Genomic DNA, 144,179 nt, shown 5'->3' with positions numbered 1-144,179 from the left:
TATTGATATTTCTCCCAGCAATCTTAATTCCAGCTTGTGCTTCATCTAGCCTGGCATTTTGCATCATGTACACTGCATAGAAATTAAATAAGCAGGGTGACAGTATACACCCTTGACATACTCCTTTCCCAATTTGGAACCAATCCATTGTTCCATGTCTGGTTCTAGCTGTTGCTTCTTGACTTGCATATAGGTTTCTCAGGAGGCAGGTAATGTGGTCTGGTATTCCCATCTCTTTTAGATTTTTCCTTGGTTTGTTGTGATCCACACAGTCAAATTTGTTTTACTTCTCTATTTAATAATTCCCTATCATATGTGACAAGTTTAATTTTACTTTCCATTTCCAATAGGATAAAATAAATAATTTCATGGCCACAAAATTAAAATGTCAGTTCTTCCACTCCAGGGGTTCTCTACATGTCTTTACAGGGATCAATGAGAGGAAAATGTAGTGTAGTTGTATGCATTATGAATACAGAATTCATAGGAAATCTTAGTTATGTTCTTTTTTTTTCTTTACTTTGTACTTTCATTTTTTTTTCTTTTCTTTTTTATTGAAGGATAATTACCTTACAGAATGTTGTTGTTTTCTGTCAAACCTCAATATGAATCAGCCGCAGGTATACATATATACCCTCACTTTTGATCTTCCTTCCATTTCCATCCCCATCCCATCCCTCTAGGTTGAAACAGAGCCCCTGTTTGAGTTTCCTGTGCCATACAGCAAATTTCTGTTCGCTATTTATTTTACATATGGTAATGTAAATTTCCATGTTACTCTTTCCAAACATCTCACCCTCTTCTCCCTTCTCCCCATGTCCACAAGTCCATTCTCTATGTCTCTTCTCCAATGTTGCCCTGTAAATAAATTCTTTAGTACCATTCTTCTAGATTCTGTATATATGTGTTTGAACACAATATTTATCTTTCTCTTTCTGACTCACTTCACTCTGTATAATAGGTTCTAGGTTCATCCACCTGATCAGAACGGACTCAAATGCATTTCTTTTTGTGGCTGAGTAATACTCCATTGGGTATATGTACCACAACACCTTTATCCATTCATCTGTAGATGAACATCTAGGTTGCTTCCATGTTCTAGCTATTGTAAATAGTGCTGCAAAGAACAATGGAATACATGTGTCTTTTTCAATTTTGCTTTCCTCAGGGTATATGCCTAGAAGTGGGATTGCTGGGTCATATAGTGGTTTTATTCCTAGTTTTTAAAGGAATCTCCATACCATTTTCCATAGTGGCTGTATCAATTTACATTCCCACAAACAGTGCAAGAGTGTTCTGTTTTCTCCACACCCTCTCTGGCATCTACTGTTTGTAGACTATTTGATGATGGCCATTCTGAATAGTGTGAGGTGATATCTCACTGTGGTTTGATTTGCATTTCTCTAACTTAGATAATATATTGAAAAGCAGAGATATTAGTTTGCCAACAAAGGTCCGTCTAGTCAAGGCTATGGTTTTTCCAGTGGTCATGTATGGATGTGAGAGTTGGACTGTGAAGAAAGCTGAGCGCTGAAGAATTAATGCTTTTGAACTGTGGTATTGGAGAAGACTCTTGAGAGTCCCTTGGACTGCAAGGAGATCCAACCAGTCCATCCTAAAGGAGATAAGTCCTGGGTGTTCATTGGAAGAACTGATGCTAAAGCTGAAACTCCAATACTTCGGCCACCTCATGCAAAGAGTTGACTGACTGGAAAAGACCCTGATGCTGGGAGAGATTGGGGGCAGGAGGAGAAGGGGATGACAGAGGATGAGATGGCTGGATGGCATCACCGACTTGATGGACGTGAGTTTGAGTGAACTCCCGGAGTTGCTGATGGACAAGGAGGCCTGGTGTGCTGCAGTTCATGGGGCCGCAAAGAGTTGGACACGACTGAGAGACTGAACTGAACTGAATAAAGAGTGATGTTAAGCATCTTTTCATGTGTTTCTTAGCCATTTGTATGTCTTCGGAGAAATGACTGTTTAGATCTTTTCCCCACTTTTTGATTGAGCTTTTTTCCCTTTTTTTTTTTTTGGTATTGTGTTGTATGGGTTGCTTGCACATTTTGGAAATTAATCCTTTGTCAGTTGTTTCATTTGCTATTATTTTCGCCTAGTCTGAGGGTTGTCTTTTCACCTTTCAGCTTCCTTTGCTGTGAAAATGCTTTTAAGTCTAATTCAGGTCCCACTTGTTTATTTTTTTTATTTCTGTTACTCTAGGAGGTGGGTCATAGAGGATCTTGTTTGATTTATGTCATAGAGTGTTCTGCCTATGTTTTCCTCTAAGACTTGATAGTTTCTGGTCTTACATTTAGGTGTTTAATTTATTTTGAGTTTATTTTTGTGTATGGTGTGAGGAAGTGTTCTAATTTCATTCTTTTACATGTAACTGTTGAATTTCCCCATCACCATTTATTGAAGAGGCTTTCTTTGCCCCATCATATATTCTTGCCTCCTTTGTTAAAAATAAGGTCCCCATAGGTGCATGGGTTTATTTCTTGGATTTCTATCTTGCTCCATTGGTCTATATTTATGCTTTTGCGCCAGTACCACATTGTCTTGATGACTGTAGCTTTGTAGTATAGTCTGAAGTCAGGAAGGTTGATTCTTCCAGCTCCATCCTTCTTTCTCAAGACTGCTTTGGCTATTCGGGGTCTTTTGTGTTTACATATGAATTGTGAAATTTTTTGTTCTAGTTCTGTGAAAAATGTCATGAGTAATTTGATAGAGATCATACTGAATCCATAGATTGCATTTGGTAGTATAGTCATTTTCACAATATTGATTCTTCCTATCCAGTAACATGGAATATCTCTCCACCTGTTTATATCATCTTTGATTTCTTTCATTAGTGTCTTATAATGTTCTTTGTACAGTTCTTTTTTCTCCTTACATGTTTATTCTTAGATATTTAATTCTTTTTGTTGCAATGTGAATGAGATTCATTCCTTAATTTCTCTTTTTGATTTTTCATTGTTAATATTTCATTGTTAGCAAGTGATTTCTGTGTATTGATTTTGTATCCTGCAACTTTGCTAAATTCACTGTTTAGCTCTAGCAATTTTCTAATACTATCTTTAAGGTTTTCTAGGTACAATATGATGTCATTTGCAAACAGTGAAAGCTTTACTTCTTCTTTTCTGATCTGGATTCCTTTTATTTCTTCTTCTTCTCTGATTTCTATAGCTAGGACTTCCAGAACTATGTTGAATAATAGTGGTGAAAGTGGACACCATTGTCTTGTTCTTGATCTTGGGGGAATGCTTTTTGTTTTTCACCATTGAGAATAATGTTTGCTATAGTCTTATTATATATGGACTTTATTATGTTGAGCTAGGTTCCTTCTATGCCCATTTTTTGAAGAGTTTTAACCATAAATGGGTGCTGAATTTTGTCAAAGGCTTTCTCTGTATTGAGATTATCATATGATTTTTATCTTTCAATTTGTTTATATGGTGTATCACATCGATTGATTTGTGTATATTGAAGAATCCTTGCATTCCTAGAATAAACCCAACTTGATCATGGTGTATGAGCTTTTTGATGTGTTGCTGAATTCTGTTTGCTAAAATCGTGTTGAGGATTTTTGCATCCATGTTCATCAGTGATACTGGCCTGTAGTTTTCTCTTTCTGTGTTGTCTTTTTCTGGTTTTGGTATCAGGGTGATGGTGGCCTCACAGAATGAGTTTGGAGGTGTTCCTTCCTTTGCAGTTTTTGGAAAGAGTTTTAGAAGGATAGCTCTTCTCTATTTAGAAGAGCTAATTCTAATTCTCTAATTTAGAAGGCGTTAGCTCTTCTCTAATATTTGATAGAATTCTCCTGTGAAGCCATCTGGCCCTGGGCTTTTGATTTTGGGAGATTTTTGATCACAGCTTCCATTTCAGTGCTTGTAACTGGGTTGTTCATAATTTCTATTTCTTCCTGGTTCAGTCTTGGAAGACTGAACTTTTCTAAGAATCTGTCCATTTCTTCCAGGTTATCCATTTTATTATCATACATTTGTTCATAATAGTCTATTATACTCTTTTTTATTACTGCATTGTCTGGTGTAAGCTCTCCTTTTTAATTTCTAATTTTATTGATTTGATTCTTCTTTTTTTCTCAAGTCTGGCTAAAGGCTTGACAATTTTGTTTATCTTCTCAAAGAACCAGCTTATAGTTTTATTTATCTTTACTGCTGTTTCCCCCCCACACACACACACTTTGTTTTCATTTATTTCTGTTCAGATCTTTATGATTTCTTTCCTTCTACCATTAAAAAAATTTTTGTTCTTCTTTTTCTAGTTGTTTTAGGTGTAAAGTTAGGTTGTCTATTCGATGTTTTTCTTGTTTATGGAGGTAGGAATGTATTGCTATAAACTTCCCTCTTAGAATTGCTTTTGCTGCATCTCATAGGTTTTGAGTTGTTGTGTTTTCATTGTCATTTGTTTCTGAAATTCTTTGATTTTTGTTTTGATTTCTTCAGTAATCTGTTGGTCATTTAGAAACATGTTGTTTAATCTCCATGTGTTTGTGTTCCTTACAGTTTTTTCTTTGTAATTCATATCTAGTCTCATAGTATTGTGAGATGATGCTTGATATGATTTCAGTTTTCTTAAATATACTGAGGTTTGATTTGTGACCCAAGATCTGGTCTATCCTGGAGAATGTTTCACGTGCACTTGACAAGAAGGTGTATTTTTCTGCATTTGGATGAAATGTCCCAAGGATATCAATGACATCTTTCTCATCTAATGTATCTTTTAAAACTTGTGTTTCCTTGTCAATTTTCTGTTTTGATGATCTGTCCATTGGTGTGAGTGGGGTATTAAAATCTCCTACTATTATTGTGTTACTTTCAATTTCTCCTTTTATGTCTGTTAGTGTTTGTCTTATGTATTAAGGTACTCCTATGTCAGGTGCCTAGATATTTACAATTGTTATGTCTTCCTCTTGGATTGATCCCTTGTACATTATGTGTTGCCCTTCCTTAGCTCTTGTAATATTCTTTATTTTAAGGTCGATTTTGCCTGATATGAGGGTTGCTACTCCAGATTTCTTTTGCTTCCCATTTGCAAGGAATATATTTTTCCATCCTCTCACTTTCAGTCTGTAACTGTCTTTAGGTCTGAATGGTTTTCTTGTAGACAGCATATATATGGGTCTTGTTTTTGTGTCCATTCAGCCAGTCTGTGTCTTTTGGTTGGAGCATTTAATCCATTTACATTTAAAGTAATTATTGTTATATATGTTCCTATTGTCATTTTCTTAATTGTTTGGGGTTTCTTTTGGAGATCTTTTTTCTTCTCTTATATTTCTTGACTATATAAGTCCATTTAACATTTGTTGTAAAGCTGGTTTGGTGGTACTGAATTCTCTTAACTTTTGCTTGTCTGAAAAGCTTTTTATTTCTCCATCAATTTTGAATGAGATCCTTGCAGGATTTTTTAGATATTTAGATTTTATACTTTTAGTACTTTAAATATATCTTGCCATTACCTTCTGACCTGCAAAGTTTCTGCTGAAAGATCAGCTGTTAGGCATATGGGGTTTCCCTTGTATGTTACTTCTTGCTTCTCCCTTGCTGCTTTTAATATTCTTTCTTTGTGTTTAGTCTTTGTTAGTTTGATTAGTCTGTGTGTTGGCATGTTTCTCCTTGGGTTTATCCAGTATGGGACTCTTTGTGCCTCTTGGACTTTACTGACTATTTCCTTTTCCATGTTGGGAAAATTTTCAACTAATCTTTTCAAAAATTTTCTCATACCCTTTCTTTTTCTCTTCTTCTTCTGGGACCCCTATAATTTGAATGTTGGTTCATTTGATATTGTTCCAGAGGTCTCTGTGACTACCATCAGTTCCTTTCATTCTTTTTACTTCATTCTGCTCTTCAGAATTTATTTCCACCATTTTATCTTCCAGCTCACTGATTTGTTCTTATGCTTTAGGTATTCTGATATTGATTCCTTCTAGAATATTTTTAATTTCGGTAATTGTGTTGTTTGTCTCTGTATGTTTATTCTTTAATTCTTCTAGGTCTTCGTTAAAATATTCTTTCATTTTCTTCATTTTGTTTTCAAGGTTTTGATCTTTTTTACTATTATTATTCTGAATTCTTTTTCAGGTGGTTTGCCTATTTCCTCTTTATGTATTTGGACTTTTGTGTTTCTAGTTTGTTCCCTTCATTTGCTTAGTATTTCTTTGCCTTTTCATTATTATTTTTTTGACTTATTGTGTTTGAGGTCTCCTTTCCCCAGGCTTCAAGGTTGAATTCTTTCTTCCTTTTGGCTTCTGCCCTCCTAGGATTGGTCCTGTGGTTTTTGTAATCTATATAGGGTAAAATTTATGCCAAGTTTTTATTTGTTTGTTTGTTTTTCCTCTGATGGGCAAGACTAAGTGAGGTAGTAATCTTATCTGCTGATGAATGGGTTTGTATTTTTGTTTTATTTGTTGTTTAGATGAGATATCCTGCACAGGGTGCTACTGGTTGTTGGGTGATGCTGGGTCTTGTAGTCAAGTGTATTCCTTTGTGTGAGTTCTCACTATTTGATTCTCTCTAGGGTTAGTTTGCTGGCAGTCTAGGGTCTTGGAGTCAGTGCTCCCACTCCAAAGGCTCAGGGCTTGATATCTGGTCAGGAACAAAAATTCCCCAAGTGGTTTTTTATGGCATGAAGTGAGATGAAAATAAATATCCAAGAATGAGAAACCAAAGATGAACTCCAGACAAAATGCAGTTGCAAAATCAGGCAAATAATAATTAAAATAACGGAATATACACATACACATATATACCCATGAGCAAAGTCAAAACAGTCCAACACAAATAAAGTACAGTAGATTGACCTGGCAAACAAAGGAAATAAAAATTTTTACTTACCAGTTAAGAACAAAACTAAAGCACAAACTTGAAAATAAAACTGAAACAAGGTGCCAAGTGGGGAATAAAGCAATGAAAACAAAACTAACAGATATGTTGAGAGGAAAGGAAAGAAAAAAAGAAAGAATAGATATGCAAAGTTAAATAGAGGTAGATGAGGAAGATTTATATTCATTAAAAATTTACTGTAAGGATAAAAGAACAGTAGGAAAGGCAAACAAAGGAATTAATGTAGAAAAGATATAATAGATTAAAAAAATTAAAATTATAAAACAGTGAAAACAAACAAACAAACTACAGAAGAAGAAAGAAAGAAGGAACAGAAATAGTGGAAACTCCACAGAACTCAATAAGCCCAATGTCAAGGCAGAGGTTTATAACACCAATACAACGTGTGACTGAATATACACATATACATATACACTCATAAGCAAAATCAAAGCAGTCCAACATAAATAAAGTACGATTGATTGACCCAGTGGCCAAAGGAAACCAAAAATTATATCTATCAGAACAAAACTAACTAAAGCACAAACAGGAAAACAAAAGTAAAGCAAAGTGCCAATTGGGGAATAAATCAATGAAAATAAAACTAGCAAATATGCTAAGAGGAAAGGAAAGAAAGAAAAGAAAGAATAGATATAAAAAGATAAATAGAGGTAGATGAAGAAGATTTATATACATTAAAGATTAACTGCAAGGGGAAAAGAACAGAAGGAAAAGCAAACAAAAAATAAATGTAGAAAAAATAATAATAGGTTAAAAATGGAAAATTAAAATTAAAAAAGGAAAGTAAAAAAGAAAACAAAGGAAAACTCCACGAAACTGCAAAAGCCTAATGTTTAGACAGAGGTTTATAACAACAATAAACAATGTTACTGAGAAAAAACAGGTCAAAAGCTTAATTAGATTTCATAGTGCCAGTAAAGTCAACAACTACAACAGAAGAGGGGAAAAAAAAAAAAAAAAAAGAAAAAAAGCCCCCAAAGAATTATAGAACAAGTCAAAACAAAAGAATAATAAATATTTTTCTTGAGTTACTGCTATCAGAGTCCTTTCCCTCGCGGGAAGTCACAGTCCACCTCACCTCCCCAGGATGCCCTCCAACACTGTGCTAATCTCTAGACCTGACCTGGGGGCAGCTCAGATTCTAATCTGGTCCTGCTCCTGTGTGTTTTTGCCTCCAATGTCTACAGCTACCAGAACTAGTGTGTTTGCTTTTGTGGGAGCTCTTGATGACCTTTTATATGTTCCATGGACATAGAGTCTGCCTAGTTGATCATGTGGATTTAATCTGCAGCTTGTACAGCTGGTGGGAAGGTTTTGGGTCTTGTTCCTTAACCACACTGCCCCTGTGTTTCAACTGTCATTTTATTTCTGCTTCTGCATGTCAGTCATACATTGGGGTTTGCTCCTTAGGTTGCCCTGGAGGACTTGTGTTTGCCTCTGTGAGGGCCAGGTGTGGAGGTGGTGCAGCTGCTTGGGTTGCAGGGGTTCTGACAGCACCAAGTAGCCAGGGGAGTTGGCAACTAGGGAAGCAGGAAATACAGTGCTCTAGAAGAGTATGACAACCAGTATTGGCCAATACACTCCAGTATTTTTGCCTGGAGAATCCCCCTCCCTGATAAAGAATCTGGCAGTCCACAATCTACAGGGTCATAAAGAGTCAGACACTATTGGAGTGACCCTGTGCACATAGACACAAGACTTTTTATGTCTGTGGCAGCTCTGTCACATCGATATTTGAGTGTGAATGTGGCTCAGCTGCTTGGCTTTCTGGTACCCTGCTAGCGCCAAGTGTGCAGAGATATGGACTGCCTCCACTGCAGAAGTTATGGCCCTATCAGAGTCTTTTTTCTAGCTTATTGTAGCTGGCGATCAGAAGGCCTCTTTGGCAAGCCTTTCCCATAGCTCCACCCATTCAGGCACTTAGAGGGCTCCCTTGCCTGGGGTTCTTCTCTGTTGTTTGGTGCATCAGGCACATAGAGCTCTCCGCCCCCCCCCCCCCACCCCCTCCAAACCCGGCTGGGGGCCTACTCTGTAGATCTGTGCGGTCAGGCACATGGGAGGGGCCTCCTTGGCTGGGGTCTACTCTGTAGTTCAGTGTCTCAGGTATTTGATGGCCCAGCCTCTCTATTGTTCAGCTGCCAATGCTGGCATGTGGGGAAAAAGAGGCTATAGTGATGGCTCCACCCACTATGCGTGACTCAGCAGTATCTCTTTGCCTCCGTGATTGCCTGGTTTTCCTCCACAGGCATTTCCCACTACAATCTCCTCCCTCACATCCCCTCGATCTGTCTCTCCGAGGTCAACAGCAGCTCCACAATCCTTAAACTCCAGCTCCCAGCCTCTGCACCTTCCAGGGGACCTGTGTCCTTGTCTGGGTTATGTATGGCTGCGCCAAGGACTGTCTGATTCTCATTCCATCCAGGCTGCCACTGATCAGCTGTTTCACTCTCAACTGTAAATATTTCTCCTGTGACTCAGACAATTGCCCCTACCAGCATTCCTGTTTTTCCCCCTAGTTCCTTCATCTTACCAAGTTTTGCATGTCTCTATATATTCTTTTCCACTGGTCAGATACTCCTGTCCACTCTCAGCTGGTGTTCTGCATGCACTTCTGTGTCTGAAGGTGTATTCCTGATATATCCATGGAGAGAGATGTTCTCCATGTCCACCTACTACTCCGCCATCTTGTTCTCTCTATATTCTTGGTTTTAACACTGATTCATTCAGTGACTTTGAATAAAGGATGAGTTGTATGTGATTAATTTTTTAAGTTATTAAGAAAATATTTCTGCTTCAAGGAGTAAATTTGAAAAATAGTAACATGTGGTGAATTTCCCTGAACTTATACTTTATAAAAACTTCATTTATTATTAATTATAGTAATAAATGGGAAGGAAAAAAATATTCCACTGGGGCTTCTAGAAATAAGAACTTTACCTGAAGTCATTCCCCACTATTCTTCAGATTATTTTAAAGGTAAAAGAACTTGCTTTTTTTATACTGGTTATTCACAAAACATTTGTTAGAAAAGAAATTATATGGGCAGCTGATAATCACTAATTATTATTTATTTTTATTCAAAAAGAATGATTTTCAAGTTTGAATACCAGATCAAATCAGATCAGTTGCTCAGTCGTGTCCAACTCTTTGCAACCCCATGAATCACAGCATGCCAGGCCTCCCTGTCCATCACCAACTCCTAGAGTTCACTCAGACTCACGTCCATCTAGTCAGTGATGCCATCCAGCCATCTCATCCTCTGTCGTCCCCTTCTCCTCTTGTCCACAATACCTCCCAGCATCAGAGTCTTTTCCAATGAGTCAACTCTTCGCATGAGGTGGCCAAAGTACTGGAGTTTCAGCTTTAGCATCATTCCTTCCAAAGAAATCCCAGGGCTGATCTCCTTCAGAATGGACTGGTTGGATCTCCTTGCAGTCCAAGGGATTCTCAAGAGTCTTCTCCAGCATTACACTTCAAAAGCATCAATTCTTCGGCACTCAGCCTTCTTCACAGGCCAACTCTCACATCCATACATGACCACAGGAAAAACCATAGCCTTGACTAGACGGACCTTTGTTGGCAAAGTAATGTCTCTGCTTTTGAATATGCTATCTAGGTTGGTCATAACTTTCCTTCCAAGGAGTAAGCATCTTTTAATTTCATGGCTGCAGTCACCATCTGTAGTGATTTTAGAGCCCAGAAAAATAAAGTCTGACACTGTTTCCACTGTTTCCCCATCTATTTCCCATGAAGTGGTGAGACCAGATGCCATGATCTTCGTTTTCTGAATGTTGAGCTTTAAGCCAACTTTTTTACTCTCCACTTTCACTTTCATTAAGAGGCTTTTTAGTTCCTCTTCACTTTCTGCCATAAGGGTGGTGTCATCTGCATATCTGAGGTTATTGATATTTCTCCCAGCAATCTTGATTCCAGTTTGTGTTTCTTCCAGTCCAGCGTTTCTCATGATGTACTCTGCATATAAGTTAAATAAGCAGGGTGACAATATACAGTCTTGACGAACTCCTTTTCCTATTTGGAACCAGTCTGTTGTTCCATGTCCAGTTCTAACTGTTGCTTCCTGACCTGCATACAAATTTCTCAAGAGGCAGATCAGGTGGTCTAGTATTCCCATATCTTTCAGAATTGCCACAGTTTATTGTGATCCACACAGTCAAAGGCTTTGGCATAGTCAATAAAGCAGAAATAGATGCTTTTCTGGAACTCTCTTGCTTTTTCCATGATCTAGTGGATGTTGGCAATTTGATCTCTGGTTCCTCTGCCTTTTCTAAAACCAGCTTGAGCATCTCGAAGTTCACGGTTCACATATTGCTGAAGCCTGGCTTGGAGAATTTTGAGCATTACTTTATGAGCGTGTGAGATGAGTGCAATTGTGCGGTAGTTTCAGCATTCTTTGGCATTGTCTTTCTTTGTGATTGGAGTGAAAACTGACCTTTTCCAGTCCTGTGGCCACTGCTGAGTTTTCCAAATTTGCTGGCATATTGAGTGCAGCACTTAGTTTGAATATAGACCCCTGTTTTCCTAATTCTTTTCTTTTTGTATTTTTTGCTGTGTGAAGACTTTCTCTATTTTCAGGCAGTGGGGGCTACTATTTTTTGCAGTGTGCAGACTTCTCATTTTAGAAGTTTCTGTTGTTGGGGAGCACAGCCTCTGGAGCATGCAAGCTCTGTAGCTGTTGCTTGCAGGTTTAGTTGCCGCACTGCATGTGGGATCTTCCAAGACCAGGGATTGAACCTATCTCCTTTGCACTGGCAAGTAAATTCTTAACCATTGGAACATTAGGAAAGTCCCTTGTTTCCCTAATTTTTATCCAAGGTGTGTGAGAATTCTACCTATGGTTAGGCTTCTATTATAATGAACTTAAAATAACTTTAAAGCCTTTAGCATTTGGGTCTTTGAACTTAATGGCAAAAAGATTGTGAAGGAGTATGTTTATATATATGTATTTGTGTGTGTGTGTGTGTGTGTATATACATATATATATATATATATATATATATATATACTTTACTTCTTGGACCTTATATACAAAGGCCTAAGATCTACAGAATTTTCATCTTAACATAATAGTATTATACTACCAATACTACAATAAAAATTAGATTGGTTCTTCTATTATCACATCCATTTTTTCATAGATTAATGACACTGGGATCAAAATACCCTTTGGCAAATTGATATGCATGTTAGGTCAGGTTAGAAGTTATAATCAAAAGTGGAATGACTTTATGAAATTATATATCTATAGAGAAAAATGCAAGCAAACATTTTTGTTTTTTTTTTAAGTAGGGTTCAATATCAACTCACTTACATATAGTTTAAAAAAAAAGTGGTTCCTTTTAGGTTTATTTTGAAAGAGTAGTCGTATGTACTATTTTTTTCAAAATTTGCTTAATACAAGCAAGACATAATTGCTATGGAAGCCATTAAGGTAAATTTAGACATTTTCTGGGAAATATGGCACCTCATAGAAGAATCCTCCCCTATGTGCACTTACATAGCCTTTGACCTAATATTTTTGTGCCAAAAATTATTGACTATCTGACATGCACAAGTCCCCACCAGTTTTTGTTGTAAATTAAATAGGTACAACATTAAAGCCTGTTATAAAATATATTTCTGGAATATTTTGCTTTCTTGCTCCATTTTTGCATCTCACACTAATGCTCCCCAAATGGCATTTAATGGTCCGTCTAGAATTACAACACAAACATCTGTGTATTTCAAATTAGGAATAATGATCAGTATTTACTCTAATTTGCTTATTTAATGTGGTTTCCTAATAATTCTTCCTGTTCCTGATTAATAGACATATTTATATTAAATATGTGAGCCTGTAAATTATGTCAATTATCCATTTAAAAAGTTAAAAAAATAATTTCAAAATGAAAGTTGTCCATATATCTGCCAATGTTCCATTGTGACAGTAGCTTCCCTCAGCAGTGTGGTTCTGCAGGCTGTTTCTAACAGCACACATTTAGCTTCTTTGTGGTGAACTTTTGGGCCTGGACCTGCCATTTTGAATTCCTTTTTAAAGTTTATCTAGCTCAATAATATGATTCCAGTAAGTCCCTCAGGGGGGATTTCCAATGATTTCAAACTACTTCTCTTTTTTCTCTCCCAGAAAAATATAAAACACTAGGACTCCCACTATGAGCCACCAGGGATTTGCCTCAATATCATATGGATGCAGCAGTTTCACTTGCTCTTTTCCTGAAATTTTCTTCTCAGCTGAACAGTTTAATAAGGATCTAAAAGAAATTCTATAATATCAAGGACTGCACAAATGTTTAAAAACATAACACTTTGTGTACATTGATTCACTCTTTGTGGTATTTGTTAAAGTATTTTATTTGCATTAACATAAAATTAAAAACATTAAAAATAAAATTTACAACAATTTAAACTATGCAAACATTTAAAAAAATTTAAGGCATATACAGAAATACATAATTGATAGATTGATTCATATATTTGGACTTAAGTTTAAGGATTTTAATACATCTCCTCAATGAATAGACTATGTAACGCATGTTATGAGACAAGTTGAAAATACATGTGCATGTTCACTATAATTTTAATGTGGCTACCTTTATTTATGGTCTATCAGTTCAGTTCAGTTCAGTCGCTCAGTCGTGTCTGACTCTTTGCGGCCCCATGAATCCCAGCACGCCAGGCCTCCCTGTCCATCACCAACTCCCGGAGTTCACTCAGACTCACGTCCATCGAGTCGGTGATGCCATCCAGCCTTCTCATCCTCTGTCGTCCCCTTCTCCTCCTGCCTCCAATCCCTCTCAGCACCAGAGTCTTTTCCAATGAGTTAGCTCTTTGCATGAGGTGGCCAAAGTACCGGAGTTTCAGCTTTAGCATCATTCCTTCCAAAGAAATCCCAGGGCTGATCTCCTTCAGAATGGACTGGTTGGAGCTCCTTGCAGTCCAAGGGACTCTCAAGAGTCCTCTACAACACCACACTTCAAAAGCATCAATTCTTCAGCACTCAGCCTTCTTCATAGTCCAACTCTCACATCCATACATGACCACAGGAAAAACCATAGCCTTGACTAGACGGACCTTAGCTGCAAAGTAATGTCTGCTTTTGAATATGCTATCTAGGTTGGTCATAACTTTCCTTCCAAAGAGTAAACGCCTTTTAATTTCATGGCTGCAGTCACCATCTGCAGTGATTTTGGAGCCCCCCAAAATAAAGTGTGACACTGTTTCCACTGTTTCCCCATCTATTTCCCATGAAGTGATGGGACCGGATGCCATGATCTTCGTTTTCTGAATGTTGAGCTTTAAGCCTTTTTCACTCTCTACTTTCACTTTCATCAAGAGGCTTTTTAGTTCCTCTTCACTTTCTGCCATAAGGGTGGTGTCATCTGCATATCTGAGGTTATTGATATTTCTCCCAGCAATCTTGATTCCAGCTTGTGTTTCTTCCAGTCTAGTGTTTCTCATGATGTACTCTGCATATAAGTTAAATAAACAGGGTGACAATATACAGCCTTGAAGTACTCCTTTTCCTATTTGGAACCAGTCTGTTGTTCCATGTCCAGTTCTAACTGTTGCTTCCTGACCTGCATACAGATTTCTCAAGAGGCAGGTCAGGTGGTCTGGTATTCCTATCTCTTTCGGAATTTTCCACAGTTTATATAAACTATATATTCTTTGAGAAACAAATATTTTCTAAATGCTTAATGAGATGGACTCACCCATTCTTAAAAATGGTTTTAGAAAATGAGGATTGTATACATTATTTACCTTAATACTTTCTACATCCGTGTGCTGTGTTCTTTTAGCAATGCTGCTTCCCTTCACCCTGCCTCATCACTGTGCTGTCAGGTCTTTAATACACAGACAGCTTCTAGACTGTTGAAAGTCCATTGAATAGAACAAGACACTTGTTTTGTTTCAAAGAGAATGGAAGGAAAGTCTCTTTAAAAAAAATGGAGTATAGTTTCTTTGCAATGTTGTGTTAGTTTTTGCTGTACAAAGTGAATCAGCCATATCGATACATATGTTCCCTCCTACTTAGACCTCCCTCCCACCCCATGCCAACCCCCTAGGTCATCACGGAGCACTGAGCTGAGCTCCTGTACTATTCTGGAAGAAATGGACTGATTCTTAGAAAGGTACAACCTTCCAAGACTGAACCAGGAATAAATACAGATCAATCACAAGTAGTGAAACTGAAACTGCAATAAAAAATCTTCTGACATAGAAAAATCCAGGAAAAACTCTTTAAAAATGAGTTTGTGGCCCCAAGATTTAAGCTGCTATGACAGTCAGAGGGATATACATTTACAGAATATGCTGATAAAACAGTTGTTATACAGGACCCATAAATACACCAATGAGACATGTAAAGATGATTTTGAGGCAGAAAAATATATTTCGGCATTGACTTTTCTCTATTTGGTAGCAATGTGCCATTAACCCAGTACACTGCAAGAACGTTGGCCTTCCAGTCACAAGAACACGCTGACTTTGTTCATGCCTTTGTGTCTTGCCCTTAACTCTTCCTCATGTGGCTTGTCTCTCTGGGTCTAAAAGTCAACTCCTCTGAAAGGACTACCCACCAGCCAACAGAAATAAACTTCTAACATACTTCTCTCCATTTAACCTATTCTTGTTTAATTTTCTTCATTGCTCATCACTGTCTGAAATTATATGGTAAATAATTTCTTAAAATCTATTGGTTCTGCTAAATGATTAGGCTCTGCAACAGTAGGTATCTTGTCTTTGTCCCCATGGTACCCAGTTGTTGATAAGAAAGCCTGAAGCAACTTAACAATCAATAGTGTCTTTTTAAATGAATGAATTTACTAAAGTCAAATTATGTGGAAAAACAAATAGATTACCCTAAGTATGTAATGAACAACCTGGATCACTTGGAATTTGCAGGATGCTGAATTTCAAATTCTAAGTGAATTTCCAAGTTGTTCTAAAGTGTAAGTATTCCTTTCCATTTTCCTCTGGAGCCTGAAGAGAAGGTAGAGAGAAGCATGCAGTGGGAAAACCAGCATGGTGGGAACAGAATTATGAAAACATCAGCCACCTTATTGTCTCTTCTTGGCCTCTCTAGATAGACTGTATTATCCAAGTTTTAATGAGCAATTATTTATAAGCCATATATGACTGCTGCGGGCTTCCCTGGTGAGTCAGATGGTAAAGAATCTGCCTGCAATGCGGGAGACCTGGGTTCAATCCCTAGGTTGGGAAGATCCCCTGGAGAAGGGAAAGGCTACCCACTCCAGTATTCTGGCCTGGAGAATTCCACAGACTTTATAGTCCATGAGGTCACAAAGAGTCGGACACGACTGAGCGACTTTCACTTCACTTCACTATGGCTGCAGTTCTATGTGTAGGATCTATGCAGTGATCCTCAAATTGGAAGAAGAATAGCTAATAAATCGTGGAGGTAGCATAGGAAGTTTCAGTGATACTTTTCCTTGGGGGCATGCAGACTGCACAGTATTATTCACACTTATATGGTCTTTTGCTATGTAGAACAATAGGTTTTTAAATCTTAATGAAGTGGTAGGGTCGGCGGCTGGGAGGAGCTACCCCACGCCCGATGTCAGGGGCAGCGGCGGAGAGGAGCAACCCCATGACCAAGGAGCGGTGGCTGTAAGGGTGCAGGAGGGCTGAGAGGAGCTACTTCACGTTCAAGGTCAGGAGGGGCAGCTGTGAGGAGATAACCCTCCTCCAAGGTAAGGAGCAGCGGCTGCACTTTGCTGGAGCAGCTCTGAAGGGATACCCCACGTCTAAGGTAAGAGAAACCCAAATAAGATGGTAGGTGTTGCAAGAAGCGTTAGAGGGCAGACACACAAACCATAATCACAGAAAACTAGTCAATCTAATCACATGGACAACAGCGTTGTGTAACTCAATGAAACTAAGCCATGCCATGTGGGGCCACCCAAGACGGGTGGATCATGGTGGAGAGGTCTGACAGAATGTGGTCACTGGAGAAGGGAATGGCAAACCACTTCAGTATTCTTGCCTTAAGAACCCCATCAGCAGTATGAAAAGGCAAAATGAGGGGATACTGAAAGAGGAACTCCCCAGGTCAGTAGGTGCCCATATGTTACTGGAGATCAGTGGAGAAATAACTCCAGAAAGAATGAAGGGATGGAGACATAGCAAAAACAATATCCAGTAGTGGATGTGACTGGTGGTAGAAGCAAGATCCGATGCTGTAAAGAGAAATATTGCATAGGAACCTGGAATGTTAGGTCCATGATTCAAGGCAAATTGGAAGTAGTCAAACAGAAGATTGCAAGAGTGGACATCGACATTCTAGGATTCAGCGAACTAAAATGGACTGGAATGGGTGAATTTAACTCAGATGATCATTATATCTACTACTGTGGGCAGTAGAAGAAATGGAGTAGCCATCATGGTCAACAAAAGAGTCCAAAATGCAGTACTTGGATGCAATCTCAAGACGACAAAATGATCTCTGTTCATTTCCAAGGCAAACCATTCAATATCACAGTAATCCAAGCCTATGCCCCAACCAGTAATGCTGAAGAAGCTGAAGTTGAACGGTTCTATGAAGACCTACAAGACATTTTAGAACTAACAACCAAAAAAGATGTCCTTTTCATTATAGGGGACTGGAATGCAAAAGTAGAAAGTCAAGAAACACCTGGGGTAACAGGCAAATTTGGCCTTGGAGTATGGAATAAAGCAGGGCAAAGGCTAATAGACTTTTGCTAAGAGAACACACTGGTCATAGCAAACACCCTCTTCCAACAACACAAGAGAAGACTCTATACAGGGACATCACCAGATGGTCAACACCGAAATCAGATTGATTCTATTCTTTGCAGCCAAAGATGGAGAAGCTCTATACAGTCAGCAAAAACAAGACTGGGAGCTGACTGTGGCTCAGATCATGAGCTCCTTATTGCCAAATTCAGACTTAAATTGAAGAAAGTAGGGAAAACCCCTAGACCATTCAGGGATGACCTAAATCAAATCCCTTATGATTATACAGTGGAAGTGAGAAATAGATTTAAGGGACTAGATCTGATAGATAGAGTGCCTGATGAACTATGGAATGAGGTTCGTGACATTGTACAGGAGACAGGGATCAAGACCATCCCCATGGAAAAGAAATACAAAAAAGCAAAATGGCTGTCTGAAGAGGCCTTACAAATTGCTCTGAAAAGAAGAGAAGTGAAAAGCAAAGGAGAAAAGGAAAGATATTAGCATCTGAATGCAGAGTTCCAAAGAATAGCAAAGAGAGATAAGAAAGCCTTCCTGAGCGATCAATGCAAAGAAATAGAGGAAAACAACAGAATGGGAAAGACTAGAGATCTCTTCAAGAAAACTAGAGACACCAAGGGAACATTTCATGCAAAGATGGGTTCGATAAAGGACAGAAATGGTATGGACCTAACAGAAGCAGAAGATATTAAGAAGAGGTGGCAAGAATACACAGAAGAACTGTACAAAAAAGAGCTTCAAGACCCAGATAATCACGATGGTGTGAATACTCACCTAGAGCCAGACATCCTGGAATGTGAAGTCAAGTGGGCCTTAGAAAGCATCACTATGAACAAAGCTAGTGGAGGTGATGGAATTCCAGTTGAACTATTTCAAATCCTGAAAGATGATGCTGTGAAAGTGCTGCACTCAATATGCCAGCAAATTTTGAAAACTCAGCATTGGCCACAAGACTGGAAAAGGTCAGCTTTCATTCCAATCTCAAAGAAAGGCAATGCCAAGGAATGCTCAAACTACTGCACAATTGCACTCATCTCACATGCTAATAAAGTAATGCTCAAAATTCTCCAAGCCAGGCTTCAGCAGTACGTGAACTGTGAACTTCCAATTGTTTAAGCTGGTTTTAGAAAAGGCAGAGGAACCAGAGATCAAATTGCCAACATCCTTTGGATCATGGAAAAAGCAAGAGAGTTCCAGAAAAACATTTATTTCTGCTTTATTGACTATGCCAAAGCCTTTAAATGTGTGGATCACAATAAACTCGAAAATTCTGAAAGAGATGGGAATACCGACCACCTGACCTGCGTCTTGAGAAACCTGTATGCAGATCAAGAAGCAACAGTTAGAACTGGACATAGAACAACAGACTGGTTCCAAATAGGAAAAGGAGTACTTCAAGGCTGTATATTGTCACCCTGCTTATTTAAGTTCTATGCAGAGTACATCATGAGAAACGCTGTACTGGAAGAAACACAGGCTGGAATCAAGATTGCTGGGAAAAATACCAATATCCTCAGATATGCAGATGACACCACCCTTATGGCAGAAAGTGAAGAGGAACTAAAAAGCCTCTTGATGAAAGTGAAAGTGGAGAGTGAAAAAGTTAGCTAAAAGCTCAAGATTCAGAAAACGAAGATCATGGCATCTGGTCCATCACTTCATGGAAATAGATGGGGAACAGTGGAAATAGTGTCAGACTTAATTTTTTTGGTTTCCAATATCACTGCAGATGGTGACTGCAGTCATGAAATTAAAAGACACTTACTCCTTGGAAGGAAAGTTATGACCAACCTAGATAGCATATTCAAAAGCAGAGACATTACTTTGCCAACAAAGGTCTGTCTAGTCAAGGCTATGGTTCTTCCTGTGGTCATGTATGGATGTGAGAGTTGGACTGTGAAGAAGGCTGAGTGCCGAAGAATTGATGCTTTTGAAGTGTGGTGCTGGAGAAGACTCTTGAGAGTCCCTTGGACTGCAAGGAGATCCAACCGGTCCATTCTGAAGGAGATCAGCCCTGGGATTTCTTTGGAAGGAATGATGCTAAAGCTGAAACTCCAGTACTTGGGCCACCTCATGCGAACAGTTGACTCATTTGAAAAGACTCTGATGCTGAGAGATATTGGGGGCAGGAGAAGGGTACAACAGAGGATGAGATGGCTGGATGGCATCACTGACTTGTTGGACGTGCGTCTGAGTGAACTCCGGGAATTGGTGATGGACAGGGAGGCCTGGCGTGCTGCAATTCATGGTGTCACAAAAAGTTGGATGCAACTGAGCGACTGAACTGAACTGAGCTACTCCTTGGAAGAAAATTTATGATCAACCTAGATAGCATATTCAAAAGCAGAGACATTACTTTGCCAACCAATGTCCGTCTTGTCAAGGCTATGATTTTTCCAGTGGTCATTTATGGATGTTAAAGTTGGACCGTGAAGAAAGCTGAGCGCCGAAGTTTTGATGATTTTCAACTATGGTGTTGGAGAAGACACTTGAGAGTATCTTGGACTGCAAGGAGATCCAAGCAGTCCATTTTAAAGGAGATCAATCCTGGGTGTTCATTGAAAGGACTAGTGTTGGAGCTGAAACTCCAATACTTTGGCCACCTCATGCAAACAGTTGACTCATGGCAAAAGACTCTGTTGCTCATAGAGATTGGCTGCAGGAGAAGGGGATGACAGAGGATGAGATGGCTGGATGGCATCACCGACTTGATGGACATGAGTTTGGGTGGACTCCGGGAGTTGGTGATGGACAGGGAGGCCTGGCGTGCTGCAATTCACAGGGTCGCAAAAAGTCGTACACAACTGAGCGACTGAACTGAACTGAATGAAGTTCACTTGTGACTCATATTCCTGAACTACACTAAAATGTTCACAAAATTTAAACTATAAATATGATGCTTATACAAGAACACTTTTGTGTTAGATTTAATACAAGATCTTAAAATCATATATACCTTTTCTTATGCTAACAAAAGTCTTCTACTTTAACACACGCACATGTCTATGTATTTACCTTTATTCATATGCAAATGAGTTTCATTAAATGTATATTACTAATAATATGATGGAGGCGGGTAATCACATCAATACCTAGTGTTCATTTAAAAGTACTATAAATTGAGAAAAGTTATGAGAAATACTTGCACATTTCTATTACCTAATTTCAGTATGTATAGGAACTGCTTTTACTTAAGGCATTAAATTAAAATAACCCTAGAAGACGAAACATACAAATATCCAATCCATCATAGTAGTGTAACTGAAGAACTTTAGAAAAATCTCAGCAAATGATACTTAGGCTACATATGCAGAGAATTTCAGCTTGGTGAAGAGAACATGTTTCTTGATGGAAATGTTAACTGAAAAAGTACATTTTCTTTCTTCTTCCCAATGCTTCATCTAGGAAAAGTATTAGTAGATATAGTCTAGATGACTTTAATTGTCAGTGTAATGTATAGATATTTCCCATTATTTTTATCCTGTACTATCCTTAAAAAGCACTATAATTTTGTGATCAATCTTATATTCACTAGCATCTTATTTAGCATGCTTTACCACCATGATTCATTCATTGATTCCCTCTTAGAATGATGGTCTTAAAGTTCTTTTGTTTATTTAAGCTACATAGAACAAGGGCTTCGGCTGTAGGTGTCACTTTACAGAACCCATCCCTGCAAAGCTATGGTGCAGTGTCTGTACTGACACTTACTCTCTCATTCTCTGCTTAGAAACAACATGCGATTGATTTTAGTTTTTTTTTTTTTTTTTTCAGCTGGAAAGGCATAGTATTTTGTCCCTCAACTCAGTATTATTTCTCCTACCTTTATACTTCAGTCTTTCCATTGCCTAATATAAATAATAAACAGCTTATGTGTCTAATCTGACATTTAAATTCTTATTTCAAATGCCCTGCTAGTCACAATTTTTCTCTCTTTTCATGGATGTTTATTTCTTCAATTTTAAAAATTTTCAGTAATTCCTCTAACAAAGTGGTACTTTTTACAAAAATAACCATTGATTAAAAAATAGTTTAATACTAACTCTGCTAATTTATTGACTAAGATTACCATACTAATAAGTGTAAACACATCATTGCTATTCTTTAACAAAATTAGTGTTTCTGCTCAGGCAATGAATAAGCATATTATCAAGTGTTATTAACATCATTAATAAGGTTTAATAACAACAAATTTAAATGAATATATAATTCTGAGGTCATAGAGCATTAGTATGCCAGGTTAATGCTATTACTTCTATTTAAAAATACTTGGCTTTAAAAAATTCAAATGACGTATCACCTAACTAGTGTTTCACAATGTACATCCTCTTCTTATTTTAGGAAAAGTATACTAGAATACTACAAATTCTATTTTAGAGTAGGAAATGAAAACAAAGATATAAATAATTTAAAATAGAAGCTTTAGCTTTCTCCTCAGTCAAAAACTACCAGTATTACTTAAAACACTGTCATATTGATCTTCCAAAAACCATTTTCTTTTCTTCATTATCTCTTGCCAATATTATACATCTGACTCTTTTTTACTCCTGGATGCTTAGGCATCTCTTTTTCTTTTACTATCTTCAATACATGGTTATGTGCTGTGTCAGTTTCTGTTGCCTGGCCTCATGCTTTCCCATAAAAGCCCTTTTGTACACAGCAAGTATATTTTCACTCTTGTTTTTATCTAATAGTTTTCATATTTCAAAATGTCTATGAATATTCACCTCTGCACACCCACTATAAGATTAATTAAAAAAAAAATAACCAAAGAGGAGTGATGTCAGCATAATGGACATGTGAGTCTCTTCTCTTTTCTCTCTCCTTTGATTTAAAACAATTGGACATCCATAACAGAAAAAAGTGACTCTGCTCAGCAAACCAGAATACCCAAGAGTCCATCCATCTGTACACCGGTAAGTGGGTGGACTGGACCACAGAGGAGGTGAGGAGGCAGAGGAGCAAGGGAAGTGGTGGCAGAGCCAGCAGCAGCTGAGAAGGTGACAACTAGTCTGAGAGCAAGCCACCAAGTCCTTTCTGGTAGAGGAGGTAGAGGGTGAAGGCACATGGAGGTCTGCCAAACTCACACTGCAGCTGGAGGGATAAGCTGCTCAGTCTGAAAAGAGACTGCAATAACTGGAAGAGGGAAAGTAAACAGAATTAGGCAAAGAGAACTGAGGAAAATGTCTTCTTTTCTCTGTCCCAGGAGACATGAAAATCACTCACTACAAACCTCTGGGATCCCCCTATTTCTGGATTCCTCTACTGAGCCATGGGAACATGCATAGCTCCCAGTGAACACCACACCTCCTCTGCTGCTATAACTTTCCTCAGATATGAAGGAGAAATAAAGTCTTTCTCAGACAAACAAAAGTTGAGGGACTTCACCACAACTATATCTGTTACAAGAAATGCTTAAAAGGAGATCTATCTGAAATTGTAAGACAAAAGTAAGCCAAACTCCGATTAAATTGATATGTACTCAGAATACTGTAATTTTGAAAATAGTATGTTAAACTCTTAGCATAAAGACTAAATGAAAAGAGAATTAACCATAAACACAGCTATCACAATTTGGTAAGAAAATTGCAGTGTAAAGAACAATACCTGTGACATCAAAAATATAAAAAGAGGAAGAGTAAAATGATAGAGCTTTCATAGGCTAATGGAGATAAATTGCTAACAGGGGAAAAATGACTGTTTATGAGATATTTTATGTAAACCATGATGACCACAAAATACATATTTAAAGCACACACACACATACACACACACACAGACAAAGAAGTTGGGAGAATAAGAAAATTATCAACTTACAAAGGTAGACAGAAAGAGAGGAGAGAGAAATATTGGTGGGATAAAATAACCAGAAGACAAAAGATAAAATGGTAGTAGTAAATCCTTACACATCATGAATCACCCTAAATATTAATGAATTGAACTTAGTAATCAAAAGGCACATATGGCTGGATGGATCAAAAAAAAAGACATAACTATATGCTACATATAAGATGTTCATTTCAGCTCTAAAGTCACACTTAGGCTCAAAATGAAAGGTTGGAAGATGATATTCAACAAATGAAAACAGAAAGAAGGTAGCCATACTTAGAGAAAATAGATTTCAAGCCTAAAAGGCTAATAAGAGACAAATAAGATCATTATAGAATGATAAGATAATCAACACATAAAGAAGATGTAATAGTCATAAATATACCTGCTTCCAACACTTAAGCACTGAAATATATTAAACAATTCACAACAGATATTAAGGAAGTAATAGACAAAAACACAACAGTCGCATGGGATATGAATACTCCCCATTAATAATGGGTAGATTGCCAGACAAAAAATCAATAAGAAAATTTGGAACTGAATCAGATTTTAAAACAATTGGACTTGATGGACATATACAGAACATTCTATCCAACAGTAGCAGAATTCATGATATTCTAAAGTACACATGGAATTTTCTCCAGGATTGATTATATTTGTTATAAAGCATATCTTATAAAATATAAGAAGATTGAAATCATATAAGTTGTCTTCTCTTGATCACAATGATATGAAAGTAGAAATCAACAATGAGAGGAAAATAAGAAGATCTACAAATATTTGGAAGATAGGCAATATACTTCTAAATAACCACTCTGTCAAAGAAGAAATCAAAAGGGAAATAAATAATCTCCAAACAAATGAAAATGAAAATAAATTAAACATTGTGGGATGCAGCAAAAAGCAGTTCTGAGAGGGAAGTTTATAGCAATACACACGTACACTATTACTAAGATCTTAAATAAATAATGTAACTTTAAATGACAAGAAACTAGAAAAACAAAACATCTTAAGCCCAAAGTTAGCAAAAAGAAGAAAATAATAAGAATCAGAGCATAAATAAATGAAATAGAGACCAGAAAAATAATAGATATAATCAATGAAACAAAGAACTGGTTTTTCAAAAAGATAAACAGGTTGAAAAACTCTTAGCTAGATTAAATGAGAAAAAAGTAGAAAATAGTCAACAAACAAAGCCAGATGTGAAAGTGGAGACTTTACAGAATTATGAGACTATATGAACAAATATATGCTAACAAAGTATATAACCCAGAAGAAATGAATACATTTCTAGAAATACACAATCTACCAAGACTAAATCAGAAATAAGGAAGAAATCCAAACAGACCTGGATAAAGACTGAATCAGTAATAAAGCGAACAAACAAAACACCGAACACAGAAACACCAAGATCAGATGATTTCTCTAGAGAATTTTACCAAAAAAAAAAAAAAAAAAAAAATTACCAATTCCTCTCAAATTCTTCCAAAACATTGAGGAGGAGGGAATAATACCAAATGCATTTTGTGAGGCCAGCAATACTTTGATACCAGCAACAGATATGATTACCACAGTAAAATAGTACATAAGCCAATATCCTTGATGAATATACATACAAATATTCTCAACAAAGTTTTAGGAAAATGAATTCAGGCAACAGGTTCAGTCAGTCAGTCAGTTCAGTCGCTCAGTCATGTCCGACTCTTTGAGACCCCATGAACCACAGCACGCCAGGCCTCCATGTCCATCACCAACTCCAGGAGATTACCCAAACCGATGTCCATTGAGTCAGTGATGGCATCCAATCATCTCATCCTCTGTCGTCCCCGTCTCCTCCTGCACTCAATCTTTCCCAGCATCAGGGCCTCTTCAAATGAGTCAGCTCTTCGCATCAGGTGGCCAAAGTATTAGAGTTTCAGCTTCAACATCAGTCCTCCCAATGAACACCCAGGACTGATCTCCTTTAGGATGGACTGGTTGCATCTCCTTGCAGTCCAAGGGACTCTCAAGAGCCTTGGTGTTCTTCTCCAACACCATAGTTCAAAAGCATCAATTCTGCAGCACTCAGCTTTGTTTATCGTCCAACTCTCACATCCATACGTGACCACTGGAAAAACCATAGGCTTAAAAGGGTTCAAATTAAATTGAAGAATATATTAAAAGGATAATACATCACGATGGAGGAAGATTTATTCCAGGAATTCAAGGTGGTTCAACATACATAAATCAATAAAATCAGATCAATGAAATGAAACATTAAAAATCACATGATCGTATAATAGGTATAGAAAAGGATTTGACAAAATACATAAACCTACTGTGATAGGACATTTCGTCTATCAAACACTAAGTTATGTCCGGATCTTGTGACCCCCATGGACTGCAGTATGGTAGGCTTCACTGTCCTTCACTGTTTCCCAGGGTTTGCTCAGACTCATGTCCATTGTGTTGGTAATTCCATCCAACCATCTCATCCTCTAACATCTTCTTCTCCTCCTACCTTCAATCTTTCCCGGCATCAGGGTGTTTACAATGGGTCAGCTCTTTGCATCAGATGGCCAAAGTATTGGAGCTTCAGCTTCAGCATCAGCCCTTCCAATGAATATTCAGGGTTGATTTCTTCAGGATTGCCTCATTTGATATCTTTGCTGTCCAGGGGACTCTCAAGAGTCTTCTGCAGCACCACAGTTCAAAAACATCAATTCTTTGGTGCTCAGCTTTCTTTATTGCCCAAATCTCACATGCATATATGACTAATAGCTTTGACTATATGAACATTTGTTGGCAAAGTGATTTCTTGCTTTTTAATGTGCTATCTAGGTTTGCCATAGTTTTCTTCCAAATAGCAAGTGTCTTTTAATTTCACGGCTATGGTCACCATCCACAGTAATTATGGAGCCAAGAAAAGAAAATCTGTCACTGTTTCCATTTTTTCCCTCATCTATTTGCCATGAAGTGATGGGAACAGATGTCATGATCTTAGCTTTTGAATGTTGAGTTTTACGTCAGAATTTTTCATTCTCCTTTTTCACCTTCATCAAGAGGCTCTTTAGTTCCTCTTTGCTTTCTCCCCTTAGGTTGGTATCATCTGCATATCTGAGGTTGCTGATATATCTCCTTGCAATCTTAATTCCAGCTTGTAACTCTTCCAGCCCAGCATTTTGCATGATATCTTCTGCATGTAATTTAGACAAAGCAAACCATTCACTATCACAGTGATCCAAGCCTATGCCCCAACCAGTAATGCTGAAGAAGCTGAAGTTGAATGGTTCTATGAAGACCTACAAGACCTTTTGAACTAACACATCAAAAAGATATCCTTTTCATTATAGGGGACTGGAAGGCAAAAGTAGGAAGCCAAGAAACACCTGGAGTAACAGGTGAATTTGGCCTTGGAATACGGAATGAAGCAGGGCAAAGGCTAATAGAGTTTTGCCAAGAGAATGCACTGGTCATAGCAAACACCCTCTTCTAACAATACAAGAGAAGACTCTATACAGGGACATCACCAGATGGTCAACACCAAAATCAGATTGATTCTATTCTTTGCAGCCAAAGATGGAGAAGCTCTATAGAGTCAGCAAAAACAAGACCAGGAGCTGACTGTGGCTTAGATCATGATCTCCTTACTTCCAAATTAAGACTTAAATTGAAGAAAGTGGGGAAAAACACTAGATCATTCAGGTATGACCTAAATGAAATCCCTTATGATTTTATAGTGGAAGTGAGAAATAGATTTAAAGGACAAGATCTGATAGAGTGCCTGTTGAACTATGGACAGAGGTTCATGACATTATACAGGAGACAGGGATCAAGATCATCCCCATGGAAAAGAAATACAAAAAAAGCAAAATGGCTGTCTGAGGAGGCCTTAAAAATAGCTGTGAAAAGAAGAGAAGGGAAAAGCAAAGGAGAAAAGGACAGATATAACCATCTGAATGCAGAGTTCCAAAGAATAGCAAGGTGAGATAAGAAAGCCTTCCTGAGCGAATCAATGCAAAGAAATAGAGGAAAACAACAGAATGGGAAAGACTAGAGATGTCTTCAAGAAGACTAGAGACACCAAGGGAACATTTCATGCAAAGATGAGGTTGATAAAGGACAGAAATGGTATGGACCTAATATAGGCAGAAGATATTAAGAAGAGATGGCAAGAATACACAGAAGAATTGTATGAAAAAGATGTTCACGATCCAGATAATCATAATGGTGTGATATCTCACCTAGAGCCAGACATCCTGGAATGTGAAGTCAAGTAGGCCTTAGGAAGGGTTACTACAAACAAAGCTATTGGAAGTGATGAATTCCAGTGGAGCTATTTGAAACCCTGAAAGACGCTGCTGTGAAAGTGCTGCACTCAATATGCCAGCCAATTTGGAAAAGTCAGCAGTGGCCACAGGACTGGAAAAGGTCAGTTCAGTTCAGTCGCTCAGTCGTGTCTGAAACTCCGCGACCCCATGAAGTGCAGCACGCCAGGCCTCCCTGTCCATTACCAACTCCTGGAGTTCACTCAGACTCACATCCATCGAGTCAGTGATGCCATCCAGCCATCTCATCCTCTGTCGTCCCCTTCTCCTCCTGCCCCCAATCCCTCCCAGCATCAGAGTCTTTTCCAATGAGTCAACTGTTCGCATGAGGTGGCCAAAGTACTGGAGTTTCAGCTTCAGCATCATTCCTTCCAAAGAAATTTCAGGGCTGATCTCCTTCAGAATGGACTGGTTGGATCTCCTTGCAGTCCAAGGGACTCTCAAGAGTCTTCTCCAACACCCCACTTCAAAAGCATCAATTCTTCAGTGCTCAGCCTTCTTCACAGTCCAACTCTCACATCCATACATGACCACAGGAAAAACCATAGCCTTGACTAGACAAACCTTTGTTGGCAAAGTAATGTCTCTGCTTTTGAATATGCTATCTAGGTTGGTCATAACTTTCCTTCCAAGGAGTAAGCGTCTTAATTTCATGGCTGCAGTCACCATCTGCAGTGATTTTGGAGCCCCCCAAAATAAAGTCTGACACTGTTTCCACTCTTTCCCCATCTATTTGCCATGAAGTGATGGGACCAGATGCCATGATCTTCGTTTTCTGAATGTTGATCTTTAAGCCAACTTTTTCACTCTCCTCTTTCACTTTCATCAAGAGGCTCTTTAGTTCTTCTTCACTTTCTGCCATAAGGAAGGTGTCCTCTGCATGTCTGAGGTTATTTATGTTTCTCCGGGCAATCTTGATTCCAGCTTGTGCTTCCTCCAGCCCAGCGTTTCTCATGATGTACTCCACATATAAGTTAAATAAGAAGGGTGATAATATACAGCCTTGATGTACTCCTTTTCCTATTTGGAACCAGTGTGTTTTTCCATGTCCAGTTCTAACTGTTGCTTCCTGACCTGCATACAAATTTCTCAAGAGGCAGATCAGGTGGTCTGGTATTACCATCTCTTTCAGAATTTCCTACAGTTTATTGTTATCCCACAGTCAAAGGCTTAGGCATAATCAATAAAGCAGAAATAGATGTTTTTCTGGAACTCTCTTGCTTTTTCCATGATCCAGCATATGTTGGCAATTTGATCTCTGGTTCCTCTGCCTTTTCTAAAACCAGCTTGAACATCAGGAAGTTCATGGTTCACATATTGCTGAAGCCTGGCTTGGAGAATTTTGAGCATTACTTTACTAGCGTGTGAGATGAGTGCAATTGAGCAGTAGTTTGAGCATTCTTTGGCATTTCCTTTCTTTGGGATTGGAATGACAACTGACCTTTTCCAGGACTGTGGCCACTGCTGAGTTTTCCAAATTGGCTGGCATATTGAGTGCAGCACTTTCACAGCAGCATGTTTCAGAATTTGAAATAGCTCAACTGGAATTCCATCACCTCCACTAGCTTTGTTCATAGTGATGCTTTCTAAGGCCAACTTGTCTTCACATTCCAGGATGTCTGTCTCTAGGTGAGTATTCACACCATCGTGATTATCTGGGTCTTGAAGCTCTTTTTTTTTTACAGTTCTTCTGTGTATTCTTGCCATCTCTTCTTAATATCTTCTGCTTCTGTTAGGTCCATACCATTTCTGTCCTTTATCGAGCCCATCTTTGCATGAAATGTTCCCTTGGTATCTCTAATTTTCTTGAAGAGATCTCTAGTCTTTCCCATCCTGTTGTTTTCCTCTATTTCTTTGCATTGATTCACTCAGGAAGGCTTTCTTATCTCTTCTTGCTAGTCTTTCGAACTCTGCATTCAGATGTTTATATCTTTCCTTTTCTCCTTTGCTTTTCACATTTCTTCTTTTAACAGCTATTTGTAAGACCTCCCCAGACAGCCATTCTGCTTTTTTGCATTTCTTTTCCATGGAGATAGTTTTGATCCCTGTGTTCTGTGCAATGTCACGAACCTCATTCCATAGTTCATCAGGCGCTCTATCTATCAGATCTAGGCCCTTAAATCTATTTCTCACTTCCACTGTATAATCATAAGGGATTTGATTTAGGTCATACCTGAATGGTCTAGTGGTTTCCCCACTATCTTCAATTTAAGTCTGAATTTGGCAATAAGGAGTTCATGATCTGAGCCACAGTCAGCTCCTGGCCTTGTTTTTGCTGACTCTATAGAGCTTCTTCATCTTTTGCTGAAAAAAATATAATCAGTCTGATTTCAGTGTTGACCATCTGGTGATGTCCATGTATAGAGTCTTCTCTTGTGTTCTTGGAAGAGGATGTTTGTTATGACCAGTGCATTTTCTTGGCAAAACTCTATTAGTCTTTGCCCTGCTTCATTCTGTATTCCAAGGCCAATTTTGCCAGTTATTCCAGGTGTTTCTTGACTTCCTACTTTTGCATTCCAGTCTCCTATCATGAAAAGGACATCTTTTTTGGATGTTAGTTCTAAAAGGTCTTGTAGGTCTTCATAGAACCGTTCAACTTCAGCTTTTTCAGCATTACTGGTTGGGGCATAGACTTGGATTACTATGATATTGAATGGTTTGCCCTGGAAATGAACATAGATTATTCTGTAGTTTTTGAGATTGCATCTAAGTACTGCATTTCGGACTCTTTTGTTGACCATGATGGCTACTCCATTTCTTCTGAGGGATTCCTGCCTCAGAATTTAACTCAGATATAATGGTCATCTGAGTTAAATTCACCCATTCCAGTCCATTTTAGTTTACTGATCCCTAGAATGTCGACATTCACTCTTGCCATCTCTTGTTTGACCACTCCAATTTGCCTTGATTCATGGACCTGACATTCCAGGTTCCTATGCAATATTGCTCTTTACAGCATTGGACCTTGCTTCTATCACCAGTCACATCCACAGCTGGGTATTCTTTTTGCTTTGGCTCCATCCCTTCATTCTTTTTGGAGTTATTTCTCAACTGATCTCCAGTAGCATATTGGGCACCTACCAACCTGGGGAGTTCCTCTTTCAGTATCTTATCATTTTGCCTTTTCATACTGTTCATGGGGAAAAGGTCAGAGTATATTCCAATCCCAAAGAAACACAATGCCAAGGAATGCTCAAACTACCAAACAATTGCACTCATCTCACACGCTAGTAAAGTAATGCTCAAAATTCTCCAAGCCAGGCTTCAGCAATACGTGAACCATGAACTTCCAGATGTTCAAGCTGGTTTTAGAAATGGCAGAGGAATCAGAGATGAAATTTCCAACATCTGCTGGATCAAGGAAAAAGCAAGAGAGTTCCAGAGAAGCATCTATTTCTGCTTTATTGACTATGCCAAAGCCTTTGACTGTGTGGATCAAAATAACCTGTGGAAAATTTTGAAAGTGATGGGAATACCAGACTACCTGACCTGCCTCTTGAGAAACCTATATGCAGGTCAGGAAGCAACAGTTAGAACTGGACATGGAACAACACACTTGTTCCAAATAGGAAAAGGAGTACGTCAAGGCTGTATGTTGTCACCCTGCTTATTTAACTTATATGCAGAGTACATCATGAGAAACGCTGGGCTGGTGGAAGCCCAAGCTGGAATTAAGATTGCCGGCAGAAATATCAATAACTTCAGATATGCAGATGACACCACTCTTATTGAAGAAAGTGAAGAGGGACTAAAGAACCTCTTGATGAAAGTGAAAGAGGAGAGTGAAAAAGTTGGCTTAAAGCTCAACATTCAGAAAACTAAGATCATGACATCCAGTCCCATCACTTCACAGGAAATAGATGGGGAATCAGTGGAGAAAATTTCAGACTTTTTTTTTGGGGAGGGGGCTCCAAATTCACTGCGGATGGCGATTGCAGCCATGAAATTAAAAGACACTTACTCCTTGGAAGGAAAGTTATGGCCAACCTAGATAGCATATTCAAAAGCAGAGACATTACTTTGCCAACAAAGGTCCATCTAGTCAAGGCTATGGTTTTTCCAGTGGTCATATATGGATGTGAAAGCTAGACTGTGAAGAACGCTGAGCACCGAAGAATTGATGCTTTTGAAGTGTGGTGTTGGAGAAGACTCTTGAGAGTCCCTTGGACTGCAAGGAGATCCAACCAGTCCATTCTAAAGGAGATCAGTCCTGAGTGTTCATTGGAAGGACTGATGCTGAGGCTGAAACTCCAATACTTTGGCCACATCATGCGAAGAGTTGACTCATTGGAAAAGGCTCTGATGCTGGGAGGGATTGAGGGCAGGAGGAGAAGGGCATGGCAGAAGATGAGATGGCTGGATGGCATCACCGACTCAATGGACATGAGTTTGAGTGAACCCAGGGAGTTGGTAATGGACTGGCAGGTCTGGCATGGTTAGACTCATGGGGTCACAAAGAGTCAGACATGACTGAATGACTGAACTGAACTGAAGTTAGACAAACAGAATGACAATACTTCTTTCCCAATTTTGAGCCAGTCCTTTGTTCCATGTCTGGTTCTAGTGTTTCTCCTTGACTTGCATACAAGTTTCTCAGGATGCAAGTAAGCTTTTTGGGAATTCTCATCTTTTAAAGAATTCCCCACATTTTGTTGTGATCCACAGAGTCAAGGACTTTAGCCTAGTAAATGAAGCAGAAGTACATGTTTTTCTGCAACCCCTTGCCTTGTCTATGATCCAACAGATGGTGGCAATTAAATCTCTTGTTCCTCTGCTTTTTCTAAATCCAACTTATACATCTGGAAGTTCTTGGTTCATGTACTGTTTGAAACCTAGTTTGAAGGATTTGGGGCATTATCTTGCTGGCATGTGGAATGAGTGCAATTCTATAGTAGCATGGTCATTCTTTGACATTGCCCTTCTTTGGGATTGAAATGAAGATTGAACTTTTTCCAGTTCTGTGGTTGTTACTGACTTTTCCAAATTTGCTAGCCTATTGAGTGTAGCACTTTAATAGCATCATCTTTTAAAATTTTAAATGTCTCAGTTGAAATTTCATTGCTTCCTGTAGCTCTTTTTGTAGTAATGCTTTCAATCATTACCAAGGCCCATTTGCCTTTACAATCCAGGATGTCTGGCTCTAGGTGAATGACCACACCACCATGGTTATCTAGGTCAGAAGACATTTTTGTACAGTTCTATGTACAAAGGATAGAGAAGAAATAATTCATAATAATAGAGGTAATATGTGACAAACCTACAGCTAACATTATACTCAATACTATACTCTCCATTCCCATTCTGTTGTCTATGTCAGAAGCTTTCTCGTCCTTTATCCCTGTAATAAAACTTCTGCCATACAAAGTTTTGAGTGTTTGAAGCCTGGTCCTTGGTCCTGAAGCTAAATCTTCTTTGGAGATCACAAATCCAACATCATTCACCATAAGCTATCAAATGCAGGTCAATCTTGTTAAACTAGAATCTCATGGAAATGCTTTTGAAATGAACTGTTTAACCCTTCTATAATATGTTTTTACCCATTGAAATTCTGTATTTTTAAAGGCATTTTTTCTGCAATATGTATTCAAAATACAGAAGTATATTCAATTAGAATTTAGGATCTTATTATCTGGAAGTCTATGGCATCTATTTTTTTTTAAATTTTTTTGGTTTCATAGCTGTTTTTTCCTTTTTTTCCTGAGCTTAAATAGAATGGCATTTCTGTTGCATAGTTTTCTTCTTTTATAACTTATTTCTTGACTGATTTCCAATAATGTGATATTAAGAATAGGACATTAATTATAGTTCATCAAGTTACAGTAGTACCTATGAAAGCAATATAAAATAAATGCTATGAAAAGAAATTGAAGTTTTGGTATCAGAGAATCTAAATGACTTCAGGATATATTTTGCCTCTATTTCAAAGATTCAAATATTTTAGTACTGTTATTTTGCAAGAGTTTGTATATTATCTCTATCAGACAGAAAGAGATTTTTCAATTAAAAAAAAGTAAGTTACTATCTAACATCATGTATGTAAGTTTTCTTCCCAGAGGGGGAAAAATGGAATTAAAAATATTCTAAACATATTAATATTTTCTCTTCTTTAAAAAAAGGTTTTATTTATTAATTTTGGCTGTGTTGTGCCCTTGTTGCTGTGTGCAGGCTTTGTGTCTAGTTGTGGCGAGTGGGGGCTATCCTCAGTTGTGGTGCATAGGCTTCTTACTGTGGTGACTTCTCTTGTTTCTAAAAGCCATTGTGGCTCTCAGGCTCTACAGTATGGGCTCAGTAATTATGGCACTGGGCTTAACTGCTCCATGGCATGTGGAACCTTCCCAAATCAGGGATAGAATCCATGTCCCTTCATTGGCAAGCAGATTCTTAACCATTGGACCACCACGAAAGTCCATGTTAATATTTTCTACTGAAAAGGGGCAATAAAAGTCTGCATTCATTTCCCAAATAAATAAAAGTATAGAATGAAGTTTCCTTTCCTATTATTGTAATGTTTTTATATAAAAAGATTATCTAAAGATGAAAAGACAAGGCTGTCCTATATTTTACCTATTTTATACTTACATAGAGGAGAACGTTCACTTTCTCTTTAGATTTCCCTTTTGAGATTTAATCGAAAAGAAATATTAATGTATTGACTCACTGAATGCATTCCAATTTGTATGTATACATTTTTTTGTACCCACACCCTAAAAGTTTGGCCAAAAAAATATTTAAAAGAGAAATCTAAAGCATAAAAATAAATGTCCTCGTAGAAAATACACAGTCAATAAATAGAGTTAATAGGTTAAGTCTAAGGACACAGACATGTAAATTGCTTTTATCCCATTAAGAGAATAATAGATGAAGTCAGAGAAACTATGCTTATTTTGTAGTGTAAAGATGCTAAAAAACTACTCGATTTAGACATATTCAAGAGCTTAATAGTTTAATAATCATCCACAATTTCTATCAGAAATGTCTAAAACAAACTTATGAGCAATAATGTGCATCCAAAATCTACTGAAGAATGTATAATCATATTATACTATCAACAAAAGGATTATTTTAAGAAAACACTGCAAATGAAAATAATAATAAAAAGAATTTTCAGCGGTGAAAACAATCTCATGGATATACAAGCCACTGGATATAAAGGAATACTGTAGTTTCTCAGCAATTAAGTGCCATTCAAGGATATAAATTTTATATATCTGAGGGAATTGTTTGAACATACCAATTGAGTAGGCTGAAATGCTTAGACTTCTTATGCCTATTTCCATAAGGAAAACTGATTATTACATCAGTAAAATAAGGAATGATTGCCTTACGCACATTGGAGTCTTGCTCATTTAATGTATAAAGATACTGCTCTTAAATGAATAGCATGTTGGGAGATGCAAAGCAGAAAGTGTACTGGGCTTTTATGAGGTAGAGAACATGGCATTTAATGGAATGGTATAGGATATATAAGGATTGTTTAAGAATATCTAGATTTCCAGGATTTTGAATTAAGTAAGAGAGGAAGGAGAAATTACTTTTAAAGCATTAATCCATTTTGATGTTATTCCTATGAGGAAGAGTCTAAAAGGCCAAGGAAATAAAAATTTAAATAGGTATTTTATGGCAGTGTTGGCTGAATGGTCCCTATTCTTAGCAGTACTAATGACTGTGTAAAATTATATATTTGCATAAAAATAAGTATATGACAAAGCACTTTGGTACAGTTTAATAGATAGATGTGCCTGGGGAGGGTGGTGGTGGTGTATGTGGTAGGATGATAAAAGTTGGAATGGAGAGAAGGGGAGTGAAAAAAAATTGGAAATGATACAGCTCTCTTAAAGAATTCAATTTGGTTAAAAAGAGACACATATGCAGACAACAACAACACCACCAACAATGAATAAAAGCAGGTATATTCAACTGAGTTAGACCTATTCAAGAAAAGAAGAGGTAACCTCTTAACCTGTATGGCCCATATTCCTTAATGGAAGTTGTTAAATTTGAGCTTGGTGTAAATGATTGCTTGGAGCTTTAATATGTAAAGGAAGTAGGGAGAAAATTCCAGCTGGAAAAGTAAGGGTAAAGAGAATAAAAGGTGAGAGGAGATCAAGATAGAATAGGAGGATGTGGAACTCACTTTTCCCTGTGAATACATCGAAAATAAACCTACATGTCAAATAATCTCACTGAAAACTAACTAGGGGTTGACAGAAAGACTCCTATACAACATTGGCTAGGAAAGGTTCACAAGGGAATCAAGTAAGGAAGGAAGGGAAGTGAACTAGTTTGGACCTGGTCCCCTGGGAAGAAGAAAAAGAGAATTACACAGGCAGGGATTCCCCTGGGGAGTATGTGGTCCAAGCCCATATTGGATGCCCTATCCCTGGGACCCATCACCAGGGAAGATAAGATGAATCCCCTTGTCTGATTGGAAGGCCTGACGAGACAAAAAGAGGGCTCTGGGAAGCCTGGGCTCTGCTTGTAAGGAGGGTGCAACTTACTTGTGAGGATTCTGCTTGGGAAGAGAGGGTGGGTTGAAACTGCATGGGGTGTTGGTATGTTTCTCACAACCAACCAACCCAGCATACCTCAGCTTGAAAGGAGCGATCACTCTGACCCCACATGCTTCAGGATACAGCTCCACCCTGGCACAAAATCTGCAATGGTTAAGGGGAGAATTCAGCTGGAGGAACAAAGATGACTCAGACCCAGAGATGTCTGAGTCTTACCAGCAGCCAGGTAAGACTGCTGTGAGGAGCAGCCATCACTGGTGCTTACATAGGCAGGACCCAGAAGTGGTCTGGTTCACCAGTGCAGCCAGGACAGACACAGCCCATGCCAAGTGCCTTCGCCAGTCTCTCTTGCCATGTAATGTTCTCCTCGGGGTAAGATTGGGCAAAGGTAGTCTATAAAGGGGTGCTCCAACATAAGGACACCACTTCAATAACACAATAGGTAACTGTTTTGCCAACATCCGCTGGATCATCGAAAAAGCAAGAGAGTTCCAGAAAAACATCCATTTCTGCTTTATTGACTATGCCAAAGCCCTTGACTGTGTGGATCACAATAAACTGTGGAAAATTCTGAAAGAGATGGGAGTACCAGACCACCTGACCTGCCTCTTGAGAAACCTATATACAGGTTGGGAAGTAACAGTTAGAACTGGACATGGAACAACAGACTGGTTCCAAATAGGAAAAGGAGTACATCAAAGCTGTATATTGTCACCCTGTTTATTTAGCTTATATGCAGAGTACATCATGTGAAACGCTGGGCTGGAGGAAGCACAAGCTGGAATCAAGATTGCCTGGAGAAACATCAATAACCTCAGATATGCAGAGGACACCTTCCTTATGGCAGAAAGTGAAGAAGAACTAAAGAGCCTCTTGATGAAAGTGGAAGAGGAGAGTGAAAAAGTTGGCCTAAAGATCAACATTCGTCCAGGTTCGATGCACGATAATGGATGCTTGGGACTAGTGCACTGGGACGACCCAGAGGGATGGTATGGGGAGAGAGGAGGGAGGAGGGTTCAGGATGGGAAACACATGTATACCTGTGGCGGATTCATTTTGATATTTGGCAAAACTAATACAATTATGTAAAGTTAAAAAAAAATAAAATAAAGAGTCGGACACGAAAAAAAAAAAAAAAAAAGAAAACGAAGATCATTGCATCCAGTCCCATCACTTCATGGCAAATAGATGGGGAAAGAGTGCAAACAGTGTCAGACTTTATTTTGGGGGGCTCCAAAATCACTGCGGATGGTGACTGCAGCCATGAAATTAAAAGACGCTTACTCCTTGGAAGGAAAGTTATGACCAACCTAGATAGCATATTAAAAAGCAGAGACGTTACTTTGCCAACAAAGGTCCGTCTTGTCAAGGCTATGATTTTTCTGGTGGTCATGTATGGATGTGAGAGCTGTACTGTGAAGAAGGCTGAGTGCCGAAGAATTGATGCTTTTGAACTGTGGTGCTGGAGAAGAATTGAGAGTCCCTTGGACTGCAAGGAGATCCAACCAGGCCGTCCTAAAGGAGATCAGTCCTGGGTGTTTATTGGAAGGACTGATGTTGAAGCTGAAACTCCAATACTTTGGCCACCTGATGCAAAGAGCTGACTCATTTGAAAAGACCCTGATGCTGGGAAATACTGAGGGCAGAGGGAGAATGGGACGACAGAGGATAAAATGGTTGGATGGCATCACAGACTCAATGGACATGGATTTGGATGGACTCCAGTAGTTGGTGATGGACAGGGAGGTCTGGCGTGCTGCAGTTCATGGGGTCACAAAGAGTCAGACACGACTTAGCGACTGAACTGAACTTGCTTAACTTCAAAATGTCAGAGAAACTTTAGGAAAAATGGCAGAGGAACTAGTCTCAATTGAAAGAACAAAAGAAACCCCCTGAAAGAATGAATAAGAAAACAGAAGCATACAATTGCCCAGATAAGGAACTCAAAGTATTAGAAGAAGAATGCTAATTGAATTAAGGGAAAGAATAGATTAACGCAGCAAGAATTTAAGAAGTAACTAGGATATATTTTAAAAAGAAAAGGAACTGAAAGGTACAACAGCTGAAATGAAAAGAAAAAAAAAAAAACCACACACATAATATCAAATGAACTGCAGGGATACAGAACACATAGTGAAGTTTTCATCCATTATCTCCTCAAATATTTTCTCATGCCCTTTCTTTTGTCTTCTTCTTTGGGACACCTATGATTGAAATATTGAGGCATTTAACATTGTCCCAGAGGTTTCTTTAGGATGTCCTCATTTCTTTTAATTCTTTTCTCTTCTCTGTTTCATTTATTGCCACCATTCTATCTTCCACCTCACTTATCTTGTCTTCTGCCTCAGTTATTCTACTGTTGGTTCCCTCCAGAGTGCTTTTAATCTTGGTTATTGCATTGTTTATTATTGATTGACTCTTTATTTCTTCTAGGTCCTTGTTAAACATTTCTTGGTTTTTCTTAATCATTGTCTTTAGTCTATATAGTAACTTCACTTTGTTTTGAAGATTTTGGATCATCTTTACCACCATTATTTTGAATTCTTTTTCAGGTAGACTCCCTATCTCCTTCTCTTTTGTTACGTTTGGTGGGTTTTTATCATATTCTTTCACCTGCTGAATATTTCTCTGCCTTTTCATTTCATTTACATTGCTGTGTTTGGGATGCCCTTTCTGCAGGCTGGAATTTCATGGTTCCTCTTATTTGTGGAACCATGAAGTTATCTGACAGAATGTGGCCCACTGGAGAAGGGGATGGCAAACCACTTCAGTATTCTTGCCTTGAGAACCCCATGAACAGTATGAAAAGGCAAAATGATAGGATACTGAAAGAGAAACTCCGCAGGTCAGTAGGTGCCCAATATGCTATTGGAGATCAGTGGAGAAATCACTCCAGAAAGAATGAAGGGATGGAGCCAAAGCAAAAACAATACCCAGCTGTGGATGTGACTGGTGATAGAAGCAAGGTCCAATGCTGTAAAGAGCAATATTGCATAGGAACCTGGAATGTCAGGTCTATGAATCAAGGCAAATTGGAAGTCTTTAAATAAGAGATGGCAAGAGTGAATGTCAATACTCTAAGAATCAGCAAACTAAAATGGACTGGAATGGGTTAATTTAACTCAGATGACCATTATATCTACTACTGTGGGCAGGAATCCCTCAGAAGAAATGGAGTAGCCATCATGGTCAACAAAAGAGTCCAAAATGCAGTACTTGGATGCAATCTCAAAAATGACAGAATGATCTCTGTTCGTTTCCAGGGCAAACCATTCAATATCACAGTAATCCAAGTCTATGCCCCAACCAGTAACGCTGAAGAAGCTGAAGTTGAATGGTGCTATGAAGACCTACAAGACCTTTTAGAACTAACACCCAAAAAAGATGTCCTTTTCATGATAGGAGACTGGAATGCAAAAGTAGGAAGTCAGGAAACACCTGGAGTAACAGGCAAAATTGGCCTTGGAATACGGGATGAAGCAGGGCAAAGGCTAATAGAGTTTTGCCAAGAAAATGCACTGGTCATAACAAACACCCTCTTTCAACAACACAAGAGAAGACTCTATACATGGACATCACCAGGTAGTCAACACTGAAATCAGATTTATTATATTCTCTGCAGCGAAAGATAGGGAAGCTCTATACAGTCAGCAAAAACAAGACCAGGAGCTGACTGTGGCTCAGACCATGAACTCCTTATTGCCAAATTCAGACTTAAATAGAAGAAAGTAGGGAAAACCACTAGACCATTCAGGGATGACCTAAATCAAATCCCTTATGATTATACAGTGGAAGTGAGAAATAGATATAAGGGCCTAGATCTGATAGATAGAGTGCCTGATGAACTATGGAATGAGGTTTGTGACATTGTACAAGAGACAGGGATCAAGACCATCCGTATGGAAAAGAAATGCAAAAAAGCAAAATGGGTGTCTGGGGAGGTCTTACAAATAGCTGTTAAAAGAAGGGAAGTGAAAAGCAAAGGAGAAAAGGAAAGATATAAACATCTGAATGCAGAGTTCCAAAGACTAGCAAGAAGAGATAAGAAAGCCTTCCTCAGCGATCAATGCAAAGAAATAGAGGAAAACAACAGAATGGGAAAGACTAGAGATCTATTCAAGACAATCTGAGATAGCAAAGGAATATTTCATGCAAAGATGGGCTCAATAAAGGACAGAAATGGTATGGACCTAACAGAAGCAGAAGATATTAAGAAGAGGTGGCAAGAATACACAGAAGAACTGTACAAAAAAGATCTTCATGATCCAGATAATCACGATGGTGTGATCACTGACCTAGAGCCAGACAACCTGGAATATGAAGTCAAGTGGGCCTTAGAAAGCATCACTACGAGCAAAGCTGGTGGAGGTGATGGAATTCCAGTTGAGCTATTCCAAATCCTGAAAGATGATGCTGTGAAAGTGCTGCACTCAATATGCCAGCAAATTTGGAAAACTCAGCAGTGGCCACAGGACTGGAAAAGGTCAGTTTTCATTCCAATCCCAAAGAAAGGCAATGCCAAAAAATGCTCAAACTACCCTACAATTGCACTCATCTCACACGTTAGTAAAGTAGTGCTCAAAATTCTCCAAACCAGGCTTCAGCAATATGTGAACCGTGAACTTCCTGATGTTCCAGCTGGTTTTAGAAAAAGCAGAGGAACCAGAGATCAAATTGCCAACATCCACTGGATCCTGGAAAAAGCAAGAGAGTTCCAGAAATACATCAATTTCTGCTTTATTGACTATGCCAAAGCCTTTGACTTTGTGGATTACAATAAACTGTGTAAAATTCTGAAAAAGATGGGAATACCAGACCACCTGGTCTGCCTCTTGAGAAATTTGTATGCAGGTCAGGAAGCAACAGTTAGAACTGGACATGGAACAACAGACTGGTTCCAAATAGGAAAAGGAGTATGTCAAGGCTGTATATTGTCACTCTGTTTATTTAGCTTATATGCAGAGTACATCATGAGAAACGCTGGACTGGAAGAAACACAAGCTGGAATCAAGATTGCTGGAAGAAATATCAATAACCTCAGATATGTAGGTGACACCACCCTGATGGCAGAAGGTGAAGAGGAACTCAAAAGCCTCTTGATGAAAGTGAAAGTGGAGAGTGAAAAAGTTGGCTTAAAGCTCAACATTCAGAAAACGAAGATCATGACATCCAGTCCCATCACTTCATGGCAAATAGATGGGGAAAGAGTGGAAACTGTGTCAGACTTTATTTGAGGGGCTCCAAAATCACTACAGATGGTGACTGCAGCCATGAAATTAAAAGACGCTTACTCCTTGGAAGGAAAGTTATGACCAACCTAGATAGCATATTCAAAAGCAGAGACATTACTTTGTCAACAAAGGTCCGTCTAGTCAAGGCTATGGTTTTTCCAGTGGTCATGTATGGATGTGAAAGTTGGACTGTGAAGAAAGCTGAGCACTGAAGAATTAATGCCTTTGAACTGTGGTGTTGGAGAAGACTCTTGAGAGTCCCTTGGATAGCAAGGAGATCCAACCAGTCCATTCTGAAGGAGATCAGCCCTGGGATTTCTTTGGAAGGAATGATGCTAAAGCTGAAACTCCAGTACTTTGGCCACCTCATGAGAAGAGTTAACTCATTGGAAAAGACTCTGATGCTGGGAGGGATTGGGGGCAAGAGGAGAAGGGGACTACAGAGGATGAGATGGCTGGATGGCATCACTGATTAGATGGACGTGAGTGTGAGTGAACTCCAGGAGTTGGTGATGGACTGGGAGGCCTGGCGTGCTGGGATTCATGGGGTTGCAAAGAGTCGGACATGACTGAGCGACTGATCTGATCTGATCTGATCTTATTTATGGAATCTGCTCCCTCTGGGTGGGGTTGGACTAGTGGTTTGTCAAGGTTTCCTTGTTGGGAGATCTTGCATCTGTGTTCTGGTTGGTGGAGCTGAATCTTTTCTCTCTGGAGTGGAACGAAGTGTCCAGTTTTGAGTTTGGGGATGTTAACGGGTTTGGCATGGCTTTGGGCAGCCCGTCTTTTAATGTTCAGTGTTATGTGCCTGTTTTGCTGGAGAATTAGCATGGTATATCTTCCACTGGAACTTGTTGGCTCTTGGGTGAAGCTTGGTTTCAGTGTAGGTATGGAGACTTTTGGGTGAGCTCTTGTCTATTAATGTTCCCTGGAGTCAGGAGTTCTCTGATGTTCTAAAGTTTTGGAGTTAACTTCCTGACTATGACTTTTCATCCTTTTATTACAGTACCCTCAGGACTTCTCCGTCTATACAGCACAGACGATAAAACCCCTAGGTTAATGGTGAAACAATTCTCCACAGCCAGGAACACCCAGAGAAATTCACAAAGTTATGTAGAGAAGAGGGAGGAGGGAGATAGAGGTGACAGAATGAGGAAATGGAGTCAAAAGGGGAGAAAGGAGTCTAGCCAGTCCACTTCCCAGGTCTAAGCTACTCAGGTTCTTGGGTGCTCTGCAGGGGCACAGACCGAGATGGGCTGTGCCTTTTGTGCCCTTCCCAGGTCCAAGCACCTCAGGTAGCTGGGTGGGCCTAGGTGGGCTGTGTGTCTTATTCACCTCCGTGGTCCCTGCCAATGAATTTCCTGCCCAGCCCCCACTCTCTGTTGGTGGATGTGAGCGTCTGTGCGACTTTTCTGTCTCCACTTGTAATTGTGGTTAGGCACATATTCTGTGGGTTTTTTTTTTCTTTTCTTTTCTCTTGGTTATAGTGCCCTTTGAGATTCCAAACTTCTGACAGACACACCTGTGAGAGGGTTTCCTACTATATGGAAACTTCTCCTCCTTAACGACTCCCTCCCTAAGATGGGTCTCTGTCCCTAAATTTTTGTCTCTGTTTTCTTCTTTTAAATTTTCTCCCACCTCCTTTTGAAGAGATTGGGCTGCCTTTCTGAGTGCCTGGTGTCCTCCACCAGCATTCAGAAGTTGTTTTGTGGAAGTTGCTCAACATTCAAGTGATTTTTTGATGAATTTGTGGGGGATAAAGTGGTTTCCTCATCATATTCCTCTGCCATCTTGGGAGCTTGTGAAAAAAGAATAATGAAAGTCACACAAACAGAATAGCAAAAAGAATAATTAAAAAAATTGAGAACAGCTTAAGGAAACCTGAGAAAACATCAAGTATACCAACATAGCCTAAAAGGGGTCACAGAAGGAGAAGAGAAGGGAGTAGAAAATATATTTGATAAAATTATGGCTGAGAACTTCCCAATCCTGAGGGAAGACAAAATGGTATAGAAAACACAGAGGAAACCAAGAAAGATAAACAAAAATAAACAGCATTAAGACATATCATAATTAATATGGCAAAAGACAAAGCTAAAGAGAGCATTCTGAGGGCAGCAAAGAGAAAAACAAAATGTCATATTCAAGGTAACCCACATAAAGCTATCTGCTGATAGCTTTATTTTTTTATAAAAAATTTTAAAAATACATACATTTTTTCTACAAAATTTTGTAGCAAAAAGAGAGTGATACATTCATACTGATGAAAGGAGAAAACCTGCAACCTAGAATATTCTACTCAGCCGAATTACCCATTTAGAATTGAAGGATAAAGAACTTTTCAAAAGAGAAAGTCTAGAAGGGTTCATCAGTAATAAAACACTTTAAAATATTTAAAATGTATTTCTCCAAGTGGAATAAAATTTAAATAACAAGAAGTAAGTATCTCCAAAAAAAAAAAAAAAAAAGCAAAACATTAGTAAAGACAACTAAATATTAAAGGCTGAGGATCAACCTTTAGACTGAGGATCAGCATAAGCATATAGAAAGGTTAAAAGATTGAACATAAACTTGTAGAAAGATTAAATGACAAATTATAGTAAAATGAAATATAAATACAGTAATCAGAAAATAGATGAAGATTTAAAATATGAAATAAAAAACACAAAATATGGGGGAAGAAATTTAAAAATTTAGATCTTGCAGAATGTGATTGAATTTAAAAGGCTATCCATTTAAAACAAATATAGTTACAAGAAAACATAGATGAACCCCAAGAAGATCACAAATCAAATCCTACAATCAGATCAGATCAGATCAGATCAGTCGCTCAGTTGTGTCCGACTCTTTGCCACCCCCATGAATCGCAGCACACCAGGCCTCCCTGTCCATCACCAACTCCCAGAGTTCACTCAGACTCACGTCCATCGAGTCAGTGATGCCATCCAGCCATCTCATCCTCTGTCATCCCCTTCTCCTCCTGCCCCCAATCCCTCCCAGCATCAGAGTATTTTCCAATGAGTCAACTCTTTGCATGAGCTGGCCAAAGTACTGGAGTTTCAGCTTTAGCATCATTCCTTCCAAAGAAACCCCAGGGCTGATCTCCTTCAGAATGGACTGGTTGGATCTACTTGCAGTCCAAGGGACTCTCAAGAGTCTTCTCCAACACCACAGTTCAAAAGCATCAATTCTTCGGCGCTCAGCCTTCTTCACAGTCCAACTCTCACAATCCTACAATAGATATATAAAAATGAGAGAGATAAATGAATGAAGCTTATCACTTTAAAAAATCATTCAACTACAAGGGAAAAAATTTAAAGAAAAAGTAAGCTACAGAGAATTAGAGAATAACTCGAAAACAACTAAAAACATGGCAATAAGTATATATCTATCCATATTCACTTTATTTTTTAAAATTTATTTTAATTGGAGGCTAAGTACTTTACAATATTGTAGTGGTTTTTGCCATACATTGACATGAATCAGCCATGGGTGTACATATTTTCCCCATCCTGAACCCCCTCCCACCTCCCTTCCGCCTCCCATCCCTCAGCGTCATCCCAGTGCACCAGCCAAGTGCCTTGTCTCATGCATCGGACCTGGGGTGGCTATTCATTTCCCATATGATAATATACACGTTTCAGTGGTATTCCCTCAGATTATCCCACCCTCGCCTTCTCCCACAGAGTCCAAATGACTGTTTTATAAATATGTATCTCTTTTGCTTTCTAACATATACGGTTATCAGTACCATCTTTCTAAATTCCACATATATGTATTAGTACGTTGTATTGGTGTTTTTCTTTCTGACTTACTTCACTCTGTATAATAGGCTCCATTTCATCCACCTCATTCAGTTCAGTTCAGTTCAGTCTCTCAGTCATGTCCGACTCTTTGAGGCCCCATGAATCGCACCACACCAGGCCTCCCAGTCCATCACCAGCTCCCAGAGTTTACTGAAACTCATGTCCATCGAGTCAGTGATGCCATCCAGCCATCTCATCCTCCGTCATCCCCTTCTCCTCCTGCCCCCAATCTCTCCCAGCAACACGGTCTTTTCAAATGAGTCAACTCTTCGCATAAGGTGGCCAAAGTATTGGAGCTTCAGCTTCAACATCAGTCCTTCCAATGAACACCCAGGACTGATCTCCTTTAGGATGGACTGGTTGGATGTCCTTGCAGTCCAAGGGACTCTCAAGAGTCTTCTCCAGCATCACAGTTCAAAAGCATCAATTCTTCGGCACTCATCTTTTTTCACAGTCCAAATCTCACATCCATACATGATCATTGGAAAAACCATAGCCTTGACTAGATGGACCTTGGTTGGCAAAGTAATGTCTCTGCTTTTTAATATGCTATCTAGGTTGGTCATGGAAAAGCCATAGCCTTGACTAGAGGGACCTTTGCTGGCAAAGTAATGTCTCTGATTTTTAATATGCTATCTAAGTGGTCAAGGAAATGACAACCCACTCCAGTAGTCTTGCCTGGAGAATCCCATGGACAAAGGAGTCTGGTGGGCTACAGTTGACGGGGTCACAAAGAGTCGGACACGACTGAGTGACTAACACACACACACACACACACAGGTTGGTCATAATTTTTCTTCCGAAGAGTAAGTGTCTTTTAATTTCATGGCTGCAGTCACCATCCGCAGTGAATTTGGAGCCCCCAAAAATAAAGTCTGACACTGTTTCCACTGTTTCCCCATCTATTTCCCGTGAAGTGATGGGACCAGATGCCATGATCTTAGTTTTCTGAATCTTGAGCTTTAAGCCAACTTTCTCACTCTCCACTTTCACTTTCATCAAGAGGCTCTTTAGTTCTTCATTTTCTGCCATAAGGGTGGTGTCATCTGCATATCTGAGGTTATTGAGATTTCTCCTGACAATCTTGATTCCAGCTTGTGTTTCTTCCAGCCCACTGTTTCTCATGATGTAGTCTGCATATAAGTTAAATAAGCAGGGTGACAATATATAGCCTTGATGTACTCCTTTTCCTATATGAAACCAGTGTGTTTTTCCATGTCCAGTTCTAACTGTTGCTTCCTGACCTGCATATAGGTTTCTCAAGAGACAGGTCAGGTGGTCTGGTAGTCCCATCTCTTTCAGAATTTTTCAGTTTATTGTGATCCACACAGTCAAAGTCTTTGGCATAATCAATAAAGCAGAAATAGATGTTTTTCTGGAACTCTCTTGCTTTTTCGATGATCCTGCAGATGTTGGCAATTTGATCTCTGGTTCCTCTGCCTTTTCTAAAACCAGCTTGAACATCTGGAAGTTCGTGGTTCATGTATTGCTGAAGCCTGGCTTGGAGAATTTTGAGCATCCACTTCATTAGAATGATTCAAATGTGTTCTTTTTAATAGCTGAGTAATATTCCATCGTGCACCACAGCTTTCTTATCCATTCATCTGCTAATGGGCATCTAGGTTGCTTCCATGTCATGGTTATTATAAACAGTGCTGCGATGAACATTGGGGTACACATTTCTCTTTCAATTCTGGTTTCCTCGGTGTGTATGCACAGCAGTGGGATTGCTGGGTCATATGGCAGTTCTATTTCCAGTTTTTTAAGGAATCTCCACACTGTTCCCCATAGTGGCTGTACTATTTTGCATTCCCACCAGTAGTGTAAGAGGGTTTCCTTTTCTCCACACCCTCTCCAGCATTTAGTGTTTGTAGATTTTTGGATAACAGCCATTCTGACTGGCATGAGATGGTACCTCATTGTTGTCTTGAATTGCATTTCTCTGATAATGAGTGATGTTGAGCATCTTTTCATGTGTTTGTTAGCCATCTGTATGTCTTCTTTGGAGAAATATCTGTTTAGTTATTTAGTTAATCGTTTGGCCCATTTTTTGATTGAGTCATTTATTTTTCTGGTATTGAGCTGCATGAGCTGCTTGTATACTTTTGAGATTAATTCTTTGTCAGTTGCTTCTTTTCCTATTATTTTCTCCCATTCTGAAGGCTGCCTTTTCACCTTGCTTATTAATGTTAGTAGATTAAATGCTCCAGGCAAAGACATAGGTTGTTGTTGTTCAATTGTTAAGTCATGTCTGATTCTTTGTGACCTCATGGTCTGCAGTGCTCCAGGCTTCACTATCTTCATTATCTCCAGGAGGATTTCTTTTTAAATTAGAGGCTAATTATTTACAATATTGAGGCATTTTTTTGCCATACAGTGATATGAATCAGCCATGGGTGTTCATGTGTCCCTCCATCTTGAAGTCCCTCTCAAATCTTTCCCCATCCCATCCCTCTGGGTTATCCCAGTGCATTGGTTTTGAGTGCCTTATTTCATACATCAAACTTGGACTGGACATCTATTTCACATATGGTAATATATATGTTTCAGTGCTATTCTCTCAAATCATCCCACCTTTGCCTTCTCCCACAGAGTCCAAAATTCTGTTCTTTATATCTGTGTCTCTTCTGCTGTATTGCAAATAAGGTTGTCATTATCCCATAGATGTCGTTACATCTTTATAAATTCCCTACATATGCATTAATATATTATACTGGCAATTTTCTTTCTGACTTACTTCACTCTGTATAATAGGCTCCAATTTCATCATCATTAGAACTGACTCAAATGCATTCTTTTTAATAGCTGAATAATGTTCCATTGTGTATAGGTACCAAGACTTTCTTATCCATTCATCTGCCGATGGACATCTAGGTTGCTTCCATGTTCTAGCTACTGTAAACAGTGTTGCAATAAACATGGTTGTGCACGTGTCTCTTTAAATTCTGGTTTCCTCAGTGTGTATGCCCTGCAGTGGGATTGCTGGGTCGCATGGCAGTTCTAGCTTCAGTTTTTGCAGTTCTAATTCTAGTTTTTAAGGAATCCCCACACTGTTCTCCATAATAGCTGTATTAGTTTGCATTCTCCCCAACAGTGTAAGATGGTTCCCTTTTCTCCACACCCTATCCAGCATATATTGTTTGTAGACCTTTCGATGGCAGCCATTCTGACCGGCATGAGATGGTGCCTCCTTGTGGTTTTGATTTGCATTTCTCTGATAATGAGTGATGTTGAGCATCTTTTCATGTGTTTGTTAGCCATCTGTATGTCTTCTTTGGAGACATGTCTGTTTAGTTCTTTGGCCCATTTTTTGATTGGGTTGTTTATTTTTCTGGTATTGACCTGCATGAGCTGCTTGTATATTTTGGAGATTAATTCTTTGCTAGTTACTTTGTTTGCTATTATTTTCTCCCATTCTGAAGGTTGTCTTTTCACCTTGCTTACAGTTTCCTTCTTTGTGCAAAAAAATTTTAAGTTTAATTAGGTCCAATTTGTCTATTTTTACTTTTATTTCTATTACTCTGGGAGGTGGGTCATAGGGAATCTTGCTGTGATTTATGTCAGAGAGTGTTCTGCCTATGTTTTTCTCTAGGAGTTTATAATTTCTGGTCTTACATTTAGATCTTTAATCCATTTTGAGTTTATTTTTGTGTATGGTGTTAGAAAGTGTTCTAGTTTCATTCTTTTACAGAGGGTTGACCAGATTTCCCAGCACCACTTGTTAAAGAGATTGTCTCTTCTCCATTGTATATTTTTGCCTCCATCGTCAAAGATAAGGTGTCCATAGGTTCATGGATTTATCTCTGGGCTTTCTATTTTGTTCCAATGATCTATATTTCTGTTTTTGGACCAGTACAATACTGTCTTGATGACTGTAGCTTTGTAGTATCATCTGAAGTCAGGCAGGTTGATTCTTCCAGTTCCATTCTTCTTTTTCAAGATTACTTTGGCTAGTCAATTTTTTTTGTGTTTCCATACATATAGTGAAATCATGTGTTCTAGTTCTCTGAAAAATACTGTTGGTAGTTTGATAGAGATTGCATTGAATCTATAAATTACTTTGGGCAGTATACTCATTTTCACTATATTTATTCTTCCAATCCATGAACATGATATATTTCTCCATCTATTTCTGTCATCTATGATTTATTTTATCAGTGTTCTATAGTTTTCTATATATAGGTCTTTTTTTTTAAGGTAAATTTATTCCTAAGTATTTTATTCTTTTTGTCACAATGGTGATTGTTTCCTTAATTTCTCCTTCTGTTTTCTCATTGTTAGTGTATAGGAATGCAAGGGACTTCTGTGTATTAATTTTATATTCTGCAACTTTACTATATTTATTGATTAGGTCTAGTAATATTCTGGTTATGTCTTTAGGGTTTTCTATGTAGTGAAATGGCAACCCACTCCAGCGTTCTTGCCTGGAGAATCCCAGGGATGGAAGGGTCTAGTAGGCTGTCGTCTATTGGGTCGCACAGAGTCGGACACGACTGAAGTGACTTAGCAACAACAGCAACGTAGAGGATCATGTCATTTACAAACCATGAGAGTTTTACTTCTTCTTTTCCAATCTTTATTCCTTTTATTTCTTTTTATTTTCTGACTACTGTGGCTAAAATTTCCAAAACTATGTTGAGTAGTAGTGGTGAGAGTGGGCACCCTTGTCTTGTTCCTGACTTTAGGGGAAATGCTTTCAATTTTTCATCATTGAGAATAATGTTTGCTGTGGGTTTCTCACAGATGGCTTTTATTATGTTGAGGTATGTTCCTTCTATGCCTGCTTTCTGGAGAGTATTTTTTTTTTTTTAATCATAGACTGGTTTTGAATTTTGTTGAAGGCTTTCTCTGGATCTATTGAGATAACTCTATGGTTTTTGTGTTTAATTTGTTAATGTGGTGTATTACATTGATTGATTTGTGAATATTGAAGAATCTGTGCATCCTTGGGATAAAGCCCACTTGGTCATGATGCATGATCTTTTTAATATGGTGTTGGATTCTGTTTACTAGAATTTTGTTGAAGACTTTTGCATCTATGTTCATTGGTGATATTGGCCTGTAGCTTTCTTTTTTGTGGCATCTTTCTCTGGTTTTGATATTAGGGGAATGGTGGCCTCATAGAATGAGTTGGGTGTTTACCTTCCTCTGCAGTTTTCTAGAAGAGCTTGAGTAGGATAGGTTTTAGCTGTTCTCTAAGTTTTTGGTAAAATTCACCTGTCAGGCTATCTGGTCCTGGGCTTTTGTTTGTTGGAACATTTTGGATTAGAGTTTCTATTCTGTTCTTGTGATGGGTCTGTTAAGATTTTCTATTTCTTCCTGGCTCAGTTTTGGAAGGTTATACTTTTCAAAAAATTTGTTGATTTCTTCCAAGGAGTCCATTTTATTGGCATATAGTTGCTGATAGTAGTCTTTTATGAACCTTTGTATTTCTTTTTTGTCTGTTGTGATTTCTCCATTTTCATTTCTAATTTTGTTGATTTGATTCTTCTTCCTTTTTTTTTTCTTGATGAGTCTGGCTAATGGTTTGTCTATCTTATTTATCTTCTCAAAGAATCAGCTTTTTGTTTCGCTGATTTTTGTTATAGTCTCCTTTGTTGCTTTTTCATTTATTTCTTCTCCAATTTTTATGATTTCTTTCCCTTTACTAACTTTTGGGTTCTTCATTTCTGCTTTTCCTATTTGCTTTAGGTGTAAAGTTCTGTTATTTATTTGATGTTTCTCTTGTTGTGATATCTTGAGGTAAGCTTGTATTGCTATGAACCTTCTTCTTTATGCTGCTTTTACTGAATCCCATAGGTTTCGGGTTGTCGTGTTTTCACTTGTTTCTATGCATATTTTGATTTCCTTTTTGATTTCTTCCATGATCTGTTGGTTATTCAGAAGCGTGTTATTTAGCCTCCATATCTTTGTATTTTTAATAGTTTTCTTTCCTAGTTTTTTTTTTTTTTTTTAATGTCAGCATCTAGCATTACTGCTGACATCCAATCTAACTTGTGTACATTGAATTTGTGATGCTATTCAACCATCTCATCCTGTCACCCCTTCTTCCACACTCCGTGTTTTTCAGGATCAGGGTTTTTCAGGTAGCCAAATTATTGGAGCTTCATCTTCAGCATCAATCCTGATGATAATCCAATGAATATTCAGGGTTGCTTTCCTTTAGGATGGACTGATTTGATCTTCTCCAGCACCACAATTCTAAAGCATCAATTCTTCAACAGTCAGCCTTCTTTATAGCCCAATTCTCATATTTGTACATGAGTACTGGAAAACATAGCTTTGACTGTATGGACCTTTCAACAAACTGATGCTTTTGCTTTTTAATACTCTGTCTTAGTTTGTCAAGGAGTAAATGTCTTCTTATTATATGGCTATAATCAGTAACCAGTGATTTTGGATCCCAAGAGAATAAAATCTATTACTGTTTCCACCCTTTCCCCTTCTATTTACCTTGAAGTGATGGGAATTGAGACAACGATCTTACTTTTTTAATGTTGAGTTTTAAGCCATTTTTTTCATTCTTTCACCCTCATCAAGGGTCTTTTTAGTTTATCTTCACTCTCTGCTATCTGCATGTCTGAGGCTGCTGATATTCCTCCCAGCAATCTTGATTCCAGCTTGTGTTTCATCCAGCCTCACATTTCTCATGATGTACTCTGCATGTAAGTTAAATAAACAGGATGACAATATACACCCTTATCATACTCCTTTCCCAAAGTACAACCAGTACATTGTTCCCAGTCCAGTTCCGACGGTTGCCTCTTGACCTGCATACAGGTTTCTCAGCAGACAGGTGAGGTGGTCTGTTACTGCCATCTCTTTAAAAATTGTCCACAATTTGCTGTGATCCACACAGTCGAAGACTTTTGGGTAGTCAATGAAGCAGAAGTAGTTTTTTTTTTTTTCCTGGAATTCCCTTGATTTTTTTGTGATTCAACTGATGTTGACAATTGGATCTCTAGTTCCTCTGTCTTTTCTTTTTTTTTTTTTTCTAATTTTATTTTATTTTTAAACTTTACATAATTGTATTAGTTTTGCCAAATATCAAAATGAATCCGCCACAGGTATACATGTGTTCCCCATCCCGAACCCTCCTCCCTCCTCCCTCCCCATACCATCCCTCTGGGCCGTCCCAGTGCACCAGCCCCAAGCATCCAGCATCGTGCATCGAACCTGGACTGGCAACTCGTTTCCTACATGATATTTTACATGCCTCTGTCTTTTCTATACCCAACTAGTACATTTGAAATTTCTTGGTTCAAGTACTTCTGAAGCTTAGTTTGAAGGATTTTGAGCACTATATTGCTAGATGTGAAATGAGGGCAGTTTTACAATAGTCTGAACATTCTTTGACAATTACCTTCTTTGAGGTGAAATGAAGCCTGAGATTTTCCAGTCCTGTGGCCATTGCTGAGTTTTCCAAATGTGCTGATATATTTACTGCAGGATTTTAAATAGAACAACTGGAATTCCATAACCTCCACTAGTTTTGTTGTAGTAATTCTTCCTAAGGTCCACTTAGTTTCATACTCCAAGCTATCTGGCTCCTGGTGAGTGACCACACCATTGTAGTTATCTGTGCCATTAAGACCCTTCTCTGTATAGTTGATCTGTATTTCTTTCCGCCTTTCATCTTCTGTTAGACCCTTAATGTTTCTGTGCTTTATAGTGCCCATCCTTGAATGAAATATTCCCTTGTACTTCCAATTTTATTAAAGTGATCTCTAGTCTTTCCCATTCTATTGTTTTCCTCTATTTCCCTGAATTGTTCACTTAATAAGGCTTTCTTATGTCTCCTTGGTATTTTCTGGACTACTGCATTCAGTTGGGTACATCGTTTCCTTTCTCACTTGCCTTTTGCTTCTCTTATTTTCTCAGCTATTTGTAAAGCCTCCACAGACAACCACTTGGCCTTCTTGTATTTCTTTTTCTTTGGGATGATTTTTGTCACCATCTTCTGTGCAATGTTACAAACCTATGTCCATAGTTCTTCACACACTCTGTCTACCAGATCTAATCCCTTGAATCTATTCATCACTTCCACTGTATAATCATAAGGGATTTTATTTAAGTCACTGCTGAATAGCCTAGTGGTTTCCCCTATATGCTTCAATTTAAGCCTGATTTTTTTCAATAAAGAGCTCATGATATGAGCCACAGTTAGCTCCTGGTCTTGTTTTTGCTGACTATATAGAGCTTCTCTATCTTCAGCTGCAAAGGATATAGTTAGTTTGTTACTCAGTCGTGTCTGTCTCTTTGCAACTGCATGGGTTTCAGCATGTCAAGCCTCCCTGCCCATCATCAACTCCCAGAGTTTGCCCAAACTCATATCCATTGAGTCGGTGATGCCATTCAACCATCTCATTCTCTGTCATCCCCTTCTCCTCCTGCCTTCAATCTTTTCCAGTATCAGGGTCTTTTCCAAGGAGTCAGTTCTTTGCATCAGGTGGCCAGAGTACTGGAGCTTCAGCTTCAGCATCAGTCCTTCCAATGAATATTCAGGACTGATTTCATTTAGGATTGACTGGTTTGATCTCCTTGCAGTCCAATGGACTCTCAGGAGTATTCTTCAACACCACCATTCAAAAGCATCAATTCTTTGGCACTCAGCTTTCTTTATAGTCCAACTCTCACATCCATAATGACTGCTGGAAAAAACATAGCTTTGACTAGACAGACATTTGTTGGCAAAGTAATGTCTCTACTTTTTAATATGCTGTCTAGGTTGGTCATAGGATATAATCAATCTAATTTCAATATTGACCATCTGGTAATGTACACGTGTAGAGTTGTGTCTTGTGTTGTTAGAAGAGGGTGTTTTCTGTGACTAGTGTGTTCTCTTGAAAAAACTCTGTTAACCTTTTCCCTTCTTCATTTTGTACTCTAAGGCCAAATTTACCTATTAGTACAGGTATCTCTTGACTTCGTACTTTTGAATTCCAATACCCTCTAATGAAATTACATCATTTTTCGTGTTAGTTCTAGAGGGTCTTGTAGGTCTTCATAGAACAATTCAACACGGCTTCTTCAGGATTAGGGGTTGAGGCATTTGCTTGATCACTATGACGATGAATGGTCTGCCTTGGATATGAACTGAAGTCATCCTGTTGTTTTTGAGAATGCAGACAAATAGTGCATTTCAGGCTCTTTTGTTGACTATGAGGGTTATTATATTTCTTTTAAGGGATTATTTTCCACAGTAGTAGATATAATGATATTCTGAATTAGATTTGGCCTTTCCCATTCATTTTAGTTTACTGATTCTTAAGATGCCAAACTTCATTCTTGCCATCTCCTTTTTGACTACTCCAATTTACCTTGATTCATGGACCTAGCATTCTAGGTACCTATGCAGTATTGTTCTTTACAGCATCAGGATTTCTTTCATGCATCACAGCCTTGTCATGGCAAAGAGGCTTGCATAACTCAATGAAGCTATGAGTCATGTTGTGCAGGTCCACCCATGATGGGTGAGTTAGTCAATTCTGACCAAACTTGGCCCCCCTGGAGGAAAAAATGGCAAACAATTCTAATATTCTTGGCTTGAGAAACCCATAAACAGCATGAAAATGCAAAAAGACATAACACTGGAAGATGAGCCCCTCAGGTTGTAAGGTGTCCAATATGCTACTGGGGAATAGTACAGAAATAGCACCAGAAAGAATGAAAAGGCTGGGCCAAAGCAGAAATGACACTCAGTTTTAGATGTGTCTGGTTGTGAAACAAATTCCAAGACATAGGGTGGTTGATTCAATAAAAAAGCCAAAACCCATCTATATACATCATATAAGAGACTCCAGAGCTAAAGATACATACACACACTGAAAGCATAGGGATCAAAGTTTATGAAAATGAAACAACAGTAAAATGGGTCTAGTGAAGTCATATCAAGATTTAAAACAAATTCTGTAACAAAAAGCAAATATATAATAATAAAGGGATCAAAATAAGAAAAGGTTGTTTTATATATATGTTACATGCATTAACATATATGCATGTAATACAAAATACCTAAATATATAAAGCAAATATTAACAGACAAAAGAGTGAAACTGACATTAACACAATATTAGTATGGGTGTTTAACATCACACTTACATAAATGGCCAGATTATCCAGACAGAAATCAATAAAGAAACATTGTTTTTCAATAACACATTAGATCAGTTGGACTTAATTGGCCATTCCATCCAAAAACAGCATAGTGCACATTCTTTTCACATGCATATGGAACATCCTCCAGGATAGATCACATGTAAGGCCAAAAAAAATCTTAACAAATTTAAGTATATAGAAATTATATCAAACAATTTTAATAAACACAACACTGTGAAACTAGAAAACAATTAATGAAAAAAAAAAAAAAACAAACAGGGAAAGTAAAAACACTTGGAGACTAAATGAAATGGTATCACAAAAATCAATGGATCAAAGAAGATACCAAAGAGCAAATCAGAAAATATTTAAAGTCAAAAGAAAATGGAAATATAACTTTAAAAAAATCTATGGGACATATAAAAGTGATTGATAAGGGAAAATTTATCGTAGTAGAGGCATATCAGGAAGCAAGAAAAAAAAAATTAAAATAACCTAAGCTACCATGCAAAGGAAATGGAAAATAAGAAAAATGAAGTTCAAATGCATCAGAACAAAGGAAACAACAATGATCATAGATGAAAAAAATAAAATTGAGGAAGAAAACAATAAAAACAGGTCAGTGAAATAAAGATAATTAAAAAAAATATAAACATAATAGAAAAACTTTAAGCCAGTTTCATCAAGAAATAAGAAAAAGATCTCAAGCTAATAAAAATAATAAATGAAAGAGAAATATCAATCAATATGACAGAAATAGAAGAAAATTATAAGAGAATATTACAACAGTGATATGCCAACAAGTTGAACATCCTAGAAGAAATGGACAGATTTTTAGAAATATGCAAACTTCTAAGACTGAATCAGGAAGAAATAGTTTAAGGAGATCAATAATTAAAAGTTAAATTGAATTTATAATTTCAAAAAATCCAAGCAAAACATTTTTTTTCCAATACCAGATAGCTTCACAGAGGAGTTGTACCAAACAACAAAGAAGAGTTAATACTTATCATTCTCAAGCTATTTTTAAAAAATGAGAATGAAAAGGTCACAAATTAATACTATGAAGCCACCATTATCCTGATACAAAGATCAAATAAATATACCACAAAAAACAAGTATCGCTGATGAATATAGATAGAAAAATGCTAAAGAAAATGTTAGAAATTGAATTTAACAATATGTGTGGATTCCCAAAATATTACACACTTTGATCAAGTGGGATTTATTACAACAATGCAAATACTTTGAATATTCACAAATCAATCAATGTGACACATCATATTAACAAATGGAAGGATTAAGTTGAAATGACCATTTTAATAAACACAGAAAAAGCACTTTGGAAAATTCAATGTCCATTCATCACAAAAAGTATAGTCAATATTTATATAAATGGAATATATCTCGTCATAATAAAGACCATTTGTGATACACAGTGATATTATACATAATGGTGAAAAACCAGAAAGCCTTTCCTCTAAAAACAAGAAGAATAAAAGGATACCCACTCTAGCTACTTCTACTTAATGAAGCATTGGAAGTCCTAGCCACAAGAATAAGACAAGAGGAAGATAACATCCATTCAAATTGAAAGGAAGAAATAAAATTCACTATTTGCAAGTGACACGGTACTCAACATAGAAAAATCCAAATGTCTCCATCAAAAAGCTATTGGAACTAACAAGTGAATTCAGTAAAGTTTTAGAATACAGATTAACATACAGAAATCTGTTTCTTTTATATGTACTAATAATAAACTGTCAGAAATAAAAAGCAAAACCAATTCCATTGTATCAAAAAATAATCAGCTCAGTTCAGTTGCTCAGTCGTGTCCAATTCTTTGTGACCCCATGGATTCCAGCATGCCAGGCCTCCCTGTCCATCACCAACTCCTGGAGCTTACTCAAACTCATGTCCATTGAGTCGGTGATGCCATCCAACCATCTCATCCTCCGTCATCCCCTTTTCCTCCCACCTTCAATCTTTCCCACCATCAGGGTCTTTTCAGATGAGTCCGTTCTTCACACCAGGTGGCCAAAGGATTGGAGTTTCAGCTTCAACATCAATCCCTCCAATGAATATTCAGGACTGATCTCCTTTAGGATAGACTGGTTGGATCTCCTTGCAGTCCAAGGGACTCTCAAGAATCTTCTCCAACACCGCAGTTCAAAAACATCAATTCTATGGCACTCAGCTTTCTTTATAGTCCAACTCTCACATCTGTACATAACTACTGGAAAAATATAAAAATAATACCTAGGAATAAATACAGCCAAGAAGGTGAAAAGCTTATATTGTTAAATCTATAAAACAGTTACAAATTAATTTGAAAATGGTACAAAAAATGGGAAATATCTGGTGCTTTTGGATTGGAAGAATGACTATTTTTAAACAGCCGTACTACAAAAAGCAATATACAAATTAAATGCCCTATCAAATTACTCACAATATTTTTCACAAAACTAGAACAAATAATCCTAAAATTTATAGGCACTGACTAAAGACCCCAAATCACCGAAGCAATATTGAGTAAAAAGAACAAAGAAGGGAGTATCGATCTCCCAGGCTTCAGACTGTATTACAAAATTTTAGTAATTCAAACAACATTGTGCTGGCACAAAAGTATACTTATAGATACATGGAGCAAAAGAGAGCACTCCTAAATAAATCAATGCATGTATGGTCAGTTAATATGTGACAAAGGAAGCAAGAATATACAATGAAGAAAAGAAAGTCTCAATAGGTGGTGCTACAAAAACTGGATAGCTACATGTAAAAAATGACTTGAAAACATTCCCTCACACCATGTACAAAAATAAACTCAAAATGGATTAAAGACTTAAATATTAGACCTGAAAACATAAAACTCCTGGAAGAGTACATCAGTAGAAGACTCTTCAACATAATTCATAGCAATATTTTTGGACCATTTTCTTGAGACAAAAAGAATAAAAGCAAAATTAAACACTTGGGACCTAACCAAACTTTAATTTTTTGTGCAGAAAAGGAAACCATTACCAAAATGAAAAAAAAAAAAGAGAGAGAGAGAATATTTGCAAATGATATGACCAAATATAAACAGTACATACTGCTCAATATGAAAAAACAATCTTATTAAAACATGAAAAGAAGACATGAATAGACTTTTTTTTTTCCAAAGAAGATATACAGAGAGTCAAGAGGCACATGAAAAAATGCTCAATATGAATAATCTTCAGAGAAATGTAAATCCATACTGCAATAAAGTATCACCTAACAACTATCAGAATGGCTATCATCAACACGCCTACAAATAATAAATAGTGGTGAGAATGTTGAAAAAAGGGAATCTCAGTACACTGTGGAAATGTAAATTCGTGCAGCCACTATGGAAAAGAGTAGGGAGGTTCAACAAAAATCTAAGAAGAGTGATACTATGCCATCCAACAATTTCACTGTTGGGTTTATATTTAGGAAAAAATAAGTCACCAATCTGAAGAGATATATGCACTCTAATGTTCAAAACATTATGTACCATAGTCAAGATATGAAAAATTTGTGTTCACCAATAAATGCATGAATAAAGAAGATGTGATATATATGAAATGGAGTACTACTCTATTATTAAAAAATGAAATTTTGTCATTTGCAACAATGTGGAAAGACCTAGAGAGTATTATGCTTAGTGAAATAAGTCCGGCAGTAAAAGACAAATGTCTCATCTTATTATTCATATGTGGAATAGGAAAAATAAAAGACTAATATATATAACAAAACAGAAAGGGACTCATTGATAAAGAGAATAAACTACTTGTTAACAGCAGGGAAGGGGACTTGGGTATGAGACTAAGAGTTATAAACTACCATATATAAAATAAATAAGCAACAAAGATATATTGTACAGCACAAGGAATATAGCCATTATTTTGTAATTACTTTAAATGGAACATAATATATAAAAACACTGAATCCTATGTAATACAACTGAAAAGAATATTTCAAATCAATTATTCAGTTCAGTTCAGTTGCTCAGTCGTGTCCGACTCTTTGCGACCCCAGGAATCGCAGCACGCCAGGCCTCCCTGTCCATCACCAACTCCCGGAGTTCACTCAAACTCATGTCCATGGACGGAGAAGGCAATGGCACCCCACTCCAGTACTCTTGCCTGGAAAATCCCATGGACGGAGGAGCCTGGTAGGCTGCAGTCCATGGAGTCTCTAAGAGTCGGCACGACTGAGCGACTTCACTTTCACTTTTCACTTTCATGCATTGGAGAAGGAAATGGCAATCCACTCCAGTATTCTTGCCTGGAGAATCCCAGGGACGGGAGAGCCTGGTGGGCTGCCGTCTATGGGGTCGCACAGAGTTGGACACGACTGAAGCGACTTAGCAGCAGCAGTAGCAGCATGTCCATCGAGTCGTTGATGCCATCCAGCCATCTCATCCTCTGTCGAGGAGAGAAGGGGACTTCTCCTCCTGCCCCCAATCCCTCCCAGCATCACAGTCTTTTCCAATGAGTCAACTCTTCACATGAGGTGGCCAAAGTATTGGAGTTTCAGCTTCAGTATCAGTCCTTCCAAAGAACACCCAGGACTGATTTCCTTTAGGATGGACTAGTTGGATCTCCTTGCATTCCAAGGGACTCTCAAAAGTTTTCTCCAACACCACAGTTAAAAAGCATCAATTCTTCAGTGCTCAGCTTTCTTTATTATATATCTCTCACATCCATACATGACTACTGGAAAAAGCCAACATTTTCACTCTCCTCTTTCACTTTCATCAGGGGTTCTTTAGTTCCTCTTCACTTTCTGCCATAAGGGTGGTGTCATCTGCATATCTGAGGTTATTGATATTTCTTCTGGCAGTCTTGATTCCAGCTTGTGCTTCCTCCAGCCCAGCAATTCTCATGATGTACTCAGCATATAAGTTAAATAAACAGGGTGACAATATACAGCCTTCATGTACTCCTTTTCCTATTTGGAATCAGTCTGCTGTTCCATGTCCAGTTCTAACTGTTGCTTCCTGACCTGCATACAGATTTTTCAAGATGCAGGTCAGGTGGTCTGGTATTCCCACCTCCTTCAGAATTTTCCACAGTTTATTGTGATCCACACAGTCAAAGGCTTTGACATAGTCAATAAAGCAGAAATATATGTTTTTCTGAAACTCTCTTGCTTTTTCGATGATCCTGCAGATGTTGGCAATTTGATCTCTGGTTCCTCTGCCTTTTCTAAAACCAGCTTGAACAACTGGAAGTTCATGGTTCATGTATTGCTGAAGCCTGGCTTAGAGAAGTTTGAGCATTACTTTACAAGTGTGTGAGATGAGTGCAATTGTGTGGTAGTTTGAGCATTCTTTGCCATTGCCTTTCTTTGGATTTGGAATGAAAACTGACCTTTTCCAGTCCTTTGGCCACTGCTGAGTTTTCCAAATTTACTGAAATACTGAGTGCAGCGCCTTCACAGCATCATCTTTCAGGATTTGAAATAGCTCCACTGGAATTCCATCACCTCCACTAGCTTTGTTCACTAATGATACTTCCTAAGGCCCACTTGACTTCACATTCCAGGATGTCTGTCTCTAGGTGAATGATCACACCATCGTGATTATCTGGGTCATGAAGATCTTTTTTTTTTTTTTGTATAGTTCTTCTGTGTGTTCTTGCCACCTCGTCTTAATATCTTCTGCTTCTGTTAGGTCCATACAATTTCTGTCCTTTATTGAGCCGATCTTTGCATGAAATATTCCCTTGGTATCTTTAATTCTCTTGAAGACATCTCTAGTCTTTCCCATTCTATTGTTTTCTTTATTTCTTTGCATTGATTGCTGAGGAAAGCTTTCTTATCTGTCCTTGCTATTCTTTGATACTCTGCATTCAAATAGGTCTATCTTTTCTTTTCTCCTTTGCTTTTCACAGCTATTTGTAAGGCCTCCTCAGACAACCATTTTGCTTTTTTGCATTTCTTTTCTTGGGGATGGTTTTGATTCCTGTCTCCTGTAGAATGTCATGAACTTCCGTCCATAGTTTTTCAGGCACTCTGTCTATTAGATCTAGTCCCTTAAATCTATTTCTCACTTCCACTGAATATTCATAAGGGATTTGATTTAGGTCATAGCTGAATGGTGTAGTGGTTTCCCCTACTTTCTTCAATTTAAGTCTGAATTTAGCAATAAGGAGTTCACAATCTGAGCCACAGTCAGCTCCCAGTCTTGTTTTTGCTGACTGTATAGAGCTTCTCCATCTTTGGCTATAAAGCATATAATCAATTTGATTTTGGTGTTGACCATCTGGTGATGTCCATGTATAGAGTCTTCTCTTGTGTTGGAAGAGGTTGTTTGCTATGACCAGTGCACTCTCTTGGCAAAATTCTATTAGCCATTGCCCTGCTTCTTTTTGTACTCCAAGGCCAAATTTGCCTGTTACTCCAGGTGTTTCCTTACTTCCTACTTTTTAATTCCAGTCCCCGGTAATGAAAGGACATCTTTTTGGGGTGTTAGTTCTAGAAGGTCTTATAGGTCTTCAGTGAAAAGTTCAACTTCAGCTTCTTCAGTGTTACTGGTCGGGGCATAGATTTGGATTACTGTGATATTGAATGGTTTGCCCTGGAAATGAACAGAGATCATTCTGTTGTTTTGAGAAATGAAAGAAATGGAAGACATTACAAATAAATGAAAAGATACACTGTACCCATAAGATTTTAAGAATATTATCAAAATATCTATACTGCTCAAAGCAATATACAGATACAATCTAATCCTTGTAAGAATTCCAATGGCCTTTTTTCCCCTCACAGAAATAGAATATATAACTTGAAAATTCATATGGAAGCAGAAAAGATTGAGATCAAAAATAATATTGAGGAAAAAAAAAACTGAAAGTATCATGCTTTTTAATCTTAAACTATATTTTAAAAGATATAGTAATCAAAATAGGATGGTCCTGGCACAGAATCAGATGCATATTCTGTTCAATGGAACAGAATAGAGTCCACAAGTAAATCCACACATACACTGTCAATTTACCTACAACAAAAGAGCCAAGAATATATCGGAAAATGATCTATGTTTCAACAAATGATGCTAGGAAAACTGGACAGCTATATGGAAAAAAATCACAGTAGACCATTTTCTTGCACGACATACACACATGCAGACACACATAAATATACTCACACACACATAAACCTTGAAATTGATTAGATAAATAAATTTGAAACCTAAAACCATACATACCAGGGCTTCCCTGGTGGCTCAGATGGTAAAGCGTCTGCCTGCAATGTGGGAGACCCAGGTTCGATTCCTGGGTCATGAAGATCCCTTGGAGAAGGAAATGGCAATCCACTCTAGCACTCTTGCCTGGAAAATCCCATGGACTGAGGAGCCTGATAGGCTACAGTCCATGGGGTCGCAAAGAGTCGGACACGACTGAGTGACTTCACTTTCATTTTCACTTTCTTTCAAAACCATACAATCTTAGAAGCAAACATAGGCAATGAGCACTTTGGGATCCATCTTAGCTACTGTCTCTTCAGGACAAGGGCTTCCCAGGTGGCCCAGTAGGTAAAGAATCTGCCTGTAATGCAGTTGTTGCAGCAGGTTCAATCCCTGGGTTAGGAAGGTCCCTGGAGGAAGGCATGGCAATCCACTCTAGTATTATTGCTTGGAGAATCCTATGGACAGAGGAGCCTGGTGGGCTTCAGTCCATAGAGTTACAAAGAGTCAGACATGACTGAAGTAATTTATCACACACATCTCAGGACAACAAAAGTAAAAATTAAAAAAATGTACTACATCAAACTATGAAATGTTTGCATAGCAAAGGAAACCATGAACAAAATAAAATTCATTCTACTGAGTGGGAGAAGTACATTTGTACATTATTTGTTCAATGAGGGGTTAATATTTGAAATATGGGGAAAAAAAACACAACTCATACAATTCAACATAAAAATCAAAAACAAAAACAAAACAACAACAACAAAAAACCCCAAAAAACACCTAATTGAAGAGTGGGCAGAGGACATGAACAGACATATTTCCAAATGAGACATACAGATGGCTAACGGACATATGAAAATATTCTCAACATCACTAATCATCAGGTGAAAGAAAACCAAAACAGGAATGAGACATTATCCCATATCTATAAAAATGGCTATTATCAAAAAGATAAGAAATAACAAATATGTTGACGTGGTGAAGAAAAGGGAATCTGTTGTTGCAAGTGTCAGTGGGTGCAGCCACTATGGAAAACAATCTGGAGATTCCTTAAAAAGTAAGAATAGAACTACCATATAATTCAGCAAGTCCACTTTTTTTTTTTCCCCAAAGAAAGCAAAAACACCAAATCAGTAAGATATATACACTCCTATGTTCATAGCAGCATTATTTACAGTAACCAAGATATGGAAGCAACATAAGTGTCCAACAGATGATTAGAAAGTAATATGTGATTTATATATACAATGGAATATTTCTTAGCTGTAAAGGGAATGAAATGTTGCTATTTCAGACAACATGGATAGATCTAAGAGTATTATGCTAAATGATATAAAGCAAACAGAGAAAGATAAACAATGTCTGCTATCACTTATATGTGAAAACTGAAAAACAAAAGCAAGTGTACAAACGTGACAAAACATAAAACAGACTCATAGATACAGAGAAAAATAGACCATTGCAATGGGGTGGTGGCAGCTGGGTAGGGGAGATAGGTGAAGGGGATTAAGAGGTACAGATTTCCAGTTATAAAATAAATAAGTAATGGGGACATAATGTACAGCACAGGGGATATAGTAAATAATATTGTAATAACTTAGGTGGCATGGTAACTATACTGTGGTGATGATTTCATAATATAAAAAATATAGAATCATGTGGTATGCCTGATACTAATATAACATCACATTTCCACTAAATTTAAAAACAGAACAAATAAACTCACTTTTGTCCAGTTTCCAAGTCTCTATTCTTTTTACTACACCTTATGCCTGTTGGGATCTAGATTGGAAAATGAACAAGACTTTCAGAAGAAGGAATATATATATATTTATTTATATATTTTTGGTTGAAGAAGACTTTATTTCTTTTAAATTTTAATTGGAGGCTAATTACTATACAATATTGTGGTGGGTTTTGCCATAGATTCACATGAATCAGCCATGGGTGTACATGTGTTCCCCATCCTGAACCTCCCACCCACCTCCCTCCCTATCCCATCCCTCAGGGTCATTCTAGTGCACCAGCACTGAGCACCCTGTCTCATGCATCAAACCTGGACTGGCGATCTATTTCATATATGATAATATATATGTTTCAATGCTATTCTCTCAAATCATCCCACCCTCGCCTTCTCCCACAGAGTCCAAAAGTCTGTTCTTTATATCTGTGTCTCTTTTGCTGTCTCTCATATAAGGTCATCGTTACCATCTTTCTAAATTCCATACATATGCATTAATATACTGTATTGATGTTTTTCTTTCTGACTTTCTTCGCTCTGTATAATAGGCTCCAGTTTCATCCACCTCATTAGAACTGATTCAAATGCATTCTTTTTAATAGCTAAGTGGTATTCCATTGTGTATATACCATGGCTTTCTTATCCTTTCATCTGCTGATGGACATCTAAGTTGCTTCCATGTCCTGGCTACTGTAAACAGTGCTATGATAAACATTGGGGTACACGTGTCTCTTTCAATTCTGCTTTCCTCAGTGTGTATGCCCAGCAGGTGGATTGCTGGGTCGTATGGCAGTTCTATTTCTAGTTTTTAAAGGAATCTCCACACTCTTCTCCATAGTGGCTGTACTAGTTTGCATTCCCACCAACAGTGTAAGAAGGTACCTTTCTCTCCACACACTCTCCAGCATTTATTGTTTGTAGACTTTTTGATAGCAGCCATTCTGACCAGCATGAGATGGTACCTCAATGTGGTTTTGATTTGCATTTCTCTGATCACCAATGATGTTGAGCATCTTTCCATGTGTTTGTTAGCCATCTGTATGCCTTCTGTGGAGACATGTCTGTTCAGTTCTTTGGCCCATTTTTTGATTGGGTCACTTATTTTTCTGGAATTGAGCTGCAGGAGTTGCTTGTATATTTTTGCAATTAATTCTTTGTCAGTTGTTTAATTTGCTATTATTTTCTCCCATTCTGAAGGTTGTCTTTTCACCTTGCTTATAATTTCCTTCATTATGCAAAAGCTTTTAAGTTTAATTAGGCCCCATTTGTTTATTTTTGCTTTTATTTCCCTTACTCTGGGAGGTGGGTCATAGAGATCTTGCTATGATTTACATTAGAGAGTGTTTTGCCTATGTTTTCCTCTAGGAGTTTTATAGTTTCTGGTATTACATTTAGATCTTTAATCCATTTTGAGTTTATTTTTGTGTATGGTGTTATAAAGTGTTCTAGTTTCATTCTTTTACAAGTGGTTGACCAGTTTTCCCAGTACCACTTATTAAAGAGATTGTCTTTTTTCCATTGTATATTCTTTGTTGAAGATAAGGTGTCCATAAGTACGTGGATTTATCTCTGGGCTTTCTATTTTGTTCCATTGATCTGTTTTTCTGTCTTTGTGCCAGTACCATACTGTCTTGATGACTGTAGCTTTGTAGTAGAGCCTGAAGTCAGGCAGATTGGTTCCTTCAATTCCATTCTTCTTTCTCAAGATTGCTTTGGTTATTTGAGGTTTTTTGTATTTCCATACAAATTGTGAAGTTAGTTGTTCTAGTTCTCTGAAAAATACTGTTGGTAGCTTTATAATGATTGCATTGAATCTATAGATTTCTTTGGGTAGTATACTCATTTTCACTATATTGATTCTTTGGATCCATCAACATGGTATATTTCTCCATCTATTTGTGTCCTCTTTGATTTCTTTCACCAGTGTTTTATAGTTTTCTATATATAGGTCTTTTGTTTCTTTAGGTATATATATGCCTAAGTATTATATTCTTTTCTTTGCAATTGTGAATGGAATTGTTTCCTTAATTTCTTTCTGTTTTCTCATTGTTAGTGTATAGGAATACAAGGTATTTGTGTGTTAATTTTATATCCTGCAACTTTACTGTATTCATTGATTAGCTCTAGTCATTTTCTGGTGGAGTCTTTAGGGTTTTCTATGTAGAGGATCATATTATTTGCAAACAGTGAGAGTTTTACTTCTTTTCCAATCTTGATTCCTTTTATTTCTTTTTCTTCTATGATTGATGTGGCTAAAACTTCCAAAACATTATTGAATAGTAGTGGTGAGAGTGGGCACCCTTGTCTTGTGCCTGACTTTAGGGTAAATGTTTTCAATTTTTCACCATTGAAGATAATGTTTGCTGTGGGTTTATCATAAATGGCTTTGATTATGTTGTATGTTCCTAGAAGAAGCAACATAATTTATAGAAGTTTAGTTACACAGATGAATGGGAGAATAAAGAATAAAATTAGGGAGTAGTGAAGCAACCAAGAGATTTAGTAAAATCGGGAAGTTGCTAGCCTGAAGGCTGGGTGACATGGGGATAAAATGGCATTACGTGTGTGCATGTGAAGTTGCTTCAGTTGTATCTGACTCTTTATGACCTTATGGATTATAGCTCGCCAGAGCTCTGTCCATGGGATTCCCCAGGCAAGAGTACTGGAGTGGTTTGCTATGCCCTCCTCCAAAGGATCTTCCTGACCCAGGGATCGAAAACATATCTCTTAATGTCTCCTGCTTTGGCAGGTGGATTCTTTACCACTAGTGCCAAAGTACAGAAGCCGGGCTGTCAGGCAGAGGAACTCTACCACAGGATGAATTGCCCAAGGGAGAGCTTGGGCTAGGAAGGGAGGGGACCTTGCCAGATTGCACAGTAAACAGGGAAACCTTCTTTGCTCTCAAGCCAGTCTTTGAATGTTGCTTCCCATTGCTCTAACCTATTAACAGCTAAGAGAGCCTGAAAAAGCAGTGCATAGGAACAATAGGGATGAGTCTGAGGCTAGAGCAAGCATCCTCTCTCTCCACCTGAAGGGAAAAGGACTATGAAATAAAATAGTATTATTTGGGGGCTATAAAAATGGCAGAAATATTAAGCAAGTTAAAAAAAAGGAGAGATTAATGATGAATGCAGCACCAAAGGAGAGACTTCTCAGTAAAGGTAAAGTGATTTGTAAAGAGAGGTAGAATTTCTGAAAGTAAAGAAAGAGTGTAGGCATTGCTGATATAAGGAACTAGTTCAGTACTTTCCTGCAGGTAAAGAATACTGTTCATTCTTTTAAAAATCTTTCTACCCAGCAATATCTATAACATATATTACAATATAAAGAGCAAGAAAAATATATACATGCTATCCAGACTCATGGGATAATATACCATTAAATACAACTTTTACAAATATTTTATGGATCAAAAATGTACTTGCATATATGCATATATATGCATATGTATATAATAAAATTTACTATTATAATTTTGCATGTGCAATTCAATGGCATTAATTGCATTGAAAGTGTTCTCCAACCACCACGACTGTTTGTTCCTAAAACTCTTTCATCACCCCAAACAGAAGCTCTGTAGCCATAACTCTTCATTCCCTACTTTCCATAAGCCCTAGTAATTAATTTACATTAAAATGCATCAAAACCAAGATGGATTAATAAATTAGAGGAATGCCAATAAACAGAAGGACCTATGATAATAAAATGTTGAGATGAATAAATGTGTATCATAAGATGTTAATAGAAGATGTAGGTGGTGGATTAAAAAAATCAATAAATAAAAAGACCACGTAAATGATAGAATATGGGTTTAGTATATGTGGCTGATGTTAACTCTTCACTATTTCCTATGTCAGAAATAGTCTTTGTACGTGTTTTGAGAGTAAGGGCTGTGTCTTATAATTGTTCTCTGTATGCTTCAGGGCACTTATCAGAGCAAACTGCAAATGGCTGGTACTGGATTTTTTACATTCTCAGAAGGAAGAATGTAAGGAAGAACATTGGGGTTTGTCTGAGTAATAGTCCTGGCAAGCTATTCTTGCATGTATGCCAATTCTGTAGCTTCTATTTTCTAAATTTTTTGCTCCTTTTCTCTAACTTTCCCATAGATTCTAAGAATGCATCAGCAGCTTTCAATATATTTCTGTTTTACCTAAGTTAATGACAGCTCCTGCATGTTAAAAAATGTCCTGTTGTACAGAATGAAGTAAGTCAGAAAGAGGAAAACAAATATCATATATTAATGCATATATGTGGAATCTAGGAAAATGATACTGATGAAGCTATTTGCAGGGAAGGAATGGGAATGGAGATGTAGAAGACAGACCTGTGGACATAGCAGGGCAAGGAGAGGGTGGGACAAATTGAGAAAGTAGCATTGACATATATACATTATCATGTGTGAGATACATAGCTAGTTGGAAGCTGCTATGTAACATAGGGAACCTAGTCTGACAGTCTGCAATGACCTGGAGGGGTGAGATGAAGAGAGGGGAAGGGTGCTAAAAATATATATATATATACATATATATTTATATAATTGTGACTGGCTTGCATTGTTACATAGAGGAAACCAACATATACTGTAAAGCAATTTTCCTCCAATTAAACAATAAATAAAAGAATAATTAAAAAATAATTTTAAAAAATTAAAAAAAAGTGTGACTCAATTGAAGTTACATTTATGTTTATATGATATATTTTGTTGTCTATTTCTTTCCTAAAGAACTTGATTTATCATCCCCGTAATGTTTTCCAGTAGAGAAACACCTAAAATATGCAATTTTAAAGAATAAAATGAGGTTTAGAACACTAATGGTTTATCCTTATGTAATGGAGTCTGCACAAGTGGAGGTCCAGTTGATTAAGTTAGAAAAATATTTGTTTCTCTTATGTTCTTCACACAATGTAAGTCTCCCTACCATCAATAAATTATAATTGGTTTTATCAGTTTATCAGATTCAGAGTGTAGAACTTATTTTCATATCATTGAACAAAGAATTCAGTAGGCAAATTCTGTAAATAATAACAATGGTTATGCAAATAAGTCCCTTTGCTCAGCAAAGAAATTTTTTCTATTTTCTAAATATTCCCTTTGGGGTGCAGCAATGTTTATTTGTAAATTTCATTAATATTTGTACCCTTGAGTTATTGCTATGGTATACAAAACTCACAATACATTTCCTTTCATTGATAAGAACAACATCATCAAAAACCATGTAATTAAACTTTTTCCATTAATAACTTAAAATATATCTTTCTTGAATGTTCCTTCTTAGAAAGTAAAAAGAATGAGATTGAGTATAGCATTAATATTCACAGGATGGGTAGAAATAAGCTGAATGAAATGTATTGCACAAATAACATGCTAAACTGTGTGCTGAGGATTTTGCCCATTATTTAATCCTCAGAGCAGTTCTAAGCAAAGGTAGAAAGTCTTTGGAAGACACACATGTTAGATCAGTCTTTCTTTGAGTCAGTCATTTATAGGTAATTTCATAAAAATGTATTTTGGTTACTGTTTGTTCTAATTTCAATGTGTTAAGCATACAAGGCCAAATAATGCCATGATTGTTGGATTATTTGTAGTTTTTATGCACTATAAAAAAATGTGCCCACTTTACTAAAATAAGCAGTACAAGCCAAACTATTCTGACAGTTGAGTTTTCCCTTAATGAATTAAGTACTTCAGATAAGAAGTATTTGACTGCAAGTAACAGCAAACCATAATTTAGAATTGGCTTTTAATTCAAAAGATGGTGCTACTTTCTCATTCTTCTGTTCAAAACAGATGATTGGATGATTGCAACAGTTTCCAAGTGGGTCATCTGGCCATTAACAGGAAAAGGAACTATCCTTTGATATCTTTACAGGGAAAAGAGTAGCTTTCCCATAGGTTTGACAGATCTCTCCTCTGATTTCAGAGGTCCCTCATTAGTATTCATATACTATTTTTGATTCAACACTGCATATCCAAAACTTTCAGATTCTTCCAGTAGATGTTAGATAATTTTGTAGGCAATAGAATCATTATAACTAGCTGGAATCAATCAGAGTTTACCCAGAGAACAGAACAGGGATCATCCTTTCATAAATAACATGGGAGTGGGGCGGCGGGGAAGACATCTTAAAAAAATTAGTCTCTACCAGGAAAGTAGATGTGGAATGGTAATCAATAGTCTGCTATATTTGGTTTCTGCATTAAAGAGTAAATTAAAATTGCACCCAAATTATATCCAATTCATGATTATTTATGCAATACCCATCAAATATCATTCTGGACCTTTCTTCCTTTTAATTTCCACAAAATCATTTTTACAAAACATTTTATAGGAGTACAGTGTAAACTAATGACTGTGAGTGGGTAGGTTGTACCTTCAACAAATCTGTCTGAATTCTTGCTGCATTTAAGCTTTATTCAATAACAATCTTATGAAAGATGATGGATTCACCCTACTATATTCAGGAGGTCACAATAGGGTAGAAAGGAACCCAACTAATCATAATTTTAGATGAATATTGGTCTTCGGTTGCTAAGTCATGTCCAGCTCTTTGTGACCTAATGGACTGCAGCATGCCAGGCTCCCCTGTCCTTCACTGTCTCCGGGATTTTGTTCAAATTCATATCCATTGAGTCAGTGATGCTAACTAACCACTAATTCTCCACTGCCCCCTTCTCCTGTTACCTTTAATCTTTTCCAGCATCAGGGTATTTTCCAATGAGTTGGCTCTTCATATCAGGTGGCCAAATTGTTGGAGCTTCAGCATCAGTCCTTACAATAAATATTCAGGGTTGATTTCTTTTAGGATTGACTGGATTGATATCCTTGTGTTCTGAGGGACTCTTGAGAGTCTTCCTCAGCACCACAGTTCAAAAGCACCAATTCTTCAGTGCTCAGCCTTGTACATGGTCCAACTCTTATGTCTGTACATGACTACTGGAAAAACCATAGCTTTGACTATATGGATTTTGTTCCAAAGTGATGTCTCTGCTTATTAATACACTGTCTAGGTTTGTCATAGCTTTCCTTCCAAGGAACAGACATTGTTTAATTTCATAGCTGCAATCACTATCCACAGTGTTTTTGGAGCCCAGGAAAACAAAATCCATCACTGCTTCCATGTTTTCCCATTTCTATTTGCCATGACATGGTGACACTAGACGCTGTGATCTTAACTTTTTCAGTGTTGAGTTTAAGCCAGCTTTTTCACCTTCACCAAGACGTTCTTTAGTTTCTCTTTACTTTCTGCCATTAGAGTGGTATCATATACATATCTGAGGTTGTTGATATTTCTTCCGGAAATCTTGATTCCAGCTTGTGATTCATCCAACGTGAAATTTCACATAATATACTCTGCATATAAGTTAAAAATCAGGGTGAGGCTATACGGCCTTATAGTACTCCTTTCTCAATCTGGAACCAGTCTATTTTTCCATATCCTGTTACAAATGTTGCTTTTTGACCTGCATACGATTCCTCAGGAGACCACTAAGGTGGTCTGGTACTCCCATCTCTTTACTAATTTTTCACACCTTGTGATCCACACAGTCAAAGGCTTTAGCATAATTAATGAAGCAGAAGTAGAGGTTTTCCTGGAATTCCCTTGCTTTCTTTATGATACAAGAAATATTTGCAATTTGATCTCTGGCTTCTCTGCCTTCCCTGAACCCAGTTTATACATCTAGAAGTTCTCAGTTCACATACTTCTGAGGCCTAACTTAAAGGATTTGGACCATAAAGTTGCTAGCATGTGAAATCTGCATAATTGTGTGGTACTTTGAACATTTTTGGTATTGCCTTTCTTCGGGATTGGAATGAAAACTGACCTTTTTCAGTCTTGTAACCACTGATAAGTTTTCCGAATTTGCTGACCTATTGAGAGTAGCACTTTGATAGCATCATCTTTTAGGATTTGAAGTAGCTTAGCTGGAATTCTGTCACCTCCACTAGTTTTTCTTTTCTTTTTGTAACAATGTTTCCTAAGTTCCACTTGACTTCACATTCCAGGATGTCAGATTCTATGTGAGTGACCACACCACCATGATTATTCGGGTCACTAAGACCTTTTTTATATGGTTCTTTTCTGTATTCCTGCTACCTCTTCTTAATATCTTCTACTCTTGTTAGGTCCTTACAGTTTCTGTCCTCTATCATGCTCATCCTTGCATGAAATGTTCCATTGATATCTCACTTTTCTTGAAGAGATTCGTAGTCTTTCTCATTTTTGTTTTCCTTTAATTCTCTGCATTATTCATCTAAGAAGGCTTCTAAACTCTCCTTGCTATTCTCCAGACTTCTGTATTCAGTTGGGTAAATCTTTCCTATTCTCCCTTGCTTTTCACTTCTTTTCTTTTCTCAGATATTTATAAAGCCTCTTCAGATAGCCACTTTGCTTTAGTGCATTACTTTATCTTTGGGATGGTCTTGTTCACTGCCTCTAGTGCCTTCAATGTTTGAACCTCCATCCACAGTTCTTCACACGCTGTCTACCAGATCTAATCCCTTGAATCTATTTTCCACCTCTGCTGTGTAATCATAAAGTATTTGATTTAGGTCATATCTGAATGGTCTAGTGGTTTTCACTACTTTCTTCAATTTAAGCCTGAATTTTGTAATAAGGAGCTCATGATCTGAGCCACAGTCAGCTCCAGGTCTTGTTTTTGCTGACTATATAGGGCTTCTCCTCTGTAGGTTGTAAAGAATATTATCAATTTGATATTGTTATTGACCATCTGGTGATGTTCATGTGTAGAGTCGTCTCTTGGGTTGTTGGACAAGGGTGTTTAACATAACCAGCATGTAATTTTGACGAAACTCTGTTAGCCTTTGCCCTGCTTCATTTTGTACTCCAAGGGCAAACTTTTCTGTTACTCCAGGTATCTTTTGACTGCATACTTTTGTGTTCCAACCCCCTATGATGAAAAGGACATTTTATTTGATGTTAGTTATAGAAGGTCTTGTAGGTCTTCATAGAACTGGTCAACTTCAGCGTCAGCAGTTGGGGCATATAGTCAGACTACTGTGATGTTGAATAGTTTGCATTGGAAACAATCCAAGATCATTCTGTCATTTTTGAGACTGAACCCAAGTACTGCATTTCAGAAGTCAACTATTTTGTTGACTATGAAGGCCCTTCTTCAAAAGGGTTTCTTACTCACAGTAGTAGATTTAATGGTCCTCTGAATTACATTTGCCCATTCCTGTCCATTTTAGTTCACTGACTCCTAAGATGTAAATGTTCACTCTTGCAGTGTTCTGATTGACCAGATCCAATTTACTTTGGTTTATGGGCCTAACATAGGAGACTGGCAGGCTACAGTCCATGGAGTTGCAAAGAGTTGGACATGACTGAGTAACTAGCACTTTCACTACAATCTTCCCAGCTGGTGCTAGTGGTAAAAGACTTACTTGCCAATGCAAGAGACATATGAGACATAGGCTCAATTCCTGGGTTGGAAGGAACCCCTGAAGGAGGAAATGGCAACCCACTCAAGTATTCTTATTTAGAGAATCCCATGGACAAAGAAGTTTGGTGGGCTACAGTCCACTGGGTCGAAGAGTTGGACACAACTGAAGCGTCTTGGCACACACGCATTGGCCTAATATTCCAGGTTCTTATGCAATATTGTTTTTTTATAATATCAGACTTTACCCTCACCACCAGACACATCTATACTTGAGCATCGTTTCCACTTTGGCCTAGTCACTTCATTCTTTCTGAAGCTATTAGTAATTGCCTTCTGGTCTTCTCCCATAGCATATTGGACACCTTTCAATTCTAGGGGGCTTATATTTTGGTGTCACATCATTTTGCTGTTATACTGTGCATGGACTCTCGTGGCAAGAATACTGGGGTGGGTTGCCATTTCCCGATCCAGTGGACCACGTTTTATGAGAACTCTTCACTATGATCTGTCCATCTTGGGTGGCCCTGCATGACATGGCTTATAGCTTCACTGAGTTACAAAAACCCCTTCAACACAGCAGGGCTGTGATCCATAAAGGGGATACACACGGTGTAATAATTTATTCATTCAACTTCTGATATAAATAAGATTTAAAAATAATTTAAAAATTATTTTGGCATAAAAAGCTTTTTATTATTTAATAATTTTAGATTTACAGAAGGATGAAAAGATGAAGAAAGTTCTTCTATATTCTTCACTCCAGATTCCCCCAAAGCTATTATCCTGTAGGACCAGTTTATGTTTTTTCAAAAACTAAGAAAACAAAATTGGCACAATACTATTAACTAAGCTATAGTTACTCAGATTTACAAAATTTCCCACTAATATTCTTTTTATGTTCCAGGATCCCATCCAGAAAGCAATATTGCATTTAGTCACCATAAACTTAATTTTTAGAATCTGTGATTTTTTTCAGTTTTTCCTTGTTTATCAAGACCTTTGTGCTTTTGAAGGTACTGATCAAGTATTTTGCAGAATGTACCTCAATTTGGGATTGATGTTTTCTCATAATTAGATCAGGATTATGAATTGATGAATTCCACTGGTAACTCTTTACCACTAGGTGAGGTTTATAAACAGTGCTAATAAGAATATCAAAGAAGTTAGGGATCTTGAATAGAAAGTAGAAAGTATGGAGATACACTCAGAACAGATTTTTACAGGAAGTAAACCACTTCCAAGGTGTCAGCTGCTTTTGAAATCTAAATCAATTCTTATAGAATGTGAGAATACGTTTAGCATCAGAAGCATTACTTTGCTCCCATGGCCTTAAATTATTGTTTGAGGCAATATCAAAAAGTGTTTAATTTGCTTTCAGGTAGCAGCTTGCTCAGTGGCAGAATGAATACTTTCTATTTCAAGTATATTTTGTTGCATTAGGCTAACATTTTCCAAATTATAGGTTATATTCACTTGATGTATAATACATCAGTCAGTTAAATAGAAATGTTTCCATATATTTATATATTCATTCATCTATTGGTATTTCCATTTGCATATTTTTGGAAAGTATAAGCAAGTACAAAAGTAAATAAAGGCAAATTTTTATTAATATATTATAAATTCTTGAGAAATTCATTAAAAATATATTTTTCACTTGCTTCCCTCATTTTCATCAGAAGGACCTCCCAAACATACATATACACAAGTAAATTCCCTATTTCTATTAGAGATTTTGGGCCAGTGCATGCATGCATGCTAGGCCGCTTCAGTCTTTTCCAATGCTTTGAGACCCTATGGGCCAAGGCCCACCAGGCTTTTCCATGCATGGGATTCTCTAGGCCAGAATACTGGAGTGGGTTGCCATGTCCTCCTCCAGGAGATCTTCTAGACCCAGGGATCAAACCCGAGTCTCTTAAGTGTTCAGAATTGGCAGGTAGGCTCTTTGCCAGTAGTGCCATCTGGGAAGCCCCTTTGGGTCAGTACTACAGATATATTTGATGTAAGATTTGAAATCATTTTCACAAATTTGAATCAATCATCCATCAATTTTTTATTGATTCTTCTTTCAAAATAAGTCTTTATTTTAGCTTTCTCTATATTCTTCCTGACTTTACCTTAGGTTAGGCCCTCATAGATGAACCATCAGAATATAATTTTTGCTAATATTATTTCTTCAGTCTGTCCTTTCCTGTCATATATTTGCTACTTTGTCATCATACAATATCCCCAAACTTTGTGTGGAATATATGCACTTGTGCTAACATTAATGTTTTTCCTGTATTACAAAGTAATATCTCAGATATGTTACTTCCTTGCCCCCATGTACATATACAAATTATAGTAGATGCTTCTGAAAGTGAAAGTGAAAGTGAAGTTGCTCAGTCGTGTCTGGCTCTTTGCGACCCCATGGACTGTAGCCAACCTTTGTCCATGGGATTTTCCAGGCAATAGTACTGGAGTGGATTGCCATTTCCTTCTCCAGGGGATCTTCCCAACCCAGGGATCGAACCGGGGTCTCCTGCATTGTAGACAGATGCTTTACCGTCTAAGCTTTTGCTGCTGCTGCTGCTGCTGCTGCTGCTGCTAAGTCGCTTCAGTCGTGTCTGACTCTGTGCGACCCCATAGAGGACAGCCCACCAGGCTCCACCATCCCTGGGATTCTCCACTGAGTTGCCTCTATTTCAATTTCTCTTCCTTCCCTGTCTTCTTTTGGGAAATGTAATTTCCTTCATTCTAAACATGATTATTTTAGTACAACTTCATCTTTTTCAGAGATACTGGTATGATGATTGACCTGCCTAATTACTATGATTAGAACCTCCAGTACACTAGGGAATAGAAAAAGAAACCATATCTTTTTTTTTTCTGATCTTAGAAGAAAGTTACTAATTTACACACAATGAGTATATTAGCTATGGGCTTTTAATTTATTTGGCTGTGCTGCATCTTAGTTTTGGCATGTGGAATCTTTGATCCTTGTTGTGGCATGATGGATTTTTTTGGTTGCAGTATGTGGGATTCTTCAATCTTTGTTTCAGCATGTGGAATCTTTAGTTGTGACACGCAGGATCTAGTTCCCTGACCAGGGATCAAGCTCAGACCCCCTGAACTGGGAGTGCAGAGTCTTAGACACCATACCATCAGGGAAATACCTATTCATGAGGTTTTAATAGATGCCCTTTATCAAGTTGAAGGAATTCCTTTCCATTTCTGGTTTGAGTGTTTTTATCATGAAAGAATGTTAGATTTTGTCAACTTCTTTTAATGTATGTATCCAAATGATCATGTGGTTTTTGGCCTGTTTGCTCTTAACATGGCTTATGACACTAATTCATTTTTTGGATGTTAAACCAAGCTTACATTTCTGAGTAAACCCCAATTGATTATGGTGTGTAATCCTTTTAATACTTTGCTATATTCAGTTTAGCAGTGTTTTGTTGGTGATCTTTGTATCTATATTCAGAAGAGATATCAGCCTGCAGTTTCCTTGTGACACTTGGTCTGGCTTCCGTATTATCATAACACTGCCCTCGTAGAATGAGTAAAAAGTGTTCCTTCTTCCATTTTCTTGGGACACTGTATTAAAAAAAAATGACATAAATCATTCTTTAAATTTTGGGTATAACTGGCCAGTGACACCATCTGACTTTGAGCTTTTCCCTCCATTTGAAATTTTAAAAAACATTATTAGAATTTCTTTACTTTTTATAAGTCTAGTCAGATTTTATATTTCTACTTCTGTTAGTTGTGGTATAGCTTGGATCCTGCCAGGAATTTGTCCATTTTTTCTGCTTCTAATTTGTTTCTATACATTTGTTTATGGTAATTCCTTTATAAGACTTTTATTTTTGTAAGGTTAGTAGTGATGCTTCCTTAATAGTGTTTTAAAATAACATTTACTTTGGTAGTGATTGAAATGTGGGGACATGGAGTGTAGCATTTGGAAGCATTGCATAGCCACAAAATATATATGCATATATTGAACTTCTAATTGTAATACCACTGAGCTCACTAAGGATTTTTCACTGGGCTGACAAAGCATGGAAGTTTTCCTCTTACTGCTGTATAAGTTTTAAAAATAATAAATGAGTGCTACTTGAGAGGAAATGGGGATACATCCAGGTATTTCCATGTAAATACATGGAATGGATTTTCAAATCAAATAATAGTGTTTTCATGATACATGGGGTCAGATCATTTTTTCTTAAAAACAGTTCTTAACAAATGTGTGTATTCTAAGCAGAAGTCCTCTAGCTCTACATTTTTTTCATGTTGTTGTTAGGAAATTATTGTTCACATATTTTACATATGTCTAGAGATTAAGTATTGAAATAAACACAAACACCTTTTCAAATACAACCATGCACTTGACTGTTATTTTTATTTCTGCTTTCTCTTTACCTTCTTACCATCCACTCTATGTGTTGGTCCTTCTTATTCCTCCCACAACTTGACTCTAAACGTCTCTTCATGACTCTTCACAATTTAACCACAGTTCCTTCATGAATTATATGAAACACAGATTACATAATATTATTTATAATACTTTAATTTGTCCAGAATGGTGCTATTCTTAATTCTGTTGCTAACTTTGGTCTTAAAAGCAGAGCAAATATGTTTGACAATATTATTAAACAAGAAGTTATTGTTTGTAACTCCTTTGGGCTATTGATAACTTCTAATAATTCACACAATCATGCTCATCTTCCTCTTATCAACTCTAAAGTGACTCATCTTATTTTACTATTATTTCATAACTAGCACTATAAACTGGCAAATGAAAAACATTAAAGGAAAATAATCTTAAAATTTTCATTCTGAAAATTTGGTCTGAAAAGCATGGTGATTATTAAATGTCATATTTTTAAAAACATTTCAACTTATTTCTTGCCATAGATTTGGCAGGACCACATTTTGTCTTTTTCACTTCTTATTCTTGGCTGAACTCAGCAAAGAAAGAGAAACTTTGTTAGCATAATAAATCAAGAGTTTTATGACAGGAGAGGCAACTGAAGTTAGCAAAGGATACATTTTTTGATATATATGATTCTTTCTGAAGATTATAATGGGTCTTATGCAGTATTCAAATTAGGAAGTTGATAGTCCATTTTACAGACTAGGAAAGTAAATGGAATACATAAGAACTGATTAAAAGACCAAGTTATACCTAGGACTATGAGCAGAATAATGAAGGTAAAGATAGGGGTTATATGAAGATACGAGAAAAGAGGAGGTGTATTGGAAAAATAAGGGAAAATCTAAATACTAGTTTGAGGTGTGCTTCAAATGGCCTTATAGCAGACTTTATGATTAATAATTTAGATCATCATAATACTCTTTATCCTAATTGCAAACCTCATTCTCTTATAAGGAACCATATCCTAGTGTTTCCTTAAAGGATTTCATGAGGAATGGAAACTTTAGTGTGGAAAAATTTAACTGCAGTCTTATTCTTTCCTGTATCAATATGAATTACACTTTGACTGGGAGAGCACAACTGTGGTGTGAAAAATGGGCCAGAATTTCACATGAGCAGTAATAGTGGAGAGGGATGAAGTGATGTACTAGCACCAGAGTCTCCAGGTAGCATAAAGTTGAAGCATGGATAGTTCAATAAATAGCCAGAGCTATATTCTAATGTTAGTTTATATATATATATATACTGATCAATGCAGCAAATGTTTTGCAATAATGATCCAATGGAGAATGATTCACATACTATAAATAACAGGTTTTTGTAGGAATTTGTAACATATCTGAAATACGAGCAAAAATGTTCAGTATGACAGACATGGTATAAGGACCCAGGCAGAGCACCACACTGGGACTCTGGATTGAAAGCCTGTGAAAAGTAATAGAGAGGAAAATTTAACTTCTACTTGATGCTGAAAAATGTTAAAATGTCACATTTTTAAAATGGAGCTGAGTGAGAAATACAAAACTTGTGCCTAGGAGGAAAATTTTGAACTTTGCACTGAACATACTCTGGAAATGACATAATGATTAATAGCTCAGATAAGATTCACCGCTTAAGTTGATTTGAGGTAGTATTTAGAGCAAAAGAAGAATGGATATCTGTGTCTGCAAGTGACTGGCTACAAGTTTTGGAAAAGACTTTAACAAAAATCTAACAAGCAAGAGTATTTGTGACTGTCCAGAAGAGACAGTATTAAAAAAAAAAAAACTATAGATTTTTAATTATGTATTTTCTTTTTACAATGGAAGAAGACATGAAACAGGATAAGGGGAGGGGAATGAAAATTGAGTGCAAGAACCCAGATACAATATATATTTCATGGTATAATTTTGCCAACAAAGGTCTATTTAGTTAAATCTATGGTTTTTCCAGTAGTCATGTATGGATGTGAGAGTTGGACTGTGAGGAAAGCTGAGCACTGAAGAATTGATGCTTTTGAACTGTGGTGCTGGAGAAGACTCTTGCGAGTCCCTTGGACTGCATGGAGATCCAACCAGTCCATCCTAAAGGAGACCAGTCCTGGGTGTTCATTGGAAGGACTGATACTAAAGCTAAAACTCCAATACTTTGGCCACCTCATGCGAAGAAGAACTGACTGACTCATTGGAAAAGACCCTGATGCTGGGAAAGATTGAAGGCAGGAGGAGAAGAGGAAGACAGAGGGTGAAATGGTTGGATGGCATCACTGACTCAATGGACATGAGTTTGAGTAGGCTCTTGGAGTTGGTGATGGACAGGGAAGCTTGGCATGCTGAAGTCCATGGGATCATAAAGAGTTGGACACAACTGAGTGACTGAACTGAACTGAACTGAAAAACATAAAGTCAATCTGGTGTTAGACATTTTTTACTCATGGGTATAGTGACATGATGGGGACTTAAGGAGTCCTCTGTGATGCTGAGGGATATTCCATTTCTTGTTCTGGGGAATGGTTACATGGATGTGTTCACTTTGCTAAAATTAATGTAGTTACAGGGTGAGGCCAAGAGTAGGAAGAACCTCAACTCACCTTCTCCCATAGGTACATCAAAATTATAACTAACGTTCTGAGCAAACTATCTATGAGGATGACATTAAGGCTAGCAGAAAAGGGTTTTCGCAAGCAAAGATATAAAGTAGGGACCACAGTGGGGTTGGTTGCTGCTGCTGCTGCTGCTGCTAAGTCGCTTCAGTTGTGTCTGACTCTGTGCGACCCCATAGACGGCAGCTCACCAGGCTCCTCTGTCGATGGGATTTTCCAGGCAAGAGAACTGGAGTGGGTTGCTATTGCCTTCTCTGAATGGGGTTGGTAGGAGGGGTAAAAACATGTTACAGTTAGGATCCATACCCCACATTGGTTAGCCAAAAATGAGACAAATATAACAATGAAAGAGGTCTTCCCCAAGAATAAAGGAGTCTGAATCCCACACTGGGCTTTCCAGTCTTGGGTGTTGCACCATAAAGACAAGTCTCCAGAATACCTGACTTGGAAAACCAGTGGAGCTTACATGTGGGAAAGCTGGAGAGCTATAGGACTTTAAAGGAAAAACACAAAGTGATACATACTGTGAGTCCCAGTGCAGAGGCAGTAATTTGAAGGAAACCTAGATCATACTACTTGCTGATCTTGAAGAGCCTCCCAGAGAGAAAGGAGGCAACTGAGTTTCCCCCTGGGAATAGAGACCTTGGTAGCAGCAATTTTTTAGAGCTAATTCTACTACAATGATACAGGTACTGGTAAGTCCCATCTTGGATCCCTCCCCCCCCCCACCCCCCATCCCCATCTAGCTTATTAGAACTGGGAACTTATCTGCCCCTCAATGGGCCAGCACCAGCTCCTCATCCCCTGAGTCACACAGTCTCTATACAGGGACATGGGATGTGGCTCCACATACATGTACATCAGGACTAGTCCTGTTCCCCAAAACACAAAAGCCAATAATGAAGGAAAAATACCCCTATTTCAGTAGTCATGAAGTGATTGTAAAAAGTAGGGTCTCGAAGACAACTGGGCCAGTGGTCAGCTCTGCCTACCAGCACACCCCAGTAGTCAATACTACCACAACAGAAGAGGCACACAGCCCGCAAAGGGGACACCTCTAGAGTATATAGATCTGGTAGGAGAGGGGGGTGTGATTCTGCATCCCTTACAACATCTACATAAGACCACTTCACCAAGTTTAGGAAACATAAACAACCTACCTAACATGGAGAAATCAACACAAAATGAAGTAAAATTATATGATAAATAAGTGTGTTCAAAACAAAAGATTAAGACAAAACACACACACACACACAAAAATAACAAAAGTGAAGATAAACAATCTATCCAATATAGTTAGTTACTTCTATTGAGTTTCTTATTTCTCTTTTTCCTAGTTGTTTTAAATGTAAGGTTACATTCTTCATTATACTCTTTTTGTTTCCTGATTAGAATTGTATCACTATGAACTTTCCTCTGAGAACTGCATTTTGGTGCATCTCATAGATTTGAGATCACTGTTTTTCTATTTTCATTTATCTCAAAGTATATTTTTATTTCTTATTTGATTTTTTGTTGACCTATTTGTTCTCTAGTACCATGTTGCTTAGACTTAACTCAGAGAATAATGGATGAACACAGTGGGGATTTTAATACAGAATATAAAGAAGAACCAAGCAGAACTGAACAATACAGTAAGTAAAATGTCAAAAACATTAAAGAGGAGAACCAAAATATGATGGTGTTTTAAGGTTGTTAGAATTTGTTCAAAACTAAGAGATTATATGCATGTTTGGGTGCTAAGCCACTTCAGTTGTGTCCAACTCTGTGCAACCCTATAGACTGCAGCCTAGCTTTGTTTGTAGTGATGCTGCCTAAGGCCCACTTGACTTCACATTCCAGGATGTCTAGCTCTAGGTGAGTGATCACACCATCGTGGTTATCTGGGTCATGAAGATCTTTTTTGTACAGTTCTTCTGTTTATTCTTGCCACCTCTTCTTAATATCTTGTGCTTTTATTAGGTCCATACCATTCAAGGCTGTATATTGTCACCCTGTTTATTTAACCTATATGCAGAGTACATCATGAGAAACGCTGGACTAGAAGAAACACAAGTTGGAATCAAGATTGACAGGAGAAATATCGATAACCTCAGACATGCAGATGATACCACCCTCATGGCAGAAAGTGAAGAGAAACTAAAAAGCCTCCTGATGAAAATGAAAGTGGAGAGTGAAAAAGTTGGCTTAAAGCTCAACATTCAGAAAACGAAGATCATGGCATCCGGTCCCATCACTTCATGGGAAATAGATGGGGAAACAGTGTCAGACTTTATTTTGGGGGGCTCCAAAATCACTGCAGATGGTGACTGCAGTCATGAAATTAAAAGATGCTTACTCCTTGGAAGGAAAGTTATGACCAACCTAGATAGCATATTCAAAAGCAGAGACATTACTTTGCCAACAAAGGTCCATCTAGTCAAGGCTATGGCTTTTCCAGTGGTCATGTATGGATGTGAGAGTTGGACTATGAAGAAGGCTGAGCGCTGAAGAATTGATGCTTTTGAACTGTGGTATTGGAGAAAACTCTTGAGAGTCCCTTGGACTGCAAGGAGATCCAAGCAGTCCATTCTGAAGGAGATCAGCCCTGGGATTTCTTTGGAAGGAATGATGCTAAAGCTGAAACTCCAGTACTTTGGCCACCTCATGCAAAGAGTTGACTCATTGGAAAAGACTCTGATGCTGGGAGGGATTGGGGGCAAGAGGAGAAGGGGACGACAGAGGATGAGATGGCTAGATGGCATCACTGATTTGATGGACGTGAGTCTCAGTGCACTCCGGGAGTTGGTGATGGACTGGGAGGCCTGGTGTGCTGTGATTCATGGGGTCGCAAAGAGTCAGATACGACTGAGCAACTGATCTGATCTGATCAGATCTGATTTCTGTCCTTTATTATGCCCATCTTTGCTTGAAATTTTCCCTTGGTATCTCTAATAGTTTTGAAGAAATCTCTAGTCTTTCCCATTCTATTGTTTTCCTCTATTTCTCTACATTGATCACTGAAGCAGTCTTTCTTATCTGTCCTTGTTCTTCCATGGAACTCTGCATTCAAATGGGTATATCTTTCCTTTTCTTCTTTGCCTTTTGCTTATTTTCTTTCTTTCTTTCTTCTTCTTTTTTTTTTTTTTTTTTGTGAGGCCTCCTCCAACAACTGTCTTGCCTTTTTGCATTTCTTTTTCTTGGGGATGGTCTTGATTCCTACCTCATGTACAATGTCATGAACCTCATTCCATTGTTCTTCAGGCACTCTGTCTATCAGATCTAATCTCTTGAATCTATTTGTCACTTCCACTGTATAATCATAAGGAATTTGATTTAGGTCATACCTAAATGCTGTAGTGGTTTTCCCTATTTTCTTCAATATAAGTCTGAATTTGACAATAAGGAGTTCATGATCTGAGCCACAGTCTGCTCCTGGTCTTGTTTTTGCTAACTGTATAGATCTTCTCCATCTTTGGCTACAAATAATTTAATCAATCTGATTTAAGTATTGACTATATGGTGATGCCCATATGTAGAGTCTTCTCTTGTCTTGTTGGAAGAGGGTGTTTGCTATGACCAGTAGCAAAACTTGGCAAAACTCTGTTAGCCTTTACTGTGCTTCATTTTGTACTCCAAGGCCAAACTTACCTGTTACTCAAGGTATGATCCTGGTTTATGATCCAACAATTTTTCTTCTGGGTTTTTATGGGAAGAAAATAAAAACAACAGTTTTCAAATATATACACATCCCATATGCATAAGCAATGTTCATTTCAGCATTATTTAAAATAAACAAGGTATGGAAGTAACCTGAGTATCCATCTATAAATGAATGAAAGAAGAAGATGTGTTATATATGGAATGAAGCATTATCAGTTATTAAAAACACAATATCCTGCCATTTGAAACAACATGGATGGTCCTAGAGGTTACTATGCTACCTGGAATAAGCCAAACTGAGAAGACAATAAATTATGATCTCACTTATATATAGAAGTAAAAGAGATTCATGGATTCAGAGAAGGAACAGGTGGTTGCCAGAAGGGAGAGGGTTGAGCGAGATAGGTGAAGGAAATTAAGAGGTACAAAACACCTCAAGATATAAATAAAGAAGCCACAGGGACTTCCCCAGAGCTCAGTGATAAAGAATATGCCAGCAGTGCAGGAGCCACAGGGCATGCGGGTTCAGTCCCTGGGTAAGGAAGATCCTCTAGAGGAGGGCATGGCAACCAACTCCAATATTCTTGCCTGGAGAATCCCAGGGATGGTGAAGCCTGGTGGGATACAGTCCATAGGGTTACAGAGTCAGACATGACTTACCATGCATGTATGTGTCATATACAGCATAAGGAATATTGTCAGTTCAGTTCAGTTCAGTTGCTCAGTCGTGTCCGACTTTTTGCGACTCCATGGACTGCAGCACGTCAGGCTTTGCTGTCCATCACCAACTCCTGGAGTTTATTCAAACTCATGTCCATCGAGTCAGTCATGCCATTCAACCAACTCATCCTCTGTCATCCCCTTCTCCTCCTACCTTCAATATTTCCCAGCATCAGGGTCTTTTCCAATGAGTCAGTTCTTCCCATTAGGTAGCCAAAGTACTGGAGCTTCAGCTTCAGCATCAGTTCTTCCAATAAATATTCAGGACTGATTTTCTTTAGGATGGACTGGTTGGATCACCTTACGGTCCGAGGGACTCTCAAGAGTCTTCTCCAACACCACAGATCAAAAGCATAAATTCTTCAGTGCTCAGCTTCTTTATAGTCCAACTTTCATATCCATAGATGATTACTGAAAAAATGATGTCTTTGACTAGACAGATCTTTGTTGGCAAAGCAATGTCTCTGCTTTTGTAATATGTTCTATAGGTTGGTCATAGCTTTTCTTCCAAGGAGCAAGTGTCTTTTAATTTCATGGTTTCAGTCACCATCTGCAGGGATTTTGGAGCCCTAGAAAATAAAGTCTCTCACCATTTCCATTATTTCCTCATCTATTTGCCATGAAGTGATGGGTTGGATGCTATGATCTTTGGTTTTTGAATGCTAAGTTTTCAGCCAGCTTTTTCACTCTCCTTTTTCACTTTCATCAAGTGGCTCTCTGGTTCCTCTTAGCTTTTTATCATAAGGGTGCTGTCATCTGCAAATCTGAGGTTATTGATATTTCTCATGACAATCTTCATTCAAGCTTGTGCTTCATCCAGCCTGGCATTTCACATGATATACTCTTCAATAAGTTAAATAAACATAAAAGAAAGGTATGCAATGTACAAGGTCAAAGAAGTTCTAACAAGATGGTAGGAGGGATGAAATCATGTTTAGAATCAATCCTCATACCCACCAGTGACACTCGAGGGCTCAAACAAAACCTTGTGTGCAACAGGACCCAAAGACTGATCCAGAACTGCCTTTGAGTGTCTTCTGCAGAGGCACGTGTAAACTGTGGCCTGCCATGGGGACAGGGGCTCTGCCTGCAGCAGACCTGGGACTTAAGGGATGTGGCATATGCCCTCTTGGTGGAAGTCACCATTAGCCCCACCATAGAGCCTCTGAGCAGATGACCCACAAACTGCAGAACAATTAGGCCAAAGAAATTCTCTCACTGTTAAGAAAGTTCTAGGACCAACAACAGATTTCCCAACATGGGGACCCGGCAAAGGCACTGAGAAACCCCAGGGAATTAGACTTTGGAGGCCAGTGAGATTTGATTACAGAACTTCTACAGGACTGGGGAAACAGACTCTTGGAGGACACAATCAAAATCTTTTGCACACTAGGACCCAGGAGAAAAGAGCATTATCCCCACAGGAGACAGAGACAGACTTGCTGGTAGGTTTTCAGGAGACTCCAGCCAAGGTGTGGGTCAACAGTGGCCTGCTGCAGGGTTAGGGGTAGTGAATACAACTTTGTGGGTATGTCATTTGTAGGAGGTCGCCCATCAACAGAAAATTGGATTAAAGATTTACTGAATATCACCAGTCAATCTCTCCCATCAGGAAGCTTCCATAAGCTTCTTATCATTATCCATCAGAGAACAGTCAGAATGAAAACCACAGCCAGAGAAAACTAATCAAACTGATCACATGGATGACAGTTTTGTCTCACTCAATAAAGCTATGAGCCATGCCATATAGGGCCACCCAAGATGGGCAGGTCATGGTGGAGAATTCTGACAAAAATTGGTCCACTGGAGAGGGAATGGCAAACTACTTCAGTATTTTTGCCTTGAGAACCTCATGGACAGTATGAAAAGGCATAAAGATATGGCACTGAAAGATAAACTCCCTAGTCAGTAGGTGCCCAATGTGCTACTGGAGAAGAGTGGAGAAATAACTCTGAAAAGAATGAAGAGATGGAGCCAAAGTGAAAACAATGCCTGGTTGTGGATGTAACTGGTGATGGAAGTAAAGTAAGGTTCTGTAAAGAGCAATATTGCATAGGATCCTGGAATTTTAGGTCCATAAATCAAGGTAAATTAGAAGTGGTCAAATAGGAGTTGGCAAGATTGAACATCAACACTTTAGGAACAGGTGAACTAAAATGGACAGGAATGGGCAAATTTAATTCAGATGACCATTATATTTACTCCTGTGGGCAAGAATACCTTAGAAGAAGGGGAGTAGCCCTCATAGTCAACAAAGGGTCCAAAATGCAGTACTTGGGTGCAATCTCAAAAGTGACAGAATGATTTCTGTTCATTTCCAAGGCAAACCATTCACTATCACAATAATCCAAGTCTATGCCCCAACCACTAATGCCAAAGAAGCTAAAGTTGAATGATTCTAAGAGCTCCTATATAAAAATCACATGATTAACTCAATAGATGCAGAGAAAGTCTTTGATAAAATTCAACACATATTTATGATAAAAACTCTCCAGAAAGCAGGCATGAAAGGAACATGTCTCAACATAATAAAAGCAATCTATGAGAAATTCACAGTGAATATTATCCTCACTGGTAGGGTGCACACTCTCACATCTACTATTCAACATAGTTTTGAAAGTCCTAGCCACAGCAATCAAAGAAGAAAAATAAAAGGAATCCAGCTTGGAAAAGAAGAAATAAAAGTCTCACTGTTTGCAGATGACATGATCCTCAACATAAAAAACTTAAAGACACCAACAGAAAATTACTAGAACTGATCAATGAATATAGCAAAGTTTCAGGATATAAATTTAATGCACAGAAGTTCCTTGCATTCCTATACAGTAACAATGAGAAGACAGAAATATAAAGTTAGGAAACAACCACATTCACCATTGCAACTAGGAGAATGTAATACTTAGGAATAAATTACCTAAAGAAACAAATGGCTTATATATAGAAAACTATAAAACACCAATGAAAGAAATCAAAAAGGACACAAATAGATGGAGAAATATACCATGTTCATGGGTAGGAAGAAGCAATATTGGGAAAATGAATATACTACATAAAGCAACCTAAAGATTCAATGTAATCCTTGGTAAGCTAAAATGGTATTTTTCACAGAACTAGAACACATAACTTCACAATTTGTATGGAAACACAAAAAACCTCGAATAGCCAAAACAGTCTTGAGAAAGAAGAATGGAAATAGACGAATCAACTTGCCTGACTTCAGACTATGCTACAAAGCTACAGTCATCAATACAGTACAGTACTTTTCAAAGACAGAAGTATAGATCAATGGAACAAAATAGAAAGCCCAGAAATAAATCCATGCACCTATGGATACCTTATCTTTGGCAAAGGAGGCAAAAATACACAATGGAAAAAAGACAATCTAACAAGTGATGCTGGGAAAACTGGTCAATCACCTGTGAAAGAATGAAACTAGAACACTTTCTAACACCATGCATAAAAATAAACTCAAAATGGAGTAAAGATCTAAATGTAAGACCAGAAATTATAAAACACCTACAGGAAAACATAGGCAGAATACTCTCTGACATACATCACAGCAAGATTCCCTATGATCCACTTCCCAGAGTAATGGAAATAAAAGCAAAAATAAACAAATGGGACCTAATTAAACTTAAAAGTTTTTGAAAAAAGAAGGAAACTATAAGCAAGATTAAAAGACAGCCTTTAGAAAGGAGAAAATAATAGCAACCAAAAAAACTGACAAAGAATTAATCTTCAAAATATACAAGCAGCCCATGTAGCTCAATACCAGAAAGTTAAAGGATGCAATCAAAAAATGGGCCAAAGAACTAAACAGACATATCTCCAAAGAAGACACACAGATGGCTAACAAACACTTGAAAAGATGCTCAACATCACTCATTATCAGAGAAATGCAAATCAAAACCATAATGAGGTATCATCTCACGCAGGTCAGAATGGTTGCCATCAAAAAGTCTACAAACAATAAATGCCAGAGAGGGTGTGGAGAAAAGGAACCCTCTTACACTGTTGGTGGGAATGCAAACTGTTGCAGCCAGGTGCCAATATGGAGAACAGTGTAGAGATTCCTTAAAAAACTGGAAATAGAACTGTCATACAACCCAGTAATGCCAGAATGGAAAGAGACACGTGTACCCCAATGTTCACTGAAGCACTGTTTACGATAGCTGCTGCTGCTACTAAGTCACTTCAGTCGTGTCTGACTTTTTGTGACTCCATAGATGGCAGTCCACCAGGCTCTCCCGTCCCTGGGATTCTCCAGGCAAGAACACTGGAATGGGTTGCCATTTCCTTCTCCAATGCATGAAAGTGAAAAGTGAAAGTTAAGTCACTCAGTCCTGTCTGACTCTTTGTGACCTCATGGACTGCAGCCTACTGGGCTTCTCCACCCATGGGATTTTCCAGGCTAGGACATGGAAACAACCTAGATGTCCACTGTCAGATGAATGGAAAAGAAAGTCATGGTATATATACACATTGGAATATTACTCAGCTATAAAAGAAAAAGATTGCATTTGAGTCAGTTCTAATGAGGTTGATCAAACTAGAGCCTGTTATACAGAGTGAAGTAAGTCAGAAAGAAAAACACAATTACAGTATATTAATGCACTTCTAAAGGAGATCAGTCCTGGGTGTCCATTGGAAGGACTGATGCTAAAGCTGAAACTCCAATACTTTGGCCACCTCATGTGAAGAGTTGACTCATTGGAAAAGACTCTGATGCTGGGAGGGATTGGGGGCAGGAGGAGAAGGGGACGACAGAGGATGAGATGGCTGGATGGCATCACCGACTCAATGGACATGAGTTTGAGTGAACTCTGGGAGTTGGTGATGGACAGGGAGGCCTGGTGTGCTGTGATTCATGGGGTCACAGAGTTGGACACGACTGAGCAACTGAACTGAACTGAATGCATATATATAGAATTTATAAAGATGGTAACAATGACCCAATATGCAAGATGGCAAAAGAGACACAGATGCAAAGAACAGACTTTTGGACTCTGTGGGAGAAAGGCGAGGGTTGGTTGATTTATGAGAATAACATTTAAACATATATATTACCATATGTGAAATAGATGACCAGTCCAAGTTTGATGCATGAAGCAGGGACACTCAAAACTGGTACACTGGGACAACCCATAGGGATAGGTTGGGGAGGAAGCTGGGAGGGGTGTTCAGGATGGGAGACACATGTACACCCATGGCTGATTCATGTCAATGTTTGGCAAAACCCACCACAGTGTTGTAAAGTAATTAGTTTCCAATTTAAATAAATTAAAAAAAAAAAGACCTACAAGTTCTTCTACAACTAACAACAACAAAAAAATATGTCTTTTACATTATAGGGGACTGGAATGCAAAAGTAGGATGTCAAGAGATACCTAGAGTAACAGGCAAGTTTTATTTTGTAGTACAAAATGAAGCAGGGCAAAGGCTAGTAGAGTTTTGCCAAGAGAAACACAGGTCAATTATAGCATGGAGAAAAAACAAACAAACATGAATGGACATATCCTGAAAACTGAAGGCATGGACAGGCGGAGAATGTGCTTGACATTATAGAAGAAGGGAAATTGAGTAAGTTTACTCAAATTCTGGGTCTGATCTCTGAGAGTCACTTGCAAAGGCAGTGTATTCAAGGTGTTCAAGCATGCTTGTTATTCATATATATTTTATGATTCAGAGCACATAGGGAATAGCAAAATTTCTAAACCCCAACTCTCCATCTGCCTTTGATCTTGTGTCATCCATTTGCCATAAGCAAATGGAAGCTAGTTGGAAAGGAACTTGGGTGACACAGTTCATAGGCATCAGTCTTTCAGGTATAAAGCAAGGGTGGGGAAATAGATGTGTATGGACAGATAAAAGTAAACACAGATGGGGAATTAGAAAACTAGTGAAATACCCACTTGCTAATAAAACTCTTGGTGTACCTACTATTAAAAATAAACACTGGCATCTCCTGGTTTGCTTACTTGGTTTGCTTGCTAATATCTGCACGAATGAAATGACTCAATGCTTTCTGAATTCCAAAAGGCTGTTGAGAGTCGACAAAGCTTTGATTGACTTGAAGTCCAAAACTTACACATGGCTTGAGGTTTTTAAGAGATGGACCCTTATGACCCTGTACCTTTTAGTGAAGTTCAATTTGTCTTCTATGCCTGCTGTTTCATCAGTTTATTCTCCCTTAGCTACCTCTATTTCAAAGATGTCGTCCTAAATTAAGATGCTTTTGCTGAACTGACAACAGCTGGAAATGTGTATTTAATTGTTCTTTCAGGAGAGAAAATATGTTGTACCCATCCCATTGGGGCCATTGTCTTGCTTTCCTGGAATGGCTGACCGAACTTCATGGTATGATTTGTGTTGGTAGAACAGCTTTGTTGTTGTTGATGATTTTTTTTTTTAATATACAAAGTTAATTGTTTCATACAATTAGATACATAACCTTGTGCAAGTAACAATTTTCTAAACAACTGAGAATCAACCTATAACCTTTACATAAATGTGTGATTCTCATTCATTAAGTGAAAAATCTAATCAAGATAACTTCTAAGGGGTTAACCACCTTGGTTTCTTCTGTTTTAAATTTAATGTTTAAAATAACTATTGTATTCATAATAAATATATCCACTTACAATTCTATTTTCTGTTTTACACATATGAATATATACCTGTTTATTCTAAAACTCTATTCCTCTTAAAGGAACAAAATATAATGATCATACCTTTAAATACTGAAATGTTATAAAGGGGAATTTAAGATGATGCAGATCTACCTAATATATATTTATGGGTAAATTTATAAACTATTAGGAATTTTAAGAACTATTTTGAACATCAGTAAGCTAATCATAATTTTCCTTGACATTATAACTCATTATTATCTTTGTTCATTCACAAAAACATAATTAACTTTGTAGTTAAACATTTCATTTTCAAAATCAATGTGATTATAAAATTATCCAAAGGTAGAGCCTACAAGCTTGCAAAATAGAAGTATACTTACTATTTTTGAAAATTTATGAGTTAGGTAAATACCTAAATCTACCTATAAATAGTAAATTTATCAAACTTTTGGATAAGTAAATATTTGAAATTCTCAATAAAGGAAATAAAATATTTAAATGCTACTGTGAATCATCAGCAGAGAAGGCAATGGCATCCCACTTCGGTACTCCTGCCTGGAGAATCCCATGGATGGAGGAGCCTGGAAGGTTGCGGTCCATGGGGTCACTGAGGGTCTGACACGACTGAACGACTTTACTTTTACTTTTCACTTTCATGCATTGGAGAATGAAATGGCAACCCACTCCAGTGTTCTTGCCTGGAGAATCCCAGGGACGGGGGAGCCTGATGGGTTGCCGTCTATGGGGTCACACAGAGTCGGACACGACTGAAGTCACTTAGCAGCAGCAGCAGCAGTGAATCATCAGGCATATGTCTCCTTGGCTCCTAACTTTCTCTCTTTGTTGTGCCCTTGCCTCAGTCATCTACTACTCTTTGATACCCTATGGACAGTAGACTGCCAAGCTCCTCTGTTCATGGAATTTTCTAGGCAAGGATAACTGGCATTGGTTGCCATTTCCTACTCCAGGGGATCTTCCCAACTCAGGGATCAAAACTGGGTCTCTATCGTCTCCTGCATTAGCAGGTGGATTCTTTACCACTGAGACACCTGGGCAAGCTTAACTACCTTTCCAGTTGCCCTCAATCTTCAGTTAAGTCACTAAGTCATGTCTAACTCTTGGCAACCCCATGGACTACAGCATGACAGGCCTCCCTGTCCATCACCAACTCCTGAAGTGTACTCAAATTCATGTCCATTGAGTCAGTAATGCCATTCACCATTTCATCCTCTGTCATCCCCTTTTCCTCCCACCTTCAATCTTGACCAGCATCAGGATCTTTTCAAATGAGTCAGTTCTTCGCATCAGGTTGCCAAAGTATTGGAGTTTCACCGTGAGCATCAGTCCTTCTAATGAATATTCAGGATTTATTTCCTTTAGTATTGACTAGTTGTATCTCCTTGCTGTCCAAGGGACTCTCAAGAGTCTTCTTCAACACCACAGTTCAAAAGCATCAATACTTCAGTGCTCATCTTTCTTTATAGTACAACTCTCATATCCATACATGACTACTGAAAGAAAAACAAACATAGCTTTGACTAGATGGACCTTTATGGCAAAGTGATGTCTGTGCTTTTTAATATGCTGCTAGGTTGGTCATAACTTTTCTTCAAGGAGCAAGCGTCTTTTAATTTCATGGCTGTAGTCACCATGTGCAGCGATTTTGGAGCCCCAAAATAAAGTCTGTCACTGCTTCCATTGTTTCCCCATCTATTTGCCATGAAGTGATGGAACCAGATGCCATTATCTTAGTTTTCTAAATGATGAGCTTTAAGCCAACTTTTTCACTCTCCTCTTTCACCTTCATCAAGAGGCTCTTTAGTTCTTCACTTTCTGCCATAAGGATGGTGTCATCTGCATATTTGAGGTTACTGATATTTCTCCTGGGAATCATGATTCTAGCTTGTGCTTCATCCAGTCCAGCATTTCTCATGATGTACTCTGCATATAAGTTAAATAAGCAGGGTGACAATATATAGCCTTGACGTTATCCTTTCCCAGTTTGGAACCTGTCTGTTGTTCCATATCCAGTTCTACCTGTTGCTTGCTGACCTGCATACAGATTTCTCAAGAGGCAGGTCAGGTGATCTGGTATTCCCATCTCTTGAAGAATTTTCCAGAGTTTGTTGTGAGCCACACAGTCAAAGGCTTTGGCATAGTCAATAAAGCAGAGTAGATGTTTTTTTGGAACTCTCTTGCTTTTTCGATGATCCAGAGGATGTTGGCAATTTGATCGCTGGTTCCTCTGCCTTTTGTAAATCCAGTTTGAACATCTGGAAATTCACAGTTCATGTACTGTTGAAGCCTGGCTTGGAGAATTTTGAGCAGTAGTTTACTAGTGTGTGAGATGGGTGCAGTTGTGCCGTAGTTTGAGCATTCTTTGGCATTGCCTTTATTTGGGATTGGAACGAAAACTGACTTTTCCAGTCCTGTGGCCACTGCTGAGTTTTCCAAATTTGCTGACATATTGAGTACAGCACTTTCAACAGCATCATCTTTCAGGATTTGAAATAGCTTAACTGGAATTCCATCACCTCCACTAGTTTTGTTTGTAGTGATGCCTCCTAAGCCCCTTTTGACTTTGCATTCCAGGATGTCTGGCTCTAGGTGAGTGACCACATCATCTTGATTATCTGGTTGTGAAGGTTGTTTTGTAGAGTTCTGTGTATTCTTGCCACCTCTTCTTAATATCTTCTGCTTCTGTTAGGTCCATACCATTTCTGACGTTTATTGTGTCCATCTTTGCATGAAATGTTCCCTTGGTATCTCTAATTTTCTTGAAGAGATCTCTAGTCTTTCACATTCTGTTGTTTTCCTTTTTTTCTTTGCATTGATCGCTGAGGAAGGCTTTCTTATCTCTCCTTGCTATTCTTTGGAACTCTGCATTCAAATGGGTATATCTTTCCTTTTCTTTCACAGCTATTTGTAAGGCTTTCTCAGACAGCCATATTACCTTATGCATTACCACCCCCTCCCCCCTGCCCTTGGGGATGATCTTGATCACTGCCTCCTTTACAAGGTCACCAACCTTTGTCCATAGTTCTTCAGGCACTGTGTCTATCAGCTCTAATCCTTTGAATCTATTTGTCATTTCCATTGCATAATCGTAAGGGATTTGACTTAGGTCATACCTGAATTGTCTAGTGGTTTCCCCTACTTTCTTCAATTTAAGTCTGAATTTGGCAATAAGGAGTTCATGATCTGAGCCACAGTCAGACCCCTGTCTTCTTTTTGTTGACTGTATAGAGCTTCTCCATCTTTGGCTGCAAAGAATATAGTAAATCTGATTTTGGTATTGACCATCTGTTGATGTTGATGTGTGGAGTCTTCTCTTGTGTTGTTGGAAGAGGGTGTTGCTATGATCAGTGCATTCTCTTGGCAAAACTCTGTTAGCCTTTGCCCTGCTTCATTTTGTCCTCCAAGGCCAAATTTTCCTCTTACTCTAGGTGTTTCTTGACTTCTACTTTTGCATTCCAGTCCCCTATTATGATAAGGACATGTTTTTTGGGTGATAGTTCTAGAAGGTCTTATAGGTCTTCATAGAACCCTTCAACTTCAGCCTCTTCAGCATTACTGGTCAGGGCATAGACGAATTACTGTGATATTGAATAGCTTTCCTTGGAAATTAACAGAAATCATTCTGTGATTTTTGAGATTGCATCCAAGTACTTCATTCACATATTTTGGACTCTTTTGTTGACTATAAAGACTACTCCATTTCTTCTAAGGGATTCTTGCCCACAGTAGTAAATATACTGGTCATCTGAGTCAAATTCACCCATTCCAGTCCATTTTAGTTTGCTTATTCCTAAAATGTCAAATGTTCAGTCTTGCCATCTCTGGTTTGACCACTTGCAATTTGCCTAATTCAGGGACCTAACATTCCAGGTTCTTATGCAATATTACTCTTACAGCATCAGACTTTACTTCCATCACCAGTCACATCCATATCTGCATGTTGTTTTTGCTTTGGTTCCATCTCTTTATTCTTTCTGAAGTTCGTTCTCCACTGATCTCCAGTAGCTTATTGGGCACCCACCGACCTGGGGAATTCATCTTTCAGCATCCTATCTTTTTGCCTTTTCTAATATTCATGGGGTTCTCAAGGCAGGAATCCTGAAGTGGTTTGCCTTTCCATTCTCCAGTGGTCCACGTTTTGTCAGAACTCTCCACCATGACATGTCTGTCATGGGTGGCCCTACACGGCATGGCTCATAGTTTCACTGAGTTAGACAAGGCTGTGATCCATGTGATCAGATTGATTAGTTTTCTGTGATTGTGGTTTTTAGTCTTTCCTCCCTCTGAGAAGGACCTATTTACCCTCAATTTTACCTACACTCACATTCAAGTCAGGTCACCAATAGCCCATGTATCTTTGGGCAGCATTCAGCTACATGTGGCCTACCTTACTGAGCTACTCAGTCTTCAGGGGTCACATTCCAGATCTGTTACTTTCATATTTATACTTCATAGATACTTCATAGAATTTTTTGGATAGTATAACTATGTTTAGTTCTACAACACCTAATTTATGAAATGGAAGTTAAAAAATACTGTCCTTTTAACAGCTTCTCTTAATATTTATCACATTTTTACTTCAAAGGGAATAGAATTCTAGAGAGCTTAAATAGAAAATATGATGGGTAGATATGACCACTCTGAAAGATTTAGCTCCATAAATTTACAAAACTCTTGATGACACAGATGATCATATGTGTGGTTGTCTTTCTACTGTCTGTGGCAGTGCATGGCATGTTGTTTTTTCTTAAATATATGTTTACCTAACAAGAGAATGGAGCTATATAATTTGGGAAACTGATTCATGAAAAGGGATGATTAATATAGATGTCAAATAATTCAAATAATACCTCTATTAATAAAAATACTTCTATAAAGGCAATTCTATTTTCTGTTAATATATTTTCACCTAAGTAAAGCAAAGAAAATATATAATGGCATTCAGAAATTTGTGTGTGTCTGTGCTCACTCCCTCAGTCATGTCCGATTCCTTGTGACTCCATGGACTTCAGCTCATCAGGCTCCTCTGTCCATGGAATTTTCCAGGCAAGAATACTGGAGTGAGTTGCCATTTCCTTCTCCAGAAATTTATAGATTAGAAAATTAAGTGGTCACACAAATCACAAATATATACAATAATACTTGCAAAATATTTATGATATAATAGCTCTTATTTATATTTAGCTAGAAGTGTTTTTAATGTTTCTTTGATTTAAAAAACAAATGTTAGTCTTTTATTTTCCTTGACTTATTATCTACTGATAAGCTCACATTGAAGAGATGATAAAATGCTGAACAGAACTGTGACACAAATAATTAGGGAAGCCTGTAATGCCTGAAGTTTCCAAATTTCCTTGAAGTACTCCCTGTCTTTGCCCATGTAAGTTTACCTGGATGGAATGTAGTAATGGCAGTGAAAATTAATTTTCTTCCTCTTTTGGAGCCTAGGTACTACAATTAAACCCCTTGACATAGATAGATATTATGATGCTGTTAAAATGTCTAGCATAAAATATATTCTATAGTAGGTACAACATAACCTATTTAACTGTACTGAAAATTTTTCATTCTTCAGCATATTAAACTTTTAGTACTCAAATTGTAGGTCCTAGGTTAAGATAATTGAGAATTTGAGCAGTTAAAGACTCAGAGGGATGGTACGGGAAGGGAGGATGGAGGAGAGTTCAGGATGGGGAACAAGTGTATACCTGTGGTGGATTCATGTTGATATATGGCAAAACCAATACAATATTGTAAAGTTAAAAAATAAAATAAATTAAAAAAAGAATTTTAATGTGCATTTTCCTCTTTTACCATGGTAAGGATTAGCTCCTATTCAGACTATCAAAAATAAATGGTTATGTTACATTGTTTTAAAGCATATATAATTTTTAGCTTCTTTGAATTGATATCCAACATAAAACCCATTGTAGAATAACTACTAAAAGACAATTTTAACATAATTAAAATTTTCATAGATTATCATCTACATAAGTATGTGTAGAATTTTTCTAAGAATTGTCTGATACATAAAGTTTAATCATTATCAAAGTATTATATTTTCAATTTTATTTTTATTGAGATTCAATTTGACATATATCAATGTATAAATTTAAAGTGTGCAATGTGTTCATTTGATGCATTTATTTTGTGATATAATCTCCACCTTAGATTTAGCTAATATCTCTCTTATGCCATATAATTATCATTTCTTTTTTGTAGTGATAATGATTAAGAGCTAGTCAGTTAGTAAGCTTGAAGTATTACTGTCTATAATTACTGTGCTATATTTCAGATCTTTAGGAGTTTTTATTGGTTGTAAATATGTATACTTAAACAACAACTCCCAAATTCCTGCACCCCAGCCCCTAGAAATCATCATTCTATATCTGCTTTTTAAAATTTTTCTAATTTTTATTGTTTTTAATAATTAATTTTTTAAAAATTAAAATTTATGTATTTTAATTGGATGTTAATTACTTTACAATACTGTAGTGGTTTTTTCCATATATTGACATGAATCAGCCATGGGTGTACATGTGTTCCCCATTCTGAACCTAACTCCCACCTCCCTCCCCATCCCATCCCTCAGGGTCATCCCAGTGCACCACCCTGAGCACCCTGTCTCATGCATTGAACCTGGACTGGCAATCTATTTCACTTATGGTAATATACATGTTTCAATGCTATTCTCTCAAATCATCCCACCCTCACCTTCTCCCACAGAGACCAAAAGTCTATTCTTTACACCTGTGTCTCTTTCGCTGTCTTTTATGATAGACTTTTAAAGTCTACTTTATATAAAATTCCTTATATAAATAATATCATATGGTATTTGTATTTATCTCTCAGACATCTCACTTAGCATAATGCCCTCAAGGTCAGCCATGTTGTCACAAAAGGCAGAGCTTTCAATTTCTTCTTGGATGAATAATATTATATATATTTCTAAATATATAAAATTTATACAATGAACAAAGCTAGTGGAGGTGATGGAATTCCAGTTGAGCTATTTCAAATCCTGAAAGATGATGCTGTGAAAGTGCTGCACTCAATATGTCAGCAAATCTGGAAAACTCAGCAGTGGCCACAGGACTGGAAAAGGTCAGTTTGCATTCCAATCTCAAAGAAAGACAATGCCAAAGAATACTCAAACTACCCCACAATTGCACTCATCTCGCATGCTAGTAAAGTAATGCTCAAAATTCTCCAAGCCAGGCTTCAGCAATACGTGAACCGTGAACTTCCTGATGTTCAAGCTGGTTTTAGAAAAGGCAGAGGAACCAGAGACCAAATTGCCAACATCTCCTGGATCATGGAAAAAGCAAGAAAGTTCCAGAAAAACATGTATTTCTGCTTTATTGACTATGCCAAAGCCTTTGACTGTGTGGATCACAATAAACTGTGGAAAATTCTGAAAGAGATGGGAATACCAGATCACCTGACCTGCCTCTTGAGCAATGTGTATGCAGGTCAGGAAGCAACAGTTAGAACTGGACATGGAACAACAGACTGGTTCCAAATAGGAAAAGGAGTACGTCAAGGCTGTATACTGTCACCCTGCTTATTTAACTTATATTCAGAGTACATCATGAGAAACGCTGGACTGGAAGAAGCACAAGCTGGAATCAAGTTTGCTGGGAGAAATATCAATAACCTCAGATATGCAGATGACAGCACCCTTATGGCAGAAAGTGAAGAGGAACTCAAAAGCCTCTTGATAAAAGTGAAAGTGGAGAGTGAAAAAGTTGGCTTAAATCTCAACATTCAGAAAATGAAGATCATGGCATCTGGTCCCATCACTTCATGGGAAATAGATGGGGAAACAGTGGAAACAGTGTTAGACTATATTTTTCTGGGCTTCAAAATCACTGCAGATGGTGAATGCAGCCATGAAATTAAAAGATGCTTACTCCTTGGAAGGAAAGTTATGACCAACCTAGACAGCATATTCAAAAGCAGAGACATTACTTTGCCAACAAAGGTCCATCTAGTCAAGGCTATGGTTTTTCCAGTGGTCATGTATGGATGTGAGAGTTGGACTGTGAAGAAGGCTGAACGCTGAAGAATTGATACTTTTGAACTGTGGTGTTGGAGAAGACTCTTGAGAGTCCCTTGGATAGCAAGGACATCCAAGCAGTCCATTCTGAAGGAGATCGGCCCTGGGATTTCTTTGGAAGGAATGATGCTAAAGCTGAAACTCCAGTACTTTGGCCACCTCATGCGAAGAGCTGACTCATTGGAAAAGACTCTGATGCTGGGAGGGATTGGGGGCAGGAGGAGAAGGGGACGACAGAGGATGAGATGGCTGGAAGGCATCACTGACTCGATGGATGTGAGTCTCAGTGAACTCTGGCAGTTGGTGATGGATAGGGAGGCCTGGCGTGCTGCGTTTCATGGGGTCGCAAAGAGTCGGAGACGACTGAGCAACTGAACTGAACTGAACTAAGAGTTAAATTTGTTAGTTAATGCCTAATTCACATTTCTCATCTAAGTACTTTCTTCCATTGCCATTTATATAGAAAAAGATCAGATTTAATATTTATTTAGTATTTCATTTGTATAAGTCTTTTGTTCACTAGGTATCTCTGAAATACAGTTATAGGAGATGGAAGCTCTTTTAGAGCTTCTGTCAAAGTTGTCTGATTTTTCACACTTTCCTTTGGATATACACAGCTTTCAGTCTTTCCTTTTCCTTATCTGAACTGTTTAGAATCATGGGAGCAAGTGAGCTTTGCACTCTTGTCACCATAATGACTGAGTGCCAAGTCCACCAGATCGCCTAATATTCTTGCCTTGTTTGCACTCCAACCATGCTGTGTCTGATGGCTACTTGAGCAAGTGTGAGGAGATTCCATCAAGGGAAGAGGGCAGTACTGGGATTTATGGTGAGAAAGAGCCAGTGCAGAGTGCAGCTTGTCAAAAGAGATGATATTCTGTTGAGTGAGGCAGCAGCCAGTCCAAACCATGAAGGAAAGAAAGGGGGAATAAGTACTCTGAATTTGCATATCTTCCTCCCTCTGAGTTTTCTTACTGCTTATATTGACCACATCCAATTAAAAGCCAAAGGGCAAAGTAGCCTCTTGAAATACACACCCAATAGAATAACCTTTCAAGGAGAGTTGAGAGTAGTTGTGAAGCAAGAAAGAGAAAATGTCTTGCATACTTTGCAAGAAGATTATACATGTTCAAATTCCCAATGATTAATTCACAGTCATTTTATTTAATAATATGCTCTTGTCAAGTCTTTCTTAATTTGGAGATTCTGGTATATGACTTGGTTGGAAGCCAGTTACTCCATACATGATGATATAGCAAAATAGTAGATTATATTAAAGTCAAACATATTTTTGAGAATAACATGAATTATATCTTTAGGCAGTTCTTTTGCCATGAATACACTGAAATGTATTAGCATCCATATGAATGAGACTCAAAGATAACTCTTATAATTTTGAAACAGAGATATAACTTTTCCCTTCTCACATTTAGTATTTAAAGTGTATGGGTGGCAATTTAACCAGTAACAGAGAATTTTACATTAGAATTCATCTTTAAAAATTTCAGTACTAATTGACTAAAATCTAAAAACTGCCAAGGGATGGCTCAAGACTTGTGAAATTTCAGAGAGATAGAGTTCAACAGATGTATTAACTATCTGTTCTTCTCATGTCTGTAAGTTCCATCCCAGTACTAAGATATGTCACCAGAAATCAAGTAACTAGACATATTTTCTGAATTAATACTTTCATTATTTAACAGCATTCCCTTAATATTCATAATGATAATTGTGTACTAGTTATAGAAGATTCAATATGTACTTGGCACAGGTGAAAAATTTTTACATGAATTAATTTAATCCTCACAAAACACTTTGCTATTGTAGCAGTATTTTTTGCATATTTTACATGTAAAGTGAAAAAAAATAATGCTGAAGACATTGTCTATAGTGTTGACCATTACAATAAAAAATATAAATCTTCAGTATCATTAAATTCTATGGGATATATTTTCCCCCTTAGTTTAGTTTGTATGTGCATAGTGCATTTATTTTGGAATATAAATGTGTAACAGATACCTTTAAATTTTAAGTATATATTTTCACAAGTTTAGAATTAAATTCTGAGTTCAATAAGCACAGCTTAGGTACCTAATAGTACCTATTTTCTCTGCTCACATGATTGTTACATATCCCAAATGCCCATATTTTTCATCAAGTTCAATCTTATTTTGTTTCCTTACATTCTGTTTGAAATATATGGCATGTACATTCTTAATAAATAAGGTAAAATTAATATTAGCTTGATAATAGTCTCAACAGCAGGAACTATGCCTTTGATAATTAATGATATTGTGACATAGTTTTGCTTCCACCCACAGGAATGTATCTTTAAGAGCAATTTCAGGCATATAGAAAAGAAACATAATTGTTTCACATACCTAGACATTGGTTTATTACATAAATGTATATCCTTATGAATACTAATGAATATTTCAAATCACTTGTACAAATCCATTAATCCTCATTGTTTTATTTTCTAAGCATAAAAATAGCTAACCTGCACACATCAGAGCAACTCTCTTCAATATAAATGTATATGATCACATGAATATACATCTTTGCCCTTTAGGGAATAGGTTTGCTGAAATAGTGGATAAATCCATAGTAGAAAACTACCATAGCTATTTATAAAGAAGGGTGGGGACTCACATACTTTTTAGAATATATTTTGATTGTGAGAAGAAAAAAAAAGGACAAGTTCTTCCTTAGTTTTACCACCTAGGAAAACACCATTATCATATTGATTAACTCTGGCCCATTATGTCAATATTATGTAGCCTAGATTCCTGGGGACTCCATGACTACTGACAGATGTTTCCCTGGCTCTTTAATTTGGCTGGTGGGTGGTAAAATCTGGTTATCATTTGTTTTCCCTTTGTAATTTGCTCTCCGCCTTTCTGGACTGTGCTTTATGCCTGAGTTGTTAGCTTGATTTAGACTATCTTAGCACAACTTAATGTCCTTGGGCTTCCATTTGGCTTTCACTAATGAAGAGTCCCAGGATATTTGAGGGGGTAAAGGAGTTTAAAGTCAGGTTATCTATCATCCTGGTAACCTCCTTGCAAAGCTAATACAGCTGTGTTGCATTGCTTGAGGTTAGCCCTAGCTTCTCCAGAGATGGCCTTACACAAAATTGTTCTCTCATCTTTCCAGGTCTTGGTGTGTTTAGGGAAAGAGCACATTAGCCAGGATGGCATGGTCAGGCTCACTCATCCCCATGGCTTCTCAGCTCTTGCCCCACAGTTTGTAAATGATGGTTAGGTAACAGCTGAGATCACTTAGAGCACTGTGCACGTGTGTCACGAGGTACTCACTTCATCGTGGTTGCCGTGGGCTATATGTATATATGAACGTCACCTAAAAAATGGCAGCATTACTGCTGTGTCACAGTTGTATCCATTGGGTCAGCCATGAGAGGAGAGAAGAAATGTGGCTTCAGTTCTTACGGCTCCTTGAGTCACCTTCCAGCCTCTTAGCTCATGTCTTGCCTACCCTTTGTTCAGCAAACAGTGTGAACAGCAAGACAGCTGGTGTCAAAAACAAGATAAGCAAGACAATTGGTGTAGTTGGCAGGATACTCAGCAGGTAGGGGGGCCTGAGGCTCCACTGGATGGAGGGAGCCAGTGGTCACCATATAGCATGTGGTAGCATGTGGTCATGATTCTGTCAGCTTGGGCTCCAGTGAAAGACTGAGAAGCAGTGGACATTTCACTGGATAGCATTGAAAAGGCACTACAGATGGTGAGTTACCATTTGCCAAACAAGGCATCATGGACTTCTGCTGGCATCGTGGGGTGGATTTTCTTGACTGCCCTGGGGGCAAATTTGGATAGTGCCCCCTGTGGTGCTCCACTGGTGTGCAATGTGCAACGATGCTTGGAAGAATGTGTATTGGCATTAAAGCAAGAACTCTGTGGCCCTGAAGAACCCAGCATCTCTGACAGTGAGGCAGTAGGTGATGGTGATGGTGAACACTACGAAACTGTGGGTCCCTGCTTGGCAGCAAGGCCTATTGTAAGCATGAGATTACAATGGGCCCAGTGGGGGCCCTCCTGGAGGGGGCCCCAATGTGACTGTGTTCACAACATATTGACCACATACTCCAGCGGAATTTGTTGACTTGGGCACACAATTTCAGCAAAAACAAGGGGAACCCTTGGCAGCACGACTCTTGTGACTTTGGGACACAGGAGTGGATGGTTTCACTTATTTCAGGGACAAGATAGAATGGTTGGCATCTATAACCAGGCACCCCTTGTTGAGACAAAGGCTAGGCGACTCATGCAAAGAGCACCTAACCAAATGCACACCCTCATGGAATGGATTAATGCTGCCATCCACATCATGTGGTCGAATGCGGGAGGGATCCCAGATACTGTGAGTAAATGTCATGTCAGTGCCAAGCTGACCTAAGTGGTGAGAGAACTGGGCATGAAGCAGTAGATATTTAACCCACATACCCGAGGCCCAGATGATGATTGTTTTACTGGCATTTGAGAAGCCATTTTGAACAATGCCCTGGCTACCACTTTAGGATCCCTGACTGCTATTCTTGTGCCCTATGTGGGGTATCCCATCTATAAGGAGACCTTGGTGGTGGCTAGCTTGGGAGAAATAGAGGGACAGTGGCAGACAAAGGGGATTAGAAGTGTAAGGACCCTGAAGGGGGCCTGAGCTGGTTAAGGCCCCATCGGGTGATGAGAAAGCAAGTATGGCGTGATTTGCTGACAGTGAGTTGACAGAAGTAAAATTGATAGACAGCCCCATGCTCTGTTGTCTTGTTGCTCACACTGTTCACTGAACCCAGGTAGATAAGGTGTAACCAGGGAAGATGGAAGGCTCTAGCAGCTATGGGGACTGCAGACACATTTATTCTCTCCAGGCAGTAGCAGCAGCATCAAGTCTTCAAAGACTACTGATATACTAAGACACACAAAAGTGGCCTATGGCCAGGTGGGCATGCAGGCCCAGTGCTAACAAGGTCAGCAATATCATTGTTTACAGAACATAGGGTATGAGGCCATGAGAGAGTGGGGAAGCAGAGCCTGACTGACACCGTGCTGTCAGTTAATTTCCCCACGATCCTTCCATCCCTCAGGGTCTTCTGTCCCGCTGTTTACACAGACTCAGCTCTCTCTGGCTTTTTGTGGTGTATACCACTGCTGCTTGCACCCATATTCCACAACAACAGTAAAGGCTATAACAACAAACCACTAGAGTGTGGGCTACGCATCTGATACAAATCAAAACCCAATGCCAGGTACAGGACAGGCTGGCCCACCCCTCTTGCAGTGGGTCTCTGGTAAGGCATCGCATGTTATAGATTCCTCACATCCTGCAGCTACACATGGAGCATAACAGGGGAAGTCATGATTGACTGCAGGGAGAGTACAAATGCACCTTTGGACACCGAGGAAGCTCCCAGTGGTCCTGGCCAGGTGATACGCACACAAGGGGACCGGGTGCTTGTCACCCAGGGGACAACCTAAGAGTCCTGTTGTAAACCCTGACCCCGAGGGACTAGAAGAGCTAACTGCTGCACGTGGGATGCCTTTATCTTCCATGGCTGAATCCAGTCCTTGCACAATCTCTGCTGGGGCTGGCAACAGGGTATTACCTTGGGTTTTACAGCCAGGCTTTAGGAGGATATCTGTTGTTGCCACCTGCAGTTGTTCGGTGCAGCAGCTTGATGCAGAAGAGCCTCCACAGGGGTGACTCCACCCCTGTGTGGTTTCACACTGAGAACCTGTAAGACTCCCCAAAGGCATAGGTTCAAGAAGTGGGGATCAATAGACAACAACAAGCCTTGTTTTAACAAACCATTATATCACCCACAGGCAGTGGATATGCCTGTGGGTGATATAGGACATGGGATACCCATCGAATTCCCAGCCTCTTTGCCCAGTCCTGGACTTCCCTTCTGGTGAAATGGGTGCCCTGGTCACTCTCTATAATCAGAGGATGACCGTGCATGGCTTTCAGGCAGTCAAGCACCTTAAGTGTACAGCACTGGCCAGCAGCCTTACATGGCCAGGCAAACAGCAAACCTGTAGCTGTATCTACAGCTGTTAAAGTGAAGATGGCCTTCTCCGTTAGTGGCAGAGGTCCTGCAAAGTCCACTTGACACCAAGTCAAAGGAACTCTTCCTCTCACCACCTGTCTGTTCAAAGGAACTCTTCCTCTCACCGCCTGTCTGTCCATCAGTGGCTGCCAGACTGTGGGGGTAAAGAGCTTCCCTGCGCACATATAGAACATTCATGGCAGGCATCTGCTATTTCTCTCCAAGAAATAGGAAGATCCCATCTTTTGGCGATTGTCCACACAGTTTTTGTCCCTGCACTATGCAGGCACCAGGGTAGCCAAGCCACTACCTCATTAGAGGGGGCTTGGTTCACCCATCCAACTCATGCAAATGTGTCAGCTTTATCATTCCCTGGGCTCACCACAACCAGGTGCCCAGTTACGTGTATCACTGATATGTCCTTTTCATGTCCTAAGTCCCATAGATCTTGTCACATGGCTTGTCCTCACAGGGGTCTGTGGCCTACTAGCCACTGCTGTGTTTTCCAGGTAATAATCTATAAATTTAGGCCCTTATAAACTTCCAAACTATCTGTACAGATAGCAAGGGACACTGCTTCATGTTTGGTCACTATCTAGACAGCATGTAACTCAGCCCACTTGGCTTCTTTGACCAACTCCAGAGTCAAACCATACGATGTCTGTAGCAGGCTGGATGGCTACAGCAGTGCAGGAGGAGGCTTGGCCCTATCTGGAACCATCAGTATACCAAACCTGGGCATTTATCAGGGGTTTACCTTCCTTGAAAGGTGAGGGTTCCAGCTCCATAATCGTGCTGTCTCCCCACGTGTGCACTGTAATGTCACCAGTCCCAAAATGTGCGGTAACTCTGGAGACAATGGGCTGGCAGACAGGGAACTCCTTTGCTCTAAGGATGTCCCCCACTTAACCAAAGTTGGAGTCTGTGTCATTCCCATCTTGGGAGCCGACTCCCAAGACTGTAGCCAATCTGCTATGGGATGTGTTGTCTTAACAAGCACCGGGCCTTCCCCATGATCACCTTTGTGGACAACAAAGTGGTACACAGAGCTGCCAGCTATTTCTCTACCAAAGAGTATCTTGTTTTTGCCCCCTTCCACAACTGGGACCAAAAGCCTAAAGGAGCATTCAGTTGCTCCTGCCGTTGCCACAAGCCCCATCTAAATCCTTCCTGGATAGCATGTACATCTAATTTAAAAGGTTTTGTGGGGTTCATAAAATGTTTGCGTCTGCTGCACTGCTTGCTTAGTGGCTTAGAATGCCTGTTCCACAGAATCTGACCAGTTCCAAATCACCCTCCTTCTTATCAATGAGTACAAGGGTTGTGCCAGTTGGGCTACGCTAGGTGAGGTATGATGGAGAAGGCAATGGCACCCCACTCCAGTACTCTTGCCTGGAAAATCCCATGGATGGAGGAGCCTGGAAGGCTGTAGCCCATGGGGTCGCTGAGGGTCGGACACGACTGAGCAACTTCACTATTACTTTTCACTTTCATGCATTGGAGAAGGAAATGGCAACCCACTCCAGTGTTCTTGCCTGTGAATCCCAGGGATGGGGGAGCCTGGTGGGCTGCAGTCTATGGGGTCACACAGAGTTGGACACAACTGAAGTGACTTAGCAGCAGTAGCAGCAGGTGAGGTATGAACATCCTCCCATAGCCAAAGAGGCCACCATAGATCTGTAACTGGGTCACTATTGTGGGCCATGGGAACATTTGTATTTTATCAACCACTGTTTCTTGTATAACTTTTATCTTATCTGACCAGATATTTCACCAGAATTTGACAGACAATATAAGCCCTTGGATTTTTGTGGCGTTTACCGCCCACCCACATGATTCCAAGCACTCTATAAGCTCTGGTACACACTGTTCTAAATCTGCAAAAGAATCAGAGGTTAGTAACACATCATCAATATAATGAAACAGTTTCACTGATGTAGGGTGAGGCCATTTTTCCAAATCCCCTGCAACTAGCTCATGACATATTGTTGGGCTGTACAGATATCCTTTGGGGAGGACTTGGAACATCCACTGATGTCCTTCCCAAGTGAAGGCAAACTGATCTTGACTCTCAGCAGCTATAGCTATGGAGAAAAAAAGCATTAGCTAAGTCCACCACATAGTGATAAGTGCCCAGCACTGTAGTTAACTGGTCTGTCAAGTTGTGGATTGATGGCACAGCAGAATGCACAGGTGGCACCACTTTATTTAGTTCTCTGTAGTCCACAGTCATCCACCAAGAGCCATCAGGCTTCCAGACAGCCCACACAGAAGAACTGAATGGACTGTGCAGTATGTACAATGTCCACTTTTGCCTCTCAGCAATGTTGGCACCTATTTCTTTGTGGCCACCTGGTGGGCAATATTGTCTCACAGTCACTGCCCTCTGGGGTGTTGGCAATACCTGTGGGGGTGCTTTGTGTATCCCCTCACAGCTTCCTTCACAACATGTGCTTGGAGATGGAATTCCCCCACAGAGGTCTGAAACACAAGACCGTGCAAGATGTCCGTCCCCAAAACATTCTGGAACTGGGGACACATATACAGTGAACACTCACACAGGAAGCTGCCCAACTTCCAATGGTAACGACACAGCCTTTACTCCAATGCTTTACCTACCACAGCCATCAATACATGAACTGAGGCCATGAAACTTCTGGTTTGCTATTACCAGACTGCATTAAGCACCGGGGTCAGCCAGGGCTACTACTCTTTGTACACTGGTCAGTTACCAGTGAACTGCAAGCTCCACATGCGGCTTCTGTTCAAAATGGAACAGGGCATCAGCAGAGACATCTCCAGTTGGCATAAAGTCTTTTATCTGAACCACCCGTACCTCATGCCATGGGTGCTTTTCACATTTAGTAAACTGTTGCTCTGGGCTCAATTGCTTCCATTGTTCTAGGAGTACAGCATTAGGTTGCTTATCAATGTTATTCTTGTCAAGCCCTGTTGTTATTAAATTAGCCCACATTTGTGCCCGTGTCATCTGGGTGGGGCCTTTGTCAACTCAGCTGCCCTTCGGGGCTCTCACAGGACTAAGCCCTTTAGCCTGCTGTTGCCCTTCTGAGTCTCCCAAACTAGCCATCCCTGAGGTCATCTTGTAGACAGGGCACCCCACATGGGGTGTAAGCATAGCAGATGAGGATCCAAAATAGGCAGATGGAGCACTGTTTAAAATAGCATCTTGCATACCAGTGAAATACTCATTGTCTGGGCTCTGGGCATTCAGGTTAAACACCGCCTGTCTTATGCCCAATTTTCTCACCACTTGGGTCAACTCGGCATAGGTATGCCATTTACTCACAGTCCCAGGCAGCTCTCCTGCATTCGTCCACATGGTACAGATGGCAGTATTAATCCACTCCATCAGGGTGTGTGTCTGGTTAGGGGCACCCTGTATGAGCCACCTTGCATTCTGCAATCTCTGTCTCAATGAGGGGTGTGTGGTCAGGGATGCCAGCCATTCTACCTCATCCCCAGCACAAATGATGCCATCCACTCTTGTGTCCAACATTCATAGAACCCATGTTGCCAACATGTCCTCATGTCCCTGCTGGATCTGCTTGCCCAAGTCGACCCACTCTGCCTGAGTAAATGGCCGATATGTTGTGAATTCAGTCACATTGCAGGCCCCCTGGGGATGCCTCCCCTGGGCCATAGGCCACTCATGCTTCACCTTTTGCTGTACAACAGATCTCACTGACAAGCAAGGACCCACAGTCTCCTCATCTTTCATTACCTCATAGTCTGAGACACCATGGCCCCCAAGGCCATGCAACTCTTGCTCTAGTGTCTGTACCCGTTGTTCTAGTTTCTCTGCCCATCTCTGCAGTTCGCACACTTGCACAGCATCACAGAGAGCACTCTCCATATTCGCTTTCAAGGCAGCCAACAAAATCCACCTCACAGTGTTAGCAGCAGTATGTTCTGCTTTGTCCAGCAAGTGAGAGCTTGGGTTGGACTAGTGGTTTGTCAATGTTCCCTGGTTAGGGGAGCTTGCATCTGTATTCTGTTGGGTGGAGCTGGATCTCTGCTCTCTGGAGTGCAATGATGTGTCCAGTAGTGAGTTTTGGTGTGCCTACAAGTTTGGTATGGTTTTGGGCAGTCTGTCTTTTAATTCTCATGGCTATATTCCTGCTTTGCTGGAGGATTAGCATGGTATGTCTTGCACTGGAACTTCTTGGCTCTTGGGTGGAGCTCAGATTCAGTGTAGGTATGGAGGCTTTTGGATGAGCTCTTGTCGATTAATGTTCCCTGGAGTCAGGAGTAGAAGCCAGAAGGACCCCATGCCTGAAGGGCAGCGGCCAAGAGGAGTTACCCCACGTCTGAGGTCAGGGGCAGTGGTTGAGAGTGCCAGACTGCAATGGCGCAGGAACGGCAGAGAGGAGCTACCCCGCGTCTGAGGTCAGGGGCAGCGACAAGAGGAGTTACCCCGCGTCCGAGGTCAGGGGTGGTGGCTGGGAGGAGCTACCCCACGCCCCCAAGCTTGAGGCCAGGGGCAGCAGCCAGGAGGGCCAACACCACGCCCAAGGAGCCGTGGCTGTGTGGGCGCAGGAGGGCCTAGAGGAGCTATCCCACGGAAGGGTGGTGGTGAGGAGATACCCCTCCTCCAAGGTAAGGAGCAGCGGCTGTGCTTTGCTGGAGCAGCCGTGAAGAGATACCCCACGCTCAAGGTAAGAGAAACCCAAATAAGATGGTAGGTGTTGCAAGAGGGCATCAGAGGGCAGACACACTGAAACCATACTCACAGGAAACTAGTCAATCTAATCACACTAGGACCACAGCCCTGTCTAACTCAATGAAACTAAGCCATGCCCGTGGGGCAACCCAAGATGGGCGGGTCATGGTGGAGAGATCTGACAGAATGTTGTCCAATGGAGAAGGGAATGGCAAACCACTTCAGTATTCTTGCCTTGAGAACCCCATGAACAGTATGAACAGGCAAAATGATAGGATACTGAAAGAGAAACTCCCCAGATCAGTAGGTGCCCAATATGCTACTGGAGATCAGTGGAGAAATAAATCCAGAAAGAATGAAGGGATGGAGCCAAAGCAAAAACAATGCCCAGCTGTGGATGTGACTGGTGATAGAAGTAAGGACCGATGCTGTAAAGAGCAATATTGCATAGGAACCTGGAATGTCAGGTCCATGAAACAAGGTAAATTGGAAGTGGTCAAACAAGTGATGGCAAGAGTGAATGTCAACATTCTAGGAATCAGCAAACTAAAATGGACTGGAATGGGTGAATTTAACTCAGATGACCATTATATCTACTACTGCGGGCAGGAATCCCTGAGAAGAAATGGAGAGCCATCATGGTCAACAAAAGAGTCTGAAATGCGGTACTTGGATGCAATCTCAAAAATGACAGAATGCTCTCTGTTCGTTTCCAAGGCAAACCATTCAATATCACAGTGATCCAAGTCTATGCTCCAACCAGTAACACAGAAGAAGCTGAAGTTGAATGGTTCTATGAAGACCTATAAACCTTTTAGAACTAACACCCAAAAAAGATGTCCTTTTCATGATAGGAGACTGGAATGCAAAAGTACGAAGTCAAGAAACATTTGGAATAACAGGCAAATTTGGCCTTGGAATACGGAATGAAGCAGGCCAAAGACTAATAGAATTTTACCAAGAAAATGCACTGGTCATAACGAACACCCTCTTCCAATAACACAAGAGAAGACTCTACACATGGACATCACCAGATGGTCAACACTGGAATCAGACTGATTCTATTCTTTGCAGCCAAAGATGGAGAAGCTCTATACAGTGAGCAAAAACAAGACCAGGAGCTGACTGGGCTCAGATCATGAACTCCTTATTGCCAAATTCAGACTTAAATTGAAGAAAGTAGGGAAAACCACTAGACCATTCAGGTATGACCTAAATCAAATCCCTTATGATTATACAGTGGAAGTGAGAAATAGATTTAAGGGCCTAGATCTGATAGATAGAGTGCCTGATGAGCTATGGACTGAGGTTCATGACATTGTACAGGAGACAGGGATCAAGACCATCCCCATGGAAAAGAAATGCAAAAAAGCAAAATGGCTGTCCGGGGAGGCCTTACAAAAAGCTATGAAGGGAAGAGAAGTGAAAAGCAAAGAAGAAAAGGAAAGATATCCCCATTTGAATGCAGAGTTCCAAAGAATAGCAAGAAGAGATAAGAAAGCCTTCTTCAGTGATCAATGCAAGGAAATAGAGGAAAACAACAGAATGGGAAAGACTAGAGATCTTTTCAAGAAAATTAGAGATACCAAGGGAACATTTCATGCAAAGATGGGCTCGATAAAGGCTAGAAATGGTATGGACCTAACAGAAGCAGAAGATATTAAAAAGAGATGGCAAGAATACACCAAAAAACTGTACAAAAAAGATCTAGACGACCCAGATAATCATGATGGTGTGATCAATGACCTAGAGCCAGGCATGCTGAAATGTATACTCAAGTGGGCCTTAGAAAGCATCACTACGATCAAAGCTAATAGAGGTGAAGGAATTCTAGTTGAGCTCTTTCAAATCCTGAAAGATGATGCTGTGAAAGTGCTGCACTCAATATGCCAGCAAATCTGGAAAACTCAGCAGTGGCCACAGGACTGGAAAAGGTCAGTTTTCATTCCAATCCCAAAGAAAGGCAATGCCAAAGAATTCTCAAACTACCACACAACTGCACTCATCTCACATGCTAGTAAAGTAATGCTCAAAATTTTCTGCAAGCCAGGCTTCAGCAATACGTGAACCGTGAACTTCCAGATGTTCCAGCTGGTTTTAGAAAAGGCAGAGGAACCAGAGATCAAATTGCCAACATCTGTTGGATCATGGAAAAAGCAAGAGAGTTCCAGGAAAAACATCTGTTTCTGCTTTATTAACTATGCCAAAGCCTTTGACTGTGTAGATCACAATAAACTGTGGAAAATTCTGAAAGAGATGGGAATACCAGACCACCTGACCTGCCTATTGAGAAATCTGTATGCAGGTCAGGAAGCAACAGTTAGAACTGGACATGGAACAACAGACTGGTTCCAAATAGGAAAAGGAGTACATCAAGGCTATATATTGTCAGCCTGCTTATTTAACTTATATGCAGAATAACTCATGAGAAACGCTGGACTGGAAGAAGCACAAGCTGGAATCAAGATTGCCAGGAGAAATATCAATAACCTCAGATATGCAGATGACACCACCCTTATGGCAGAAAGTGAAGAGGAACTAAAAAGCCTCTTGATGAAAGTGAAAGTGGAGAGTGAAAAAATTGGCTTAAAGCTCAACATTCAGAAAACGAAGATCATGTCACCTGGTCTCATCACTTTATGGGAAATAGATGGGGAAACAGCGGAAACAGTGCCAGACTTTCTTTTTTGGGGCTCTAAAATCACTGCAGATGGTGACTGTAGCCATGAAATTAAAAGATGCTTACTCCTTGGAAGGAAAGTTATGACCAACCTAGATAGCATATTCAAAAGGAGAGACATTACTTTGCCAACAAAGTTTCGTCTAGTTAAGGGTATGGTTTTTCCTGTCGTCATGTATGGATGTGAGAGTTGGATTGTGAAGAAGACTGAGCACCAAAGAATTGATGCTTTGAACTGTGGTGTTGGAGAAAATTCCTGAGAGTCCCTTGGACTGCAAGGAGGTCCAACCAGTCCATTCTGAAGGAGATCAGCCCTGGGATTTCTTTGGAAGGAATAATGCTAAAACTGAAACTCCAGGACTTTGGCCACCTCATGTGAAGAGTTGACTCATTGGATAAGACTCTGATGGTGGGAAGGATTGGGGGTAGGAGGAGAAGGGGACGACAGAAGATGAGATGGCTGGATGGCATCACTGACTCAATGGATGTGAGTCTTGATGAACTCCAGGAGTTGGTGATGAACAGGGAGGCCTGGCGTGCTGCGATTTGTTGGGTCACCAAGAGTTGGACACGACTGAGTGACTGAACTGAACTGAACTGAACTGGAGTACGAGTTCTCTGATGTTCTTCAAGTTTTGGAGTTAAACCTCCTGCTTGTTGCTTTCAGTCTTATTCTTACAGTAGTCAAGACTTCTCCATCCATACAACACAGAAGATAATACATCTAGGTTAATGGTGAAACAACTCTTCATAGCAAGGGACACCCACGGTTTCACAGAGTTACATGAAGAAGAGAAGAGGGAGAAGAGAGATAGAGGTGACCAGGAGGAGAAGAGAGGGAATCAAAATGAGAGAGAGCAAGCTAGCCAGTAATAAATTCCCTATGTGCTCTCTACAGTCTGGAACACTCAGAGAGATTCATAGAGTTACACAGAGAAGAGAAGAGGGATGAGGGAACTATAGGTGACAGGAAGAGAAGAGGGGGAAATCAAAAGGGGAGAGACAAATCAAGCCAATGATCAATTCCATAAGTGTTCTTCACAGCCCAGAATACCCAGAGATGCACAGAGTTAAGTAGAGGAGAGAAGGGGGAGAGAGGAGATAAGAGGTAACCTGGGGGAGAAAAGGGAGAGTCAAAAGGGGAGAGAGCAATCAAGCCAGTAATCATACCCCTAAGTGAAAATGGATACTGAAGATTAGATTCTTAAAGGTACAATATTGATCAGATCAGATCAGATCAGTCACTCAGTCACGTCCAACTCTTTGCGACCCTTGAATCGCAGCACGCCAGGCCTCCCTGTCCATCAAAAACTCCCGGAGTTCATTCAGACTAATGTCCATTGAGTCAGTGATGCCATTCAGCCATCTCATCCTATGTCGTCCCCTTCTCCTCCTGCCCCCAATCCCTCCCAGCATCAGAGTCGTTTCCAATGAGTCAAGTCTTCGCATGAGGTGGCCAAGTACTGGAGTTTCAGCTTTAGCATCATTCCTTTCAAAGAAATTCTAGGGCTGATCTCCTTCAGAATGGACTGGTTGGATCTCCTTGCAGTCCAAGGGACTCTCAAGAGTCTTCTCCAACACCACAGTTCAAAAGCATCAATTCTTCGGCGCTCATCCTTCTTCACAGTCCAACTCTCACATCCATACATGACCACAGGAAAAACCATAGTCTTAACTAGACGAACCTTTGTTGGTAAAGTAATGTCTCTGCTTTTGAATTGGTATCTAGGTTGGTCATAACTTTCCTTCCAAGGAGTAAGCGTCTTTTAATTTCATGGCTGCAGTTACCATCTATAGTGATTTTGGAGACCAAAAAAAATAAAGTCTGACACTGTTTCCACTGTTTCCCCATCTATTTTCCATGAAGTGGTGGGACCGGATGTCATGGTCTTCATTTTCTGAATGTTGATCTTTAAGCCAACTTTTTCACTCTCCTCTTTCACTTTCATCAAGAGGCTTCTTAGTTCCTCTTCATTTTCTGCCATAAGGGTGGTGTCATCTGCATATCTGACTTTATTGATATTTCTCCTGGCAATCTTGATTCTAGCTTGTGTTTCTTCCAGTCCAGCATTTCTCATGATGTACTCTGCATATAAGTTAAATAAGCAGGGTGACAATATACAGCCTTGACGAACTCCTTTTCCTATTTGGAACCAGTCTGTTGTTCCATGTCCAGTTCTAACCGTTGCTTCCTGACCTGCATACAGATTTCTCAAGAGGCAGATCAGGTGGTCTGGTATTCCCATCTCTTTCAGAATTGTCCACAGTTTATAGTGATGCACACAGTCAAAGGCTTTGGCATAGTCAATGAAGCAGAAATAGATGCTTTTCTGGAACTCTCTTGCTTTTTCCATGATCCAGCGGATGTTAGCAATTTGATCTCTGGTTCCTCTGCCTTTTCTAAAACCAGCTTAAACATCTGGAAGTTCACGGTTCACATATTGCTGAGGCCTGGCTTGGGGAATTTTGAGCATTACTTTACTAGCGTGTGAGAGGAGTGCAATTGTGCGTAGTTTGAGTATTCTTTGGCATTGCCTTTCTTTGGGATTGGAATGAAAACTGACCGTTTCCAGTCCTGTGGCCACTGCAGAGTTTTCCAAATTTGCTGGCAGATTGAGTGCAGCACTTTCACAGCATCATCTTTCAGGATTTGGAATAGGTCAACTGGAATTCCATCACCTCCACTAGCTTTGTTTGTAGTGATGTTTTCTAAGGCCCCTTGACTTCACATTCCAGGACGTCTGGCTCTAGGTCAGTGATCACACCATCGTGATTATCTGGGTCGTGAAGATCTTTTTGTACAGTTCTGTGTATTCTTGCCACCTCCTCTTAATATCTTCTGCTTCTGTTAGGTCCATACCATTTCTGTCCTTTATAGAGCTCATCTTTGCATGAAATGTTCCTTTGGTATCTCTGATTTTCTTGAAGAGATCCTAGTCTTTCCCATTCTGTTGTTTTCTCTATTTCTTTGCATTGATCGCTGATGTAAGCTTTCTTATCTCTTCTTGCTATTCTTTTGAACTCTGCATTCAAATGTTTATATCTTTCCTTTTCTCCTTTGCTTTTTTCACTTCTTTTCTTTTTACAGCTAGTTTTAACGCCTCCCAGACAGCCATTTTGCTTGATAACAAATACCAAAAAAGCAAGATTAAAAATCTAGAGTAGAGGTTAAACTCTTAAAAGTAAAAGAAAAAACAAAATCAATCACAAAAATTATAAAAAATACAGATATGAAATTTGCTTTAAAAACAGGGTATTTTTTTCAAGGTAGTAGGTTATAAAATTGAAAATTAAAGGAGTAATAAGGAACTTAATAAATTAAAAATTAATAATAGTAAAAATGCATCTAGAAATTTCTCTGGAGCTATTGTGGGCATGTGGGGTCAGTTCAGTTTCAGATAGTTCCTTTTTCCAGCTATTGCTTTTCACAAGATCTATAGGCCCCCTCCAATGCTTAGTCAATGTTAACCACAGGGTTTTAAAATGTTGCACCTGTTACTTCCAGAGCAGTTCCCTGGGCTTTATTCCAGGGATCCAAGAATACTTCAATATTCACAAATCAATGAATGTGATACACCACATTGACAAATTGAAAGATAAAACCATGTGATTATCTCAATAGATGCAGAGAAAGCCTTTGACAAAATTCAACATCCATTTATGATAAAAATCCTCCAGAAAGCAGGCAAAGAAGGAACATACCTCAATATAATAAAAGCCATATATGATAAACTCACAGAAAAAACATTATCCTCATTGGTGTAAAATTGAAAGCATTTCCCTAAAGTAAGGAACAAGACAAGGTGCCCACTCTCATAACTATGATTCAACATAGTTTTGGAAGTTTTAGCCACAATAATCAGAGAAGCAAAATGAATAAAAGGAACCCAGATAGGAAAAGAAGAAATAAAATTCTCACTGTTTTCAGATGATATGATCCTCTACATAGAAAACCCTAAAGACACCACCAGAAAATTACTAGAGCTAATCAATGAATATAGTAGAGTTGCAGGATATAAAATTAATGCACAGAAATCCTTTAATTTCTATACAATAACAATGAGAAAACAGAAAGATAATTTAAGGAAACAATCCCATTCACCATTGCAACAAAAGAATAAAATACTTAGGAATAAATCTACCTAAAGAAACAAGAGACCTATATATAGAATACTAAAAACACAGATAAATGAAATAAAAGATGACACAAATAGATCGAGAAATACACCATGTTCATGGATCGAAAGAATCAAAGTGAAAATGAGTATATTACCCAAAGCAATCTATAGATGCAATGCATCCCTATCAATCTACCACCAGTATTTTTCACAGAACTAGAACAAATAATCATACTTTTATATGGAAATACAAAAACCTCGAATGGCCAAAGCAGTCTTGAGAAAGAAGAATGGAATTGGAGGAATCAACCTGCCTGATTCAGGCTCTACTACAAAGCCACAGTCATCAAGACAGTAGGGTACTGGCACAAAGACAGAAAAATAGATAACCACAATGAGATAACATCTCACACCAGTCAGAATGGCTATCGTCAAAAAGCCTACAAACAAGAAATGCTGCAGAAGGTGTGGAGAAAAGGAACTCTCTTACATTTAGGCTAGAAATGGTATGGACCTAACAGAAGCAGAAGATATTAAAAAGAGATGGCAAGAATACACCAAAAAACTGTACAAAAAAGATCTAGACGACCCAGATAATCATGATGGTGTGATCAATGACCTAGAGCCAGGCATGCTGAAATGTATACTCAAGTGGGCCTTAGAAAGCATCACTACGATCAAAGCTAATAGAGGTGAAGGAATTCTAGTTGAGCTCTTTCAAATCCTGAAAGATGATGCTGTGAAAGTGCTGCACTCAATATGCCAGCAAATCTGGAAAACTCAGCAGTGGCCACAGGACTGGAAAAGGTCAGTTTTCATTCCAATCCCAAAGAAAGGCAATGCCAAAGAATTCTCAAACTACCACACAACTGCACTCATCTCATGCTAGTAAAGTAATGCTCAAAATTTTCTGCAAGCCAGGCTTCAGCAATACGTGAACCGTGAACTTCCAGATGTTCCAGCTGGTTTTAGAAAAGGCAGAGGAACCAGAGATCAAATTGCCAACATCTGTTGGATCATGGAAAAAGCAAGAGTTCCAGGAAAAACATCTGTTTCTGCTTTATTAACTATGCCAAAGCCTTTGACTGTGTAGATCACAATAAACTGTGGAAAATTCTGAAAGAGATGGGAATACCAGACCACCTGACCTGCCTATTGAGAAATCTGTATGCAGGTCAGGAAGCAACAGTTAGAACTGGACATGGAACAACAGACTGGTTCCAAATAGGAAAAGGAGTACATCAAGGCTATATATTGTCAGCCTGCTTATTTAACTTATATGCAGAATAACTCATGAGAAACGCTGGACTGGAAGAAGCACAAGCTGGAATCAAGATTGCCAGGAGAAATATCAATAACCTCAGATATGCAGATGACACCACCCTTATGGCAGAAAGTGAAGAGGAACTAAAAAGCCTCTTGATGAAAGTGAAAGTGGAGAGTGAAAAATTGGCTTAAAGCTCAACATTCAGAAAACGAAGATCATGTCACCTGGTCTCATCACTTTATGGGAAATAGATGGGGAAACAGTGGAAACAGTGCCAGACTTTCTTTTTGGGGCTCTAAAATCACTGCAGATGGTGACTGTAGCCATGAAATTAAAAGATGCTTACTCCTTGGAAGGAAAGTTATGACCAACCTAGATAGCATATTCAAAAGGAGAGACATTACTTTGCCAACAAAGTTTCGTCTAGTTAAGGGTATGGTTTTTCCTGTCGTCATGTATGGATGTGAGAGTTGGATTGTGAAGAAGACTGAGCACCAAAGAATTGATGCTTTGAACTGTGGTGTTGGAGAAAATTCCTGAGAGTCCCTTGGACTGCAAGGAGGTCCAACCAGTCCATTCTGAAGGAGATCAGCCCTGGGATTTCTTTGGAAGGAATAATGCTAAAACTGAAACTCCAGGACTTTGGCCACCTCATGTGAAGAGTTGACTCATTGGATAAGACTCTGATGGTGGGAAGGATTGGGGCTAGGAGGAGAAGGGGGACGACAGAAGATGAGATGGCTGGATGGCATCACTGACTCAATGGATGTGAGTCTTGATGAACTCCAGGAGTTGGTGATGAACAGGGAGGCCTGGCGTGCTGCGATTTGTTGGGTCACCAAGAGTTGGACACGACTGAGTGACTGAACTGAACTGAACTGAACTGGAGTACGAGTTCTCTGATGTTCTTCAAGTTTTGGAGTTAAACCTCCTGCTTGTTGCTTTCAGTCTTATTCTTACAGTAGTCAAGACTTCTCCATCCATACAACACAGAAGATAATACATCTAGGTTAATGGTGAAACAACTCTTCATAGCAAGGGACACCCACGGTTTCACAGAGTTACATGAAGAAGAGAAGAGGGAGAAGAGAGATAGAGGTGACCAGGAGGAGAAGAGAGGGAATCAAAATGAGAGAGAGCAAGCTAGCCAGTAATAAATTCCCTATGTGCTCTCTACAGTCTGGAACACTCAGAGAGATTCATAGAGTTACACAGAGAAGAGAAGAGGATGAGGAACTATAGGTGACAGGAAGAGAAGAGGGAAAATCAAAAGGAGAGACAAAATCAAGCCAATGATCAATTCCATAAGTGTTCTTCACAGCCCAGAATACCCAGAGATGCACAGAGTTAAGTAGAGGAGAGAGAAGGGGGAGAGGAGATAAGAGGTAACCTGGGGAGAAAAGGGAGAGTCAAAGGAGAGAGCAATCAAGCCAGTAATCATACCCTAAGTGAAAATGGATACTGAAGATTAGATTCTTAAAGGTACAATATTGATCAGATCAGATCAGATCAGTCACTCAGTCACGTCCAACTCTTTGCGACCCTTGAATCGCAGCACGCCAGGCCTCCCTGTCCATCAAAAACTCCCGGAGTTCATTCAGACTAATGTCCATTGAGTCAGTGATGCCATTCAGCCATCTCATCCTATGTCGTCCCCCTTCTCCTCCTGCCCCAATCCCTCCCAGCATCAGAGTCGTTTCCAATGAGTCAAGTCTTCGCATGAGGTGGCCAAGTACTGGAGTTTCAGCTTTAGCATCATTCCTTTCAAAGAAATTCTAGGGCTGATCTCCTTCAGAATGGACTGGTTGGATCTCCTTGCAGTCCAAGGGACTCTCAAGAGTCTTCTCCAACACCACAGTTCAAAAGCATCAATTCTTCGGCGCTCATCCTTCTTCACAGTCCAACTCTCACATCCATACATGACCACAGGAAAAACCATAGTCTTAACTAGACGAACCTTTGTTGGTAAAGTAATGTCTCTGCTTTTGAATTGGTATCTAGGTTAGTCATAACTTTCCTTCCAAGGAGTAAGCGTCTTTTAATTTCATGGCTGCAGTTACCATCTATAGTGATTTTGGAGACCAAAAAAAAAATAAAGTCTGACACTGTTTCCACTGTTTCCCCATCTATTTTCCATGAAGTGGTGGGACGGATGTCATGATCTTCATTTTCTGAATGTTGATCTTTAAGCCAACTTTTTCACTCTCCTCTTTCACTTTCATCAAGAGGCTTCTTAGTTCCTCTTCATTTTCTGCCATAAGGGTGGTGTCATCTGCATATCTGACTTTATTGATATTTCTCCTGGCAATCTTGATTCTAGCTTGTGTTTCTTCCAGTCCAGCATTTCTCATGATGTACTCTGCATATAAGTTAAATAAGCAGGGTGACAATATACAGCCTTGACGAACTCCTTTTCCTATTTGGAACCAGTCTGTTGTTCCATGTCCAGTTCTAACCGTTGCTTCCTGACCTGCATACAGATTTCTCAAGAGGCAGATCAGGTGGTCTGGTATTCCCATCTCTTTCAGAATTGTCCACAGTTTATAGTGATGCACACAGTCAAAGGCTTTGGCATAGTCAATGAAGCAGAAATAGATGCTTTTCTGGAACTCTCTTGCTTTTTCCATGATCCAGCGGATGTTAGCAATTTGATCTCTGGTTCCTCTGCCTTTTCTAAAACCAGCTTAAACATCTGGAAGTTCACGGTTCACATATTGCTGAGGCCTGGCTTGGGGAATTTTGAGCATTACTTTACTAGCGTGTGAGAGGAGTGCAATTGTGCGGTAGTTTGAGTATTCTTTGGCATTGCCTTTCTTTGGGATTGGAATGAAAACTGACCGTTTCCAGTCCTGTGGCCACTGCAGAGTTTTCCAAATTTGCTGGCAGATTGAGTGCAGCACTTTCACAGCATCATCTTTCAGGATTTGGAATAGGTCAACTGGAATTCCATCACCTCCACTAGCTTTGTTTGTAGTGATGTTTTCTAAGGCCCCCTTGACTTCACATTCCAGGACGTCTGGCTCTAGGTCAGTGATCACACCATCGTGATTATCTGGGTCGTGAAGATCTTTTTTGTACAGTTCTGTGTATTCTTGCCACCTCTTCTTAATATCTTCTGCTTCTGTTAGGTCCATACCATTTCTGTCCTTTATAGAGCTCATCTTTGCATGAAATGTTCCTTTGGTATCTCTGATTTTCTTGAAGAGATCCCTAGTCTTTCCCATTCTGTTGTTTTCCTCTATTTCTTTGCATTGATCGCTGATGAAAGCTTTCTTATCTCTTCTTGCTATTCTTTGGAACTCTGCATTCAAATGTTTATATCTTTCCTTTTCTCCTTTGCTTTTCGCTTCTTTTCTTTTTACAGCTAGTTTTAACGCCTCCCCAGACAGCCATTTTGCTTGATAACAAATACCAAAAAGCAAGATTAAAAATCTAGAGTAGAGGTTAAACTCTTAAAAGTAAAAGAAAAACAAAATCAATCACAAAAATTATAAAAAATACAGATATGAAATTTGCTTTAAAAACAGGGTATTTTTTTCAAGGTAGTAGGTTATAAAATTGAAAATTAAAGGAGTAATAAGGAACTTAATAAATTAAAAATTAATAATAGTAAAAATGCATCTAGAAATTTCTCTGGAGCTATTGTGGGCATGTGGGGTCAGTTCAGTTTCAGATAGTTCCTTTTTCCAGCTATTGCTTTTCACAAGATCTATAGGCCCCCTCCAATGCTTAGTCAATGTTAACCACAGGGTTTTAAAATGTTGCACCTGTTACTTCCAGAGCAGTTCCCTGGGCTTTATTCCAGGGATCCAAGAATACTTCAATATTCACAAATCAATGAATGTGATACACCACATTGACAAATTGAAAGATAAAACCATGTGATTATCTCAATAGATGCAGAGAAAGCCTTTGACAAAATTCAACATCCATTTATGATAAAAATCCTCCAGAAAGCAGGCAAAGAAGGAACATACCTCAATATAATAAAAGCCATATATGATAAACTCACAGAAAACATTATCCTCATTGGTGTAAAATTGAAAGCATTTCCCCTAAAGTAAGGAACAAGACAAGGGTGCCCACTCTCATAACTATGATTCAACATAGTTTTGGAAGTTTTAGCCACAATAATCAGAGAAGCAAAATGAATAAAAGGAACCCAGATAGGAAAAGAAGAAATAAAATTCTCACTGTTTTCAGATGATATGATCCTCTACATAGAAAACCCTAAAGACACCACCAGAAAATTACTAGAGCTAATCAATGAATATAGTAGAGTTGCAGGATATAAAATTAATGCACAGAAATCCCTTTAATTTCTATACAATAACAATGAGAAAACAGAAAGATAATTTAAGGAAACAATCCCATTCACCATTGCAACAAAAAGAATAAAATACTTAGGAATAAATCTACCTAAAGAAACAAGAGACCTATATATAGAATACTAAAAAACACAGATAAATGAAATAAAAGATGACACAAATAGATCGAGAAATACACCATGTTCATGGATCGAAAGAATCAAAGTGAAAATGAGTATATTACCCAAAGCAATCTATAGATGCAATGCATCCCTATCAATCTACCACCAGTATTTTTCACAGAACTAGAACAAATAATCATACTTTATATGGAAATACAAAAAACCTCGAATGGCCAAAGCAGTCTTGAGAAAGAAGAATGGAATTGGAGGAATCAACCTGCCTGATTCAGGCTCTACTACAAAGCCACAGTCATCAAGACAGTAGGGTACTGGCACAAAGACAGAAAAATAGATAACCACAATGAGATAACATCTCACACCAGTCAGAATGGCTATCGTCAAAAAGCCTACAAACAAGAAATGCTGCAGAAGGTGTGGAGAAAAGGGAACTCTCTTACATTTATAGCCAAATTCAGAATGAAATTGAAGAAAGTGGAGAAAACCACCAGACCATTCAGGTATGACCTAAATCAAATCCCTTATTTGAGGAATTTATTGAGGAATCCCAAACTCCTCACAGTGGAAGTGAGAAATAGATTTAAGGAACTAGATCTAGTTGACAGAGTGCTTGATGAACTATGGATGGAGGTTCGTGACATTGTACAGGAGACAGGAATCAAGACCATCCCCAAGAAAAAGAAATGCAAAAAAGCAAAATGGCTGTCTGAGGAGGCCTTACAAATAGCTGTGAAAAGAAGAGAAGCAAAAAGCAAAGGAGCAAAGGAAAGATATCCCCATTTGAATGCAGAGTGGGGACAGATAAGAAAGGACAGATAAGAAAGCCTCCCTCAGAGATCAATGCAAAGAAACATAGGAAAACAATAGAATGGGAAAGACTAGAGATCTCCTCAAGAAAATTAGAGATACCAAGGGAATATTTCATGCAAAGATGGGCTCAATAAAGGACAGAAATGATATGGACCTAACAGAAACAGAAGATATTAAGAAGAGGTGGCAAGATTACACAGAAGAACTGTACAAAAAAAGAGCTTCATGACCAAGATAATCATGATTGTATGATCACTGACCTAGAGCCAGACATCCTGGAATGTGAAGTCATGTGGGCCTTAGAAAGCATCACTATGAACAAAGCTAGTGGAGGTGATGGAATTCCAGTGGAGCTATTTCAAATCCTGAAAGATGAAGCTGTGAAAGTGCTGCACTCAATATGCCAGCAAATTTGGAAAACTCAGCATTGGCCACAGGACTGGAAAAGGTCAGTTTTCATTCCAATCCCAAAGAAAGGCAATGCCAAAGAATGCTCAAACTACCACACAAATGCATTCATCTCACACGCTAGTAGAGTGATGCTTAAAATTCTCCAAGCTAGGCTTCAGCAATACGTGAACCATGAAATTCCAGATGTTCAAGCTAGTTTTAGAAAAAGCAGAGGAACCAGAGATCAAATTGCCAACATCTGCTGGATCATCAAAAAGGCAAGAGAGTTCTAGAAAAACAACCATTTCTGCTTTATTGGTTATGCCAAAGCCTTTGACTGTGTGGATCACAATAAACTGTGGACAATTCTGAAAGAGATGGGAATACCAGACCACCTGACCTGCCACTTGAGAAATGTGTATGCAGGTCAGGAAGCAACAGTTAGAACTGGACATGGAACAACAAACTGGTTCCAAATAGGAAAAGGAGTACATCAAGGCTGTATATTGTTACCCTGCTTATTTAACTTGTATGCAGAGTACATCATAAGAAACACTGGGCTGGAAGCAGCACAAGCTGGAATCAAGTTTGCTGGGAGAAATATCAATAACCTCAGATATGCAGATGACACCACCCCTAGGGCAGAAAGTGAAGAAGAACTAAAAAGCCTCTTGATGAAAGTGAAAGAGGAGACTGAAAAAGTTGGCTTAAAGCTCAACATTCAGAAAACTAAGATAATGGCATCTGGTCCTATCACTTCATGGAAATAGATAGGGAAAGAGTGGAAATAGTGGCTGACTTTATTTTTCTGAGCTCCAAAATCACTGCAGACTGTGATTGCAGCCGTGAAATTAAAAGACGCTTACTCCTTGGAAGGAAAGTTATGACCAACCTAGATAGCATATTAAAAATAGAGACATTACTTTGTCAACAAAGTTACATCTAGTCAAGGCTATGGTTTCTCCAGTGGTCACATATGGATGTGAGAGTTGGACTATAAGGAAAGCTGAGTGCCAAAGAATTGATGCTTTTGAACTGTGGTGTTGGAGAAGACTCTTGAGAGTCCCTTGGACTGCAAGGAGATCCAACCAGTCCATCCTAAAGAAGGTCAGCCCTGGGTGTTCACTGGAAGGACTGCTGTGAAGCTGAAACTCCAATAATTTGGCCATCTGATGTGAAGAACTGACTTATTTGTGTCAGTTCTAATGAGGTGAATGAAATTGGATCCTATTTTACAGAGTGATGTAAGTCAGAAAGAAAAAGACAAATATTGTATATTAAAGTGTGCATATAGAGTTTAGAAAGACAGTAACTGATACTTCCTGAAGGACAGCAAAGGACACACAGACGTAAAGAACAGACTTTTGGACTCAGTGGGAGTTCGTGAGCGTGGGATGACTTGAGAGAATAGAATTGAAACATATATATTACCATATGTAAAATAGATACCACAGGGCATGAAGCATGGCACCCAAAGCCAGTGCTCTTTGGCGACCCAGAGGGATGGGATGGGGAGGAAGGTGGGTGGGGGCTCAGGATAGGGGGCACATATATACCTGTGGCTGATTCATGTTGATGTATGGCAAAATCCATCAGAACATTAAGTAATTATCTTACAATTAAAGTAAATAAACTAAAAAATTAAAAATAAGAGTCAAGGAAGGGCTACACACTGATTAAACTACTTTTCTCCTGGCTGGTGAAGCACCATACTGAGAGATCTCCCCTGAGCCCACAATTCCTCCAGTGGGAAAAGAGAGCTTTGAGTGATATCTACCCCCCATCCCCCAGAATTGTGGGTCACTGTGGGAGTCCTGATTCTGGTTTCACCCCTAGAGATCACAGGGGAACCTTGGGACTCACCCACTAGGAATCTGATTATGACAGAAGGAGGGAGGGTCTTCTAAATGTCAGCATATGAATCTTGACAGACTGAGTTCCTATTTGCAAAGGCCAAGTGGTAGTATATACCAGCAAATTTGTTCATCTACACAGCAAACTGCTAAGTCACTTCAGTCGTGTCTGACTCTGTGTGACCCCATAGACGGCAGCCCACCAGGCTCCCCCGTCCCTGGGATTCTCCAGGCAAGAACACTGGAATGGGTTGCCATTTCCTTCTCCAATGCATGAAAGTGAAAACTGAAAGTGAAGTCGCTCAGTCGTGTCCGACCCTCAGCAACCCCATGGACTGCAGCCTACCAGGCTCCTCCGTCCATGTGATTTTCCAGGCAGAAGTACTGGAGTGGGGTGCCATTGCCTTCTCTGCTACACAGCAAAGTTGATGGTTAAATCTGACCAGGATACTCAGCAGGTACAAGTCTGCCTGATTTGGGTTCTCAAAAATGCAGAGTGTGAAAGGCCTAGAACCTGGTATGCCTACACACAGGCAGAAAAACTAACTCACAGCTTCATCCACTGTAGAGCAAGCTTGATTCCTGATCTCTTCTGACCAGAAAGACTGTTTGGGAAATTTTGGGAGTTTCTTAAAGTGGTCCTCCTTGTCCCGCCCAGGAGAGCAAAGTAGCAACCAGATGCCGGGAGCCGGCATATTGCATATTGAGTGCATATTGCATATTGAGTGCAGCACTTTCCACAGCATCATCTTTCAGGATCTGGAATGGCTCAACTGGAATTCTATCACTGCGGGGAGCCAGCGTGAGGCACTCCGCCCATGACAAAGGTCATGAGGAAGGAGGCTCGGCATACGCAAAGTCGGGATCGAGCTTCAGGAGTCCCCCTGGAAATTCTCGAGCATCTACCCCCAAAACCAGAGTCTGCCTACTTTCTGCTTTGTGCTTTCACCTACACCTCTGACTTTACGGGGGCTGTCCCCCACTACCTCTCTCTGAAAAAAGAGTTAGCTTACAGTTCCAGTTAATAATTCCTGGGTGTGACAGTGTTTAACCTACAAACTCCTTTGGAAATCTTCTAGCCTGCCTGAATAGGTTTTTCTGGCCACATGTGATTGTTCAGAGCCTCCCAACTGTGAGAGGCAGGAGATGTTCTAAACTGTCTAAACACAGATTCTTTTGAGTAGTTAAAAGATTGATTAGAAATTGTATTGGTGAAGGGATTCTCACTTGTTGGGCCAATGTTTGCTGTTAAGTTTCCATATCCCTTACCTGCTGTGTCCCTGGCAGTGTATTGATTAATAGAATTGGTGTAAGTAGTAGCTTTAATGTTTGTAACCTGGGACCCTTGAGTTAATTCTTTTTCTTGTTATAGCCCACCACACCTTTGCTCTGTAGGAATGCAACTTTATCTAATGCTTTTGGAGGGTGGCTCCTGACCAATCACCTTTAGAGAAAAATAAGTTTTCTGAAGAAAGGGTCTTAAAATGTTAACAGGCCTCCAGGCCAGAAGATGATGCAAATCACCTAAGCTTTTGCATATGATAAGTTTGCAGGAAGAAAGCCTGGCTTGCTGCATGACTCTACCCCTTCCCCCATTATCCTCTATGCATAACTTAAGGTATAAAAACTACTTTGGAAAATAAAGTGCGGGCCTTGTTCACCGAAACTTGGTCTCACCATGTCGTTCTTTCTCTTACCTTCTGGCTGAATTATTCAGCCTCTTTTTTCCACTGAATTTCCTCACTGAGCTATCTTATTTCAGCCTCTTTTCTCCACTGAATTTCCTCACTGAGCTATCCTCATTCTATTACTCTTTATATCCTTAATTAAAGTTTAATTAAGCAGTTGTTTCCTGATCCTCGCCGACGCCGTCCCCGCTTCGAATTCCCTGGATCCACTGGGGCTGGACCCCGGCAACCACTCTCACTGCAGAACGTGGCTTGTGAACCCATCTGACAGGGGCTGAGAGAATACCTGAAAACTCTAATGCAGCATCACTTAAGTCAAGAGATGGGTTGGCAGAGCTTTACTAGAACACATGTAGCATACTAGGTAATACAGAAGGATACGTAAGTGAACTGGAAGATAAAATAATAGAAATCACACAATCAGAAAAGGATAAAGAAAAAAAATTAAAATTGAGAACAGTTCAAAGGAAAAGTCCTTTGGCACATCTTCACACTTACTAACATTATTAACATTATAGGGGTTAAGAAAAGGAAAGTGGACAAAATGTATTTGAAGAATTTATGACTGAAACCTTCCTAACGCTGAAGAAAGAAAGAGATATCCAGATCAGGAAGCAGAAAGAGTCCAAAATAAAATGAACCCAGAGATGTCCACCAAGACATATAATAATTCAGATATTGAAAGTTAAACATAAAGAAAGCATTCTAATGTCAGGAAGTGTGAAAGAGAGTCATATATAGGAAAAGCTATATAAGGTTATCAGCTCATTGCAGGCCAAAATGGAGTAGCAAGATATAGCCAATGTGCTTAAAGGGGAAAATCTACAACCTAGGTTTTCCACCCAATGAAGTTATTATTAAGAATTGAAGGAAAGATAAAATTCTCAGAAAGGCAAACACTAAACACATCAGTACTAAAGCATTTCTACAAGAATTGTAAAAGGAATTCTCTAAGAGAAAAAGAAAAGACTATAAGAAGTAAGAAACAATACTACCTAGACAGCATATTAAAAAGCAGAGACATTACTTTGCTGACAAAGTGCACATAGTCAATGCTATGATTTTTCCAGTAGTCCTGTATAGATATAAGAGTTGGACCATAAAGAAGGCTGAGCACCAAATAATTTATTCTTTCCAATTTTGGCACTAGAGAAGACTCTTGAGGGTCGCACAGGACACACAGGACTAAACAAAAGGACACTCTACCAGGGTGGCAGCCATGGCATTTTCTTGGGAAAGTCTGGCATATACCAGTCTCCAGTCCTAAAACTTAGCTTTTGGATCCTGTTGCACCCTTGGAAAAACCTCAGTCAACACTGGTCTCCAGCTAAGTCTCCCCCAATCAAAGAAGTAACCATTGGCCTGCCCTGGGAAAAACTCTAGTTCATGCCAAGTGCTGGCTACAGCCCTATTGCTAAGATGGTTGCCACTGGTGTGCACTGGAAAAAAGGCCTGGCCCATGTCCACTTCAGCTCCAACTCCAGCCCAAAATGACAAATGGTTAATCAAAGAAGAAAATATGACATTCATAAATATTTATGCACCCTACAGAGAACACTTAACTAGAGCAAATATTAACAGACATAAGGGAGAAATTAACAGAAATATAGCAATATTTGTTGTTGTTCTTCAGTCACTCAGTTGTGTCCAATTCTTCGTGGCTCCATGGACTGCAGCACACCAGGCTTCCCTGTCCTTCACCATCCCCCAAAGCTTGCTCAAACTCATGTTTATTGAGTTGGTGCTGCCATCCAACCATCTCGACCTCTGTTGTCCCCTTCTCTTTTGCCTTTAATCTTTCCCAGCATCAATAATATATGGGGATATTAATACCTTACGTCAATGGAAATATCATTAAGACAGAAAGTCAGTAAGGAAATATTGGCCTTAAATCTGCAGTCCCCAACAATTTGGCATGAAGGACCAGTTTTGTGCAAGACAATTTTTCCACAGACTAGGAGTAGTGAATGGTTTGGGGATGATTTCAACACATTTTAATGCAGAATCAGTGAGAGCCCTGAGTTTGTATTCCTGCAACTAAAGGGTCCCATTGGGAGTGTATTGCTTATGTCCAGTCTACTCTGTAATCTCATTTTGGTTGCTCTCACTGCATAAAAATCCTTCACAAAGATAGGATGTTGGAAATAGAAGCAGGCTTTTCAGTGCTTTTGTGGCAATCTCAGGATATTGCAGCTTGACTTTAATCCAGATCATATGGAAATTTGAAGTTGTCTCAAACATGCTTTTAAGACCACCATCATTTGTGATCTGAGCAGTTGATCCTCTTCTAGCATGGACAAAGTTGATTCATCTTGCATATTCAAAAATGGTCTTGGATCCATTCCTTCCCAGTTTAAGTGCTTTTTCATGCCTGAGAAGTAATGCTCAGTCTTCTGAAAGCTGAGATAAGTGACCATGTGTCAGCTTGGAGGAAGAAGGGCCTGGCTCAGTCTCCTTCAAAATCTCTGCTAATCTTTGAAAAATGTCAAAAATGCTAGTGTTCACTCGTTGTCCCATAATTCCAGGTTGGTTTTGAATATAACCACTTTATCTGCCAAGTTGAACACATATGTCATTCTCCCTTGAAGTTACAGATTGAGTTTGCTGAGCAGATTGAATGTATCACACAAGTAAGCAAGTTTGTGATCCATTCTGTGTCACTGAAATTTGCTACCCGTGGTGATTGTTTTTCTAAGACAGATCTCTGGAGTGGCTCTCATTAACGCAAAAACTCTGGCCAGTGATCTACCTTTAGAAGCCCATTTTACTTCTGTGTATAAGAGAAGACATGTATGCCCTGTATCATCTCCTCAAAGAGCTGCATGAACAGACATGAGCTAAAGACATGCACTTTAATGAAGTTGATGATTTTAATTACATCCTGGAAAACTTTCGTAAGCTCAGGTGACAATTTTTGGCTGGTCAGCATGTCTCTGTGGATGGCACAGTAGGTAGACTCACATTCAGAAGTAATCTCTTTGACCTGAGTAGTATAATCAGAAAGACATCCATTCATGGCAGCCGCTCCATCTGTGCATACACCAACACAAAAAGACCAATTCAGTTTTCCTTTTGTGAAGAAAATGCACTGGTCATAGCAAACACCCTCTTCCAACAACACAAGAGAAGACTCTACACATGGACATCGCCAGATGGTCAATACTGAAATCAGATTGATTATATTCTTTGCAGCCAAAGATGGAGAAGCTCTATACAGTCAACAAAAAGAAGACGAGGAGCTGACTGTGGCTCAGATCATGAATTCCTTATTGCCAAATTCAGACTTAAATTGAAGAAAGTAGGGAAAACCACTAGACCATTCAGGTATGACCTAATTCAAATCCTTTATGATTATACAGTGGAAGTGAGAAAAGATTTAAGGGACTAGATCTGATAGATAGAGTGCCTGATGAACTATGGACTGAGGTTCGTGACATTGTACAGGAGACAGGGATCAAGATCATCCCCTGGAAAAGAAATGCAAAAAAGCAAAATGGCTGTCTGGGGAGGCCTTACAAATAGCTGTGAAACGAAGAGAAGCAAAAAGCAAAGGAGAAAAGGAAAGATAGGAAAGATATAAGCATCTGAATGCAGGGTTCCAAAGAATAGCAAAAAGAGATAAGAAAGCCTTCCTCAGCAATCAATGCAAAGAAACAGAGGAAAACAAGAGAATGGGAAAGACTAGAGAATGGGAAAGACTTCAAGAAAATCAGAGATACCAGGGGAACATTTCATGCAAAGATGGGCTTGATAAAGGACAGAAATGGTATGGACCTAACAGAAGCAGAAGATATTAAGAAGAGGTGGCAAGAATACACAAAGGAACTGTACAAAAAAGATCTTCATGATCCAGATAATCACGATGGTGTGATCACTGACCTAGAGCCAGACATCCTGGAATGTGAAGTCAAGTGGGCCTTAGAAAGCATCACTACGAACAAAGCTAGTGGAGGTGATGGAATTCCAGTTGATCTATTTCAAATCCTGAAAGATGAAGCTGTGAAGGTGCTGCACTCAATATGCCAGCAAATTGGAAAACTCAGCAGTGGCCACAGGACTAGAAACGGTCAGTTTTCATTCCAATCCCAAAGAAAGGCAATGCCAAAGAATGCTCAAACTACTGCACAATTGCACTCATCTCACACGCTAGTAAAGTAATGCTCAAAATTCTTCAAGCCAGGCTTCAGCAATATGTGAACCATGAACTTCCTGATGTTCAAGCTGGTTTTAGAAAAGGCAGAGGAACCAGAGACCAAATTGCCAATATCTGCTGGATCATCAAAAAAGCAAGAGAGTTCCAAAAAAAAAACACATCTATTTCTGCTTTATTGACTATGCCAAAGCCTTTGACTGTGTAGATCACAATAAACTGTGGAAAATTCTGAAAGAGATGGGAATACCAGACCACCTGACCTGCCTCTTGAAAAATCTGTATGCAGGTCAGGAAGCAACAGTTAGAACTGGACATGGAACAACAGACTTGTTCCAAATAGGAAAAGGAGTATGTCAAGGCTGTATATTGTCACCCTGTTTATTTAACTTGTATGCAGAGTACATCATGAGAAACGCTGGGCTGGAAGAAGCACAAGCTGGAATCACGATTGCCGGAAGAAAGTAACCTCAGATATCCAGATGATACCACCCTTATGGCAGAAAGTGAAGGGAACTAAAAAGCATCTTGATAAAGGTGAAAGTGGAGAGTGAAAAAGTTGGCTTAAAAGTCAACATTCAGAAAACGAAAATCATGGCATCTGGTCCCATCACTTCATGGGAAATAGATGGGGAAACAGTGGAAACAGTGTTAGACTTTATTTTTTGGGGTTCCAAAATCACTGCAGATGGTGACTGCAGCCATGAAATTAAAAGACACTTACTCCTTACAAGAAAAGTTATGACCAACCTAGATAGCATATTCAAAAGCAGAGACATTACTTTGCCAACAAAGGTCCATCTAGTCAAGGCTATGGTTTTTCCAGTGGTCATGTATGGATGTGAGAGTTGGACTCTTACATGTGAAGAAAGCTGAGCACTGAAGAATTGATGCTTTTGAACTGTGGTGTTGGAGAAGATTCTTGAGAATCCCTTGGACTGCAAGGAGATCCACCCAGTCCATTCTGAAGGAGATCAGCCCTGGGATTTCTTTGGAAGGAATGATGCTAAAGCTGAAACTCCAGTACTTTGGCCACCTCATGTGAAGAGTTGACTCATTGGAAAAGACTCTGATGCTGAAAGGGATTGGGGGCAGGAGGAGAAGGGGACAACAGAGGATGAGATGCCTAGATGGCATCACTGACTCGATGGATGTGAATCTGAGTGAACTCCGGGAGTTGGTGATGGACAGGGAGGCCTGGTGTGCTGCGATTCATGGGGTTGAAAAAAGTCAGAGACGACTGAATGACTGAACTGAACTGAATCATTCAAAGACTCCACAATTTCTGCAGCTGCGGTGTTGGTTAGCAACAAAGTGCATACAACATATCCTCAAGCACATCCTCCTGAAAAATTAATGGCCTCCAAACAAGCATTGTTGCCCGGTTGCCAATATTGGTAGACTTGTCAATCCGGATTGAGTACCATGGTGATTCATCAATCCTCTTTAACAATTGTGCCTCAGGGTCCTCCTCTTTCATCAATTCATCTTGTTATGGTACTAATTGACAGACAAGCACATGCTGTCTTTTGAACTGCAGCCTCTCCCAAAAGTAAATGTCCTTAGCAGCAGGCAAGACCAACTTTTTATCAATAGTAAAGGGCTTCTTAGCTTTAGCAATGCAGTTAGACACTAAGAATCATGCGCTCAGTGCAGACACATTTGATGAAGTGGTGTCCTTCAATAATTGCTTCTGTTCTTCATGCTCACATTGTTTTCCTTTTGAAAACTCTAAAGGCTTGTCGTTTAATGCAGGGTGCTTGGCCAAGCAGTTTCAAATGTTTCACCACTTCATTGGGTAGCCAGTTACCTCATATTATAAATACAAAGCAGGCTTTGAGAATGTGAATAACCTGTTGCAATGAACCTGTGATTTAAATAGGACTCCTGGTATTTTAAGTGCATTCTTCTTTTTTTGGCAGTGTTAGAGTCTTCTGCTGTCTCATCACTGGGTCTTTACCTCTTTTCAAATAAGCTCTCAAGCAATCTTTTTTTAAAATTAATTAATTATTATTTTTTTACTTTACAATATTGTATTGATTTTGCCACTTACTCATTTTGAATATGGTCATGTTGTGGGTTTACCAAAACTGTGGCTGAGATGATTGTGCCATGTGAGAAAGAGGCATGGATGGAATTGGTAAATAAAATAATGGATAGACCATGCATGGACTAAAATAAGTGTTAGTTTCTGACTTAAAGCCTGCCATTAGAGGCAACTCTACAATTGAAGTATATCAACTCACTTGCCTGTATAAAGCCTGCCACCAGATGCAGCTTAATTTTCACTTGCCACTCAATGATAGTGATTTGATATGAGTCTGCAAGCAATTGATTTATTATGGTTTCTGTGCTGTCAAACCAGTCTGCTAATGATAATCTGTATTTGCAGCCACTCCCCAACACTCACATCATTGCCTCAGCACCACATCAGATCACCAGGCATTAGATTCTCATAAGTGTGTGACCTAGATCTTTCACATGCACAGTTCACAGTAGGTTTCATACTCCTTTGAGAATCTAACATTGCTGTTGATCTGACAGGAGGCAGAGCTCGACAGTAATGTGACCAATGGAGAGTGGTTGTAATACAGATGAAGCTTCAGTCACTCATCCACCACTCACTTCCTGCTGAGTGGCCTGGTTCCTAACAGGCCATGGACTAGTACTGATCAGTGGCCCAGGGGTTAGAGCCCTCTGCCTTAAATGACCATTTATCCAAGGATCCTAGTAGATATATATTGAAAATTCCATCAATTAGTAGCAGAATACACATTCTTCTCAAGTGCACATGGAACATTTGCCAGGATAGTTCACATGCTATCCTTTGTTGTTGTTCAGTCACCCGGCCATGTCTGACTCTTTGCAACCCCATGGACTGCAGCATGCCAGGACTCCCTATCCGTCGTCATCTCTCAGAGTTTGCCCAAGTTCATGTTCATTGTATCTGTGATGCTACCCCTTAAAACAAGTCAAATAATTTTAAGAAGTTGGAAGTCATATCAAGCACATTTTCTGACTACAATGGTATGAAACTAGAAATCAATTAATGGAAAAAAAATTTAAAAAGACATAAACAAGAGGAGATTAAGCAGCATGTTGCTTAACAATAAATGGGCAGTGAGAGAAAATTTAAAACAATACCTTGAGACAAAATTAAAAAAAAAAAATGTTCAGACCAGGGGCTTCCCTGGTGGTCAGTGGTAAACAATCTACCTGCCAATGCATGAGACACGGGTTCTATCCCTGGTCCTGAAAGATTCCCCGTGCCACAGGGCAACTGAGCCTATGCATCACAATTACTGTGCCTGTGTTCTTGAGCCCAGGAACTCCAACTACTAAGCCCACATGCTGCAACTATTGAAGCCTGCATGCTCTAGCACCTGTGCTCCACAACAGGAGAAGCCATGGCAATAAGTCCATGTGCTACAATTAGAGGGTAGCCCCCTGCTTACTGCAACTAGAGAAAAGCCCATGCAGCAACAAAGACCCAGCACAGCCATAAATAATTGAATAAAAATGTGTTTAAAGAAAGTGAAAGTGTTAGTTGCTCAGTTGTGTTCAACACTTTGCAATCCCATGGACTGTAAACCACCAGGCTCCTCTGTTCCTGGAATTCTCCAAGCCGGAATACTGGAGTGGGTAGCCATTCTCTTCTCCAAGGGATCTTCCCAACCCAGGATTGAACCCAGGTCTTTTGCATTGCAAATTCTTTACTATCTGAGCCACCAGAATGAAAAGACAACTGTCCAAAATCTGTGAGATGCAGCAAAATCATTGTTAAGAGGGAAGTTCATAGTGATGCAAACTTACCTCAAGAAAGAGGAAAAATCTCAAGTAAACAGCTTAACCTTACACCTAACTAGAACTGAAAAATAATAAACAAGCCCTTTTGGTAGAAGTAAATAAATCATAAACATCAGAGTATAAAGAAATAGAATAGATATTTTACAAAACCCTTGAGATTATCAATTACAATGAGATGGTTCTCTAAAAACAAATGATAAACATTAAGTACACTTATTAAGGAAAAGAGGACCAAAATAAATAAAATTACAAATGGAATAGAAGTCACAACTGATACTAGAGATAAACAGTCATAATAGACTACTAGAAACAATTACATATCAACAAATCAGATAATCCAGAGAAAGTGGTCAAATTAGTAGAAACTTATAATCTTTTAAGATTGAATCAGCAAGATGTAGAAAATGTGAGCAGACTGATTTAGAGTAATGAAGTTATATCTGTAGTTAAAAATATCTCCCAACAAACAAAAGTCCAAGACCAAGCTTCACAGGTGCATTCTACCAAATATTCACAGAAGAGTTAATATAGCTTTTATTTTCAAACTATTCAAAAAACTGAAGAGAAAGAAGTACTTCCAAACCAGACAAAACCACTACAAAATTAATAATAAAACTTATAGCCCAATATTCATGATGAACATAGTTGTAAAAATCCTCAAGAAAATATTAGCAAACTGAATCTAAGTGTACCTTTAAAAGATCTTATACCATGATCAAGTAGGATTTATCCTAGGGATTAAAGGATGGTTCAATATTTGCAAATCAATGAATGTGACACACCATAAACAAAATAACAAAACAAAGATAAAAAATCACATGATCTTCTTAATGATGCAGGAAAGGTATTGCAAATAATTCATCATAAGTTTGTGATAAAAGCCCTCAGCAAAGTGGGTATAGAAGAAATATAACTCAACATAATAAAGGTCATATATGACAAAGTCACAGCTAATATCACAGTAAGGAAAAGAGGAAAATATTTCCTCTAAAATAAAGAACAAGACAAGGATGCCCCTTCTTGTCACCTTCATTAAATGTGTTATTGGAAGACCTAACCACAACAATCAGAGAAGAAAATGAAATAAAATTAATCTAAATTAGAAAGGAAGAAGTAAAACTATTACTCTTTGCAAATGACATGATTCTCTATATATAGATATCCCAAGGATTCCACTAAAAGGCTATCAGAAGTAACAAATGATCTCATTAAAGTTTCAGGATACAAAATTAATATAAAAATTATGTTGTGTTTCAATACACTAAAAATGAACTATCACACAGATAATTAAGAAAAAAATCTCATTTAAAATTGCATCAAAAGAGTAAAATACCTACAAATAAAATTAACAAAGGGAATGACAATCCACTCCAGTAATCTTGCCTGGATAATCCCATGGAAAGAGGGCTGCAGCCCATGGGATCACAAAGAGTCAGACATGAATGAGTGATTAACAGACACACAAAGCTAACCAAGAAGGTAAAACACCTGTGCTCTGAATAGTATATGGCATTTATGAAAGTCACTGAATTGATACAAATAAATGGAAAAAATATACTGTGCTCATGAATTGGAAGGATATTTTTTAAATGATCATACTACTCAAGGAAATCTACAGATTCAATGAAATTCCTATCAAAATAATAATGTCATTTCACACAGAACTAGAACAAACAACTTTAAAATTTTTGTGAAAACACAAGACCCTGAATATCTGAATGATTTTGAGAAAGAAGAATAAAGCTGGAGGTATTACATGACCTGATTCAAATTATACTATAAAATTACAATAGTCACAGTAATATGATATTGGCACAAAAATAAATACATAGATCAAGAAAACAGAATAGAAAACTCAGAAATAAACCCACACTTATATGGTCAGTCTATGATAAAGGAGGCAACAATATACGATGGGGTAAAGACTATCTCTTCAGTAAATGGTGTTGGGAAAACTGGACAGCTACATGTGACACAATGAAACTCAATCAATTTATCACACCAAGTACAAGGGCAAGACAAGCAAACATATACATATGGGATCACATTGAATTAAAAAACTCTTGCACAGGAAAGGAAATCATCCACAAAATGAAAAGAAACTGAATGGGATAAAATAATTGCAAATTATATTATATAAGGGGTTTATATCCAAAATATATAAAGAGCTCATACATCTCAATATCAATAAACAAAGAATCTGTTTTAAAAATAGGCAGAGGAACTGAGTAGAAATTTTACCAAAGAAGACATACAGATGGCTACCAGGCACATGTAAAGATGTTCAACATCACTAATCATCAGGGAAATAAAATCAAAACTGCAGTGAGTTATTACCAAAAAGACAAGAAAAGTGTTGGTGTGGAGACATGGGATGAAACACCAGCTTTTGCCCTCATTATATGTAGTGCTTAATTGTCCAGCTTTTTATTTTCAACTGTTAAATGGGAATAATCATATTTCATACCACAGAAGCATGTGTAAGATGCAATTTTTAAAAAAAGTAAAGTGCTTACGAAAATCTGGCATATTTAACACAGAAGGAAATGTAATTGCTATTATATTTTGATGTAGCTTTCAGAGAGCTATTTCCAGTTTGATTATCTGCAAAGATGCCAGCAGTACTTTTTTCCCCTGAAAATACTTAAATACATTTGTCAACAAATTGAAATGTGATTCATTAAAAATGGACTTAAGAGAATATTTGTACCTGTGAATATTTCTGTTGTGCTATATATGTGTCATCAACCATACTTAATGAGTTTTTCCTTTTATTATTTGACATACAAAAATATGACATAAAATTGATAAAACTGTGTTGACACGTTTTTAATAATCAGAAGTCCCTTGTTTGTTTATATTTGAAGTCTGTTTGAGATTTTATCTACTTGTGGCACTCTGAAAAGGTGTTAAGTCGTTATGAATCTCTGTCTCTTCTGCTCTAAAATGAGAGTAATGCATAGTCATATCATGAGTTTTTATGATTAAATAAAATAGCATATTTAAATTAAAAGTCATATCTGAGGCATCACACATGGACATTTTCATTAGGAGGATATTTAAACACTCAGTAACAGTGGTTGCCTTTAGGTAAAGGTCCTGAGTAGCTGGAAAACAAGTAGGTAGAAAGAATTATTTTCTACTTTAAATTTTTTTTAAAATTTAAGCTTATCTTTCACTTTTGTTCAGTTTCATTGAAATATAGTTGACATATACCTATGTGTGTGTATGTGTGTGTGTGTGTGTGTGTGTGTACATATATCAGATTAAGGTGTACAGCATAATGGCTTGACATATATATTTGAAATTATTACAGCAATAAGTTTAGTTACCATATAGTATCTCATAAAGTACAAAGAAACAGCAAAAAGAGATGTTTTTCCCTTTGGGATGAAGACTCAGGATTTATTTTCTTAACAATATTTGTGTATATCACATAGTAGTGTCAGCTATAGTCATCATGCTGTGCATTACACTCCTAGTACTTATAAGTGGAAATTTCTACCTTTCCTTGAATTTCCCTTGTACCTAACCCTTGCTGATGGTAACCACAAATTTGTTCTTTTTCTATTTCTTTTTTTTTTCTTAATTTTCTCTTTTAGATTTTACATATAAGTAAAATTACCTGGCATTTGTCTGCCTCTGTCTGAGTTACATCATTTAGTGTAATACCCTCCAAGTTCACACATTTTGTCACAAATGGCAAGATTTCACCCTTTTTCATTCCTTTTTTATGGCTGATTAACTTTGTCTTATATATCTATATCTATCTATCTATAACATCTTCTTTGTTCATTCATCTATTAAATGGACACTTAGGTTGCTTCCACATCTAGGCTACTGTAAGTAATGCTGCAATGAACACTGGGATGCATATATCATTTTGAGTTAGTGATTTTTGTTTTCTTCATATAAATGTCCAAAACTAGAATTGTTGGATTATGTGGTAGTTCTACTTTTATTTTTTTGAAGAACTTCTATACTTTATCCCAATGTGGCTGTACCAATTTATATCCTATGAAAAGTGCATGAGGTTTTCCATTTCCTTTCATTCATTTATTCATCTTGAATGACAATGACCTTCAATGTTAAACTCATTCCAATAACAAGACTTTAATATTTGCTTTGTATGAAATTCTCTTTCTCAGATATCCACTTGGTTTATTTTATCTTCCTTGACAATCCTTAAAAACAGTACCTGAATCATGCTTTCCATTATTCTGTTCATCACTATCTGACTCTTTATAATATACGTATTTGCTTATCTTTATATTATTTACTTTTACCATGAGAATATGAGCTTCACATGGATAGGGGCTTGCTTATTTGTTTATAGCTATGTAACCAGAGCCTTGAATTATGTGTGACATATTGCATATGATCATAAATATGCATGAATAAGTCATTTAATGAATAATATCATATCACAATATGTGGTATTTATGTTTGTCATTAAATATTATTTTCAAATATCCTTTAATTTTGATAAGTTGTTTCTTGTTTATGAAAATTTAATACATTCCTTGCTTTGATTTCAAATATTTTGACATTTCAATTAATGGTATAATGAACATCTCTGTACATGAAAATTGTTGCCTAATTCTGATTGTTCCCTTAGGATAAAATCTAGAGTAGAATTCCTTGATCAAATAATTAACATTCCATAACTTCTTAAATATTTTGCCACAGCAGGAAATTCATTGCAAGAGCTAATCCAATACCTTGTTGCTAATACGGATACAAGCGATATTTAATTGAACATGTAGGTTTCTGAGGGAAAAAATAGGATGAGATGCAGAAGGAGCTCAGAGAAACATGGTGGTCTAGGGTAGGTTTCTAGGGTAGGTAAAAAGACACTTCTTTCTTACCACTTAGCTAAGCCTTTTCGATACTTCTTGCAAAGTTAGTTTCAGTTCAGTTCAGTCACTCAGTCGTGTCCGACTCTTTGGACCCCATGGACTGCAGCACGCCAGGCCTCCCTGTCCATCACCAACTCCCGGAGCCTACTCAAACTCATATCTATTGAATTGGTGATGCCATCCAACCATCTCCTACTCTGTCATTCCCTTCTCCTCCCACCTTCAAACTTTTCCAGCATGAGGGTATTTTCCAATGAGTCAGTCATTTCTCTGCATCAGGTGGCCAAAGTATTGGAGTTTCAGCTTTGGCATCAGTCCTTCCAATGAACACCCAGGACTGGTCTCCTTTACGATGGACTCGTTAGATCTCCTTGCAGCCCAAGGGACTCTCAAGAGTCTTCTCCAACACCACAGTTCAAAAGCATCGATTGTTGGGTGCTCAGCTTTCTTTATAGTTCAAAGTCATTTTAGTGGTGCTGAATTCTTTGGGCTTTTCCTTTTCTGTAGAACTCTCTCTCATATCTGAATAATAGCTTTCCTGGGTAGTCCATTCTTGGTTGTAGATTTCCCCCTACCAGTTTAAATATATTGTGACATTCCTTTCTGGTCTGCAAAATTTCTGCTAAAAAACATACTCATCAAAGATAAGGTGTCCATATGTGCATGGGTTTATTTCTGGGCTTTCTGTTTTGTTCCATTGATCTATATTTCTGTCTTTGTGCCAGTACCATACTGCCTTGATGACTATGGCTTTGTAGTAGAGCCTGAAGTCAGGCAGGTTGATTCCTCCAGTTCCATTCTTTCTCAAGATTGCTTTGGCTATTCGAGGTTTTTTGTATTTCCATACAAATTGTGAAATTATTTGTTCTAGCTCTGTGAAGAATACCATTGGTAGCTTGATAGGGATTGCATTGAATCTATAAATTGCTTTGGGTAGTATACTTATTTTCACTATATTGATTCTCCCAATCCATGAACATGGTATATTTCTCCATCTATTAGTGTCCTCTTTGATTTCTTTCACCAGTGTTTTATAGTTTTCTATATATAGGTCTTTAGTTTCTTTAGGTAGATATATTCCTAAGTATTTTATTCTTTTCGTTGCAATGGTGAATGGAATTGTTTCCTTAATTTCTCTTTCTATTTTCTAATTATTAGTGTATAGGAATGCAAGGGATTTCTGTGTGTTGATTTTATATCCTGCAACTTTACTATATTCATTGATTAGTTCTAGTAATTTTCTGGTGGAGTCTTTAGGGTTTTCTATGTAGAGGATCATGTCATCTGCAAACACTGAGAGTTTTACTTCTTCTTTTCCAATTTGGATTCCTTTTATTTCTTCTTCTGCTCTGATTGCTGTGGCCAAAACTTCCAAAACTATGTTGAATAGTAATGGTGAAACTGGGCACCCTTGTCTTGTTCCTGACTTTAAAGGAAATGCTTTCAATTTTTCATCATTGAGGATCATGTTTGCTGTGGGTTTGTCATATATAGCTTTTATTATGTTGAGGTATGTTCCTTCTATTCCAGCTTTCTGGAGAGTTTTTATCATAAATGGATGTTGAATTTTGTTAAAGGCTTTCTCTGCCTCTATTGAGATAATCATATGGTTTTTATTTTTCAATTTGTTAATGTGGTGTATTACATTGATTGATTTGCAGATATTGAAGAATCCTTGCATCCCTGGGATAAAGCCCACTTGGTCATGGTGTATGACATTTTTAATGTGTTGTTGGATTCTGATTGCTAGAATTTTGTTAAGGATTTTTGCATCTATGTTCATCAGTGATATTGGCCTGACAAAGGAGGTAAGAATATACAATGGATTAAAGACATTTCTTTAACAAGTGGTGCTGGGAAAACTGGTCAACCACTTGTAAAAGAATGAAACTAGAACACTTTCTAACACCATACACAAAAATAAACTCAAAATCGATTAAAGATCTAAACATAAGACCAGAAACTATAAAACTCCTAGAGGAGAACATAGGCAAAACATTCTCCGACATACATCACAGCAGGATCCTCTATGACCCACCTCCCAGAATATTGGAAATAAAAGCAGAAATAAACAAATGGGACCTAATTAAACTTAAAAGCTTCTGCATAACAAAGGAAACTATAAACAAGGTGAAAAGACAGCCTTCAGAATGGGAGAAAATGAAGCAAATGAAACAACTGACAAACAACCAATCTCAAAAACATACAAGTAACTCCTGCAGCTCAATTCCAGAAAAATAAATGACCCAATCAAAAAATGGGCCAAAGAACTAGACATTTCTCCAAAGAAGACACAGATGGCTAACAAACACATGAAAAGATGCTCAACATCACTTATTATCAGAGAAATGCAAATCAAAACCACTATGAGGTACCATTTCACGCCAGTCAGAATGGCTGCAATCCAAAAGTCTATAAGCAATAAATGCTGGAAAGGGTGTGGAGAAAAGGGAACCCTCTTACACTGTTGGTGGGAATGCAAACTAGTACAGCCACTATGGAGAACAGTGTGAAGATTCCTTAAAAAACTGGAAATAGAACTGCCTTATCATCCAGCAATCCCACTGCTGGGCATACACACTGAAGAAACCAGAACTGAAAGACACGTGTACCCCAGTGTTCATCACAGCACTGTTTATAATAGCCAGGATGTGGAAGCAACCTAGATGTCCATCAGCAGATGAATGGATAAGAAAGCTGTGGTACATATACACAGTGGAGTATTACTCAGCCATTAAAAAGAATACATTTGAATCAGTTCTAATGAGGTGGATGAAACTGAAGCCTATTATACAGAGTGAAGTAAGCCAGAAAGAAAAACACCAATACAGTATATTAATGCATATATATGGAATTTAGAAAGATGGTAACAATAACCCTGTATATGAGACAGCAAAAGAGACACTGATGTATAGAACAGTCTTTTGGACTCTGTGGGAGAGGGAGAGGATGGGATGATTTGGGAGAATGGCATTGAAATATGTATAATATATATGAAAGGAGACGCCAGTCCAGGTTCGATGCACGATACTGGATGCTTGGGGCTGGTGCACTGGGACGACCCAGAGGGATGGTACAGGGAGGGAGGAGGGAGGAGGGTTCAGGATGGGGAACACATGTATACCTGTGGCGGATTCATGTTGATATATGGCAAAACCAATACAATATTGTAAAGTTAAAAACAAACAAACAAACAAACATACTCACTGTCTTAGAAATTGCCTCCCTTCTGGCTCAGACTGTAGACAATCTGGCAGCAATGTGGGCTTCCCTGGTAAAGAATCTGCCTGCAGTGCAGGAGATGCAGGTTCAATCCCTGGATTGGGATGATCCACTGGAGGAGGGCATGACAATCCACTCCACTATTCTTGCCTGAAAAATCCAATGTAGAGATGAGCCTGGTAGGCTTCACTTCATAGTGTCACAAAGAGTCAGACAGGACTGAAGTGACTTAGCATGTACAGGGTTCTCTAGAGTAAGTATTTGTACACAGAAGTTAAAACACATGAATTTGATCAGCTATCAACTACACAACTATGC

Source organism: Bos mutus, chromosome 9 (genome assembly GCF_027580195.1).
Source record: "Bos mutus isolate GX-2022 chromosome 9, NWIPB_WYAK_1.1, whole genome shotgun sequence".
Taxonomy (NCBI): domain Eukaryota; kingdom Metazoa; phylum Chordata; class Mammalia; order Artiodactyla; family Bovidae; genus Bos; species Bos mutus.
The sequence above is the reverse complement of the archived record's forward strand: the minus strand, read 5'-3'. Positions refer to the sequence as shown.